Source organism: Heloderma suspectum, chromosome 1 (genome assembly GCF_057233095.1).
Source record: "Heloderma suspectum isolate Gila_16-S chromosome 1, 16-S_ref, whole genome shotgun sequence".
NCBI classification, from domain to species: Eukaryota; Metazoa; Chordata; class Lepidosauria; order Squamata; family Helodermatidae; genus Heloderma; species Heloderma suspectum.
The window spans coordinates 377,239,298-377,349,583 of record NC_139458.1 but is presented as its reverse complement, the minus strand read 5'-3'; the positions used below and the strand labels follow the sequence as shown (position 1 = coordinate 377,349,583).

Below are 110,286 nucleotides of genomic sequence, written 5' to 3'. Positions count from 1 at the left end.
TGATATGTTTATACAGAAGGATGCATGTTACTCAGCTGAGTGTGAAATATGGAGCTGAAGAGCCATCTGCAAATGCATCAGACCAGCCTTCCTCAATAGAGCCATGCTGGCTAGGGTATGATGGGAATTGTGGACCAAGACCTCTGGAGGGCATCTGGTTGGGGATGGCAGCATTACAATACACAATAAAGCATTACTTGCACTGGGTAATGGGTCCTTCATCTGAAAGACTTAACTTAAGGTGGGCTCATTTGCACAGAGCTTACGCTCATAACTTGTCTTTATGTGAAGTAACAGTAAACAAAAAATAGCTTTGAACATGTGTAGAGCCCCTTCTGATTAAACACAACAAGTTACTACACACCCGAGGTTAGGGTTGAATATAGAAATACATTGGCAGGTGAGAATTTATGCTGTTGTACATATAATGTACTAAATGGAAAGGTGGTTGTCTCAATTTTCCTTCCAAATGATAAGTGTGTGGGTGCACCATTCTACCATTCCTCTGTTTCTCCAGAGTGTCTAAGGTAAAGTAGTCCTCATCACTCAGCAAAGAGACACAAATATTTGAATTGCACACACAAAACACAATGTGTAGTAAGTGACCACTTGGTAAACAGTCTGTATTCACCTCAGGGTTGGGGTGGTGGTGGCTTTGAACCTAATTTGTACCTTACTTGAGCAACTAAGGGACCTATGCCTCATGACCCCATACCTGTAAGGAAGCAGCTCAAGGAATCAGGTATATAGTCCTGCCTCCCCCCGCCCAGCACCAGCCCAAGATATTTTGCTGCTTGAGGTGCTTGTTAAGATGGTGCCCCCTCCCATTCCATGTACAGAAGATGACTGGGATGGCAGTTGAATCTTTCTTCGACACTGGCAATGGGACAGACTTCTCCACTACACCAGAAGGTGAAAGACCAGCTTAGGGGGTGCAGGGCAGGATGTGTGGTCCACAGCTCTCTCCTCCAACACCTTGACGCCACCTCCAAGCATCTGCTGCTTGAGGCAATTGCCTCACTCTGCCTAATGGTAGGGCTGGCCATAAGTCCCCTATATTGGCATAAATGGACAACTCATCCTTTTACCCAGGAACTGAAATCCGTTTGCTGATACATCACCAATCACCTCCCTGAATCCTTTGGCTGACACAATTCCTCTCCCCCGCCCCCACCCACCGGGCATGGCATGATGGACAGATCAGCATCCCAAGCCATACAGTGTAATCAAGGCATGCCAATTTCTTTGTGGGAGATGTGTCTATCTCTGTCTCCCTGTGTATCCATGTCTAGCATCCTCAGTAACATCCGTTCATAGAGGCACAGAGCAGAGGTATGCACCCAGCGTGAGGCAATGCAAGACTTCAATCCATCCCCTCCAGGAACAAAGTAATTGTTTATTATATTTATATCCCACCTTTTGTACATCATGGAATAACAGACAGTGTACTTGGGATTCCCAGATGTTCTCCCATACAGACACTGGCCAGACCTAGACCTGCTTAGTTTCAGCAAAAGTGCTGCAACATCTGCCTGCAGACAATACTCTGGATCCACAGGTAATGAGGTGGTATTAGTTGGCTACTACTCTACAGAACTCCATAGAGGTGGTGTTCTGCTTTCAGTTTTTGCTTGTCTTATAACTCTCTGGGATTTGAAGACATTTCCAAGAGTTTCTAGCATAATTTGCTACTCTTGACCAAAGAAAATTCTATACCTTGAATTGAAGGAGGACTAGAACTGTCTTGCTGTCCCAGCCTTCCCCAACTGGTCTTCTCCATATATGTTGGACTACAACTCCCATCAGCCCCAGCTTTGGAAATGGGCCTTTAAAAAGGAAAGTTTCTTTAAGCACAATGAGATGGCTTTGAATCTGCCCCATAGCACAAAAGAAATTGATCCACTTTAAGCAACAGGTGGCAAACATTCCAAACGCCAATAGCAACATCTAGGCATAACTTTGTCCATGTGAAACAGGAAACTAAGGACTGAACAAAAACAAACAAAACAAAACCCCAAATACCATAAATAGACACAATTATTAACCATGGACTGAAATGTTCAGTGAATGAACTTGGGCTGAATTCGAATACACAGTGACAGGGTCCATGGACTGCTTTAGGCTATTCAATGAAGGCTGATGCTTTACTGTACAACATATCTCAGGAGCCTTTGCCATTTATAAAATTTCCACACACTGTGGTATACATATCTCATGATCTCACTATGTGCCTCAACTCCTCACTTCAGTTGCTCTTCAGGGTCACATTTAATACCTTGCTAGTGATGTTTCCTGCATTTTTATTTTGAGTCATTTTTTTAATAACAATAAAATCAAATCCATTTCTTTTTATTACTGAACCTTCACCCTATGCCAAGCAATTTGTCATATCAGATTAAAATGAAATGAGAAACAAGTCTGTTCAAAATCTGGTAGCAATCTGTATGCAGAAAACAGCACTACATTATGATGCAGTCATTTTTGCAATTTGGGTAATAAACCTTATCTATCTTTCCTTTAATCTAACTGTGGGCTGAATGTTGAATTCCCTCTGGTTTGTCTAAATAAGGATCGCAAAAACTTTACTCTGTGTGCTATATTCAAACACACATTTTTGTTTTATTTTTACCATGGTATGGCTAAATGCAAGCTGTCTGATTATTTTTGCTGTAAAATTCCATTTGAAAATCCTGTGACTTTGACTGAAACTCTTTTGCTGCAGTTTGACATGCTAATAATGAATGATGGCATTTTAGCTGCTTTCTGATTTGCCACTTGGGGACCTTTTTAGATTTCCAATTAATGCAGAAAGAAAGAAAGAAAGAAAGAAAGAGACTTTCCCATTGGGACCCGAGCGTCCCCCACACCCCATTGTAATTCTTTTATTGCTCCAAAGTACTGCAATATCAGCCAACTTTTCAGAACTTTTTCTTTCTCTGAAATTTTGCTTGGAGCAGTCAGTACATGTTGCTACCGGTCTGACACAAATCACATTGTAGGGACTTATCAAGAATCCAATCTCTCTGGGAGAAGGTGAGCTGCTGTGACAGGCTTCATATTGCTATTCCTTCTCGAAATCTTACAAGCATAGCAGCCATTCAGCACAAAAGGATGTTTACAAGGGGCAGGGGGGAGGAAAGACTGAGGGAGACAGAGACAGAGACTACTACAGTTCATACACAAATTTCTCTATCAATCCCCCCACACACACATACAGTTATGTAATATATTCAGGGGGACAATTGGATCTCCAAAACAGGGAAAAATACATTAGTGCACAAAGTTACTCCAATATTTGTACAATTCTTGTTTAGCAACCCTGGTTATTAAGTGCAGAGGGAAAGAGGGGGAAATGAAACTCATACCTTAAAAAAGAATATTCATTTTAAGGCACTATGCACATTAAATTCCTACTGCCTTGCCTGTACAAGTAATATTTATCAAAGCTTTGTTGGCACTGTTTGCATGTGTTTGTGTTTGTATACTTTGGAGCACATCAGTAATGCATAGAATAAATGGGAATTATATCACAATTTCACCTTAAAGACACTTCGTATCCTTAGGGAAATTCCCTAACATGCAAAACATTGAATTATCCGATATATAGAATTATCCTTTCTCTCCCTTTGAAAATTAAATCTATAAAAGAATTATAGGGAAACAATCAGTATTACCTTGCTGGAGATGGATGTGTAATTGTCTAAATTCCTTTTCTGGAACCAGTATGTCTGGCTAACTTTTTCCAAGATTTTCTGCACGACAAACTTCAGACAATATTAGTCTAAAGAATCAGAAACAATCAAGGAAAGGAGTCCAGGGCACCTTTTCTCTTTCTCATCAAACATTCCCGTCAAGCTCCCAGTAGTTTGAAAGACACATCAAACTCTCTCTCTCCCTCTCTCTCCCAACCAACACAGAGCTCCTTACATTGATGTAGTTGCTGAATTAGGCGGTGCTCTTTTAAATTTCTTCTCCCTCCCACTTTTTCCCCCTAGTGGGGATTTTTTTTTAATATTGTGGGAACTAAATTGGCATCTAACATTTCATCAGGAGTATCAAACCTTAAGGAACGCCAAGGCTCCTTTTACTTTATTTTGATTCTATTCAGTGGTGTGTGTGTGCATGCGCATTGATTTTCATACTACTGAAACTGTTACTTAGGAATTGCTTTGACAGGAAAGGGATTACAAGTAGCATATTGAGATTACAAGTGCATATTGATTAGAATCTAATCACCGTGAGAAGACAAAAGAGAGAAGATGCAAGCAAGAGACATGCGAGAGAATAATTGTTTCTTACCAGCAAAACAGCCCTTGTAATGCATAGATAAATGGGAATTATATCACAATTTCACCTTAAAGACACTTCGTATCCATAGGGCACTCCCTAGCATGCAAAACATTGAATTATCCAGTCTGCCGGTGTTCCAACCCGCCTGGCTCGCAAGGATGACTAGAATTTATTTATTTTTACCTAGTACAGCATCTAAAATTATCTCCAGCTTGGTTAATATAAAGACTGCCTAGTTTCTCTCTGTGATCCACTGGTAAAAGGGGTCTGTGTGCTTTGAGTAACAACTGGGTTTTATATTTCCAAAATGGGGGATCCATTTTCCCTTTCTGGTCGCCAGCAACATTTGGGGCAGGCTCAGGTCCGACCTTCTAACCATCACCTGCCCTGCACACCCTAATTTGATTGTCATCAGACTCCCTCCTCCTCCACTCCGTTTTGGAATTCTGAACATATAGATGCTGTGACGTCACCAGCAAGTCAGCTTTTTCCCCATCCTGCCCCGCCCCCATCTGATTTTTGTAATATCTTGCGTGATTAAAAGAACTGGGGATCTCAAAAGCTTGCATATTTGGGGTGACCTTTGGTTGGCCAAATAAAGATGTCACACTAATACAGACTTTAGAAAAATTGGGCGGCTCTTTTTGCTTTATCTTGCTAAGATTTCTTTATGGTATTTGTGAGTAAGCAAAATACAACTTGTCCTACGTTCGGGGGGTTTTACACCTAAGGGGTGTCTCCATGAGTGATTTACTCTGGCTGCATTTGGAAGTTGTTAGATATATGAAGTCACGGCCATCCAGCAGCCAACCCAGGGGCTTATCAGGGAAAAAACGGATTTCCTGAGACTGCTTAAAGTCTGATTCTTTTTCTTAAGTCGGGTTCTCCCCGGTATAGTTGCTGTGTGCCCCAACCCCCGCATTTACCTTCAGTTTGCTAGCCCTGCCCAGGGGTGTGCCTTTCACCTTGACCCCAGTCAAGGGGTGTTTCCCATCCCTGCACAAACCAATTTGTTTCCTCAGAAGTAACTCCCATTGTGCTCAATGAGGCTTGTCCCCTGAATGCTCACATCAGAATTTACAGAGATCCCCCTCAGTTGAAATAGCACAGTTTAAAGCACAGAGTCCCTAACGGCTGTAAAGCGCAATCTCGAGACTCCAATTCTCCATTGTTTGGTTTATTGCCTTAGGAAGTAATTACTTTGCACCTTCATTATAGAGATCCTGCACAGCATCAGGTTAGAAAGGGGGCTGGTTTCCCATCCCTGTGTCCCCCTCACTCTTTCCCAGCATAAGCATATGTCTACTCAGAAGTAACTCCCATTATGCCCAATGAGGCTTGCTCCTAAAATGCAGGTGCATCTGGAGCTTCAAGGGAAAGGAGAAAAGGGGGGAGAGTGGGGGAGAGCCTCTTTTAATGGTTGAACAGCCCCTGCTAGTCAGATGACATTCACTCCAACATCCCTCCCCACCCTGAAATATGTATCGTGAAGCGATTTTTACTGGTGAGGAGCACTCACTCGTGGAGCCCTGCATGGACCAAAGCGCAGCAAAGCTGATTCTTTAAAAAAAACACAACGGTACTCCTCCATTTGCTTCTCCTTCTGTTGTCATGGAAACATCCCCCAGGGAATGGGGAAGGCTGATCTAGTGTCTCCTGTTATGCTCCTTCTCCATCCATTCAGTTCCATGCATGAGCTCTGGGGGACACTGCTACGCCACCAGTGTTTTTGGGTTGGTTCACAAAGCCAGCATAGCACCAGCTGATGCATTCTTGCATCTTCCCAGTCTAAAGGGCACATCACTGCTGCAAGAATAAAACGCGACTCACTGAAAACAAGAGTAACTTACGTGTCTACCATGGAAGCCTGTTCATTTAGTCTACGTATGAGTATATATTTTGCCTTAGTGCTGGTGGCTGGATCCGAAAACTACAACTCTTTCCCAGCTATACAATTGTAGGAATCTGGGTTTACTTACCTGGAATGATAATTAAGGATGGAAGTGTATATACTTACAGTGTACTTACCAGGATTGCTACCATGGATGATGGTTCTTCTTTAAAAATATAGCACAGGCTCCTGCCAAAGTTAAGCAGTGTACTATTCCATTTATTTCAATGGGAGAATTATGCCTAAAGCTGCAGTTATATCTGAAATAGCTTTTAAGCCCTTTCTAGCTATTACACTAAAATGATTTCTTGACCAAAATAATAGGGCCTATTCCCACCTAAGTTAAGCACTTGTAAATTCTACTGGTTTAATCTGGAGAGTTTATTATTTTGGTCAACAAATGGTTTTAACATACTAGCTAAAAAGAGTTTAAAGCAGCCTTTCCCAACTTCCAGCTATTTTGGACTGCAACACCCATCAGCCCCAGCCAGCATGGCCAATGGTCAGGGATGATTGGAATTGTAGTCTAAAACATAGGGCACCAAGTTGGGGAAGGCTGGTTTAAAAGTTATTTCAGATATAAGAAGTTTAGGTCATGTTGCACCTTAATATGAATCAAACTAAATTAATAAAAACCAAAAGTGTGGGGGGGTGTATCTTACAATAATTATCGGAATATAGCCACAGAACACTATGGTATCCATGGTGAATCTGAAACACATAGCTATAAGAGCTACAGTCCAGTGGAGGCTGGTGGCTCTGATTTCAGTGGGGTTATAAATCCTCTCTGGGTTTCAGTCAGAACTCTAAAGGAGCTATCCAAGGTGCTGAACTAATTGACAAAAGCCTTCTGGAAAGGCCAAGAAGAGAGTGCCATTGGTGAAGGGTATTAAGAATGTCAGTATTTTACATGTAATTCCTTAGCTAAACCATATATCCCAACTAGAGCTTCTCTTTTACATAAAATCATAGGGTTGGAGGGGTTCTTGTTGGCTATCTGGTTGTCATCCACCCCTGCCCCCTCTGCTCAATTCAGGAAATCCAGAGCTAGAGCGTCTCCAACAGATGGCTGCCTGGCCTCTGCTGAGTCCACAATCACGCTAGGTAATGAAGTCCTCTTACCATCACGGCGTTTCTCGTAATGCTCAACCAATGTTGGAGCTCATTACATGTTACTTTGGCTTTCTTTGTCCCTCTGTGCCAGTATGAGATTTTCTACATGAGGCATTTATTGTGTGCTCAGGATTCCTCACTCACAGTAGTTTGCAGGTACTTTAGACGATGATGTCATTTTCCAAGGCTTCTCCTGTGCTTTCCAAGCATTTTCACAGGGATTTTTTGATCAGGGGAAGTCCAGTATTTTGGGAAATGGCAGAATGAAGTGCTGGTGTAGTTGCACAATTCTGCTTTACTACAGCACCACTTAGAGGTTATGTAGCAGAACATATAGAAAGGCAGAGAAGGAAAACCTCCAGAAAAGAAGAGTGTAGAGGATCCAAACTTAATCCCACAAAGAATCTGGAAGCAGAAGCCACAGTAAAGTGGCGGGTTAAAAGTTTCATCTAGAAAAGCCCTATATTTCTCTCTGCATGTTTGCAGTTACCTGTGGGCTTCCTCCTCTTAGCACAGTAGGCTCAGATTATTAAAACAACACATCACCATCAAGTCATGCAAAATACACAGTTACCCCTACGCAGACCAACAAGGTGACTGCAGCACACACACACACACACACACACACACACACACACAAAACAGGGGACCTGTAGGGTTGCAGCCTCATAATTTGAACAATGTCCAAACACGTTTATGTCTCCTGCAATGGCTGGACAGAAAACAAACTTCATGAGCTTCTTCCCATTCCACTCTACACTCCTGTCCTCCTCTTCCCCATGCCCCCCAGCACCTTCGAAACCAGCTTACCACAGTAGCTAAGAGCTGGGGTGGATGATTGGACTCTGGTTGGACTGGGTAGGAGGGCAGTATGGCTGCCTTCTTTACAAGAAGACTGAAAGGTATATGAATGCTGTCAGGGTTGTGAAGTAAAAACAACAACCATGTGGCACCTTAAAGACTAACTGTGAGGAAACAACACATCTCCATGGGATTATGAAACAGCTGCAATTGTGCCAAGTCAGCCCTCTCTTCTCTGACTGCCAAAAATATATTTGCAGAAGAAATTATCTAGGAGTCTATATGGTAAATGTGATCAGAATAAACTGCTTTTTTAAAAAAATGGCTATACTAAGAAAGGAGGAAGGGTAAAATGATGATTGGGATGAGTAACATCACAACACATCTGTCCAAATATAAACAAGAAACACTTAGGAGAGTTTTGAACAAGCTTCCCATCCAGACTACAACACCCATCAAACTTCAGCCAGCATGAACAATTGTCAGGGATGATGGGAGCTGCAGTCCAACACATCTGGACAGCGCCAAGTTGGGGAGGCTGGTTTAGAATCTGTTCAATGAAGTACTTTGCTATAAAGCACTAATCAGAACAGGATGTGCAATGAAGTGCGGACTGCACAAGCCATTCTCAGTACCCCCAAACATTGACTAAAGCAGAAAAGCTATGCTCACATGTTTTAGTTTATTTCAGTGGACAACACTAAAAGATTATAAAGGGACTATCTGATTTTAGAACAGAAGACTGGAGCACTGAATATTGGAGGGCACACACTAGCCTACTGAAGTGTATTTGCAATGTTTTGCAAAGCTGCTTTTGCCTAGACGATGCTTTTCTTTGTACTGTATTTAGAACTTGAAATGCCCACAAATTCCATGTTATAACTTAACTACCGTGAACAGCAAAAGTCCAGATTCGAATGGTGCCCATTAAATCTGGAATCAGGAAATGCCACAGGGCTGGGTTTGGGGGTGGTGTGTGTGTGTGTGTGTGTGTGTATGCACACATGCACATGTGAGGAGGTTTGTGTTCATTATACACCACAAGCATCTTGTTAAACTCTTCAGGGCTTAAATTGAGGGTGCCAACTTCAGAGGCTACTGTGGTGAGAAGCCAGGCTGGGTGGTGCCTGAATCTTATACAGGATTCAACCAAAGCTCCACTATCTGCATCAGTGAGACATTCTCAGTTAATCCCTTGAGAATCCTTGTTTTAATTTTTTTTAATCCTAACTGTTAAATGAAAGCAGATTACATTTGATTCTTGCAGACTTTTAGGTCGGAGATGCGGTCCTGTATATCAGCCTAGGTCAGGGTGTGGATTCCTCTCAAGGGTGCCAAAGGAAATGCAAATAAGCTTCTTTTTAACAAAGCAAACGGACAAGCAACAAGGGAGGAGAAACAGAAAACAGAACCACCTGTAACTACTGAACTTTTGCTAGGATCCAAAGAGCTACTTCATGCACACTTAAGGGCTTGTGCGCGTGCTTTGTGGGATGCTTGACACTATTGTACCTTTGGACAGGAATCGTCATGCCATACGACAAACTCCTTTTGAAACTTCTCTGTTTCAAAAGTAGCTTGCAATTGGCACGGGGTTTGGGAGGGGGTAGAGCTGGCTGGTATTTAACCAACACAAGTCCAAAAGGTCACCATGGGACAAAGAGGCAAACAGTGGCCCTTCAGGCCAGCAGAGGGAGCAGAGATGCTACATCCAGTATGGTTCAAGACAAGAGCAGCTCTGGAACTAACCAAAATTTCATGCTACCACATATATTCTTTTCCACTGGTTACTTGACATTATAAAGAGCCTAAGGGCACAAACCAATGCATGTTTAGACAGAAAAAAGTCCTACAACTCCCAGCATTCACAGAATAGTCATAGAATAGTAGGGTTGGAAGGGGCCTACAAGGCCATCGAGTCCAACCCACAGGCCATCGAGTCCAATCCCCAAGCCAGCTGGGGAATGCTGGGAGTTGTAAGACTTTTTTCTGTCTAAACATGCATAGGATTGCACCTTAAGACATCTTTTCCCGATCTTTTCCCAGTCTTTTCCCAATCTGGCCCCCTTCAGATGTGCTGGAATACATACATATATACATACATACATACAACTCCCAGCATCCCCCAGCTAGCCATACTGGCTAAGGAATGCTGGGAGTTGTAGTCCAACACATCTGGAGGACACCAGGCTGGAAAAGGCTGACTGAAGAGCATGGCGCACATCATCTTCAGTCCTCATTTCGTTTACCTTTTGAGAGCTAAAGACAATTTTTAATATATACAACCGAAACACCTTTGGGTTTGAGGACAGAGCCAATCAAAGCTCATCAGTGGTTTAATGATTCTTTTCCCCAACCAAATGTTTTACGATCATACCTTCATGCGGGGTTGCTTCTTGCAGATTACATAAAACATGGGAGTCATCTGACTTCAGCAATCTTATATAGTGCTCAGCAAGTTAATCAAATGACTCTTCCACAGCGTTGAACCAAGCGGGAAATCACACAGCTAAAATGGAGGTTTTGTGGTTTACAGCTGAACCCAAGTGACTTTTACAATTTGTTTTGCTCACTGCTATAAACCAAGCCTATCATATCATTCCAATAACGGCCTTCTTTGTGCTGTGCCTCAGAACTTTTCCTACAGGGCTTCTGCCGAGATTTCATGTGGCACTGGGCTGTCAAAGTGTGCAGGGAATGCCAGCAACAACTACTTAGTGCCTGCTTCCACGAAACTGAACAGATCTTCTCTGTGATGTGCTTATTCCTGGCTATTTCTTGCAGCGCTCCAGGGATTAAACAAAATGCAGATTTTTTTTTTTCTGGAGGGTACATGCTGGAACAGTAACAGAGCACTGGCACCTACACAATTCCAAACATTCTCTGCAGCCAGAACTGCCAGAATGATCAACTGGGAGATTAATTTATTTCTCTCTCCTGATTTCAAGATAGCTACAGCAGCTCATAAGCAGCCTCTTATAAGGACTGGCTACATCATGTCCCCCCTCTGAAAACCCACACACTTCAGCTCACACCGCTGTAGCTTTTCTAACCAATATGGAAAAAAGGATATATTTTTCTGAGAGCTGAACTCTGTGCTATGGACTACCCACCTAGGTTGTCTGTAATGGTTTTATGAGCACAGTTTTATAACATGGCTCTCATGGGGAAAATATTGTCCAAGTTGATCACATAAACTCTGCTGGAAGTTCTGGCTGTTTCTCGCAGAGAGCACATACAGGCAAAGTGCTTACCTGAGGAACTAGCTTGAGACCAGCTTAATGAATGCTTCGTGCAGTCAAAAGCAAAACTCAACAGGAGGCTCCTTCTCTGTAGATCTCATCAGAATTGCCAAGTCTACAGCTTGTTAGAATTTGGGTGGTCCTCCTGAGCATGGAATTGCTTCGACCTTTGTGATGTGGACAGGGCCTGAACAATCCTTAACAAAGAAAAGTGGAAAGGGCTTTTGAAATGCACAACGCCTGTCCTCAGTTCAAATGTCACCATATGCAGTCTGGTATGTACTAACAGTGAACTCATTCTCCAACTGTGGGTTCTTACGTAGCCAAACCATCACCATCCATGCACAAGAGGGAGGTATCAGCAGGCTTGGAGAAGCCCCAAGGTTCACAGAAGTACAAATTTTTTTTAGAAAAAACCTCTGGGGGTGGACTGACTATGTTCAGTGGCCATGAAAGGCTGGCTGACGCTTGGAGCAGGTTTAAACGTGGAAAGTCAGAGGGGAGGGGGAATGGAATACAGTATTCTGGAAGAGAGCTTGACTGACTGGAACCCTGAACAGGAGCACTCCATATGGCAACATTTTGATGATAGTCTCAATTACAGGGCTGGCCCGGCCCTTAGCCAAAGTGAGGCAATTGCCTCCGGAGGCAAATGCTGAGAGGTGGCAGCAAGGTGTTTGAGGAGAGAAGTTTGTGCCACATCGCCTTCCCTACACCCCCTAAGCTAGTCTGCTGCCTTCAGGTGTGGTGTCCTATCGTCGGTGTTGAAGAAAGACGTTCAGCCTTGAAGAAAGGCTTTTCTACATGGAATGGGAGGTGGCGCCATCTTGTTCTTCACCTCAGGCATCAATATGTGTTGGGCCAGCCCTGCTCAGTTGTACTATATAATAATCATAGGGAACTGGAGGCCAAAGGATTCCCAGCTGATCCCCAACATAGCCCAGTCCTAAAGGCACTCATGCCTCCTACGCACACTGTTATTCACTAAGCGACTTTCTCCAAAGCTGAAGCACAGGCAAGGACTCTTTAACACCGATCCAGTTCACATGGGCACTGCAGCTGGGTGTGTGCCAGGCAACTCTTGAATATTCAAGCCGTGACCGCAGCTTATCAAGTCATGCAAACCTGGCAAGGGTGGGTTTTGGTGTGGTTAACAAACCACCCACAACTCTAAAATAGCCCATGGATTCTGGGTGGCTTGTTAAACATGCCAACCCATGCTCTCCAGGTTCGCATGACACAATAAGCCATGATGCCCACTTGCCATGTCTTTAATATTCAAAATGGCTGCCAGTGTAATAAATAAGCCACGGTGGGCTGCAGCAATCTTGGGAACTGGCCCAGTCACTCCTGAAGTATGAATAGGAAGGGAGGCTTTTACAGGGTCCATCCATTGTTATGCACCTCAGAAATTTTCTCCCTCTTATGAAAACAAAGACACAGGAAAATGAGGCTGAGTAGGTGGACTGCAAGTTGAGCAGAGAAAAGAGGGGCTCTGCCTAAGCTTCTGTTCACACTGTGGGGGATCGGGGGATAAATACCCCTTTTCCTCTGTCTAGGCTCATGTGGAAGTGAGACAGCAGGTAGTCAATGCTGCTGGCCCTTTGTCCCAGAGCTGGACTTACCATGAGCCACAATAAGCCACAGAGCTCAGGTAGTGGATTGGAAGGGGCAGCAGATCGTGCCGTCCTCCATCCACGGCCAGCAGAGCAGCTCCACACCTTCTCCGCCAGCTGCAGGAGAGTGCCTCTTCCACCACGGCATTGCCGCAGTTAAACCCTCTCTGTTCTTCCTGCAACAGACTAACACAGACACCCCTCTGGATATGGTTAAAAATTAGTTGCTTAACAGAGCTCTAGAATCACTAGACTGGAAGAAACCTAAAGGTGATCTAATCCAAACTCCTTAATGACGGTTGCCATGAGTGGGTCAACAGTTTCACGGTTCTGGGTCCAGAAATACAGCTGTTTCCATTCCCTGCAATACACATCCTCCCAAATGCTTCCATTTTAAACACAGTTACATTAGCTAGATAATCATATGCATATAATATAAATATATATTAAGCACATCAGCTTAAGTAGTTTATGAGGAAGCAGGTCTGCTATCGAAACACTAAGCGTGCACACAGAAATATCAAACCCAAGTACCCAACCGTATGCTCTTCATTAGGTTACTTGAAGGACTGCCTGTACCTGTACAAACTTGTTTGGGCATTACGATCTGCCTCCTAGGACCGCCGATAAGGTCAGTTGAGATGGCAGGCACAATAGACAGGGTCTTCTCAGTGGTGGTGCCCAGGCTGAGGAACTCCCTGCCCACTGAGGTGAGAATAGCCTCAACTCTGCAAATTTTAATCTGAGTTTGAAAAAATAGTTTATCTCAAGCCACTGTCTCTTGAGTCTCTTACATCACTGTAAGTCTAACATTGTAACTCTATTCTGAAATGTTTAGTATTTTTATGTTGCTGTTTTTAACTAGCCTATGTTTTAAAATACTTTTTGTGCTGTTGTGCTATCAGATAATGCGACTTTGATTTTTAATTGTATTTTATATTTTATTACTATGTAAATCACCTCAAAATTGTATTATTATGTAACTTACCTAAAATGATGGTATATAAATGTGTATAAACAGATAAATATAACTACAAGAGCTATCCAGTAATGCCAGACATGCCCTGATAGGTTACCCATATTCAAATCTAACTCAGGAAATATGAGAATGGATTATCAGCTCAAAGTGTTAGTAGTAAGCACAACATATGCTGTCTAGTATCTGCAGTACAAAGCTAATACTATGCAGAGGTGAACAAAGAATGTCATCCATTCTAAATTTAAATTCCCTTTAAGGTACTTAGAGAGATCAAAAGGAGTTTGAAAGCTTGCTTTGAAAATACCTACTCCTTTATTAGGTATAAAAAGCTGAACACAGGTCTCTAAATCTTGTTAGGGGGATAAAGCTTCTAAATATGGCCTTGACCATCCTGCTCTGGCAAAAGACTCTGGGAAGGGTTTCACCAGGTAAGTCCTGTATTAGGTAATTCAGATAAATGCATGTTGAACTGTGAGAGAAATCGTAGAAGTAACATTATATAGGGCCAGCCCTATTTTTAGGCATAGTGAGACAGCCAATACATAGGGGCTGATCTGGGGTGACTTGAAAACGCAGCAATCTCTTAGTTGTTTAATTTATTATTGTTATATTTGCCAGGGAGGGGAAAAGATGCTTGTGGAATTTTCTACCTCAGTTGGCAAGCTAAGGTTTGGGTGCTATGTATCTTGACTTGACAGGTGGGATGCCATTTCCTGCTCTACCTCAGGCAGCAAATGCCTTGCTGCCTGAGATAGACCTGCATAATGATCATTTAGTTCAATCCATCTGGACTAGAACAGAATAAACCGCAGCCAAAAATCAGTTAAATATTAGACTATATAATAATGCCCCTTATGAACATAAACCCCTTCATGAATCACTGCCTTGTTGTGGCGAAAGGGCTTGTGTAACTCAGTGAAGCCATAAGCTATGCCGTGCAGGGCCACCCAAGATGGACAGGTCATGGTGGAGAGTTCTGACAAAATGAGGTCCACTGGAGAAGGAAATGGCGACCCACTCCAGTATTCTTGCCAAGAAAACCCCATGGAACGTATCACAAGGCTAAAAGATATGACGCCGGAAGATGAGCCCCTCAGGTCGGAAGGTGTCCAATATACTACTGGGGAAGAGCAGAGGGAATTTCCAAGTAGCACAAGAAAGAGTGAAGCGGCTGGGCCAAAGCCGAAAGGACACTCAGCTGTGGGTGTGTCTGGTGGTGAAAGGAAAGTCCGATGTTGTAAAGAACAATATTGTTTAGGAACCTGGAATGTAAGATCAGTGAATCAAGGTAAACTGGAGGTGGTCAAACATGAGATGGCAAGATTGAACATCGACATCTTGGGAATCAGCAAACTAAAATGGACAAGCATGGGCGAATTTAATTCAAGTGACCATCATATCTACTACTGTGGGCAAGAACCCCTTAGAAGAAATGGAATAGCACTCATAGTCAACAAAAGGGTAGGAAAAGCAGTACTGGGGTACAATCTCAAAAACAATGGAATGATCTCAGTATGAATCCAAGGCAAACCATTCAACATCACAGTAATTCAAGTCTATGCCCCAACCACTGAGGCTGAAGAAGCTGAGGTTGATTGGTTCTATGAAGTCCTACAACACCTTCTAGAACTAACACCAAAAAAAGATGTCCTCTTCATCATAGGGGATCGGAATGCTAAAGTAGGAAGTCAAGAAATCACCAGGATAACAGGCAAGCATGGCCTTGGTGTACAAAATGAAGCAGGACAAAGGCTAATCGAGTTCTGCCAAGAGAACACGCTGATCATAAGCAAACACTCTTTTCCAACAGCACAAGAGGCGACTCTACACATGGACATCACCAGATGGTCAATACTGAAATCAGATTGATTATGTCCTTTGCAGCCAAAGATGGAGAAGCTCTATACAGTCAGTAAAAACAAGACCTGGAGCTGACTGTGGCTCAGATCATGAGCTGCTGCTTGCAAAATTTCGGCTTAAATTGAAGAACGTCGGGAAAACCACTAAACCATTCAGGTATGACCTAAATCATATCCCTTATGAATACACAGTGGAGGTGAGGAATAGATTTCAGGGATTAGACCTGATAGACAGAGTGCCTGAGGAACTATGGACGGAGGTCCGTAACATTGTTCAGGAGGCAGCAACGAAATCCATCCCAAAGAAAAAGAAATGCAAGAAAGCAAAGTGGCTGTCTGATGAGGCTTTACAAGTAGCTGAGGAAAGAAGGGAAGCGAAAAGCAAGGGAGAAAGGGGAAGATATACCCAACTGAATGCAGAGTTCCAGAGAATAGCAAGGAGAGACAAGAAGGCCTTCTTAAATGAACAATGCAAAGAAATTGAAGAAAACAATAGAATGGGAAAGACTAGAGATCTCTTCAAGAAAATCGGAGATCTCAAGGGAACGTTTTGTGCAAAGGCGAGCATGATAAAGGACAAAGAAGGCAGGGATCTAACAGAAGCAGATGAGATTAAGAAGAGGTGGCAAGAATACAAAGAAGAACTATACAGGAAAGATCTGAATGTCCCTGATAGCCATGAGAGTGCGGTCACTGAACCTGAGCCGGACATCCTCGAGAGTGAAATCAAGTGGGCCTTAGGAAGCATTACTAACAACAAAGCTAGCGGAGATGACAGTATTCCAGCTGAGCTATTTAAAATCCTAAAAGATGATGCTGTTAAAGTGCTGCACGCAATATGCCAACAAATTTGGAACACTCAACAGTGGCCACAAGACTGGAAAAGGTCAGTTTACATTCCAATTCCAAAGAAGGGCAATGCCAAAGAGTGTTCAAACTACCGTACAATTGCGCTCATTTCACATGCCAGCAAGGTGATGCTCAAAATCCTACAAGCTAGGCTTCAGCAGTATGTGAACCGAGAACTACCGGAAGTACAAGCTGGGTTTCGAAGAGGCAGAGGAACTAGAGATCAAATCGCCAACATTCGCTGCATCATGGAGAAAGCAAGAGAATTCCAGAAAAAGTCTATTTCTGCTTCATTGACTATGCTAAAGCCTTTGATTGTGTGGATCACAACAAACTGTGGCTAATTCTTAAGGAGATGGGAGTACCAGACCACCTTACCTGTCTCCTGAGAAACCTGTACGAGGGTCCAGAAGCAACAGTAAGAACTGGACATGGAACAACCAATTGGTTCAAAATTGGGAAAGGAGTACAACAAAGCTGTATATTGTTGCCCCGCTTATTTAACTTATATGCAGAGTACATCATGAGAAATGCCAAGTTGGATGAATCACAGGTCGGAATTAAGATTACCGGCAGAATTATCAACAACCTCAGATATGCAGACAATACCACCCTAATGGCAGAAAGCAAAGAGGATCTAAAGAGCCTCTTGTTGAGGGTGAAAGTGGAGAGTGCAAATGCTGGTTTGAAACTCAACATTAAAAAAACGAAGATCATGGCATCTGGCCCCATCACTTCCTGGCATATAGAAGGGGAAGAAATGGAAGCAGTGACAGATTTTACTTTCTTGGGCTCCAAGATCACCACAGATGGTGACTGTAGCCATGACATTCAAAGACGCTTGCTCCTTGGGAGGAAAGCTATGGCAAACCTAGACAGTATAGTAAGAAGCAGAGACATCATCTTGCCAACAAATGTTTGTATAATCAAAGATAAGGTTTTCCCAGTAGCAACGTATGGCTGTGAGAGCTCTAAGGAAGGCTGAGCGCCAAAGAATTGATGCCTTCGAACTGTGGTGCTGGAGAAGACTCTTACGAGTCCCCTGGACTGCAAGGAGGTCAAATCAGTCCATCCTAAAGGAAATCAAACCTGACTGCTCATTGGAAGGACAGATACTGAAGCTGAAGCTCAAATATTTTGGCCACCTAATGCAAAGAGAAAACTCACGGGAAAAGACCTTGATGCTGGGAAAGATTGAAGGCAAAAGGAGATGGGGAAGGCAGAGGATGAGATGGCTAGATAGCATCACCGATGCAATGAATATGGACTTGAGCACTCTCTGGGAGAGAGCGCAGGACAGGAAGGCCTGGCGTGCTATGGTCCATGGGGTCATGAAGAGTCGGACACGACTGAACGACTGAACAACAACAAAATGAACATAAAGAAAGCTATGTGGCAGTACATGCAGGCCTGATTGGCATGATGATGGCATGATGATTGGTGTTATTTTTTAAAGAGGGAAGAATTATGTGAATTAGGTCTAGATGCATATAGATTGTTTTAATAATGCCCTGATTATTGAAGAGAACAATATTTGTGGTTAAAAAAAAAATGCTATGGAGTTTATTTGTTGGGCTGCTGCTCTGCTTCCTTCCAAGTCAGGTGAGATCTTTCCTGTAGCTTCACGTTAGATGAGATGTTGTTTAAATCAAGCCCCGTTTGCACATAACAATAACTCATCTGTTTTTCAACAAATGAGTTGTAGTTATGTGTAAACCAGGTCCATATCTGTAGTTAGGTGCACATAGATGAGCATTCCTTCATGCTGCATGTAGGAGCCCCAAGGAAATGAGCAAATGAACCAGTATATAATGATAATCCAGATTAAGATATGGCACTGTGAAGGCGGGGTGAAAGAGAGAGAGAGAGGCAGAAAGAAAGCACAGACCCTGAAGTATACTATGCCAGATGAAAGACAAACACTCATCTTCCAAGAAAGAGAGCAGGACCATTGACTACACAGAGAAGCCCACCAGAGACACCACCTGAGCAAAGCGCTACTGAGGGAAAGCCCTACTTTTTTCTTCATTAAATAATCTTGCAATGCACTTTAACTCTGGTGCCGTTCTCACGTGCAGTGGAGTCACACAACCTTTTTTAAAAAATACTTTTTATTCTATTTTTTATCTTTATAAATGAAATAAACAGTACCAACAACCTAATCAATAACTACAGTTTCCCAACAATACAATATTCTTAGGATGACACAGCAATAATGAAAAAGAGAGAAAAAAAGAAATAAAAAAAACAGAAAACAGAAGAAGGAAGGAGGAAGAAGGAAGCATAAAAAATATATTAAAAAATTATTTAAAAGGATTAAATTTAAACTCCATTACACACAAACTTCAAATCCCATTCTATTTAAAAATTATACCTATAACATTGGCAATATTACAATTCAATAAAAAGTAAAGTAAAGGTGTCCCCAACCAGTCGTCATAAGTAATCAACCTTACATTTCAATATCATATCATCAGTCTTATAGCAAGGAAGCAGGCCTACAATTCATTTCCAGTAACCATATATTGCCCTTCAGCTAACATATAGTAGGAAAGCTTAACAATTTAACCAGCCAAAAATCTCACTAACCAGTCATAGTAGTAATAATAATAATAATAATAAGGAAGATTAAAAAGGATAGATAATAATAGCAAATCACTAATAAATTTTATAATGTTATATAATAAAGCTCAAAAGCAACCGTACAACAATCACTAATGTATTTTGTACTAGATATATAAATGAGTGTGCACATTTCTATACACCCTCAAATAGTAGATTTAAATACAGTATATCATATTTTTTTAAAAAAGAAAGGATTTAAAGAAAAGAGAGAAAGAAAAGACAGAAAAGAAAAGAGAAAGGATGGATATATACATGAGCAATTATCTCTCACCCAGCCTGAATCTTACAGACTAAACATAGCCAGTTAACAAAACATGTTTGTAGATTCCAGTTCATGGGGCTGGAAGAGAAATCTCAGAGTCACACAACCTCTTTTGTGTATCTATGCAGATTTCCCCTCCTCATGGATTGAATGAGAGTATGGCAAATCAAGCACCTCAAACACAATCCACAAGGTTCAGTTTTCCTATATTAACTAAGTATACATTTGTTCATGCTCATATAAACCAGCTTCTCTGCTATCGTCATGGATCACTGCCTTGTTGTGGCGAAGGGGCTTGTGTAACTCAGTGAAGCCATAAGCTATGCCGTGCAGGGCCACCCAAGATGGACAGGTCATGGCAGAGGGTTCTGACAAAATGTGGTCCACTGGAGAAGGAAATGGCAACCCACTCCAGTATTCTTGCCAAGAAAAACCCATGGAACGTATCACAAGGCTAAAAGATATGACGCCGGAAGATGAGCCCCTCAGGTCGGAAGGTGTCCAATATGCTACTGGGGAAGAGCAGAGGGTATTTCCAAGTAGCGCCAGAAAGAGTGAAGCGGCTGGGCCAAAGCCGAAAGGACACTCAGCTGTGGATGTGTCTGGCGGTGAAAAGAAAATCCGATGCTGTAAAGAACAATATTGTTTAGGAACCTGGAATGTCAGATCAATGAATCAAGGTAAGCTGGAGGTGGTCAAACATGAGATGGCAAGATTGAACATCGACATCTTGGGAATCAGTGAACTAAAATGGACAGGCATGGGCGAATTTAATTCAGGTGACCATCATATCTACTATTGTGGGCAAGAATCCCTTAGAAGAAATGGAGTAGCACTCATAGTCAACAAAAGGGTGGGAAAAGCAGTACTGGGGTACAATCTTAAAAATGATAGAATGATCTCAGTACGAATCCAAGGCAAACCATTCAACATCACAGTAATTCAAGTCTATGCCCCAACCACTGAGGCCGAAGAAGCTGAGGTTGATCGGTTCTATGAAGACCTACAACACCTTCTAGAACTAACACCAAAAAAAGATGTCCTTTTCATCATAGGGGATTGGAATGCTAAAGTAGGAAGTCAAGAAATCACCGGGATAACAGGCAGGCATGGCCTTGGTGTACAAAATGAAGCAGGACAAAAGCTAATAGAGTTTTGCCAAGAGAACATGCTGATCATAGCAAACACTCTTTTCCAACAGCACAAGAGGCGACTCTACACATGGACGTCACCAGATGGTAAATATCGAAATCAGATTGATTATGTCCTTTGCAGCCAAAGATGGAGAAGCTCCATACAGTCAGTAAAAACAAGACCTGGAGCTGACTGTGGCTCAGATCATGAGCTGCTTCTTGCAAAATTTCGGCTTAAATTGAAGAACGTAGGGAAAACCACTAAACCGTTCAGGTATGACCTAAATCATCTCCCTGATGAATATACAGTGGAGGTGAGGAATAGATTTCAGGGATTAGACCTGATAGACAGAGTGCCTGAGGAACTATGGACGGAGGTCCGTAACATTGTTCAGGAGGCAGCAACGAAATCCGTCCCAAAGAAAAAGAAATGCAAGAAAGCCAAGTGGCTGTCTGATGAGGCTTTACAAGTAGCTCACGAAAGAAGGGAAGCGAAAAGCAAGGGAGAAAGGGGAAGATATACCCAACTGAATGCAGAGTTCCAGAGAATAGCAAGGAGAGACAAGAAGGCCTTCTTAAATGAACAATGCAAAGAAATCGAGGAAAACAACAGAATGGGAAAGACTAGAGATCTCTTCAAGAAAATTGGAGATCTCAAGGGAACGTTTTGTGCAAAGACGGGCATGATAAAGGACAAAGAAGGCAGGGATCTAACAGAAGCAGATGAGATTAAGAAGAGGTGGCAAGAATACACAGAAGAACTATACAGGAAAGATCTGAATGTCCCTGATAGCCATGAGAGTGCGGTCACTGAACTTGAGCCGGACATCCTCGAGAGTGAAGTCAAGTGGGCCTTAGGAAGCATTAGTAACAACAAAGCTAGCGGAGATGACAGTATTCCAGCCGAGCTATTTAAAATCCTAAAAGATGATGCTGTTAAAGTGCTGCATTCAATATGCCAACAAATCTGGAACACTCAACAGTGGCCACAAGACTGGAAAAGGTCAGTTTACATTCCAATTCCAAAGAAGGGCAACGCCAAAGAGTGTTCAAACTACCGCACAATTGCGCTCATTTCACATGCCAGCAAGGTGATGCTCAAAATCCTACAAGCTAGGCTTCAGCAGTATGCGAACCGAGAACTACCGGAAGTACAAGCTGGGTTTCGAAGAGGCAGAGGAACTAGAGATCAAATCGCCAACATTCGCTGCATCATGGAGAAAGCAAGAGAATTCCAGAAAAACGTCTATTTCTGCTTCATTGACTACGCTAAAGCCTTTGATTGTGTGGATCACAACAAACTGTGGCAAATTCTTAAAGTGATGGGAGTACCAGACCACCTTACCTGTCTCCTGAGAAACCTGTACGAGGGTCAAGAAGCAACAGTAAGAACCAGACATGGAACAACCGAGTGGTTCAAAATTGGGAAAGGAGTACGACAAGGCTGCATATTGTCACCCTGCTTATTTAACTTATATGCAGAGTACATCATGAGAAATGCCGGGTTGGATGAATCAGAGGTCGGAATTAAGATTGCCGGGAGAATTATCAACAACCTCCGATATGCAGACGATACCACCCTAATGGCAGAAAGCGAAGAGGATCTCAAGAGCCTCTTGTTGAGGGTGAAAGAGGAGAGTGCAAAAGCTGGTTTGAAACTCAACATTAAAAAAACGAAGATCATGGCATCTGGCCCTATCACTTCCTGGCATATAGAAGGGGAAGAAATGGAAGCAGTGACAGATTTTACTTTCTTGGGCTCCAAGATCACCGCAGACGGTGACTGTAGCCATGAAATTCAAAGACGCTTGCTCCTTGGGAGGAAAGCTATGGCCAACCTAGACAGCATAGTAAGAAGCAGAGACATCACCTTGCCGACAAAGGTCCGTCTAATCAAAGCTATGGTTTTCCCAGTAGTAATGTATGGCTGTGAGAGCTGGACTATAAGGAAGGCTGAGCGCCGAAGAATTGATGCTTTCGAACTGTGGTGCTGGAGAAGACTCTTACGAGTCCCCTGGACTGCAAGGAGGTCAAATCAGTCCATCCTAAAGGAAATCAACCCTGACTGCTTATTGGAAGGACAGATAATGAAGCTGAAGCTCCAATATTTTGGCCACCTAATGCGAAGAGAAAACTCACGGGAAAAGACCCTGATGCTGGGAAAGACTGAAGGCAAAAGGAGAAGGGGACAGCAGAGGATGAGATGGCTAGATAGCATCACGGATGCAATGAATATGAACTTGAGCACGCTCCGGGAGAGAGCGCAGGACAGGAAGGCCTGGCGTGCTATGGTCCATGGGGTCACGAAGAGTCGGACACGACTGAACGACTGAACAACAACAACAACTCTGCTATCACCACCCTCACTTGAACCCCATGAGATCTTCTAAATAGTATTAATGTGAAGTCTTTCAAGTTGCTTCTGTATAATTGGAAATCCCTCCCAGTCACTTATCCTCACCTCCTCCTTACCCTACTCATAAGGACAACAGCACAGCAGACCAGCTATTAATAGAAAAGTGTTATGATGAACAATACCAGTTTATTTATTGTATTATTACATTTATATCCTGCCTTTTTACCTCTTGCAAGGAACCTACAGCAGCATACATCTTCCTTGTCTGCTCCATCTTATCCTCACAACTATGTGAGGCAGGTCAGGCTGAGAGTCAGTGACTGATCCAAAGTCACCCAGTGAGCTTCATGGCTGAGTGGGGACTAGAACCCAGATCTCCTGAGTCCCAGTCCAACACTCTGACCACTACACTACACTGGCCAGTTCAGTTTGAAGATGTGTCAATGCTATGACCATCGCTCTCCAACTCTGGACACTACAAGTATCTTATCTGGACAGAGATAACCTAGTTACAGTTATCCATGGTCTGATAACCTCTCATTTGGATTACTGCAATGCATTATTGCAGTAATATTATTGCATTATTAATGCATTATTAATGCATTATTAATGCATTATTGCAGAGAGACTGGGTGAGGGGATCAAGGCGGTGGTGAATGCCTCCCTTGAGGAGGGAGTGATGCCATCAGCCCTCAAGAAGGCAGTGATAAGACCGCTCTTAAAGAAGCCCTCCTTGGATCCTCAAGTTTTGAACAACTTTCGCCCAGTCTCAAATCTGCCATTTTTGAGCAAGGTGATTGAGCGGGTGGTGGCGATGCAGTTGAAGGCACACTTGGAAGAAACTAATTATCTAGATCCATTTCAGTCGGGCTTCAGGCCTGGGCATGGGACAGAAACGGCCTTGGTCGCCTTGGTAGATGATATGAGGAGGGCTCTGGATAGGGGTGAATGCTCCTTCCTTGTTCTCCTTGACCTCTCAGCGGCTTTTGATACCGTTGACCACGGTATCCCGCTGGACCGCCTGGAGGGGTTGGGCATTGGGAACACCGTATTGCGGTGGTTCCGGTCCTTCCTCTCCGGCAGGTACCAGAGGATAGCACTGGGAGAGGAGGTTTCGGACCCGTGGCCACTTACTTGTGGGGTGCCACAGGGTTCCATCCTCTCCCCGATGCTATTTAACATCTATGTGAAGCCGCTGGGGGCTATCATCAGGAGGTTTGGGGTGCAGTGTCATCAATATGCGGATGACACGCAGCTCTACCTCTCGTTTAAATCTTCACCAAGGTTGGCCGTAGAGTCCCTGTCCAAATGTCTGGAGACGGTGAGTGGCTGGATGGGGAGGAATAGGCTGAAGCTGAACCCTGACAAGACCAAGGTACTTTTGGTGGGAGACAAGAGGAGGCTGGGGGATGTTGACCTGGTGTTGAATGGGGTACGGCTACCCTTGAAAGACCAGGTCCGCAGCCTGGGGGTCATTTTGGACTCCCAGCTGTCCATGGAGGCTCAGGTGTCAGCTGTGATCCGGACAGCGCTGTATCAACTCCATCTGATATGGCGGCTGCGCCCCTTCCTTCCCGACCATCTGCTCCCATCGGTAGTACATGCCCTGGTCTCCTCTCGTTTAGACTACTGTAATGCGCTCTACGTGGGGTTATCCTTGAAGACGGTTCGGAAAGTGCAGCTGGTACAGAACGCGGCGGCTCGCCTGATTAAAGGCAGCCGGCGAGATCACATCACTCCAGTGCTGAAGGAGTTGCACTGGTTACCAGTTGTTTTCCGGGCCAAATTCAAGGTGTTGGTTTTGACCTTTAAAACCCTATATGGTTCCGGCCCAGCCTATCTTAAGGAGCGCCTCCAGCAGCACCAGACAGGCCGCTTAACAAGATCAGCCTCGGATGGCCTTCTCTCTGTCCCATCAGCCAGGACAGCTAGACTGGTGGGGACGAGGGAGAGGGCCTTCTCTGTGGTGGCCCCCACTCTGTGGAACTCCCTCCCTAGGGAACTCCGTCATGCCCCCTCTTTAATGAGCTTCCGTCGTGCATTAAAAACGTTGTTGTTCAGGCAGGCATTTGGGGTGGGTTAGGGTATTTTAGAAAATGTTTTTATTGTAGAATTTTATTGTTTTAAACTGTTTTTATTGTATGTTGTACATCGCCCAGAGTGGCTGGGTAACCAGCCAGATGGGCGATTAATAAATTTAATAATTAATAAATAAATAATAAATAAATAAATTATACGTAGGGCTGCCTCTGAAAACGTTCCAGAAACTTCGGCTGATCCAAAACAGGGCAGCAAGATTGTTACTGGAAACTAGCCATTGAGATCACATTATGCCTGTAGTTTTCCAGCTGCACTGACTGCCAGTCCATGTCCAGGCCCGATTCAAAGTGTTGGTATTAACATTCAAAGCCCCCCATATGTGCCTGCCCAAAACCCAAGGGCTCCTTCACACGGAGCTTTTATCCTGCAATTGAGATTGCTCCTTCATGGAAGTTTGCGGGCTCTTTACATGACGCCGTGATCATTCAAGGCATCTCCTGCACTAAATGCCCTTTGTTCCATTTTTAAATAGATTGCGGATAATGAGCTATCAAATTATCTCATTGTGTTCCATTTCAGTTTCCTCCATGAAAAGGGTAGAAGTGGCAAGAAGAGGAGCAAGATCAATGGAAGATAATGGAAGACTCAGATATGGGGAGAAGGAGGGGGAAGGGGGTGGGGGGAAAGGAAGCACATGAAAAAGGGAGTCGTGATCCTGCATTTAAAACGGAAGCAGAAAGCCCCATTTTAAACGCAGGATTTTAGGCTGGTATAGAGATGCCCCAAGATTATCCTCAGGGGTCCTTCTCCAGGAGCCCCTGCCAAAGAAAGTGAGGCGTATGGCTACCAGGAAGAGGGCTTTTTCTGCTGTGGCAGCCTGGTTCTGGAATGAGCTCCCTAGAGAAGTTCACCTGGCACCTATGATAGAACCAAAGAGGCACCATCTTAAAGTATTGGCAGCTATCTGAGGCAGCCTCCTACAGTGGAAAGTCCCAGAGGAAGGTAGTCTTATTAACTGCCTTGTTGACACCAACAGCAAAGGTCTGTTTCATATCAGGTACAGCCAGAGGAGCCCCCCCCCCCCCAGTAGCCGCCACTCCTGCAGCTGGTTAGAACCAGTTCCAGCTAGATCGCTTCCTGCCCAGCTTGCAAGGACAGGTCAGCCGTAGAGACATGTCAACAATGCATGCTTAATGACATTCATGAATATTATGTGGCTCACCCCGCATAGCTAATGAGGTCATTACACTGAATGTATATAAACTGTACCAAAAACATCTAGGGTGTGGTTCTCCTTTGTGGCGTTAGCCGCGAGAATCCACCTGAACAGCGCTGTTTGTCTCCTGCCAAATAAAACTGCGTTGGACTGAATCTCAGAGTTCTGTGTGTCTCTAAGGGGATATTGGCATACCCCTCCTAGAGGGAACGAACTTAAGCATAATTTGTGAAACACCTACATTGTACTCTTTCCAGTGCCAGGTGAAGATCTTTTTATTTTCCCAGGAATTTTAGCATTTTAACATTCTAGTCTTTTAGCTTTCCTGTTTTACATTTGTTTTTGTATTTTAACTCTCTGCATTGCCTCTAGGTTTTATGCTGGTTGTACTGTCATACTGTAGTTTTAATGCGTTTATATTTTATACTGTTTTTATGTGTACTTGTGGTTTTAATTTTTGTGAACTGCCCAGAGAGCTTTGGCTATTGGGCAGTATAGAAATGTAATAAATAAATAAGTAGGGACAAGTGGGAGTGTGGGTTACTCCTATTCACTGCTCTGGTCAGTCAGACATGCCCTCTTCCATAATACTCGCATTACAAATAACAGCCACAGCCCCCCCCCCCCGGCCTCAATTCCAACTGGGCCAGTGGCAGGGGCAAAGTCTAAAGTCCCTCAGCCGCAGTCCTGATCTGACTCCGCCCTGTAATAGCCCTTGGGTGTGGTTATCATGGGAGTGATCTTACCTGCTCAACTTGCAGTCCATCACTCTCCAGGCAATACACTTCAGATTTAAGAATTTCAACAACAGCATTCTTTATTATTATATGCATGAGAGAAGACTAACTCCTGAGGAACCACACACCAGGCTGCCTCAGCAACAAGGCCTGCACTGAAAGGAATAAAGACAGGCTTTGCCCAGACCTCCAGGTTGCAATGGTAAAGAGGAGGAGTAATTCCAGGGGGCTCTTGTCAGTGGGCTCCTGCTGGGATGTGGGCCCTTGGCAGGTGCCCAACCATGCCTACCCTTGACGCTGGCCTTGTCTGGCAGCCCTTCAAGTAGAGGACTGTCATCTGTAAAAGGGGACACATGAACACCCTAAACTGGCCCTAGTGCAAGGTTGATCATTCCATTCTTAGTGTTGAGGTCATCCTTTTTTCTGCACTTCCATGGTGCATCGATGTGGCAAATTTTGGAACTCCCGATAACGGTTCAACTGGATTCATGTCTTCTTTAAAAGCAGATCAACATCATGCATGTTGCTCGTGCATGATGTTTTAAACCATAAGATTGCTGATTCAGATGCACTGGCATCCTGACAGGCCCAGCATGGACTAAATGGTCACAGCCGACTCAGGAACCAGAGTAGGCCTCTACACTCGGACTACTCACCCTTTTTAAAATCACTTTGAACCAATCACAGTTACGTTAGGCTTTTGCTAACCAGGCGTGGGACAATTTGACTTTCTCAGCAAGATGCTTGAAAACAAATAAGCCAACTGATGAGAGAAACAGACTGTGAAAGCGCTTGGAAGTATTTGGGAACAGGGCAGATAAGTGGTCAGGAGCACCTCCCTCATGGAAAGAATCCCTGGAACAAGGGCTGTTTGAGAAGCCTTCCTTGTTTCGCTTAACAGTGTGGCTGGTGTTTGACCTCCACAATAGCCAAAGCTATGACATTTCACTGGCAGCCTAAAAACAAAGGGGGAGGACAAAGATGGACACCACATAGATGTGCCTGGCTTTAATTAAGCAGACTCCAGTAGTGACATTCTTTTGAATTCAGCAGTGTATAAACAGCAGTTGGTTACATAACATTTCCCAAACTATTCAAGCCAGCTGCTGTTGCAAACCATCAGCAAAGGTCAGCTTTTAAGAAATGTAGCTTTTGTTCATGATGGAAGAGAGGAAGGAGAATTATGCACCAGGACTTGATTTGTGTTACAGACTCAATTCACTTTCAGGGTTTGGGGTGTGTGTTTTTCTTTGTATTTTAATATTTTTTATTTAAATTCTGCTATTGTAATTCACCCCTTTCTGGACCCAAGCACACCTTTGGCCCACCTTCACCAAGGAAATATATGGGTGCGAAATAACTACCCTCAAAATGTTGCTCCAAGCCTGACCTTTACTGTACAAAGATCTTGTGATTAGGAAGCCTTCTGACTGACTACTATAGCCTCAGCTTAATCTTAACTGCTGCTCAGAAATTAATTCTTTAGCTGTTTTCCTCATGCAGAGAGACTTAACACTATTGACCTCCCCATTGGAATCTTCATGTCAGGTATCATGACTTTCATTTTTAACAGGGTTCCCTAATCAATCCAAGCTATTTATCACTAATTATTTTTATTAACACATCTGCAACTCTTTCCACTAAATTATTGTTCCAACAGCCAGTTTAGGGGGTGTTATTCCCTCACCTACAAACTTGGTTGCAAAATTTAATGGGTTTACAAAGCAATCCTATATATGTCTAGTCAGACATAAGCCCAATTGAGATCAATGCGCCTTACTCCCAGCTAGGTCTGTATAGGACTGCGGCCTAAGACCACAATCCTTTATAGCAGGGGTCAACAGACTTCAGGCTTGTCAGACCAGCTTTGGGTTTTTTAAACTAGAACCCAAGATCCACCAACCAGACCCTGGTGCAAAAGACATACAATTAGAATTAAAGAACACGGTGCTTCTGAGCACATTCAGAGCCTAGTGATTTGTTTTCAGGACCAGAACTGAGCTTACACAAATTCCACTCCTTGTTACTCCAAGCTTTCTTCACTTCAGCAGCCTAATTTAGGCGGAAAACGTAATTTTGTTGCTGACAGTTGGGAATCGGAACCCCTTGCTGATCTACTGCAAATCACCCAGAGCTCTACCAGTAAATCCCACTCTACCTTCTGCCCACCCCTGCTATATAGGATTTGATACAGGATTGTCCTATACAGTCCTTTACAATTATGAACTCAGTGGAACTTACTTCTGAGTAGACATGCATAGGATTGTGCTATTAGTCAGGAGATTCAAAAATTCAAGCTTTAGTGAGGCTCAGGCACAGTCCAGAAGTGCTGAAGTGAATCAGGTGTAATGATCAGTCTCCTAGAAGGGAGATTACTGGGAGTCCAAGTAAAAGCAACATATTAATATAATAAATGGTTTTTAAAGAAAAAAAAGCAAGGATTTTCATTTCCCAGCATTCAATGTGGTGCATACAAAAGTAAAACTACTGCAGGAAATCTGCAGAAAACACCACCAGTGAAGACAAATGAGCTGAAGGCCAATGGAAGAGATGGGTCCCCTCTCTGCAGCAGAGAGCAGGAGCTGCAAAGTTCAGGGGGGGGGTGTGTGCTAGGGTGGCCGCTTATGAATTGCCAAAAAAGAGGAAATGCTTCACCAAAAACAGGACAAGGGAAGGCACTGATTTGCATAAAATTTGCATGTTCTAATTTATATCTATAGATGCAAATTTAGAAATGCTTATAATTTAAATAGAAATACAGTACATCTCACCATAATGTGGGAGGCTGCCTACAAATAGAGGACTGTCCTCTATAAAAGAGGACACATGCCCACCCTCGTTCCTCAGCCTCAGGGCATTTGATATGAAGGCCCTTCTTCGCACTGGGGCAGTTCTTTATTCACATGGAGTTGAATTTGAAGCAGGGTCTGAAAGGATAATTGAAACTGGGGTGAGAGTAGGGAAGTATTATATGGAGAGATGCTCCCTGAGGGCCAAACTAGCGCTGATATGTAGGATCTAGAGTGTGCACTGCACTTCCTCCTGTAAGCCCCTGTAGCCAGGAGGTGGTGGGGCATCAGAGAGGTATGTAACTGTTTATTCCACTCGTTCCAAGAACCATACATAACTGTGTAGTGTGTAGCTGCGGCCTGGCTTTTGTTTTACTCTAGTGTAACTGCACACCGTTTGGAAGGGGACCAGTGTGCTCCTGTTTCGCCCCTGAAATTCTACCCTCCCCTGAGGGGGGTGGGGTTAAAAAAGAAAAGAAATCTCCATTAGAGTCAAATTGTGACTGTGCACAGTTATGTGAGAATACAACTATCCACCTGAACTTCATGCTACGCAATCACCATAACCTGTATTTTGGCCCTAATAAGGGCTGACTTTGATGCTTAAAAGAAGCAGAGTCGATGCCAGCTCATCTGCCTGAGAGACGCCTGCTTCTGATTGTCATGTGAAGCTGAGACTTAAAATGAAATTTTAATGAGGAGAATTTCAGAAACATCCTTATTACGAACGTAAGAAGAGCCCTGCTGGAATAGACCAAAGGCCTATCTAGTCCAGTATCCTGTTTCCTACAGAGGTCAACTAGTCACCTACAGGAAACCCACAAGGAAGACAAGAGGGCCACAGTCGGACCCTCATCAATTCTACCTATTAGAGTATTTTTCTTTAAGAATTCTGAGTGGGAATATTCCTGCACATCCTCAGTAAAGGAGTGAGATAGGGAATGGCCACCATTTTAGGCAGTTACCAAAACGCTGTGTGGAAGAAGCTTGCTTTTTCCTCTCTGTAAGACCCTGAACCCTTGAGACAGGCTAGTATGGAGGTTTCCTTTTCAAATTTTTTAAAAGAGTCATGATTTTTTTTACAATGCGTTCCCTGTTTATGTTCTTTTATATTGTATAAAGGGCTTTTTACAAAGTTGCTCCTGTGTTGCTGGATCCTGGCCCATTTTGAGAAGATTGCTGTTGGAGCTGGAGTGAACTGAGAAGAGACTGTTTTTATTCAAATCTCCGGGGCCAGATGAACTGCATCCTAGAGTAATAAAGGAACTGGCGGAAGAACTCTCAGAACTGCTGTCTATTCTCTTTGAGAAATCATGGAGGACGGGGAAGTGCCAGATGAATGGAGGAGGGCTAATGTTGTCCCTATCTTCAAAAAGGGTAAAAAGGAGGAACTTGGGAACTACAGACCAGTCAGTCTGACATCATTCCCTGGGAAAATTCTGGAGGAGATGATAAAGCAATCCATCTGGAAGTGTTAGATAAAAAGTCCTTGCTTTCGGTTTAGAAGAAAAGAATGCCAGGCAGGCAGCAGTGGATCCAACACTATTTTATTGAACGTTTTGCAAAACGGGTGCAGAGCAGTCTGGACCCCGAGACACGTGTGCAAAAGCCGTTTATATCATATCGCTTCTATTGTTCTTATCAGTAACCAATGAAACAGTTAGTACATCGGCTCACTAAGTTAATATCCAATAAACAGTCACTATCAGCTTACCAAGCCGTTAGTCATGAGTGCGTCAGTATGATTCCCTTTTTGCTCCGCCTATATTTTCCCGCCACTCGGGCTCTTACGTAACTTGAGACGCCAATGGTTATGGAGTCTCCTTTTTTTTCTAACAATTCCCTCCTTTAAGTCTTTATTCACGTCTTAAAGCATTTAAAACGGAGTTTCTTTATCAGCACAATAAAGCAAGAGCATCTGTTTTGACAGAGCGGTTTCAATTAACCGCTGGGATAAGCCTCTAGCGCAGGGGATAATGCAACAACCAAATAACACTAAAACTCCTATCATCACTACAAGCGAAATAAGGATTGAGGCTGCTATGTGTTTCCATTTTCCAAACCATCTCTCCAACCAGTCAGTCACGGGGTTGTTAATCCCTGAATTCTCGGCTAATTCTTCAGACAAGGCGGTGAGACCCTGCAAAGCCCTTGTTACCGTGCCATCTGGGGCAGTGTTGTTAGGGATGAAGGTGCAACACCGTCCACCTAGCATGACACAAACCCCTCCTTTTTCTGCTAACATCATATCAAGAACACGCCGATTTTCCCAAGCCATTTGGCTGGTGGCATCTAGCTGCTCAGCCAATCCTTTTACAGCATCTTGAGTATAGTTTATAAACCTCTGTTGATTATAATAAACGTAATTGATCCAATCTACATTTTTGTTAATGGTCACCCACCAAAACAGGGTAGATTCAAATCCTGCAGAAATTTGATTTCTTCCTTTGAACTCATCTGGCACTCCCCTTGGTACTCCTATGGAGTCAATATATATTTGATCATCAAAAGGGGTTACTGATCGTTTCTGCCAGGGTTGGCCAGTCTTCTCTGCTGGATGGTATGCAATTGAAAAGGGGACTGCCAACTGAACTAACCCACAAGCTCCGGACCAATTGGAGGGCAATACCTCATACAACTCTAGGCCACCACAATACCACCAGAGATCAGCTCGTGGGATTGAAAGGGAATTATTCCTAAAGCGGGTAGAATTAACACATCTTACTTTACTCGTCAGGTTCCCTATACGCCCCTCTGTGTCTGCAAGGTTTCGGTGTATGCATCCGGTATGGTTTCTTCTTTGCAGGAAGACTGTGGAAGGTCTGACACGATCCTTTGATTTGAGTGGGGGGTATAATTTATTGAGGGTTTGGCATTCCTCCTCTCCCCATGCATCAGGGTGTTGGAACAAACGGATCACACAGGTGAGGAGGGAAGGAGTGTCCCATCCCAGTGGAAAGGGCAGCACCTTTGCTACAGATCTCCCTGTGGCACAAACAAAACAGTCAGACTTATTTAAAGACTTGGCTGTATACTTTATCCACTCTAACCACACATTATCAGTTTCCTCTGTTATTGGGATCCCTAACCTGGTTCTCCAGGGACGCCTCTCTTTCTCAGGGATCTGTACCAGAAGTGGTCTGAGGGGTGTTGGTGTGACATTTCGGGGTTTTATCTTAAAGCTGTCAAGCCCAAGTCCTTGAGGTATCACCATCCACGTTAATATTTCTTTAACCAACATTACCAACACCACCCACAATACTTGCTTCATATTACAAGTTTTTTGTAATTCGAACCCGAGCTTTTCCCAGATGTTGTGACTTATATATTACAGGCAATTGTGGCTCCTGGATGGCTTCTTCGCTTGTGTCCTTGGCAGCTTCCAGAGGGGTGCCAGGGAGCAAAGGACCGTTGCCTGTGTCCTCCTGTTCTTTCCAAGTGACAGAAGGAAGCGAGGGTCGCTTAAATGGCTTTATCCGGCTGCAATGTGTCCATTTACTAGAACCCACAAGCTTTACACACAAGTGGCTGGTTGGTCCCACCAAATAAGGCCCCTCCCACCCTTCCTTTAAAGCTTCTTTATTCCACTTTTTCAGCAACACCTCGTCTCCCGTCTGGAAGAGATGGATAGGTGCATCTAACGGCAGTCTCTGAAACGGAACGGAATAAGCTCGTAGCTGTGAAAGAACAGACTGTAGAGAAGTCAACTGATCCCTTAGCATCTGATCACCCACCTCCCACTTGACTTCCTCCCTCCTTCCGCAGTGTACCCGAGGCGGGAACCCAAACATCAGTTCAAAGGGGGACAATTTTATGTCCTTTCTTGGCATCCTTCGAAGCTTCATTAAAGCTATTGGCAGAGCCTCAACCCAAGTGAGCTTCACCCCTCGTTGGAGTTTGGTTAAAGTCTCCTTGAGGCTCCGATTGATTCTTTCAACCTGTCCACTTGCCTGGGGCCTCCAGGGGCAATGTAAATGCCACTCTACTCCCAGAGCTTGTGCCAGCCCCCGTGTAATAACTGAGGTGAAATGTGAGCCCTGATCGGACTCTATAACTTCGGGCAGGGAGAACCGGGGCACCACCTCCTGTAACAATTTAGCAACAACAGTTTTAGCTTGGCAGTTCCTACATGGAAACGCCTCTACCCACCCTGTCATTTGACATACTATTACAAGCAAATACCTGTAACCCCTACATGGTGGCATCTCAGCAAAATCAATCTGCGCCCTCTGGAAAGGATAGTAGGCCCATGGTCGCCCTCCTTTTGGAGGAGCGGGTGCCCTGGGAGGGTTGGTTTTCTGGCAGACTTCACAGGTTGCGGCTAGTCGGTGGGCGCATACAGTTAAGCCAGGGGAGACAAACAGCCTCTTGCAATAGTCGATCATGGCTGATGCTCCAGGGTGTCCAAGAGAATGGTGAACTTGCTCTAGAACAACCCTCTGCAGGGTCTGTGGAAGAAGCAGTCTTCCATCTGTCATCTGGATCCATCCGTCATCGCAGGGACTTATTCCGTGTTCTTGTGCCATCCGTAACTCAGCAGGGGAGTATGTGGGGCGCTCTTTTCTTTTGGGTAGAATGAGGAATGTTCCTTGGATTCCCTCTCTGGCTGCTCTTTTTGCGGCCTCATCTGCCTTCTGGTTTCCCTGTCTCCATTTTTCCTCTTTTTCTTTCCCATGGGCTCGGACGTGGACAACAGCTACTTGTGAGGGTAGCTGGAGGGCATCCAGAAGATCCACTATTAGGCCGCCATTAGCCACTGGAGATCCGTTTGCTGTAAGGAATCCCCTCTCTTTCCACAGTTGCCCATGAGCATGCACAATGGCGAAGGCATTTTTGCTATCGGTATAAATATTTACTCGCTTTCCCTTGCTGGCTTGCAGGGCTCTTGTCAGGGCTACCAGTTCAGCGGATTGGGCGGAGAAATGAGGAGACAGCCTTTCCTCACGCACACTCTCCTCTAGAGTAACGACAGCCGCGCCTGTGTAGCGCCTTCCATCCAGCATATAGCTAGATCCATCTACAAACAGATCTCTGGCTCCCTCTATTGGTTCATCCTCAAGGTCCGGTCGGCCTTTGGTGTCTAGGTCTAATACTTCAAGGCAGTCATGATCTGGGAGTCCTGATCCGTTTGTGCCCAGTAATGTTGGCAGTAGTGTGGCGATATTAAAGCTGGAGCAAGCCTTAAAGTGAGGTTTTCGTTTGTTAGTAAACCTATTTCATATCGGGAATGCCGGGCTGGGTTGAGAAATTTGCTTCCTCCTCCTGATCCCAAAATTTGTGGCACTCCATGCGGCACCCAAACTTCAATGGGTCCTCCCATTGTCATTTTCTCCGCTTCAGCGCAAACCAGAGCCGTTGCCGCTACTGCCCTCAGGCAACTTGGCCATCCTCGTGCTACGACATCTAGGACCTTGGAGTAATATCCCACTGGTCTCCAAGAGGGCCCTTTTCGCTGGCAAAGCACTCCCGAAGCTATGCCCTTATTTTCATGCACATAAAGTCTAAATGGCCGGCTGGGATTTGGTATGGCTAGAGCAGGTGGTGACACAAGAGCAGCTTTAAGACTGAGAAAAGACTTATTCATTTCCTTAGTCCATTTCCATTTATCCAGTCTATCTTTCTGCAGCGCCTCATACAGCGGCCGCGCTGTCTCCCCATCGTTTGCTATCCATAGTCGGCAGAATCCGGTCAACCCCAGGTAGGCCCTCAATTCGCGGGGGGACTTAGGGACAGGAGTGTCACGGATGACTTCAACTCTTTCTTGCCCTAGGCTCCGAGTCCCTTTAGTTATGTGGTAGCCTAGGAATTTTACAGTTGGTTGGGCCAACTGTACTTTTTCTTTTGACACTTTATACCCCCCCCCTGCTAGATAGTTGAGGAGGGAAACCGTCCCACTCAGGCACGCATTCTTGGCCTTGGCTGAAATCAGGAGGTCGTCACAGTACTGGAGGAGATGCACCTCTGAGTGCTGCTGGACCCAGGGTTCGAGATCCTTTTGGAGCTGCTGGCCAAAGACCACCGGTGAGAGATTCAGCCCCTGAGGGATGACTGTCCATGCTAATTGAACTTTTGACCCCCCCCCCGGGCTTTCCCATTCAAAGGCGAACAAAGGCCTTGAATCAGGGTGGAGGGGGATGCTGAAAAAGGCGTCTTTTAGGTCTATGACAGTGAACCAGGCGTGCTCTTCAGGAATTCCTACAAGGAGGGTGTGTGGGTTGGGGACCACAGGATGGGGGGCCTCGATCTGCTGATTAATGAGCCGGAGGTCTTGCACTAAGCGAAAGCCCTTGCCCCCCCCTCCCCTTTTTGGCACAGCGATGATGGGCGTGTTATCGGGGGACATTATCTCAATGAGCCGGCCTTCTTCTCGGAGCTTTGTTATTACTGGTTGTAGGCCCTCCTTTCCTTGGCGGGAAAGGGGATACTGTTTCACATGAACAGGCCTTGCTCCCTCCTTGAGGGGAATTTTGTATGGTGCTGCCGACTTGGCACGAGAGGCCCCTCCAATCCCGGCCCAAGCTAGAGGGTTGACTCTGTTTTCTATTAAGCTCCAGTCCTCGGTGGCCTCTGGGGTGGATTCTTCTGCAACCTTCAAAAGGGCCATTTGGTAGTTACTACTCTGCTGTTTAGGGAGCCGTATCTCCATCCTTCCGTCAGGAGTAAAAGCAATCTCAATTTGGAGTTTAGTCAATAAGTCCCTCCCTAGCAATGCCACCGGACAGGAGGGGGTACAGACAAATGCATGTTCTAGGTGTGTTTTCCCAACCTTGGTGAACAGGGGACGAGAGAGGGGCACTTGGGTTGCCCTTCCCTCGACCCCCATTATGGTGGTGAACCCCCCACCTCCCATTGGGGGCTCACTGAGGGGGAGGACGGACAGGGCGGCCCCTGTGTCCACAAGGGCTTTGTAGGAGCGGCCCCCAACCTTTATTTTGACCATGGGGTCCCGTCTTGCCTCAGAGACGGCTAAGAGGGGGCCGGGCCCCGGTCTGTCCTAATCTCTTTCCTGTTCATACAGAACTCTCTGCGCTTCTCCCATATTTTCCCCTCTCTCTTTCTGCTTCAAAGCCTCACAGTCACGCTTCCAGTGCCCCATTTTCTTACAAAAGGCACATTGATCTTTCCCCAGGGGAGATCCTTTCCTTCCCCCTTTCCTCCCCTTCCTAGCTCCCTCCTTGTCAGGTTTAAGAACCGCAGCAAGGAGCTTGGCCTGCCTCTTGTCTTTTTCTTTTCCTTCTTCTTCTTCTCGCCTCTCATAAACCTTTTGAGCTACTTCAACTAAAACTCCTAAGTCAGCTGCCAACCCTCCTTCAACTTTTTGCAACTTCTTTCTGATGTCCTGGCAGCTATTTCCCACGAACTGAGTCGTGAGGATCCTTAAATTATTTGGATCATTCAAGTCAATGTCAGTATATTTAGCGAAGGCTTCCCTCAGCCTTTGGAGGAACACAGCAGGAGGTTCGTTTTTGTCTTGCTTTAGAGTCAGGACTTTTTGCAAATTGGGGGCCCTTCTCGCGGCTTGCTTCATGCCTGCTAAAATGAGTCGAAAATAGTCAGCATGTAAGCGTCTATGTGCCGCTGTGGCCACCCCCCAATTGGGTCGCCCTGTGGGCAGAACCTCCACCGTCTCCTCCTCAGTTGCTTGGGGATTTTCCTCCCTATACTTGGCTCGTGCCCCCGCAAGGATGGTTGGCTTTTGGCTGAGAAAACAGGTGTTCAATAGCATTTGTGTATCGTCCCATGTGGGGTTGTGAGTAAGCCTCACATTCTCCATCAGAGACAGGAGTGGCCCGGGATCCTCTTCAAAGGAGGGGTTAAATTGTTTCCAATTATACAAATCAGATGTTGTGAATGGGACATAAACAAACATCGTCCCTTGAGGATGTTGGGCGGTAGGGTCGGGGACTTCTCTGATGGGGAAGGTGAACTTCATCGGTGGTTGGGGGTCCTTTCGCAGGTTGTAGTTAGGTCCCCCTTTTGCCTCTCTCTGTAGGACCTCCAATCTTTCCTCTAGGGAATATAGACGATCTTGGAGAGTGTCCTGGCGTTCAACTAGAGGGGTGGGGTCCTCTGGTACTATTTCATGAGAGGGGTCCTTCTCGGGGGCATCTAACCGCTGGGCGGGCCCCTCAGGAGAGGGTGGTGGTTGCAACGAGCGCCCTGCGATGGCTGTCCCGTAGGGAGGAGGAAGCAGTAGGTCCTCCGGTGCCGTGGCCACGACCCTGGGTGGTCCTTCTTTTGGTGGTTTCCTTTTGACCACCATGGGAAGGGCAAGGGACATGCATTTAACAACCCACGGAGCAGGCCTGCCGCCAAAGGGCACACAAGTTGCCCACGAATCAATATAAGGGAACTGGTCCCAACTTCCGCTCTGTGCTACTATTGTTCGCACATCAGATACCAAGGTTGGGTCAAAATACCCCTCGGGTGGCCATTTGGGTTCTAATATTGGCCATTCCCGGGTGCAAAAAAAGACAAGACGATCCTTTGTCATCTTAGTTCCATAATCCTGCTTAAAATGTGACCAATTGCGCAAACAACACTCCAAGGGCGTATGGGACTTCTTCGCAGACTTAGATTGGGACCCGCCCATGACGGTGGGAATTTCAGTCAGCAATTCTTGCGCTTCGCCCTCCTCTGACCTAGCCCGTCTCCGGGGTAAGGAAATGCAGATCGGGGCTCCTCACTCGCTTCGCCCGTAGGCGTCTCACACAATCACAAACACACCACCGTCCCACGTTTATCCCCTAATGTAAGCTGTTTCACTTACCCCAAAAGCCTCTTCTGTCCCGCCCGCAGCTGCGTCCAGCTGCTTATTGATCCACTGCCGGTGCCTAAAAGGAGTGATCACATCTTCCTCTGGCGTTGGTCCCCAGGCGCTTCTGCCGCCACCGTCGTGAGGAGAAGGCAGTATAAAACAACCGCCTGTGGCCACTTCTCCTCCGCGGCCCCTCGGCTCAGCGCGAAGGGGACACGCCCCGAAGCAGGATCCGAGTCACGGCACCAAATTGTTAGATAAAAAGTCCTTGCTTTCGGTTTAGAAGAAAAGAATGCCAGGCAGGCAGCAGTGGATCCAACACTATTTTATTGAACGTTTTGCAAAACGGGTGCAGAGCAGTCTGGACCCCGAGACACGTGTGCAAAAGCCCTTTATATCATATCGCTTCTGTTGTTCTTACCAGTAACCAATGAAACAGTTAGTACATCGGCTCACTAAGTTAATATCCAATAAACAGTCACTATCAGCTTACCAAGCCGTTAGTCATGAGTGCGTCAGTATGATTCCCTTTTTGCTCCGCCTATATTTTCCCGCCACTCGGGCTCTTACGTAACTTGAGATGCCAATGGTTATGGAGTCTCCTTTTTTTTCTAACAGAAGCACCTTGAAAACAATGCAGTGATTACTCGAAGCCAACATGAATTTGTCAAAAACAAGTCCTGCCAGACAAATCTGATCTCATTTTTTGATCAAGTCACCTCCCTTGTAGACCGTGGGAATGCTGTAGACATCATATACCTCGACTTCAGCAAAGCTTTCGACAAAGTGCCCCATGATATCCTGATGAGCAAACTAGCTCAAAGTGGGCTAGATGAAACAATGATCCGGTGGATCCACAGTTGGCTACAGAATCGGACTCAAAGAGTGCTTACCAATGGGACCTTCTCAAACTTGGGAGAAGTAACGAGTGGGGTTCAGTCCTGGGCCCAGTGCTCTTCAACATTTGTATTAATGACTTGGAGGAGGAGGTGCAGGGAATGCTGATCAAATTTGCAGATGACACAAAATTGGACAGGATAGCTAGTACCTTGGAAGAAAGAAACAAAATTCAAAGTGATCTTGATAGACTGGAGCACTGAGCAGAAAACAACAGAATGACATTTAATAGGGAGAAATGCCAAGTTCTGCACCTAGGAAAAAGAAACCAAATGCACAGTTACAAGATGGGGGATACGTGGCTCAACAACACTACAAGCGAGAAGGATCTTGGAATTGTTGTCGATCACAAGCTGAATATGAGCCAACAATGTGATGTGGCTGCAAAAAAGGCAAAAGCTATTTTGGGCTGCATTAATAGAAGCATAGCTTCCAAATCCCAGGAAGTACTAGTCCCCTTCTACTCAGCACTGGTTAGGCCTCATCTGGAGTACTGTGTCCAGTTCTGGGTACCGCACTTTCAGAAGGATGCAGACAAGCTGGAGAGGGTTCAGAGGAGGGCAACAAAGATGATCAGGGGACTGGAAACAAAGCCCTATGAAGAGAGACTGAAAGAACTGGGCATGTTTAGCCTTGAGAAGAGAAGACTGAGGGGAGATATGATAGCGCTCTTCAAGTCCTTGAAAGGTTGTCACAGAGAGGAAGGCCATGATCTCTTCTTGATCATCCCAGAGTGCAGGACACGGAATAATGGGCTCAAGTTACAGGAAGCCAGATTCCAGCTGAACATCAGGAAAAACATCCTGACTGTTAGAGCAATATGACAATGGAGCCAATTACCTAGGGAGGTGGTGGACTCTCCCACACTGGAGGCGTTCAAGACGAGGCTGGACAGCCATCTGTCAGGGATGCTCTGACTTGGATTCCTGCATTGAGCAGTGGGTTGGACTCGATGGCCTTGTAGGCCCCTTCCAACCCTACTATTCTATGATTCTATTCTTCGGACAGCAGAAAAATCAAGATTCAGAGAGAAGTTTTATTTATGTTTTTGTTGTGGACTCAAGCTGAGAGATGGAACTTTGGGAGGGCTGTGCTCTGTTCTATTGGTGATAAATGATTTGTTAGGCATGTGAAATTATTACATGTGCATTAATATTGCTTTTAATTAAGAAATTAAAATTATATATGTTAATTATCCTTGTACAAGGCCTTTGCTTTGAGTCCCTTTAGAGACCCTGAAGAAAAGTGTTACACAGACACTTGAGTTCTGATCCCAAATCACCACCAAGTGATTCTTGCAGTTAAATCAGGGTTGTCAAACCTCAGGTCCGTGAACCAAATCTGCCACACCTGGGGTTTCCCAGATGGCTACATCCCATCCCCCCAATCACTTATTGTTTGGTGGTTTTCTGGCTGCACATATTTTACTGTTCTAAAAGGTTGAAATTGTTGTTCACATCCATGTTGAAAATGCTTACTGAAATTTTGATTTCTCCTTGGGCTCATGGCTGTCAGGATGAGTGCCTGCACTTCAAAATTTACCAATATACCACTGCGCATGGGACTTGAGGTTTTAGGTTTGATCTCTGGCATTTTAAAGGATCTCAGATAGAAGGGCAAATAAACTCCTTGGGTGTAGACCATAGAGAATATCTGGCTCAGAGAAAATGGGTACTCCAGACTTGCTGTTAACTACAGTAGAACTAGTTTTAGCAACTCTTTGTGCGTATATAAACTTTGTGGGTATATAAAATGTAAAATTTCTGTCTGTTTAACATCATGTTAAAGGTATGACTGACCGTGAAAGGGGCCCCACTGATGGTGTCTTGTCCAAGGACCCTCCCAAACCTGGAGCCAGCACTGATCTCAAAGATTACAGCTCAGCAGTGGAAAAAGGGGCATCTGGGGCAAGGGAGTGAGGCCTGGGGAGAGAAGGTTCCCATGACTCATGACTGTGATAGATTAACAGGTGGACAGCTACGAGGACCATCGTTGTAGAAATATTACATAAGGTATTATGTGTAGAAGATCAGTGAAGAAACAGCTAGCAACAGCTTGTATTCACCATTCTATGTCCTCCCCGCTGACATCAGGTTCCAATTAAAGGAAACGATTTGGCTGTTGGCACTATTGGTTCAATTTGCTTCTGAAATGATCACAGCTCCAACAGGAAGAAACATGCTATCTATTAGCTTTTCATTAGTTATGGTAATTAAGTCTCCCCCAAATTCCCCATTTTCTCCTAAAAATGAATATGCCTTCAGTTCGTCTATGGCCATGAAAGAAATCAATAGTTCTCTTTCTTATTGCTTATAAAGTTTATTTGTTTTTAAATTGAAATTAGAGATGATAATCTCAAAACAAATATACTGAGGAAGGAAAGGAAGGTGGGCTTTTTTGTAACCATCCCAAGGAACACAAATAGAAAAATGTAGTTTTTGCAAAAACACATTATGCTTTCCCCTGCCCCCTCTTCCGTTGGAGAGCGTAAAATTCCACAGGTTTCAAAATGTGAGTGTCTTTCCTCCTGTCATTTAATGGTCAAATGTACAAATACTGTTCCTTGGACACATGCATACACACAAAGAGTATTTTGGAACACAGGTCTTTATCAGATGTATACACTTAGTATGAGAAACTTAATAGGGGCAGTTGTTCACATCCATGTTGAAAATGCTTACTGAAATTTTGATTTCTCCTTGGGCTCATGGCTATGGTGGCTGTCAGGATGAGTGCCTGCACTTCAAAATTTACCAATATACCACTTGAGGCATTTTAAAGGATCTCAGATAGAAGGGCAAATAAACTCCTTGGGTGTAGGCCATAGAGAATCTCTGGCTCAAAGAAACTGGGTACTCCAGACTTGCTGTTAACTACAGTAGATCTAGTTTTAACAACTCTTTGTGGGTATATAAACTTTGTGGGTATATAAAATGTAAAATTTCTGTTTGTTTAAAGGTATGACTATTACAGTTTTGCTGGGTGGGATGGGCTCAACATTCCTGATTTGGTTGGACAGGTGAACAATATAAATCCTCTCGTATATGAATACTGTGGTCTTGTCCTGCTTGTCAAAAGATAGTTTAAAAAGTCTTTCCACCACAAATCCCAGCCAGGTCTGGCTTTGCCATGAAACTGTTCCACCAGGCAGGGCAGAAGGGTGCCATTTTCTTGCCTCTACCTGCCATCTCTCTTTGCTATCTATGAAAAATTACCAGGGAAAAGGAAGGTGTCATTTCGACTTCTCACTTCAGACTAGAGCTGCTTTTATAATAGTAAACTGTGTCAGCCAGCCAGTATCAGCAGTAATAGGTGTTTCTGTTGCAGTAAAAAGCACACAGGGACAGCAATGTTACCTAGAATGTGCAGACTACCTCAGGGTGTAATCCGTACCACTTTCAGCTATGATTAAGGAGCCAAGATTATGGCTCCAGTGGCCAGGCTGTGGCCTCTGGATTGACAGCAGGGTTCTGGTTCTCATGACAGCTCTGACAGCACTGAGGATGTGAACTGTTTAGTCTCCCATAGGGAGCACATTAACTATTGTCCACCCTCTGGTGGCTGAATGTGGAACAGTGCTATTGGCAAAAGCTCGCCTTTCCTGCTTCTCCCTGAGTAAATGCACTGTTGTGAGAGCGGGGGGAACAAACTGGATAAAGCTGGGATTCTGAGCGAGGAATAAAACGGCAGAAAAATATGTAACTTCCAAATTATATTAATTAGGTGGGGGAAATATTAGTGAGTTTTTTGTTTTCACATGCCAGTGGATGGATTTTCTACAAAAACGCCTTTCACTAGCAGTCGTGCAGCTGTAGAGGGGAAACAAATCCCCACTCCTGCTGGATGTGCTGCCTTCCTTTTATATTTAGACAGCTATGCAGCAATTTTATAACCCTCCTAAATATATTGCACAGGATTTCAGTGCTGGTTTTATGTTTCTTGCGTCATTCCAAGTCGTATTAATGCTAGAACAGACTTCCCCCGCCAGATGCTGCCCCAATATTTTGGGCTTCACTTCCCATCAGCCCCAGCCAGTGTAGCCAGTGGTCAGGAATCCTAGGAGTTGTAGTCCAAAAGATCTGTAGGGTATCTGGTTGGGCAAGGATATACTAGATATGCAGAGGTGGAGGGCAATGGCGAAGGAGTCTTCTAATGGCTGCATTCACCGGCTGTCCATTGTGACCAGCCATCGCGCTCACAGCCTGTCACATTCAATGTTGGAATTGGTGGACAGGGCATCAAAAGCACCAAAATACACTTCCCGGTTCACAGGGGGAGGGGTGTTGGAACGACTCCCCACCCCAGAATCAGGACTTAGAGCAGGCTGAACATCTGCTGTGTATTTCTCTTCTCTCTGAGAAGGTGAATTTTCCTGTTTCTGTTTGAGGTTCTTGAACCGTTTGAGCTTCACAGGGTCCTTGATCTCTTTGGCACAGTGGAGCAAGATGAAAATGTCCTTCCGGAATTTGGAGCTCATTCCAAAGTAGATGATGGGGTTGTAGAAGCTGGCAGACTTGGCAAAAAGGCTGGCAAGGATGCTGGTTAAATTGGGCACAGAGTAGCCACAGGCAGACCACATAGAGATGACCGCGTATGGGGACCAGGCCATGATAAAGACTGTGCAAATTACTATGGAGACCTAGGTGAGAGAAAACAAAAGAATGAGGCATGCTGGTTGCCATTTCCTTGCCCAAGAGGTTACAGAAAAGAACCAGGTCCTGGAAACGTGAGACACCTGGATGATATTTCCAACTCTGTTACTGACACAATAAATGATGTATTTCAATCTCTACACATTCTTTGTCTCTGCTAGCTTATCTTTTTAGATTAATTGAGCGTTACCAATGTTTTATATTAGAAGCAGCAACCAGAGGCTCCAGGGCAAAATCCAGCTCCTTGAGACCATCAGTTGGCAGCTCAGTTGCCAACCCAGCAGTATGGTGGTGTGTGGTGAGGGGCAGTGGCTGTGGCATCTGCACTTGGTATAGTCCACTTTCAGGGATGGTAGATACTTGGCCTGGAGCAGATGCCGGATGCTGATAGTGTCCGTATCTAGGAGTGCTTTTTGCAGCTTAAACTGAAATGCCGGCGGTGCCCTTTCCTTGGAGACTGGCATGGCCTTGTAGGCTGGACTACTGTAACACTCTCTACATGTATTAAAAGGTTCCCAAAATGTCAGCTGGGCCAAATTGCTGCCACTAAGAGTGGCACACCACTCCAGTTCTTCTTAATCTGCATTACCTACCTATTTGTTTCCAGGCCCAATTTAAGATGCTGTCCCTTACATTTACTACCCTAAAGCAGCCGACCCAACCTGGTGCCCTTCAGATGTGTTGGTCTGCAAAGAGCCTTGGACTTGGGTATGTTAAGGACTGCCTGCCTTCTCCCATATGTTCCCTCCCATGCACACTGTTCCCTTTCTGAGGCCCAGCTCCATGTTGCCCTGTTGACTGTAGTTTGATGTATAGGCAGAAGGGACAGGGTCTCATCAGTCGCAGCACCTGTATTATGCAATGCCCTACCCCAGGAATGCCCAGCAAGCCTCATCCGCATTAGTCTTCCAAGGCCTAGTTAAAACATAGCTGTTCCATAAAGCCTGTACCTATAAAGGTGGGTAGTTAAAACATAGCCTAGTTAAAATGTAGCTGCCCCCATAAAGATGGGTGGCTGTGGCTTCTGGTTTCTGCTCCTGTTACTAATGGTTGTGTTTTGGTCTTTTTTCCTGCTCCTTGGGGAAACAGATTTTGTTGCTGTTGTTTTGTTATTATTATTGATGTTTATTTGAGGTTTAATTGTGCTTTAATTATAATTTTAAATAATTTGACTTTGAGTTTCATTCAAAAGAAAAGCACAAGAACAATAAAAATAATAATAACCCCAAACTGGCAAGGGGAATCCACCCATGGACCCAGACCTTTACAACATAAAGCTGTTAATCAGCTGTTAATCCTCTGTACCTACTTTCGGTTTCGTTGCAGAATTGAGTTCTGAGCACTGCATGGGGAGCATTTCCCTTTCTGCTTTTCTGCTACATAACCTGTAGGTAGCACTGTGGTATAGCGGAATAGCGCAATTACACAAGTGGAAAAGGTGTTTTCTTTCACTTTCACAAATAAAACTGCATTTTCCCTGCTCTAAAAAAACTCGATGGAAGTGCTTGCTAGACACAGAAGCAAAATTGGACGGTCACGACATTGTCTAAAGAAACCCTAAATGACCGTGAGTAGAAAATGGTGAGCACACGATAAATGCCTCATGTAGAAAAGGTCAGACTTCTCTGCAGATGCAAATACACAGCTGGAGGCTCATCTGCATCACTTTGCTCATCCAGGTGAACTAGCTGGTGGGATTTTCTGATGGATTCCTACCTGTGGCCACTAGTTCTGAAAGACAAGAGCTCGATTGGGACCAATGCTTGCAAAACATTTGTTTTTATTTTCACAAAGTTGGGCATAGGAACTGGCAACATTGCTTCAAATACAGAGACTCTAATTCAACAGGGTGTTTACTGAGCAGCTGGAACTGTATGCATGGAGGCCTTCTTAAAGAGCAGAAATTCCACTGGTCAGCTGTTTGATGAAAGGGTACTGAATCTAGCATTCCACTCTCCCTCTGATAAATCCCACCTACCAGCCTCCCACCGCTGATGGGTGGGTTTCACCTTCTTTTAAAGGGCTCTGCATGCCCAGCCTTGGCAGGTGGTTCAGGACAGTACCTGCAGGCATGGAACCCATTTGTGTGTGTGCAGCACCTTATCCAGCTAGGGATACCTGTTCAGAACCTGCTTCCAGGGCCATCTGGTCCCTGCCTTGATCAGAGCATAAGTGCTTCAAGGTGCCGCTGCTGCATCACATGCTCATTTTCATTATTCTTTATTTTTCTCTGTTCTCTCTATCTCTTTTCTCAATCCATCACATTTATTATGTTTTTTTTTAATCCACTGGTTTGTATTTTTGCCACTGGGATTTAGATAAAATCCCCCATTGGGATTTTAGGGTAACAGAGAGCACTGGATCTGTTCCTGTTTTTGTATACACATTAAAGAAAAGGCCAGACTGACCCGTGTGACGCTTCGTTCCATACGTCTCTGCCTGTCAGTTGGATCACCCACTCCACTTAATGCATGGCTTGACTTGACTGTATTGATGATGGACACATACGAGAAAACCATGACAGACACAGGTAGGAAGAAGCAGCAGATGAAGATGGACACGATGTAAGACTTGTAGATTGTGGAGAAGCTGGCTTTTGCCCAGTCTATTTCACATGTTCCATACATGCGATCTAGGAAGCAAAAGAACTTGGTTAATAATTCACTTCTTAAAGCAAGTCACTGTATACTTTTCTAATTTTAACATCCATTCAGATAGGTTTCTCTTTAGAATTTCACATGAAAACATTATCATAATGACTTAATTCCAAAAATTATAACAATTTTTTTTTATAATCCTCATGTAGTTCAGCCTTCCTCCTGTGTGAGAACCATGACCAGTCTCCTCTTCTGTCCTTTCCAGCATAGAAGTGGCAACTCACTTGGTTACACCAATAACAAAGGTGGTGATACTAGATATACAGAACAGCCATATACTTTTGTGGAGGTGTTAAATGTAGTTGCCGGTTTCCTCTAGATAGAGTTCTTGCTGAGTGGGTGTATTGGTATTCACGTGCAGATACACTAATATTACAGTGCTCCTATGGTTGTCTCTGAAAAGGTTATCGTCCATTGGAGTACTTTTGTATTTCTCCCATTGAGCAATACAAAGTGTGAAGTCAGAATTCAAAATTCATATGGATTTGCAGGGAGATATGTGACTCCTCCAGACAATTCTATTTTGGGGTTATGAAAACTATTTTTTTAATTAGCAGAACAATCTTATACATGCCTACTTAGAAGTAAGTCCCACTGAGTTCAATGGGGCTTACTCCCATCCCAGATCAATCAGTATAGGATTGCAGCCTAAATCTCAGAAATGTTGGTCCCCAAATCTAGAACAGTTGGATATAGAAAACAAATCAAGGCATAACACTAGTTTCATGAAATTTTATTTCAAATAGTGTAAAATAATCATTCCCTTAATTTACCCAGATATATAATGGGGTTGGAGCCGGATTTAGTCATATTACAGTAGGCATTGAAATCAATGGAACTTATGACTAACTTACATCCCTTTGATTTCAATGGGTCTACTCTAAGTATTACAAAATCTAGCTCCAACCCAATTTTCCCCCAGTTTCCCACAAATGCCTACTTCAGTCCTAGAGATAAATCCATTACCTGTGTAACTGCCCCATCCCAAGACTGGAGCTACTGACCAGAAGAAAGCTGCTATCCATATAAGAAAAAGGACCCCAGAGATGCTGCGATTGCTGATACAATGCCCTGAAACATATATCAGGAGAAGTTGGCACTTAACATGTTTTACAATTGTACGATGAAGACGTGCAGTTGTAATCAAGAAAGTTGCATTGAGAAATTGGAGAACCAGGAATCCAGTTACCCACATAGATAATTTCTAGAAAACTAGACTTGTCAGCTGCATATATTTTAAAAGGTGAAATTTTAATGACTCTACAAAAATATTAGAATTATTGGTCTGCTGGTATAGCTATACTGTGTGTTCCAAACTGATGCTGAACAAAGCTTCTGAGGAATTTCTCCACCCACCCTATTTAAATCTTTGCTGAACGAACAAATAAGAATTTCCTGTTAATTCGGCTTCAGGATTATTGTCCTCTTATTTTAGAAAAAGGGAATACAACAATAATTACATTATCATATATGATTTCCTCTATTTGTAAAGTGGTTGTGCCACATGCAGTCACCCTGGAAACTCAAATGGGAGAATCGGCGTCAGAGAATGCATGCCACAAATGACCCCTTCAGGGATGAAGTGGATTTTCCCGTTGCTGCTGATGTGAATTGCTCTTGGAGTATGGCTTTCTTCACACAGAGCTTTTATCCTGCGATTGAAATTGCTCCTTCACAGATGTTTGTGGGCTCTTTACATGACGCCATGTTCCTCCAGGGCGTCTCCTGCACTAAATGCCCTTTGTTCCATTTGTAAATACATTGCAGATAATCAAATTACCCCGTTGTGTCCCGCTTGAGTTCCCTCCGTGAAAAGAGGATAAGCAGCAAAAAGAGGAGCGAGATCAGTGAAAGATAATGGAAGGCTCAGATACAGGGAGAAGGGGGGGGACAAAGGAAGCGGGTTAAAAAGAGCATCATGATCCTGCTTTTAGAACAGAAGCAGAAAGCCTCGTTTTAAATGCAGGATTTTAGGCTGGTGTAGAGATGTGTCTGGTGGTGAAAAGAAAATCCGATGCTGTAAAGAACAATATTGTTTAGGAAGCTGGAATGTCAGATCAATGAATCAAGGTAAGCTGGAGGTGGTCAAACATGAGATGGCAAGATTGAACATCGACATCTTGGGAATCAGTAAACTAAAATGGACAAGCATGGGTGGATTTAATTCAGGTGATCATTATATTTACTACTGTGGGCAAGAATCCCTTAGAAGAAATGGAGTAACACTCATAGTCAACAAAAGGGTGGGAAAAGCAGTATTGGGGTACAATCTCAAAAACAACAGAATGATCTCAGTACGAATCCAAGGCAAACCATTCAGCATCACAGTAATTCAAGTCTATGCCCCAACCACTGATGCCGAACAAGCTGAGGTTGATCGGTTCTATGAAGACCTACAACACCTTCTAGAACTAACACCAAAAATAGATGTCCTCTTCATCATAGGGGATTGGAATGCTAAAGTAGGAAGTCAAGAAATCACTGGGATAACAGGCAAGCATGGCCTTGGTGTAGAAAATGAAGCAGGACAAAGGCTAATAGTTTTGCCAAGAGAACTCGCTGATCATAGCAAACACTCTTTTCCAACAGCACAAGAGGCGACTCTACACATGGACATCACCAGATGGTCAATATCGAAATCAGATTGATTGTGTCCTGTGCAGCCAAAGATGGAGAAATACAGTCAGTCAAAACAAGACCTGGAGCTGACTGTGGCTCAGATCATGAGCTGCTTCTTGAAAAATTTCAGCTTAAATTGAAGAACGTAGGGAAAACCACTTAATTATTCAGGTATGACCTAATTCATATCCCTTATGAATATACAGTGGAGGTGAGGAATAGATTAAAGGGATTAGACCTGATAGACAGAGTGCCTGAGGAACTATGGACAGAGGACCATAACATTGTTCAGCAGGCAGCAACTCAATCCATCCCAAAGAAAAAGCAATGCAAGAAAGTGGCTGTCTGATGAGGCTTTACAAGTAGCTGAGGAAAGAAGGGAAGCGAAAAGCAAGGGAGAAAGGGGAAGATATACCCAACTGAATGCAGAGTTCCAGAGAATAGCAAGGAGAGACAAGAAGGCCTTCTTAAATGAACAGTGCAAAGAAATCGAAGAAAACAATAGAATGGGAAAGACTAGAGATCTCTTCAAGAAAATCAGAGATCTCAAAGGAACGTTTTGTGCAAAGACGGGCATGATAAAGGACAAAGAAGGCAGAGATCTAACAGAAGCAGATGAGATTAAGAAGAGGTGGAAAGAATACACAGAACTATACAGGAAAGATCTGAATGTCCCTGATAGCCATGAGAGTGCGGTCACTGAACTTGAGCCGGACATCCTCGAGGGTGAAGTCAAGTGGGCCTTAGGAAGCATTACTAACAACAAAGCTAGCGGAGATGACAGTATTCCAGCTGAGCTATTTAAAATCCTAAAAGATGATGATGTTAAAGTGCTGCACTCAATATGCCAACAAATTTGGAACACTCAACAGTGGCCACAAGACTGGAAAAGGTCAGTTTACATTCCAATTCCAAAGAAGGGCAACACCAAAGAGTGTCCAAACTACCGTACAATTGCGCTCATTTCACATGCCAGCAAGGTGAGGCTCAAAATCCTACAAACTAGGCTTTAGCAGTATGTGAACCGAGAACTACCGGAAGTACAAGCTGGGTTTTGAAGAGGCAGAGGAACTAGAGATCAAATCGCCAACATTCGCTGGATCATGGAGAAAGCAAGAGAATTCCAGAAAAAGTCTATTTCTGCTTCATTGACTACGCTAAAGCCTTTGATTGTGTGGATCACAACAAACTGTGGCAAATTCTTAAAGTGATGGGAGCACCAGACCACCTTACCTGTCTCTTGAGAAACCTGTACGAGGGTCCAGAAGCAACAGTAAGAACTGGACATGGAACAACCGATTGGTTCAAAATTGGGAAAGGAGTACGACAAGGCTGCATATTGTCACCCTGCTTATTTAACTTATATGCAGAGTACATCATGAGAAATGCCGGGTTGGATGAATCAGAGATCGGAATTAAGATTGCCGGGAGAATTATCAACAACCTCAGATACGTGGATGATACCATCCTAATGGCAGAAAGGGTGAAAGTGGAGAGTGCAAAAGCTGGTTTGAAACTCAACATTAAAAAAATGAAGATCATGGCATCTGGCCCCATCACTTCCTGGCATATAGAAGGGGAAGAAATGGAAGCAGTGACAGATTTTATTTTCTTGGGCTCCAAGATCACTGCAGATGGTGACTGTAGCCATGAAATTCAAAAACACTTGCTCCTTGGGAGGAAAGCTATGGCAAACCTAGACAGCATAGTAAGAAGCAGAGACATCACCTTGCCGACAAAGGTCCGTCTAATCAAAGCTATGGTTTTCCCAGTTGTAATGTATGGCTGTGAGAGCTGGACTATAAGGAAGGCTGAGCGCTGAAGAATTGATGTTTTCGAACTGTGGTGCTGGAGAAGACTCTTACGAGTCCCCTGGACTGCAAAGTGGTCAAATCAGCCAGACAATGAGTCCTGACTGCTCATTGGAAGGACAGATACCGAAGCTGAAGCTCAAATATTTTGGCCACCTAATGCGAAGAGAAAACTCTCTGGAAAAGAGCCTGATGCTGGGAAAGACTGAAGGCAAAAGGAGAAGGGGACGGCAGAGGATGAGATGGCTAGATAGCATCACGGATGCAATGAATATGAACTTGAGCACACTCTGGGAGAGAGTGGAGGACAGGAAGGCCTGGCGTGCTATGGTCCATGGGGTCACGAAGAGTCGGACACGACTTAACGATTGAACAACAACAAGAGATGCCCCGTGTGTACCCTCTTGCACAGATTCTTCAAGGCAAATCCTCCACTGTTTCCCTCAAGGATTTCTAATGTATTCTTTTGTATTCAGGAGGACTGTACCTTCACTGCTAAAAGGACAGAAGGAGGTGTGAAGGTCTGAGACCTACAGAGGCAAAAGCGAAAAAGGTCAGGATCAGAAGCCTAGAGTTTTTGTTCGGAGGGGGTATCCCTGGGAGGAGTAGTTTCATTTCCCCAGTTAAGTTTCATTTCTTCAGGTTTGAAGCAGTACTTTCAGTTTGGGGGAGGAGGGTATATAAAGAGAGCAAGAGAGCCAGTAAGATCAGAGTTGGGGAAACCAGAACCTGAAGAGGAAGCAAGAAGAAGCAGCTTGGAGAAGTTTAGGTACAGCTAGGGTAAAGGAACTTATATTTTGCAACTTTTATTTTCTAATGCCTTTTGTATCACTCAGCTCTGTTCTGTAAATACCTTCAGTTGTGATTTGCTTGCTTTAATTTACCAGTAAACTGTTGTGGCTAAACCCTGTGTCTAGAGTGTCAATCACCCTTTTCCTACAGCCTAAACCCCATGTTATTGGAAAGAGGAAGATAAAAGAAGGAAGGCGGGACTCTGAAGGAGGCAAGAGATCCTTAAGGAGTTGCTGAGGGGATCAAGGTCATAAGGGGAACCCTGGCAGGGGGACTGGCCATAGAAGAGAATCCATATAGCATGCATCAAGTATAATTCTCTCTATCCCTTTCATGGCAAGAGAGCTTCTTTCCTCATGCATGGAAATTATCAGTGGATAATTATTAGTTATATATTTTCTAGAGGCCACAAATCAAAGAAAATTAGACACAAACTGTGGTTACTCTAAAATGGAAACTTCCAATCTCCTCTGCATGGCCTTCCCTGAGGAGGGGAGGGGAAGTGTCTGAGCCTGAGGCTCACTGCAATTCATTCCTTTAACAATAATCCATGGTTTATCATTACATGCCAATGTGTCTAAAACAGATTATTTAGGAAAATAAATAATCCCTGGTTCCTTATAAACAACATTTTCAATAGCTCATGTATAGCCTATTGTAAGAGAAGAATACACATGAGATAGGAAATTAAGCCTTAATAGCACAAGACCATGAAATCTGTGTTGCCCAATCCATCTTACCTCGATCAGGACGGCATCCTTTTATGTAGCGAGTTACGCTAATCACTGTGAGTGTATTAATGCTAGCAAGACCAAACAGCAGTGTCAGAAATCCATCCACCTGAGAAAACAAATAGCAAAGGAATTGTTCCCACACCTCAGCTTTAGAATGCCAACAGCAATAACAAATACTCGGATTGTTCCGGTGATCTCATATTCTTTGGGGCATACAAGAAGCATTTTAAGTATCAGTGAAATATCAAATGTCAAGGGAAGTTATCATCCATACGATCACTGAACATGTAGACATCTGAAAAATCAAGGGTGCATCATGTGGATGAGGTGTACATTAAATGAACAAGCAAGCACATGCTTAAACACATACGCCTAAATTCCAAAGTTGCTGAAGTGAAAAGTAAAGAAGAAAAGGAGATTCTAAATTGTGTACGGACAAAGAACATGAAGCAGCCAGAGCGAAGCACTCCTAATTGCTATTGACTTCAACCAATGAGAATCAATGGGGCAGGATAAAAAGTGCTTTAGTACTAATTCAAAATAGCCAAAACCTTTAATGGTATGTTTTGAAAATCTTTTTTTTAAATGAGCAGAAACACCTTTTTCATTTAATCACTACTGCATAACTATTTCAAAAGGGCATGAAACTCTTTGGGTGATGGTGGGCAAAGCACACCCTCTGAGCCTAACCTGCCTCCAAGGGCTTTTATGAGAATAACATTGGGGAAGCTGCAAACGACCCCAGTGCGCTCTACCACCGCATGAAATCAGTCATGTAGATTGGCTCTCAGTGTGTGTGTGTGTGTGTGTGTGTGTAGCAGTGGAAGCTGGTGGCTCCAACATCAGTGGGGCATTGAATACGCCCTCGATTTCAGCCAGAATGTTGAGGGAGCTATCCAAGGTGCTGAGCCCAATCCCCAAAATAGCCTTGGGTAGCTCGTTTACAGTTCTGACTGAAACTCGGAGCAGATTCACAGCCCCACTGACATCGGAGCCACCAGCCTCCACTGGTGTGAGGCATGGGGATGACACCATGTATACTTTCCTGAGTTCTTTGGAGAAAGGACGAGATAATGTAATTAACAATGCTATGCATGCCTGCTCAGAAGTAACTCCTATTAAGCTCAATGAGCTAAGTGTGCATAGGATAAGGCTGCTATATACAGTTACCTGGGAATATGCCCCACTAAAGTGAATGCAACTTACATCTGAGAAGACATGCATAGGATCCCACTGTAGCTAACAAATGTGATGGGTGAGAATTTTATTCATTTTGTTCTTTGAGAAGAGCTTACCAATATTCACACATTTCTTCATAAATGGGATGGAAAGAACTTCAGATTAAAAAAAAATTGGAAGTGGGAAAAATGAAAACTGATAGATTCATCCATTCAGGCCCATGGTCTTCAGTGCTTAGCTCTCAACAGACTGCATTTGAATCTTTGTGTATTTAGCCATGTTGGTGATGCTGAAATAGGGTGGCCACCTCTTTTTTCTGACAGGCTCCTGATTTTTAACAGTTATGTGGCAGGTACAACTTGTTCTTCTCCATTCTGGGAATAGCTGTGCCTATTGAATTTGGCCAGTGGAGATGCGTGAGAATTTTGTTTGTTTTGTTTTATAGAATCATAGAATCATAGAATAGTAGGGTTGGAAGGGGCCTACAAGGCCATCGAGTCCAACCCCCTGCTCAGTGCAGGAATCCAAGTCAGAGCATCCCTGACAAATGGCTGTCCAGCCTCGTCTTGAAGGCCTCCAGTGTGGGAGAGCCCACCACCTCCCCAGGTAATTGGTTCCATTGTTGTATTGCTCTTACAGTCAGGAAGTTTTTCCTGATGTTCAGCCGGAATCTGGCTTCCTGTAACTTGAGCCCATTATTCCGTGTCCTGCACTCTGGGATGATCAAGAAGAGATCATGGCCTTCTTCTCTGTGACAACCTTTCAAGTACTTGAAGAGTGCTATCATATCTTCCCTCAGTCTTCTCTTCTCAAGGCTAAACATGCCCAGTTCTTTCAGTCTCTCTTCATAGGGCTTTGTTTCCAGTCCCCTGATCATCTTTGTTGCCCTCCTCTGAATCCTCTCCAGTTTGTCTGCATCCTTCTTAAAGTGTGGTGCCCAGAACTGGACACAGTACTCCAGATGAGGCCTAACCAGTGCTGAGTAGAGGGGAACTAGTACTTCCCGGGATTTGGAAGCGATGCTTCTATTAATGCAGCCCAAAAAAGCATTACCCTTTTTTGCAGCCACATCACATTGTTGGCTCACATTCATCTTGTGATCGACAACAATTCCAAGATCCTTCTCGCTTGTAGTGTGGTTGAGCCAAGTATCCCCCATCTTGTAACTGTGCATTTGGTTCTTTTTCCAAGGTGCAGAACTTGGCATTTATCCCTATTAAATGTCATTCTGTTGTTTTCTGCCCAGCACTCCTGTCTATCCAGATCACTTTGAATTTTGTTTCTATCTTCCAAAGTATTAGCTATCCCTCCCAATTTTGTGTCATCTGCAAATTTGATCAGCATTCCCTGCACCTCCTCCTCCAAGTCATTCATAAAAATGTTGAAGAGCACTGGGCCCAGGACTGAGCCCTGCGGTACCCCACTCGTTACCTCTCCCCAGTTTGAGAAGTTCCCATTGATAAGCACTCTTTGAGTCCGATTCTGTAGCCAACTGTGGATCCACCGGATCGTTGTTTCACCTAGCCCACTTTGAGCTAGTTTGCTCATCAGGATATCATGGGGCACTTTGTCAAAAGCTTTGCTGAAGTCAAGGTATATGATGTCTACAGCATTCCCACGGTCTACAAGGGAGGTTACTTGATCAAAAGTAACCTCCCTTGATTCTTTTGATTCTTATCAAAAGTAATTTAGATAAGAACTTATCAAAATTCACAAATTTCTTCATAAATGGGATGAAAAGAATGTGAGATTATAAAGATGAATATGAGAGAAAGCAAAACTGACAGATGCATCCATCTCTACTTAGAAGTCAGCCCTTTTGAGTTCAATGGGAGTTATTTCCAGATAAGCGTGTATAGAATTGCAGCCTAAACATGTGCAAAACATGTAGGAAGAAAGCCAGACTATGAACCACATGGTCTTCGATGTCTATATACTAATGCCCAGAGTATAGGAAACAAACAGAATGAACTTGAACTCTTAATACAGGAGGGAAATTACGACTGGATAGGTGTAATTGAAACTTGGTGGGATGACTCCCATGACTGGAGTACAGCAATTGAAGGATATAACTTGTCCAAAAAGAACAGAAGGAATAGAAAGGAAGGTGGAGTCACGCTATTTGTTAAAAATACATATCTCTGCACAGAAATACAGGAGCATGAGCTTGGTAGCCCCACAGAGAGCATCTGGGTTAAAATAAATGGAGCAAAGAATAAGACGAACATGGTGATTGAAGTCTACTACCAAACACCCAATTAAGGAAAAGACGAGGATGAAACTTTTGAAAAGCAAATTGCCAATGCTTCAAGAAAGCATGATGTAGTAGTAATGGGGGGCTTGAATTTCCTCGATATCTGTTGGGAGACAAATTCTGCAAAACATGGCCACTCCAAGAAATTCTTCACTTGTGTTGCTGATAACTTTCACCTACAGAAAGTGGAGGAAGGAACTAGAGGATCAGCCATCCTTGACTTGATCCTAACCAACAGAGATGACTAAGTGGATAAAGTAGCAGTTACAGGAACTCTGGGGAAAAGTGACCATGTTATACTGAGTTCTTGGTTCTAAAGGAAGCAAAAGCCAAGCGTAGCCAAATGCATACCCTGGATTTTAGGAAAGCCAATTTTAATAAACTCAGAACAATGATAAGTAAGGTCCCATAGCAAGCGACTCTAACAAGAAAAGGAATCCAACATGTGGGAGTTTTAAAAAAAGGAAATTCTAAAGGCACAATTACAAACAATTCCAACATGAAGAAAAGGTGGAAGACAACAGAAGAAGCCAATGTGGCTTCACAAAAAGCTTAGAGATGATATGAAAAAACAAACAAAACAGGACACATATAGGAAGTGGAAGGAAGGCCAAGCTGCAAAGGAAGAGTACGGGCAGGTAGCACAGAATTGCAGGGATGGCGTCAGGAAGGCTAAAGCTGAGAATGAGCTGAGGTCAGCGAGGGATGCTAAAAGCAACAAAAAGCCATTCTTCAGATATGTGCATAGTAAAAGACAGAGGAAAGAAATGGTGGTTCAATTATTTAATGAGGATGGCAAAATGATAACAGATGACAAAGAAAAGGCAGAAGTGCTCAGTTCCTACTTTGGCTCAGTCTTCTCCCGAAAGAGGGTCTATCACCCCCCTGGCAAAGGCGAAGTCCAGGCTGAAGGGGCAGGATTGCAGCTTGAGATTGATATGGCATATGGTTAAGGAACACCTAATTACTCTGAATGAGTTCAGATCTCCAGGGCCAGATGAACTGCATCCTAGAGTAATAAAGGGAGTGACAGAAGAGCTCTCAGAACCACTGTCTATTATCTTTGAGAAATCATGGAGGACGGGGGAAGTGCCAGATGACTGGAGGAAGGCTAATGTTGTCCCTATCTTCAAAAAGGGCAAAAAGGGGGAACCTGGGAACTACAGACCAGTCAGTCTTGACATCAATCCCTGGGAAAATTCTGGAGCAGATTATAAAGCAATCAGTCTGTAAGTACCTTGAAAACAATGCAGTGATTACTCAAAGCCAACATGGATTTGTCAAGAACAATCTGATCTTATTTTTTGATCAGGTAGCCTCTCTTGTGGACTGTGGGAATGCAGTGGACATAATATACCTCGACTTCAGCAAAGCTTTTGACAAAGTGCCCCATGATATCCTGATGAGCAAACTAGCTCAAAGTGGGCTAGATGAAACAACGATCCGGTGGATCCACAGTTCCACAGAATCGGACTCAAAGAGTGCTTATCAATGGGATCTTCTCAAACTGGGGAGAGGTAGCTAGTGGGGTACCGCAAGGCTCAGTCCTGGGCCCAGTGCTCTTCAACATTTTTATGAATGACTTGGAGGAGGAGGTGCAGGGAATGCTGATCAAATTTGCAGATGACACAAAATTGGGAGGGATAGCTAGTACCTTGGAAGACAGAAACAAAATTCAGAGTGATCTGGATAGACTGGAGAGCTGGGCAGAAAACAACAGAATGACATTTAATAGGGATAAATGCCAAGTTCTGCACCTTGGAAAAAGAAACCAAATGCACAGTTACAAGACGGGGGATACTAGGTTCAACAATACTACAAACAAGAAGGATCTTGTAATTGTTGTAGATCACAAGCTGAATATGAGCCAACAATGTGATGTGGCTGCAAAAAAGGCAAATGCTCTTTTGGGCTGCATTAATAGAAGCATAGCTTCCAAATCACGTGAAGTACTAGTTCCCCTCTCCTCGGCACTGGCTAGGCCTCATCTAGAGTACTGCGTCCAGTTCTGGGCACCACATTGTAAGAAGGACGCAGACGAACTGGAAAAGGTTCAGAGGAGGGCAGCAAAGAAGCTTCCTAGTTACTGAACAAGCAGAGAAGGGAGAGTGCATGACCCTAAGGTTTATTTTTGTAATATCCCACACCATGGTTTAGTGTGATGACTGAACAGCAGTGCTGGCACCAGGTTTTTGCGAAAGACATCCTCAATGGGCTCCCTCTCTTAGTGAGTCTATCTTTTACTGCCATTGTTACCAGCAGCTATTTGCTCTTCATCCTCTTTTTCATCATTGCTACCACTTGCTTGCTTGACAGGCAGAGAACCAGTGAGCAAATAGGTAGTGGCATCTACTGCTCCTCCTTCTCACCAGCACTGTTCTCTGGGCCAGAGTGAGAGGCAAGTGAATAGGCAGGTTACAATGCTAATGATGAGGAGGTTCTTGTCCGCTGTTGTGGGACATCAGCAGGAGCCAAGCCATGCCTATGGTTGACACCAGCCCTGCTGAACAGCCCAGTTTGTGACTGGAATATTCTTTTTAGGATCTTCGAGAAGTTCACCTACTTACTAAGGGCGCAATCCTATACTTGTTTAGACAGAAAAAAGTCCCACAACTCCCAGCATTCCCCAGCCAGGCCTCTAAGCTGGACAATTAATTCTGACAACTAAAAAAATAATAATACAGGATGTTCAGCCAATTTCAACATTGATTCTGTCAGCTTTTCTTCTTAACAATTAGAATATATTAGCATATTGTCAGTTTTGCTTCCACTCTCAGTATTACACCAAGACTGTTGTATCTGTAATTTAGGGAGTAAGTAATTTTTGTTTATTGGTTATCTGCATGGTAAGACATGAAAACAGGAAAGTGTCCTGTTTGGTGGACTTCCTTCTGCTGCCATATTCTAAGCTATATTATGGCCAGATTACACTAACAGCACAATTGGGTTTACTCAGATGTAAAGTGCGGCTTACACTCAGGAAAGGGTGCATAGGTTTGCAGTATAAAGCAACAACTCAATGTGCTTTTGCTTGAGGGCAATTCCCATTTAATTCAAGAACAGTTACTTCCAACTAAACATTTAAAGGACAGAGCTGCTAAATGCATAATAAGAAAAGTTCATGACAAATCCCAATTGATAACTTTTTTATTAGCCCTGCTCCTGTGCTTTTAACAGCAGTGTGATATGCAGAAACATTTATGTGTGTGGTGGGAGGGAGAGGCACCATCTTTCACTGCTCAGAAAGGATAGTCTGGTAAATACATAAACTGAGCTATAGACTCGGTTTGCATATAAAGAATAACCATGGTTAACCAAACGTAGGTTATTTGGGAGCATGGGAGCAAGCGAGCATACTGGCTCATGACTGCTCGCCCACTTCCACTTCTCTAAGCAACCCAGGGATGCCCCTTTCTGGGTTATTCTTCGTAACATCAGGACACAGAACTCTGCGTTGTTTAACCCAAGAACAAACCATAGGTTCAAACTAAGGGTTGTTTCTCCCTCAACAACCCAAAGTTTTGGATTTGCACATCATGAATGCTCACTCACTCCTGTGCCCTCCTGAACCACCCATGGTTAACAAACTGTAGATTGTTTGTTGTATGTGAACCAAATATGAACCTGGGCTTAATGTGAATCAGAATTCGGCCTTCTAACTTGTTTTAAATGCCAGGCCCTGGAAGATGTGAGGAGGAGGAGGAGGAGGAGGAGGAAGAGGAGGAGGAGGAGGAGGAAGAGGAGAAGGAGAAGAAGGAGAAGGAGAAGGAGAAGGAGAAGGAGAAGGAGGAGGAGAAGAAGAAGAAGAAGAAGAAGAAGAAGAAGAAGAAGAAGAAGAAGAAGAAGAAGAAGAAGAAGAAGAAGGAGGAGGAGATATGCTTCCAAATAATGTGAAGTACTAGTCCCCCTCTACTCAGCACTGGTTAGGCCTCATCTTGAGTACTGTGTCCAGTTCTGGGCACCACACTTTAAGAAGGATGCAGACAAACTGGAGAGGGTTCAGAGGAGGGCAACAAAGATGACCAGGGGACTGGAAACAAAGCCCTATGAAGAGAGACTGAAAGAACTGGGCATGTTTAGCCTTGAGAAGAGAAGATTGAGGGGAGATATGATAGCGCTGTTCAAGTACTTGAAAGGTTGTCACAGAGAGGAAGGCCAGGATCTCTTCTTGATCATCCCAGAGTGCAGGACACGGAATAATGGGCTCAAGTTACAGGAAGCCAGATTCCGGCTGAACATCAGGAAAAACTTCCTGACTGTTAAGAGCAATACGACAATGGAACCAATGACCTAGGGAGGTGGTGGGCTCTTCCACACTGGAGGCATTCAAGACAAAATTGGACAGCCATCTGTCAGGGATGCTTTGACTTGGATTCCTGCATTGAGCACGTTGGACACGATGGTCTCATAGGGCCCTTACAGCCCTACTGTGCTTCTGAGTATGTCTAGACCACTGTCATAGTTTGTCTCCAAGCATCTTGGGTTAGGATGAATGGTTCTGAGAGCTTTGACTGGTGCCCTAACGTTTTTCAAGGATTTTACTCCAAATAAATTTGTGAAGGGGGCAGGGAGTGGAGAGCTTTGACGGCACCATTGGATATCCCCATGGGTGCTGCATTGGAGACCCTTACGTTATACTGTCTGTCCATCTAACCCAGTACTCTCTACTCCAGCCTTCCCTAACCTGATGCCTCCAGATGTTCTGTACTGCAACTTCTACCATCCCTAACCATTAGTCATACTGGAGGTTCATCTGGAGGTTTCCAGGTTAGGGAAGACTGATCTAAGGTGCTTCCAGATGGAGTCTCCTGGTGCTACCAGTCAGAAGACAATGTGCAATTCTTTTTTCCCTTAACAAATGTTCCGTGCTAAGACATTTGTGCTGTATGTCCATGAATACATTTATTTTCTGTGTCCATGAATGATAGGGGAAGATGGGCTAAAGACTGCATGCACACACCAGTGGCTTTAAAAAAAAAAAATCCCAATGGCCTCCACTTCGCCAGTTTGACAAATCTATAATCCAATTTGTTCGACTGGTGGGTCTTTAGCGTTGCTGCCCCAACATGACCCACATCACTTGCATGTGTTTTAGAGAATTGTAGATCAAGGCTGGAGGCACAATTCAAGGCTGGAGGCACAGATGCACACAATTACGTCCTGTTGACATCAGCAGGGTTTCACTATATGCTGGAGAGTGGCTGATGCTAAGCCCTCCTCAGAAGCTATCAACATTTTTGCCAAAGGGCAAAAGTAGCCTTATATTGAGCATAGAGTGGGAGGTAGTGTAGGCATTTTCTCTGAAGTCTAAACAAACAAATCTGCTAATTTTAGGAGATATTGAAATGTGGATATTAATTCATGTAGCTTTGGCCTAGTAGTTTCCACGAACCACAGCAAGGAATGACTACCCAGCATTTTTTACAGATGAACAAGCAAAATATACCAGAAACAAGTGGGATCTGCACAAAATGTTGCAGTGTGAAGTAGTCCCTTTTCAGGATTCCAGCCACTACCTTCTATTCTAACTCTGCTCCCTGTTCCTTGTCTTTTCCCTCTCAACAATCAGTCAACATTCTGTTGCTACTGAACTTGCTTGGTCCTTATCGGGTTGGTTTTGGAGCCCCCCCCTGCCCCCCGCTTAGGGTTTTCTTTCTAAAGTCTCTTTGTACTTTTGTGAACGCTGGGGGTCCCTGAAGCCTGCTAATATTTCCCTCTTGTGCGTGGGCCTGCTATTTCGGGTGCATAAGGAAGACCTGCACTCAGAGAATTGAGATCACTATTAGTATATATGATATACATTATATTTCTGTAACACTGCCAATATTGAACTGCACACCTAAGCCCGCTTAATAGGAAACACTTATGTATGAAAAAAAGGATCTGTTGCTCAGGTCACACTTTTCCAGCGTGGTGTGATAGACAATTGTAGATCCAGATCTTTCAGACACTGAAATCCTTTCATGGAAGTCATACAGCAGCCAAGATTCTATTTAATATTTATAGTATCACAATTTTTGAAGCGGAAGTTTTGTGAGGGAACAAGTTTTTCCAGTACATCTTTCCTATATAAAAGTAAGAAACAGGAAACATTAGAGTGGGGTGGGGGAGCTTTCTGAGTTTTGCCTCTCTTCTGCTTTTGGCTCAGCCTTTAGTTTACCTTGAAGACATGCCAATTTTAGATAATGAGGATGCTGAGGTGAGGTGAATGATCCTCAGCACCTTTACCACCTGTTCTATCTCTTAATGTTCTTAGGGCTGTCAGATGCATGGTTTGGTTGTCAGTTATTTCTATCTTACACAAATGTCAGGAATAATGAACTACATATAGACATGAATCTCCAAGAATGCCTGTACTTCAGCTATTATTTTGTTAAGTCTGAGAGCCGCTTTTTCCCAATCCTCTGTTGCCTTGAAGTGAAGGGTAGCCACCATTTCTTTGGGTAGGGTGTGTTGCCTTTAAACACTGTATAACAGCAGACATTGATTAAGTGCATAATGGCTACAACTGTGAAATTCCCTTCTCTTTGGGATTCCTTTAGAATTGAGCATCTTTTGGAAGCTGTTTAAGATATTTTTTATTTGGAATAGCATTGGGTAGTGTACCTTAAGCTTATGCATTATATTTCTGAGGGTGAAACCAGAGGAGACAGGGATGTTGGGGTAGGGTTAGCACACATCAAATGCATAGCAGGTAATTTCTGAATGAGTCTTTCATCTGAGAAGAAGCAGGAAGAACAGGAAGTGGAAAGGAAAGATAGTTAAATTGTGCAAGTTTAATTCCTGTGCACATTTACTTCAGAATACGCCTCATTACATTCAATGGGATTTACTTCTGAGGGGGCTTCCAGACCAGGCTTTAATGGTGCTATCACCCCTTGCCTCATTCATTAAATTGTATGGGGGTTCTACATGTCATCATCTTCCACTCTTCCTGTTTTCCCACCGCTTCTTCCATCTTTGCTCTTACTGCAGAAAATCTGTTATGGAGAAAAAGCCACAACTGCACCTTCTAATTAGAGCATTAGGAGACCTCCATCTTGAAGCACCCTGAGGAAACATGCATAGGATCACACAGTTTGTTTTATCAATAAACCTTGTTTGAACTTAACCTGTGCTTCATTACCTTACATAATGCTTCTGTTCTGCTGCTGCATCGTAAACATTCATTTGTCGGTACTGCAGATTCCTAGGACTAGGCCTTGAATAACTTTCTAGATTATGTGAACTAGTAATAATTACAATATGCCCCTCTGGCTGCTATTAGCCAATTAACCTGGATGGTTTTACATAATCTCACGCTTACTTTGTATGAACAGACATTTAAAGATAAACATTCTAGAATCTTTTGAAAAACATATGTTGGTTTATTACGGGTGAGCAACTTGTGGTCCTCCTGATGTTTTGGCCTACAACTCCCATGATCCCTCACCATTGTCTATCCTGGCTAGGAAAGCCTGGGGTTCTGTTCCTTGAGGACCTATGGGCCACTTTTGATGCATACTGGCAGGGTAACCTGAGGAGAAAAAGAGAGGACTGGACTTGGAGAGGCTTGAAAAGAGGCCTTGACAGACACTTGTATCTATTGGTAGCATAGAACATAGGTTTGTGACTGGGGCTAGGTCTACACTACAGCTTTATAGTGGTATTGAATTGCATTGATAACTGTTGGGGCACATTACACATTCAATATACCACTTCTGTAGTGTTATTTCCTGCTTTTTATTCGACATTATCCAATATACTGCAACAAATGTCATTGGGTTTCATCACACGGAGCTTTTATCCTGCGATTGAGATTGCTCCTTCACAGAAGTTTGCAGGCTCTTTACATGACACCATGACCCTCCAGCACTAAATGCCCTTTGTTCCATTTTTAAATAGATCGCATATAATGAGCTATCAAATTATCTCGTTGTGTTCCGCTTCAGTTTCCTCCGTGAAAAGAGTTAAAGCAGCAAAAAGAGGAGTGAGATCAATGAAAGATAATGGAAGACTCAGATACGGGGAGAAAGGAGGGGGGGAAGGAAGCGCATGTAAAGGGAGTCAGTGGTGATCCTGCATTTAAAACACAGGACCAGAAAGCCCCATTTTAAATGCAGGGCTTTAGGCTGGTGTAGAAATGCTCGTTGTGTGTCCAAGAAGTATAAATGCGCAAGAGGGATATAGCATTACCATGTTGGGATTGTAACGATATGACACAAGGTGTAGATCTGGCCCAGGTTTAGACATTTATTTACAATGCTAACATAGGATCATTGCCTTTGTTCTGGGTACTAGAGCTCCCAGCCCTCCTAACATGTTCTTATTGGCGACTATAAGAACCTTTTTAAACCTCAACTGTTTCCACATGTTCCCAGTCATCCATGTACATTGGACCCCACACCTTCGCCACTTCTTTTGGATTGTCAACTGGCTAGAATTCTATTGGTCCAGCCAGAATTTGATCCTCTAGGCCAGTTGCCAAAACAGCAATCTGTAAATTCGGAACAGAAAGTGTTGTGCCAATGTTTTTTGCTGCTCAGGTGACCATCAGAATGTCTTGAATCACCAACACTCTGGTAGAGTTAACTTGTTAAGCCACAATCCAACACAGAATTAGGAGCATTTAAGGCCACTGAACTATATAGGCTAAAGTTTTCCTTACACTGCAATCCTATACATGCCTACTCAGAGGTACGTTCCACTGAGTTCAATGGAACTTACTCCTGGGAAAGTGGGTATAGGATTGCAGTCTTAGTTGTTAAGGTGCCACGTGCCTATTTCTGCTTTCACTGCCTAATATGGTTATTTTTGAAGAATCTATTGATGTCTATTGAAGAATCTATTGATTAGATCCATTTTTTAAAAAAGAAAGTAAGTCTCTTCATGTGTGGAAAACACCACACATACTCAGAAGCACTGTATCCTTATGTTCTTTCTTTCTGGTGGAAGAAGTGTTTTCTACCAATAAAGAGTTATCCAAGTTAGCCCAAACTCTTTTTTATTTACAAAAAAAATTCCGCTGAATCTCTTCTGTTCTGGGTCTCTGCTGCTCTCTGAATGTGCTGAATCACTTGCGAGTTGCTGTTCCCTCAATCTGTGCCTTCCCTTTGTGTCACTGAGTTCTTCTTCCTGTTTCCTTAACTCTCTTACTTAGTTCAACTCCCCCAAAAGAGAATCTCATTCCCTTCAACAGGAAAAAGGCACTCTGCACTTTTCCGAAGGTGGCCAGGTCCCAATCAACTGTTGCTTCCTGCTAATCTGTGCCATGCTACTTCTCCTGTGACTAGTGGGCTCTGAGCATCTTTCCTTTGCCTACTGTTGGGACTCCTTCCTTCCTGGCACTTCCTAGTGCCCCTTATGGCATTAAAAACAACATTACGGAAAGAGCCAGCGTGGTGTAGTGGTGAGAGTGTTGGACTGGGAGCCAGGAGATCTGGGTTCTAGTCCCCATTCGGCCATGGAAGGTCACTGGGTGACTTTGGGCTAGTCACAGACTCTCAGCCCAACCTATGTCACAGGGTTGTTGTTGTGAGGATAAAATGGAGGGGAGGAGGATTGTGTATGCCTCCTGGGTTCCTTGGAGAAAAAAAGATGGGATATAAATGCAATAAATAAATAAATTATGGCACCTGATGAAGTGGTGCATGAAAGCTTAGGCCATAATAAATTTGTTTGTCTTTAAGCTGCCACAAGAGTCTTTGTTGTTTTTGTTGCAACAGATTGACACAGCTACCCCTCTGAAAATTTTGGCATTAAGGGTGCAATCCTATGCATGTTTAGACATGGTGGCTGGGGAATGCTGGGATTTGTAGGACCTTTTTTCTGTCTAAGCATGCACCCTAAGACTCTCGTTCTTCCTTAGTCACCTGCTGTGTTTAAAAGCAAAACAAAAGCAACGCATGTGCTAAGATGATGGTGGGAACTGAATGTTGTGAATAGTGTTGATTTAAGTGTATACCAGGATGTCTACCCATAAAGCGAGTCCTGTTTCTTGTGGTCAGAGAATGAGTGGGCCAGGAGGAGTACATTATGCTGGTTGTACTGGCTTGCTATAATTTCATGGTAGTTTAACATGCTGGTTTTAATCTGTGCAGCCCTAAATTCCTAAATAAACTGTAGGCCCCTGATGCCTCTTGTATACTCCCCATAATGTCCTGAGCCTCTGCTCCTATATCCTGGGTGTGAATGAGCAGTGAGGTGGCCATGTTTGCTGATGGCACCAAATGATTTAGGATGATAAAAACAAAAAGGGACAATGAAGAGCTCCAAAAGCATCTCTCCAAACTGGGAGAATGGGCATTAAAATGGCAAATCAGGTTCAGTTGTAAGCAACTGTAAAGTGAGGCACACATACGGGCAAAAAATCCTAACTTCACATATAAGCTGTGGGGATCTGAACTAGTTGTGATTGATCAAGAAAGAGAACTTGAGGTGTTGCAGCTATCTTAATGAAAACGTCATTGACTCAGTGTGTGACAGTGACTGAAAAGGCAAATTCCAAGTTGGAGATCATTTTGAAAGGAACCAGAAGTAAAACTGCCAATATCACAATGCTGTTATACAAAACTATGGTATGACCATCCTTTAATACTGTGTGCAGTTCTGGTCACAGCACTTCAGAAGCGTTACTGTAGAGCTGGAAAAGGTGCAAAATCTAGACCCATTTCAGTCGGGCTTCAGGCCTGGGCATGGGACAGAAACGGCCTTGGTCGCCTTGGTGGATGATATGAGGAGGGCTCTGGATAGGGGCGAATACTCCCTCCTTGTTGTCCTCGACCTCTTAGTGGCTTTTGGTACCGTTGACCATGGTAGCCTCCTGGACCGCCTGGAGGGGTTGGGCATTGAAGACACCGTATTGTGGTGGTTCTGGTCCTTCCTCTCTGGCAGGTACCAGAGGGTAGCACTGGGAGAGGAGGTTTCGGGCCCGTGGCCACTCACTTGTGGAGTGCCACAGGGTTCCATCCTCTCCCCGATGCTATTTAACATCTATGTGAAGCCACTGGGGGCTATCATCAGGAGGTTTGGGGTGCGGTGTCATCAGTATGTGGATGACACGCAGCTCTGCCTCTCGTTGAAATCTTCACCAAGGTTGGCCATAGAATCCCTGTCCAAATGTCTGGAGACGGTGAGTGGCTGGATGGGGAGGAATAAGCTGAAGCTGAACCCTGACAAGACTGAGGTACTTTTGGTGGGAGACAAGAGGAGGTTGGGGGATGTTGACCTGGTGCTGAATGGGGTATGGCTACCCTTGAAAGAACAGGTCCACAGCCTGGGGGTCATTTTAGACTCCCAGCTGTCCATAGAGGCTCAGGTGTCAGCTGTGAGCCAGACAGCGCTGTACCAACTCCATCTGATACAGCGGCTGAGCCCTTTCCTTCCCGACCATCTGCTCCCATTGGTAGTACATGCCCTGGTCTCCGCTCGTTTAGACTACTGTAATGCGCTCTACGTGGGGTTACCCTTGAAGACGGTTCGGAAGCTGCAGCTAGTACAGAACACGGCGGCTCGCCTGATTAAAGGCAGCCGCTGGCGAGATCACATCACTCCAGTGCTGAAGGAGCTGCACTGGTTACCAGTTGTTTTCCGGGCCAAATTCAAGGTGTTGGTTTTGACCTTTAAAACCCTATTTGGTTCCGGCCCAGCCTATCTTAAGGAGCACCTCCAGCAACACCAGACAGGCCGCTCAACAAGATCAGCCTCGGATGGCCTTCTCTCTGTCCCATCAGCCAGGACAGCTAGGCTGGTGAGGATGAGGGAGAGGGCTTTCTCTGTGGTGGCCCCCACTCTGTGGAACTCCCTCCCTAGGGAACTCTGCCATGCCCCCTCTTTAATGAGCTTCTGCCACGCACTAAAAATGTGATTGTTCAGGCAAGCATTTGGGGTTGGTTAAGGTAATTTTAGAAATGTGATGTTTTTAATGTTGAATTTTATTGTTTTGTACTGTTTTTAATGTTGTACATTGCCCAGAGTGGCTGGGTGACCAGCCAGATGGGTGATTAATAAATTTAACAAACAAACAAACAAATAAATAAATAAACTAAACAAACAAACAAATAAAGAAAGAAAGAAAGCTAACCAAAATGATGAAGGAGCTGGAGCAAGGAAAGGTCACATTAGGGGTCTTTTAGCTTAGAAAAAAGGCAAGTAAGGGAGAACATGGTGGAGGGGTGTCAAACTATGCATGGAGTGGAGAAAGTGGATAAGGAGAAGTTTTTTTCCCTCTCTCATAATCTTTGAATGTGGGTTCATCCAATGAAACTGAATGGATATTCAAGACAGATAAAAGGAAGTACTTCTTCATACAGTGCATAATTAAACTATGGAATCCACTACCACCATATCTAGTGATGGCCACCAACTTGGATGGCTTTAAAAGGGGAGTAGACAAATTCATGGAGGATAAAGCTAGCAATGGCTACTAGTCACAATGGCTATATACTACCTCCAGGATCAGCAAGAGAGGGCTAATTTCATGCCCTGCTTATGGGCTTCCCATAGGCAATTGGTTGGCCACTGTGGGGAACAAAATGTTGGATTCTTATGTTCGTAACTAATCTATCACTGGTAGCAAACCAGATGTCCATAGGAGGCCCCTGAGCAGTACACAAGTACAACAGCCCTCTTCTGCTGTTGTTCCCCAGCGACTGACATTGAGAGAGTCATGGTGCCTGGAGGTAATATTTAGTGTTAAACATTTATTTGTTTAATCCCCTTTTTAAATTAAAGGCCACATCTTGTAGCAGCAAATTCCATAATTTAATTTTGTCCCTGACAAATGTTTCTGTATTCTAAGGTAGCCAACCCCAAAACTATTTTACACATAGTCTAGAAACTCTGCTGTTTCTGCTGTGATTGTCTTACAGCTCACACTCTGCTACAAATCCTTATGTCAGTGTTCCCATACATAATTATCATTCTCATTGATTTGAAGATCTGGTTAAATGAATGTTTGGACATTCTTCCTTGGCCACTGAGTAAATGACTTCTCAATAATGTTTACCCAGGAACATAACTTAAAATATCCAGCACTTAATGTTTAAGTGAAAAAAATGTTTCAAAAACATAGGGTCGTATTGTGTACTGGTATGTGTGTTTTTGTTTCAAAATATTACCACTGATTTCAGTGTTGGACCTCTCATGAATATCTGATAGCATACTATGACTGCAGTTCCTGAAATGTGTTAACACACGTTTTCAGTTTCCTTGTTGCTGCTTAAAAAAATATTTTTAAATGGAATGTTAGTGTTGGCAATAGCTTGTTCTTTAAAGCCAGAGTTCCAGTCAAAATGACAGCCAAACAAACATTGACAGTAAAAAGACATAGTTTTTTCTGTCATCTGACATATCCAGAATATCACTCAACAAATTAGGTGGCAGCTAACTTATGCTACTCCCTTAGGAAATGTTGACAAAAACAGTTCTTCGATTTAAAAATGGACAAAGTTCCTCATGAGTTCTGTTTAAAGCTCTGTTACATGCTACATACATGCATTCGTTTTAATTAAATATTTACACAGTCCCATGACTAACATTTTTGCATGAAACTTTAATAATGAGACATTTGTTTTAGCATCTCCACCCAAAACGTGGCCAAATTCTGATTTCCATTACTAAACAATGTAAGTCTTACACATGTGTAGCGCTTTCCTCTAGCTTTTTATTCATAATAGAGCTAGACGTTGACTCTGAAATGAATCCTCCATCTGGTAGAATTGTGCAAAGCAAAGAAGCTGCAATCCTGCACTCAGATCAGCTGCTTTAATCCTGTTGACTTGAGTGGGATTCAGCAGCAAATAACTGCATGCAGATTTGCAGTCTAATCGTACACAGGATTGCAGCCAAAAGCAAGTGATTTCTAAATCCCAAATCCTGACATATTTTGCACGTTCTTTTAAAGGGAAAAGATTATATGATACCATAACTTGTAAGCAAGTATTCCAGTAACCTACTGAAAAAGCCACATCAATTTTGGGAGGGATCTCCAAAAACTGCAGTATCTCCTGCTGGGCTCCCAAGCTTTGACTAGAGATAGCAATGCATTTTTCTTGTAGGCTTCAAGTACAGTAGTGCGGTTAGGGCTGGACCAAAGATCTGAGCCCTACAGCCTTAGGGGCCTGCAATGACCACCCAGAGAGTGGCAAATGATTGGGGCGGCAGCAAGTAGGGCCGGCAAACTCCATGTTATTTCTGTAGTCATGATGGTGTTGTGATTTAAGTGAGTTTAAAACAGAAACTGCACATGCTCGGAGGTGGGGGTTTTTGTTTTTGTTTTAGAAATGCCCGATAAGACCATTAAGTGTAAGGTCTAAAATTATTTAGCTGCATCACTGTTTCAATATCAACATTTTTCACCAAATAAAGAATTTGTAAGTAGTTCAAGTCAATTGAAAATGCAGGTAGAGCTCCAAAGGTTTTACTCGCTTTAGTTTTTCTGGAACCTAAAAGGCTGCCTTATACCGAGTGAGATTGTTGGTCCAGCTAGTTCAGTGCTAGCTTGACTGACCAGAAGTGGCCCTCCAGGGTTTCAGACAGGACTCCTTTCCAGTCCTACCTGGATTGAACCTGGGATTGAACCTGGCACTTTCTGCATCTAAGGCAAGTTTGGCATGAGCTTCCCAGAGATGCTTGCCTGGCATCTACGTTGTGCCCTTTCCAGCTCCAGGTGAAGAACTTTCTATTTTCCCAGGCATTTTACTCTTTCAATGTCTGTTTTAAATCTGTTATAGTATTTTAAATCTTTGCTGCTAGGTTTTGTTTTGGTTTTTCCTTTTATTTTATAATGTATAGAAATGTCATAAATAAATAAAATAGGTCAAGATGGAGGAGAGGCTGCTGGGGAGGAAAGGAGCACTTGGTCTGGTGGGAGCTGTGAGAAGCATCCACTGTCACTCATCCTCTTTGAAAACTAGTTGACATCAAAGTTGGTTGACATCATTATCTCCATACTTGCAGCTGGAGTTGCTTCTTTCAGCCTGCTGAAAAGACTAACATTGTGCAGGTCACTGAGAGAAAGAATGACACTATTATATAGTCACATGAACCAAGTTGTCATGATGGATTAAGTGAAGTATGTTTCCAAAGACTTATACTAACCAGACAAAATTGTTGTTTAATATTTTGCTTAGTTGTTTAGATGTATTCATCTTTTCCCCTCCCCACCCCTTTTGGACAAATGTTCCAAGTATAAGCATAACGGTGAAAACTTTAAATAATGCTCCAATTGATCATAATGTAAGTGACAGATAGATAAATGCTATCCTTTAGCACTGGGCAACCAATTCAAGGAAAATAAGATCAAATGGTGAGTAACAGTAATGAAGAAAATGCAAAGAAAATAAAATTACATAGGAAATAAGAGAATCTTACACACACACAGGCCCAGTGCAGATGTACCTCTGCCAACCAGCTAGGTTAAGAAATAAGAAATGGGTTGATGGGTTGTGGGTTTGTGAACTTCCATTCCCCTCTGGCTAAAGTGAGTGGATCTCCCTCTTCCCTGCGGTTATTATGGCTTAGCACAGACCTGCACCCATCCACGCAGTAAACAGAGCCTAGCAGCTATGTATTGTGGTCTGCCAGGTGCTTGACAGTCCTACTGTTCTTGCACTCATGGGCAGGTGGTAACGATGGGAGATTTACTGAGTGCCAGGTACAGGTAGGCCACTATATATGGCTGATGACCTGCATTTGGCTGTGTGCGTCACAGGTTGTGCAGGCCTAGTTTAGCATTACATCTGCCCTGACATAAACCATGATTAGTGCTGACTGGTTTCCCCCTTAACCAGTTTCAAAACCTTGGATAAGATGGGAACCATGGCTAGCATTGGTGCAGTTCTAACTCTACACCATGGTTAAAGGTGAGGTTACAAGGGAAGGAATGGAGGCAATTTTCACAGGAGAGGGGAGGAGGGAATACACAAGACTGACACATTTCATCTGGACTAGGAGCTTTTCTAGATGAGCCTGTTTATCCTGCTACTTCTGCTTCTGGATTCTTTGCAGGAGTAAGATCAGATCTCTACATGGAAGGTTTTTTTTCTTTCCTGCCTTTCCATACCTTCTGCTATGTAACCTCTAGGTGGTGCTATGGTATAGCAGAACAAAGCAGAATAATAATGCAACTACACTGGTAGAGATTTGTGCTTTATTTTGTGATTCCCCAAAAGACCTATTTTCACACACACACGTACACACACACAAATGGGAAAGTGGTTGGAAAGCATGGGAGAAACACTGGAGTTTGACAACATTGTCTAAATCACCAGTAAACTTCCATGACTGGGGAATGGTGAGCGTACAATAAATGCCTCCTTTAGAAAAGCTCTAGGCCTTATATTTTGTGATATTTGTCTTCCATGATTGCATGATCCATCAACATTTAGCTCTTACCTGACAAGTCCATATTGATGTGATAAGAAATCCATCATCTCTGAATACATTAAAGATTTCAATGATCCCACGAGAGTAACCGAAGAGAGAGACACTGGCATCAGATATAGCCAGGTTAAATGTCAGGTAATCCGTGGGCTGAAGGACAGCTCTCTGTTTATATAGTACAAAAATTACAATGCTGTTCCCAAACCAAGACATCCAACCTGGGGGGGAGGGGAATAAAATGCTATAAACAGTAGTGATAGTAGTGACATCTAAGTAAGAAACTGTTCATAGTACAAATACATGGCATATAATCATAATTCATGGTTGCTTCTAAACAGTGTCAAATGACCCCAGCTATGGTTTTATACTGTTTATTCAACTTATGCTTGTTATATAGGTATTCACTGATTGAAAACAGATTTCTATTTTCTATACTGCCCAGTAGCTGAAGCCCTCCGGCTGGTTCACAAAACAAATTTCACCCTGTGCTTCATAATATATTTTCTGCATGACCCCAGGTTGATGGATAAGATGGCCATTCTAGAAGAAACATAGCTTCAAGGGATAAAGTCTTGCCTTCATAGACTTCAAGGCAGGATTTAGAAAGCTATACAACATCATATTCAGCCTGCAAATGGGGACCATCTGTTTATCAAGAAGCTTACAACCAACTAGATGGTTAACACATTTGGGCGGATTGAGGGAGCTTGAGTATATTTTTTAATCTCCCCATTAGATGGATATAATCATGAGCTTGAAATAATTCTTCTGGGATACTTTGCAGAACAATCAATCCAGTTATACAGTCATTGAGATGAAGGCATGATAGCTAAGTGAAGCCTCCATTCTCAAAAGCACTATGACTCTGAGAATCAGATGCTGGGAAGAAACAACTGGGGATGCCCTGTTTGTGGGTTGTATGACTACTGCTGGAAACCTAATAAGGAAATAAGAAGGGCCTTGCTGAATCAGACCAATTTATTTATTTTATTTATTTAATAAAATAAATATTTATTTATTTATTTATTTAAAATATTTCTTGGCCACCTTTCAGAGCAGAAGCTCTCCCAAAGGCATATCTAGTCCAGCATTCTGTTCATGTAGTGGCTAATCAGCTGCCTATGGAAGCCCAAGTAGGACATGAGAGCAATAGCATCTCCCCACTTGTGTTCCCAAGCATCTGGCTACATAAGCATGCTACCTCTGATCCTGGAGGAACTGTATCTTCATCATGACTGGTAGCCACTGATAGACGTATCCTTAGATGGCCTTGGATCAATCTAGCAGCAGGTTTTTTTTTTGCGGGGGGGAAGCTATAGTATTTCAAGGGAGTATTTTTGTTAAGGTCTGGGCTACCCTCTTCTCTCCCTTCTTCACCTCTAGATGCGCTCTCGGCTACCCTCCTCTCTCCCTTCTTCACCTCTAGATGCGCTCTGGGCTCTGGCATCTGATTTAGGGGATTCCACCTCAAGGCACCAGGTACCAGAATTTTCAAGAGTTGGCAACTGTACTCACATTGCCAACCTCTAGTATACATAACTATCGCATTTTGTTGTCCAACTGTGAAATATAGATTTTAAAATGTGACTAGCAGGCTTTCTACACAAGGCTGTTAATCTGCTTTTGCTTTTGTCACAGAATTGAGATCCAAGCTCTACACAAAGACCTTTTCTTTACTTGCTTTTCTGCTACGCAACCTTTAGGTGGTGCTGTGCTATAATGGAATAAAATAGGAAAATATGTTTTCTTTCACTTTCACAACTAATACCCCACTTTCCCTGCTCTAAAAAAACCTGCTCTTAAAAACAGCGAAAGAAAAAAGAGCGAAAGTGCTCTTAAAAAACAGAAGCAAAACTGGAGGGTCACGACATCCCCTAAAGAACATGTAAACAACCATGAGTAAGGAATGATGAGTGTACAATAAATGCCTCTTGTAGAAAAGCTCTACATAAGTACTTCATTTTAGGAGGTTTATACCAAATGGGCTGCCTTCTAGGGATGGTGGAGAATTCCTCCATGGACCCCAGTGATTCTTTTGAATCCAGCCTCTGGAGTTGGTGGAGGAATGGATCACTTACCTCTGCCTCCCTGAGGAATCCTCCCTGGCTGGATCCTCCCCGATAGGCTAGCCTATCGCATGAAAAACCAGAGACACAAATGGCGTCCACTATGCCATTTGCGGCTGTAAAGCCCTTAGTTTAAGCCATATGCAGCCATTTACAGCTGTATTTAGCTTAATCTAATTGCTTTCCAGCTGCAAATGGCATCTGCTACGCCATTTGCGTCCGGAGTCAGTCAGCCCAGCCAGCGATATGGCAATGGTGGCTGTATCGCTGGCGCTCTGTTGTCTAAAGAACCTGTAAACAACTGTGAGTAGGGAATGATGCGTGCATGATAAATGCCTCATGTAGAAAAGCTGTATGTGTGTGCAGGGGGGAGGGATAATCTTTATATATTTACAATGAAAAAAAGGTACTGAAGACTTTCACTTATTATATCTGCTTTTTTTCATTTTTAATCCAACATTTCCAAGCTTATTAATTAAATGATATTATTCAAAGTAACTGTAGCATTTTTTATATTCCCAGTGAAACTAAGCTCCAGCTTGATTGATAACTGGCAAACAGAGGGAGAAAACGTGGAGGCAGTGACAGACTTTGCATTTCTAGGTGCAAAGATTACTGCAGATGCTGACTGCAGCCAGGAAATCAGAAGACGTTTACTTCTTGGGAGGAGAGCAATGACAAATCTTGATAAAATAGTGAAGAGCAGAGACATCACACTGACAACAAAGGTCTGCATAGTTAAAGCAATGGTATTCCCCGTAGTAACCTATGGCTGCGAGAGCTGGAGATAAGGAAGGCTGAGCGAAGGAAGATAGATGCGTTTGAACTGTGGTGCTGGAGGAAAATTCTGAGAGTGCCTTGGACTGCAAAAAGATCAAACCAGTCCATACTCCAGGAAATAAAGCCAGACTGCTCACTTGAGGGAATGATTTTAAAGGCAAAACTGAAGTACTTTGGCCACATCATGAGAAGACAGGATACCCTGGAGAAGATGCTGATGCTAGGGAAAGTGGAAGGCAAAGGGAAGAGGGGCCGACCAAGGGCAAGATGGATGGATGATATTCTGGAGGTGACGGACTCGACTTTGGGGGAGCTGGGGGTGGCGACGGCCGACAGGAAGCTCTTGCGTGGGCTGGTCCATGAAGTCACGAAGAGTCGGAAGCGACTGAACAAATAAACGACAACTAGTGTGTTAAATTACAACTCAGATGAATTGTTCCAACAATACAAGACAGAGGTACACTGCAACCATTGATGGGACACTGCCAAGTCATTTGGATCAACATTATGGTCTAAAGGGGAAAAATGAGCAATTACGTGCTTTTGTGTGGTTTTGGGGTACCAACCTGCCAGACATTTACAGGCCTGACCAGAAGGTTATCTTCTAGCAAGAGGGTAAACTCAAGGCAAAGCCAGAAAATTCTAAAGGGCCACTCAGCCTGAAGTGGCAGTAAAAATCAAATGTTTATTTCCCCTCAATTTTATTATTAATAATAAACCAACAATACATACATAGACTGAGGGATCACAATGCAGGTAAGTATGAAGTAAATGGAATCATTGAGAACATATTATATGTGACAAGTGCTTAGAACTTGTCTCTCCAGAAACTGAGTTGGGCAGCTGGTTGACTCCCCCTGTAATTATTCTCATTGATATAAGTGATGAAAGGAAACCAGGTAGCTGTGAAAACATAATCTGATTCTCTTTCTCTTAGAACTCTCATATTATGTGTCAGTTTCTCAGAAAGAGTAATTGATCAAATCCAATGCTTTTCTGACCTTACATCTCTAGTTTTCCAATGAGCCACAGCTTCTAAACGTTCAGTGGCAAGCAAAAGTCTTGACAAGTATCTATGTAACAGATGTTCCTTTTTGTTATGAAATAATGACAATAAAATTCAAGCCCCATAGTAGTTTATAGACTGGTTTGTTACCATTTTCCATTTTGAGATTAGTAATAGACCATCTCCCTTTTAAGATGTCTATACTTTGCACTCCTGGCAATCTTTTCCTTTCTGCCATTATTAATAAACATCTCCATTAGTTTTTGCCATTTTTTCAATTTGGTATCAGAAGGTGGTTCAAATGTTTATTGTTTAAAACATTCTCATCAACTCACCAAAGATCTAAGCAGACAACCCCACTCATTCAAAACTCTAACACAATTGCTCAGGAGTCAGCATTTCCCAGAATTCCACTTCAGTTACTTTTATTGGGGTAGTAACATATATTCACAGTTAGTGAAGACAAAACCTAAGGCACACTCTAAATTAACAGATGATTATGTGACAAAATTTAAATCTCACACCCCAATTTTTTCAAAGGAAAGCTGGAAACTCTATGAGTAGCCAGAGAGCTTTCTTAAATCCTGAAGATTTCAGGGTTAATTTTGAGTCTATTTGGAAATGGCTAGTCTTAAAGATTCCCCTTCGTGGATCACTGCCTTGTTGTGGCGAAAGGGTTTGCGTAACTCAGTGAAGCCATAAGCTATGCCGTGCAGGGCCACCCAAGACGGACAGGTCATGGCAGAGAGTTCTGACAAAATTTGGTCCACTGGAGAAGGAAATGGCAACCCACTCCAGTATTCTTGCCAAGAAAACCCCATGGAACGTATCACAAGGCTAAAAGATATGACGCCGGAAGATGAGCCCCTCAGGTCGGAAGGTGTCCAATATACTACTGGGGAAGAGCAGAGGGAATTTCCAAGTAGCACAAGAAAGAGTGAAGCGGCTGGGCCAAAGCCGAAAGGACACTCAGCTGTGGATGTGTCTGGTGGTGAAAGGAAAATCCGATGCTGTAAAGAACAATATTGTTTAGGAACCTGGAATGTAAGATCAATGAATCAAGGTAAGCTGGAGGTGGTCAAACATGAGATGGCAAGATTGAACATCGGCATCTTGGGAATCAACGAACTAAAATGGACAAGCATGGGTGAATTTAATTCAGGTGACCATTATATCTACTACTGTGGGCAAGAATCCCTTAGAAGAAATGGAGTAGCACTCATAGTCAACAAAAGGGTGGGAAAAGCAGTACTGGGGTACAATCTTAAAAACGATAGAATGATCTCAGTACGAATCCAAGGCAAACCATTCAACATCACAGTAATTCAAGTCTGTGCCCCAACCACTGATGCCGAAGAAGCTGAGGTTGATCGGTTCTTGTACTTCCGGTAGTTCTCGGTTCACATACTGCTGAAGCCTAGCTTGTAGGATTTTGAGCATCACCTTGCTGGCATGTGAAATGAGCGCAATTGTACAGTAGTTTGAACACTCTTTGGCATTGCCCTTCTTTGGAATTGGGATGTGAACTGACCTTTTCCTGTCTTGTGGCCACTGTTGAGTGTTCCAAATTTGTTGGCATATTGAGTGCAGCACTTTAACAGCATCATCTTTTAGGATTTTAAATAGCTCAGCTGGAATACTGTCATCTCCACTAGCTTTGTTGTTAATAATGCTTCCTAAGGCCCACTTGACTTCACTCTGTGGGATGTCCGGCTCAAGTTCAGTGACCGCACTATCATGGCTATCAGGGACATTCAGATCTTTCCTGTATAGTTCTTCTGTGTATTTTTTCCACCTCTTCTTAATCTCATCTGCTTCTGTTAGGTCCCTGCCTTCTTTGTCCTTTATCATGCCCGTCTTCGCACAAAACGTTCCCTTGAGATCTCTGATTTTCTTGAAAAGATCTCTAGTCTTTCCCATGCTATTTTTTCCCTCAATTTCTTTGCATTGTTCATTTAAGAAGGCCTTCTTGTCTCTCCTTGCTATTCTCTGGAACTCTGCATTCAGTTGGATATATCTTCCCCTTTCTCCCTTGCTTTTCGCTTCCCTTCTTTCCTCAGCTACTTGTAAAGCCTCATCAGACAGCCACTTTGCTTTCTTGCATTGCTTTTTCTTTGGGATGGATTAAGTTGCTGCCTCCTGAACAATGTTACAGACCTCCGTCCATAGTTCCTCAGGCACTCTGTCTATCAGGTCTAATCCCTTAAATCTATTCCTCACCTCCACTGTATATTCATAAGGGATATGATTTAGGTCATACCTGAATGGTTTAGTGGTTTTCCCGACGTTCTTCAATTTAAGCCGAAATTTTGCAAGAAGCAGCTCATGATCTGAGCCACAGTCAGCTCTAGGTCTTGTTTTTACTAACTGTATGGAGCTTCTCCATCTTTGGCTGCAAAGTACATAATCAATCTGATTTCGATATTGATCATCAGGTGATGTCCATGTGTAGAGTCGCCTCTTGTGCTGTTGGAAAAGAGTGTTTGCTATGATCAGCGTGTTCTCTTGGCAAAACTCTATTAGCCTTTGTCCTGCTTCATTTTGTACACCAAGGCCATGCTTGCCTGTTATCCCGGTGATTTCTTGACTTCCTACTTTAGCATTCCAATCCCCTATGATGAAGAGGACATCTTTTTTTGGTGTTAGTTCTAGAAGGTGTTGTAGGTCTTCATAGAACCGATCAACCTCAGCTTGTTCGGCATCAGTGGTTGGGGCATAGACTTGAATTACTGTGATGCTGAATGGTTTGCCTTGGATTCATACTGAGATTATTCTATCGTTTTTGAGATTGTACCCCAGTACTGCTTTTCCCACCCTTTTGTTGACTATGAGTGCTACTCCATTTCTTCTAAGGGATTCTTGCCCACAGTAGTAGATATGATGGTCACCTGAATTAAATTCACCCATGCCTGTCCATTTTAGTTCGCTGATTCCCAAGATGTCGATGTTCAATCTTGCCATCTCATGTTTGACCACCTCCAGCTTACCTTGATTCATTGATCTTACATTCCAGGTTCCTAAACAATATTGTTCTTTACATCATCAGACTTTCTTTTCACCACCAGACACATCCACAGCTGAGTGTCCTTTTGGTTTTGGCCCAGCCGCTTCACTCTTTCTGGTGCTACTTGGAAATACCCTCTGCTCTTCCCCAGTAGCATAGTGGACACCTTCCGACCTGAGGGGCTCATCTTCCGGTGTCATCTCTTTTAGCCTTGTGATACGTTCCATGGGGTTTTCTTGGCAAGAATACTGGAGTGGGTTGCCATTTCCTTCTCCAGTGGACCAAATTTTGTCAGAACTCTCCACCATGACCTGTCCGTCTTGGGTGGCCCTGCACGGCATAGCTTATGGCTTCACTGAGTTACGCAAGCCCTTTCGCCACAACAAGGCAGTGATCCATGAAGGGGGATTAGAGCTATGCCTCCATATAAATCATTATGGGAAATGTGCAAGTATTGTAATGGTTTGTGTTTAGTCTAAATTACTTTTTAGGAATCCTGTATAACCTAATCCTAATAACTGATTGCAAAGAGAATTTTAGGGCTCCTTGACATGGAGCTTTTACCCTGTGATTAAGATTACTCCTTCATGGAAGTTTGCAGGCTCTTTACATGAAGCCGTGATCATTCAAGGCGTCTCCTGCACTAGATGCCCTTTGTTTCGTTTTTAAATAGATCGCAGATAATGAGCTATCAAATTACTCCATTGTGTTCCCCTTCAGTTTCCTCCATGAAAAGAGTAAAAGTGGCAAGAGGAGGAGCAAGATCAATGAAAGATGATGGAAGACTCAGATACGGGGAGAAGGAGGGGGGAAGGGGAGGCCGGGAAAGGAAGCACATGAAAAAGGTAGTTGTGATCATGCACTTAAAATGGAAGCAGAAAGCTCCGTTTTAAATGTAGGGTTTTAGGCTGGTGTTGTTGTTGTTGTTGTTCAGTCGTTCAGTCGTGTCCGACTCTTTGTGACCCCATGGACCATAGCACGCCAGGCCTTCCTGTCCTGCGCTCTCTCCCGGAGCGTGCTCAAGTTCATATTCATTGCATCCGTGATGCTATCTAGCCATCTCATCCTCTGCCGTCCCCTTCTCCTTTTGCCTTCAGTCTTTCCCAGCATCAGGGTCTTTTCCAGAGAGTTTTCTCTTCGCATTAGGTGGCCAAAATATTTGAGCTTCAGCTTCATTATCTGTCCTTCCAATGAGCACTCAGGGTTGATTTCCTTTAGGATGGACTGATTTGACTTCCTTGCAGTCCAGGGGACTCGTAAGAGTCTTCTCCAGCACCACAGTTCGAAAGCATCAATTCTTCGGCGCTCAGCCTTCCTTATAGTCCAGCTCTCACAGCCATACATTACTACTGGGAAAACCATAGCTTTGATTAGACGGACCTTTGTCGGCAAGGTGATGTCTCTGCTTCTTACTATGCTGTCTAGGTTTGCCATAGCTTTCCTCCCAAGGAGCAAGCGTCTTTGAATTTCATGGCTACAGTCACCGTCTGCGGTGATCTTGGAGCCCAAGAAAGTAAAATGTGTCACTGCTTCCATTTCTTCCCCTTCTATATGCCAGGAAGTGATGGGGCCAGATGCCATGATCTTAGTTTTTTTAATGTTGAGTTTCAAACCAGCTTTTGCACTCTCCTCTTTCACCCTCAACAAGAGGCTCTTGGGATCCTCTTCGCTTTCTGCCATTAGGGTGGTATCGTCTGCATATCGGAGGTTGTTGATAATTCTCCCAGCAATCTTAATTCCGACCTCTGATTCATCCAACCCGGCATTTCTCATGATATACTCTGCATATAAGTTAAATAAGCAGGGTGACAATATGCAGCCTTGTCGTACTCCTTTCCCAATTTTGAACCAATCGGTTGTTCCATGTCTGGTTCTTACTGTTGCTTCTTGACCCTCGTACAGGTTTCTCAGGAGACAGGTAAGGTGGTCTGGTAGTCCCATCACTTTAAGAATTTGCCACAGTTTGTTGTGATCCACACAATCAAAGGCTTTAGCGTAGTCAATGAAGCAGAAATAGACATTTTTCTGGAATTCTCTTGCTTTCTCCATGATGCAGCGAATGTTGGCGATTTGATCTCTAGTTCCTCTGCCTCTTCGAAACCCAGCTTGTACTTCCGGTAGTTCTCGGTTCGCATACTGCTGAAGCCTAGCTTGTAGGATTTTGAGCATCACCTTGCTGGCATGTGAAATGAGCGCAATTGTGCGGTAGTTTGAACACTCTTTGGCGTTGCCCTTCTTTGGAATTGGAATGTAAACTGACCTTTTCCAGTCTTGTGGCCACTGTTGAGTGTTCCAGATTTGTTGGCATATTGAATGCAGCACTTTAACAGCATCATCTTTTAGGATTTTAAATAGCTCGGCTGGAATACTGTCATCTCCGCTAGCTTTGTTGTTAGTAATGCTTCCTAAGGCCCACTTGACTTCACTCTCGAGGATGTCCGGCTCAAGTTCAGTGACCGCACTATCATGGCTATCAGGGACATTCAGATCTTTCCTGTATAGTTCTTCTGTGTATTCTTGCCACCTCTTCTTAATCTCATCTGCTTCTGTTAGGTCCCTGCCTTCTTTGTCCTTTATCATGCCCGTCTTTGCACAAAACGTTCCCTTGAGATCTCCAATTTTCTTGAAGAGATCTCTAGTCTTTCCCATTCTGTTGTTTTCCTCGATTTCTTTGCATTGTTCATTTAAGAAGGCCTTCTTGTCTCTCCTTGCTATTCTCTGGAACTCTGCATTCAGTTGGGTATATCTTCCCCTTTCTCCCTTGCTTTTCGCTTCCCTTCTTTCCTCAGCTACTTGTAAAGCCTCATCAGACAGCCACTTGGCTTTCTTGCATTTCTTTTTCTTTGGGATGGATTGAGTTGCTGCCTCCTGAACAATGTTACGGACCTCCGTCCATAGTTCCTCAGGCACTCTGTCTATCAGGTCTAATCCCTGAAATCTATTCCTCACCTCCACTGTATATTCATAAGGGATATGATTTAGGTCATGCCTGAACGGTTTAGTGGTTTTCCCGACGTTCTTCAATTTAAGCCGAAATTTTGCAAGAAGCAGCTCATGATCTGAGCCACAGTCAGCTCCAGATCTTGTTTTTACTGACTGTATGGAGCTTCTCCATCTTTGGCTGCAAAGGACATAATCAATCTGATTTCGATATTGACCATCTGGTGACGTCCATGTGTAGAGTCGCCTCTTATGCTGTTGGAAAAGAGTGTTTGCTATGATCAGCATGTTCTCTTGGCAAAACTCTATTAGCTTTTGTCCTGCTTCATTTTGTACACCAAGGCCATGCCTGCCTGTTATCCCGGTGATTTCTTGACTTCCTACTTTACCATTCCAATCCCCTATGATGAAGAGGACATCTTTTTTTGGTGTTAGTTCTAGAAGGTGTTGTAGGTCTTCATAGAACCGATCAACCTCAGCTTCTTCAGCCTCAGTGGTTGGGGCATAGACTTGAATTACTGTGATGTTGAATGGTTTGCCTTGGATTCGTACTGAGATCATTCTATCATTTTTAAGATTGTACCCCAGTACTGCTTTTCCCACCCTTTTGTTGACTATGAGTGCTACTCCATTTCTTCTAAGGGATTCTTGCCCACAATAGTAGATATGATGGTCACCTGAATTAAATTCGCCCATGCCTGTCCATTTTAGTTCGCTGATTCCCAAGATGTCGATGTAGATCTCTACACCAAGGCTGGTGTAGAGATGCCCTATGTGAGATGCCCTATGTGGGAGGCCTTTCTCTCTTCCCCTCAAAGGCATGTCACTTGACCAGGCCGTGCCTGTGAGTGCTAGCTGAATGGCCATGATCTGTTGCCTTTGTGAAAGACCCAAGAGGCTGGGAAAATGACTTGTCCTTTTGTCCTACTAGGCCAAGCAGAGTGGGGATAGCCTAGCTTGTCATTTTTACCAGTTAGTTCTGGAAGTCAGTCTGAAAGCGACACAGGGGACTGAATTGCTCTATGGGACTAGTGGTCTCCCCTAGAAATCTGATGGGGAACAGGAATCTGTTGGGAGTGTTAATGTTGTGAACTCCCATTTTATGTTCAGCGTATATATGTGTATAAATAAACCTTGTATCACAGAATGCCATAAGTCTCCAGTGACCTCATTCCATGGAAATCAATTCCTGTACCCCGGAGTTCTCAGCTGCTCAGGGGATTGGGGTACAGATGGCATAACAGTATTAATCCTTTGGCCTGCAGAAGGAAGCACTTCAGGATGACTCTTTACCACCCTAAAACAACAGAGTCTTGCTGAAGGCTAACAAGTTCATTCTGGCATAAACTTTTGTGGACGTTGTCCACTTTAGATGCACCTGATCGAGTGGACTATGTCCAGAACAGTTTACGCCAGAATAAATTCGTTAGGTCTTTAAGGTGCCATAAGATTCTTTCTTTTGTTGTAACAAACTAACACAGCTGCTCCCCCGGAAATCTTTCTTTACCATCCTACGCACTGTAGATGGAAGAAAAGGTGTGTTTGATTTCTGACATACACTGGAATGCAAATGTAAAGGTGACCTCAGTTGCTGCTATTGCTTCTGCAAGCTTGCTGCATTAGCAAGATAGTTGTCGCCTTTGTTTTGGCAGCAGAAGGTGGGGTGGTGTATCCTTCTAGCTTGCCTTAATAGAAACTAAGATTCTACGGAGCATGCTCAGTTGGACATTTATGAGGGGTGGGGCTCTGATGTTTCCTTTTCAGCAAGCTGAGGAGGATGACTGTTACTTTGGAGTAGAGGTTACTTTGGAGTAGAGGTTTCTCTAATCTCCGTCTCACTAAAATCAATTTTAGATTGCAGAAGCCAAACACATTTGAAGACGTTGTTCTCCTTGTAATATTTGACCATTTCATCAGGGGGGCTCCCTTTTTTTGTTGCACAATGTGAGTTTGGGAAGCACCCCTTCCTGTTCTTTCCCCTCTTACCCTCCTGCATTTTTATCTGCAATCTGATATAGAGAAGTCAAATTATGTGTGTGTGTGTGTGTGTGTGTGTGTGTGTATATATATATAGAGAGAGAGAGAGAGAGAGAATGATTTCTGAGCTTATTTTGTGATGCTTATGAGCCTGGCTCAGTATTTGTCCTGTTTAAGTGAATAATTACCCATAAAAAATCACATAATAGCATCACTAACCTAACATGGCTTCAAAACTCTTCTTGAAAAAGATAAAGATTATATATATATATATATATATATATATATATATACACACACACACACACACACACACACACAGATTACTTTCTAGTTCATTATATCTTTTCATCATGACCCTCAATACAGAACAAGTGACCCATCCTTGATAAAGAAGATTGTAATAGCCATGTAATATAAGAAAAGGAAACTCTTTACTGGCAGCACCTGAGTAATTACACAAATTAAGTTGCATTGTTATACCAGTAAGTACTGGGTATATATCAGAACAGTAATTAAGCACATTCAGCCAAATACAGTGAACTAATGATGCTAAAAAAACCCTAATTACTGAGCAACTGGTTATTACTAGGACAAGAAATAATGGTTTTAACCACATTGAAGTGGTGGATGCAGTGATTAAAAATTAGGGAGAACCTCCTAAAAGGGTTTGTCATTGATGTGCTGAGATTTTCAAGAGGTGGCTTTATTTCTAAATTTAACAATCTAATTTATATAATGCTTTTCTTTAATAACATCCAGTCAGAAGTACTTAAGGTTTTTAAAATCCAGGTTGAATCAATGGGCTCTACAAGATCACTTGTTGTTGATCACTAGCATTGTTTTAATCCAGAGCAAAGGACTATACTTCAATCCCTAATGATCCATTTGAGATTACATTCAGACTATAGTGCAGTTTTAATGGTCTGGGAAACTGCTACTATTTTTAAGCATGTAAAATCCTGGAGGTTAAATTATCTTTGCAAAATTCTGACTGGAGAAAGACATTCAAGAGCATTTTTGAAAGAATCATCATAGCACAATTGATAACATTATGCTCCTTTAAGATTCATTTAAAGCATACCTTAGAGGCTCCTTTACATCATTCCGTTTATTTCAGATGTGCAGCCAAAATGGTGTCACCTGTGCACAAGAGGGTGATATTAGCAGGCTCATCTGAGCCTCAAGGTTTGCAGATGCACGCAAAATCTTTAGGAAAACGAACCCCTAAGGGTGGAGGAGGGAATCCAAAACATTATGGCTGTGCACCGCTTCGGTAAGAAGCCTGAATAATGAGGCAAAGCAGGCTGATTTGGAGGTGTCTTGTCGTGATACAAAGTGGATCAGACAAGCATCGAGGTGCCCTGAAGTGAAGTGGCTCCTCCATGAAGTGTCTCTTCCGCCTTATATATTCATAGCTCTTCTTCTGCCTTCTGAGCAGCCCAGGCAGGCTGTCTCCAAAATGTATCAACTTCTGAAAGATCATGCTGAGGGGCAGGAGGAGGAAGTGGGGAAGGTGAGAGGGTGGAGAGGTGCCAAATGTGTCAATTTGGGAGAGATCTGGCCACTGGGAGAGGCAGGGGAAGGGGAGAGGAGAGGGAGAGGGAGGAGGAGAAGGAGGAGGAGGGAGGGGGCTTTGCTGTGAGCCAGCCTCTGTTTGCTCATTGTGAGAGAGGTGGTGTTACTGGAGAGGAGAGGACTCTGAAAATTATTTGGCTAGAGCAGTGGTCTCCAAAGAGGGGTGCACACACCCGGGGGGGGGTGTGTGTGCAAGATGATCCATTGGGATGCATGAGCCACCTGATAATTGAGCAGCCTCCTGCTGTCCTGATGAGCTGCCACTGTGTGCAATGTTGGGGGGGGGGGGTGGCGGCGTGGGCAGCAGCAGGATGGGATGGGAGCTGAGAGGGCAGCTCTATGGCATTTCTCTCTTGGCTCCAGTCCTATCCTGCCTCTGCTGTAGCCACTGGGAGCAACTGCCCCAGTCTCTGCCAGGCATGGCAGAGGAAGCCTTAACCCTTCCCATTCTCCTCTGGCAGAATGAAGCCAAGAAGAAAACACATGTTACGGGGCCTGGGTAAAATGAGGATCCATAAAATCAAAAAGGGATCCTCATGATTTCATATGATTTTTAAAGGGGAGACCCACAAAACCACCATCCAATCACAGAGCACGTCTGCCGTTGTGGACTGAACCAGAAAAGTCATGGATCCGCCACTCATGGGTGCAGCCATAGTGCAAAAACATGGATGCTTGGCAGGGATCCTCTTGTTTTCATATGATTTTTGCAGAGCAAATCCCCCAAACCATTATCATATCACAAAGCACATCTGTCTCCATGGACTGAACCAGAAAAATCATGGATCTGCCACTCGCGGGTACAGCTATGGTGCAAAAACAGAGACAAATGGCTCTCCCCATTCCCCAGAACAAGACAGGTGCTGATGAGGCCTAGGAGCAGGCGGTGGCAGTGGCAGCAGCCCGCCCTCATTGCAAGCCACCAATGCTGGCATCACTCAAGCCTTCACGGGCTCCTCACAAGCAAGGAACCCGTGAAGGCTTGAGCAGAGGCAGGAGTCGGTCTCCCCTCCTTCCAAGGAAGGGAGAGAGTGCAGTTGGAGGGTGACTCCTGCCCTCATGCCTGTCAGCGGTTGGTAGGCTGCGATGGGCAGCGGTTTCCCTGGCAGTGCCTTCCCTGGCAGTCGCTCACCCGGTGGTACCATTAGAAGCGGCAGCAACAGCTGCTGCGGTGGCGCTGCCCCCCCCCACAGAACAAGGACCCAGGTAAGGAGCTGGGGGGGCAAAGTGGGATTCAGATGTCTGAATCCCACTTTGACTTTGTAGGCCGAGGTGGGTCGAGGCTCGTCCGAATCAGCCCAAGCTGAATCCATGCGGATCCATGCACAGCCCTGAAAAATCCCTATACAGACCTGGGAGGAGAACTGGGTGGGAGGGTAAATGGAATGGAGTCTCATGGAGGATGTTGCATGACTGATTGACTGGAACAGTGAGCAAGAGCATTCTACCCTGCCAATGTTTTAATCCAGGCAATAGCAAAGAAAACTATGGACTTCTGCTTTTAAAGCAGTCCAAAAGTAAAAAATTATGCATAAACAGGTGTAATCTGATTATAATTTGAACCAATCTACTATTGCCAGAATATCATCAGGAGCTTTTGCACATGACATGAGGCATTTATTGTGCACTCATCATTCCCTACTCAAGGTTGTTTATGGGTTCTTTAGATGATGTTGTGATCCTCCAGTTTCACTTCTTTTTGTAAACAGCACTTTCAGCGAGTTTTTCTAAGCAGGGAAAATGCGGTATTATTTGTTAAAGCAAAATAACTTTTCTACTTGTACAGTTGCACTATTCTGCTATACTACAGTGCCACCTAGAGGTTATATAGCAGAAAAGCAGGAAAGGAAATGCTCCTCATGTAGTGTTCTCTGATCTCAATTCTGCAATTAAATTGAAAGTAGATGGAACAGATTAACAGCTTCGTGGAGAAAAGCTCTACAACTTCTGGAGACCAGGAACATAGAAAAATCCTTGCCATTTCAAACAAGGAGCCAGGCCAAGCAAACATTTAGTATGGCAAGTGGCTGCAATAATAAAAGAAGAAATTTATTATTCCACTGATTAGGATAAGCAATGACATATTAGCAAAAAACCAAAACACACCCCAACTTAATTAGTAATGAGTTCTATAATTATTATGATGATCGTTATGATTCCTTACTAAATGACATCTTCTGTTTTGGGCTAATTTTGACATTCCTTAGTTTATCTTAATCTCTGATAGATTAGGGTGGCAGTATTTATTTTAGGTAGCAGAGGTTCATAGTATTTTTCTGAATTGGATCCAGGTGAGTAGTGAACTCATTGTCCAAGTGTGGATCGTCAAGAAACCAAAACAGCACTATCCATGCAGAAGAGGGAGATATCACCAGGCTTGGGGGAACTCCAGCGTTTGAAGAGGAACAAAATATCTTTAGAAAAAAGATACTGGGATATCTTTTTGGGGTGAGCTTGGGAGGCATGGTGTTACAGTGGTTTCACTCCTACCTAGAGGATTAGTTGTTCCATAAAATGGTGCTGGGGGACTGTTTCTCTACTCCATAGCCATTGGTTTATAAGGTATTGCAAGGTGCTATCTGATCCCATATGATTTTTAATATCTACATGAAACAACTGGGTGGATGCCATCCAGAGGTTTGCCTAAGGTGTTATCAGTATGTGGATGACACTCAGCTCTACTTTTCATTTCCATCTACTCATCCCAGGGAGCCCATTGAACTCTTGAACAGGTGTCTGAAGGCAGTTTTGAGGTGGATGAGGGCAAACAAGCTGAGATTTAATCCAGACAAGATGGAGGTACTGTGGTAGGGAAGCCAACTTCTCTAGATGGATCAGCAAAAGGATGGAAGAAGTGGTGGGAAAATATGGGAAAGTTACAAGTGGAAGAGGACGGAGTCTGGGCCCCCTTTAAAAAGCTGTGAATGAGGCAGTACAATTGTGAATGAGGCAGTGAATGAGGCAGTGCAAAGAAGCAGTGCAATTTCATGATAAAAGGCTCATCTGGTAGTGTAGCAGCCATATCGGGGGTCAGACTAAGTAGCCTCATGCAGTCTCATGCTTCATGTTCTTGCTGAGCTCTTTCTCCCTCGAATATATTGTTGTAAGCTGATGAGACACAGGAATTCCTTATCTTGTCAAAGATCATACAATTGTATATCTTGTTCTCTGCTGTTCTCTTCTGTTCTCTCCTTATCATGGCTACCTTATAACCCAGTTCTTGTATTATAAACAATGGTGCTAAGAAAAGAAATGTTGAGGACTGCAACCCCACGCGGGAGGGAGAAGAGGAGCCGTTTCATATGTGTCACAATGTCTATAAAAACAATGTGCTGATGTATTTCGGGGCTTCTGGCTCTTTGGAAATGATTCCAGCCTTAAGCCCGCGCGTTAAATAAAGAAACTCTTTTTCCTTCACTCCGTGGTCTCTCTGACTCTGGGTTCTGCAACATAAATGGTGCCGTGACTCGGATGTGGCAGGCTCTGAGCCAGACAGGTGGCAGTTGCCTGCTCTTGATCGCCGCACCAGGAAGACGAGCTCGGCGTATGCCTCCCTTTCTTGGTGCCACCGACCTTTTTGTCAAGTGAATGGGAGAAAGCCTGCACCGGGATCGCCCAAACGGCAGCGAGCGGCAAGAGAACCTTAGGAAGCGGAGGAAGGAACTTGAGCCCTGCCTGTATCACAGCTGCAATTGAGTTGAAACCCACATTGGAAGCCTTCAGGAGAAAGGCAAGTATATGGGAAAAAGAGGGCCCCGCCTTTAGGGAGAAAGGCCACTGGGCAGAAAAAAAGAGGGCCCCGCCTTATGAAGAAGGTCAGTGTTGGTGGTATACGTATACAAAAAGAACCTACTCCTTGCGGGTAGAAGGGGGGCCTGATCACACCCCCGAGTGGGCGCCAGTACCCAGCATGCCAGTACTCAGTAGGAAGCTGAGGAAGCTGGGGAAGCCGCTTTCCGCTCTGGTGAAAAGTGGGAAAAGTGGGTGGCAGGGACATATGGATGCAGTAGAGAGAATGATGATTGTGTGAGTGGCTACTGCGGTTTCTGAAGCATACCGTTGACCGTCCGGGTGCCCAGGCCAGTAGCAAAGTGTGTGGTGTGAAAAATCCTCTTGTGTCGGCCAGTGAGACCCCTTACTCACTGACCAATTCCCATTCCCTAATTGTGTCTGTCTTCAATTTAGGAGGGAGGCTATGGGTGGTGGGGGAAGCAAACCTTGCACCCCCTTGAGATGTATGTCAAACAAAGAAGAAAAAGGGTTTTTTAAAAAAAATTCAGAATAGAGAGAGAAAACAGCAAAAAGTTCAAGGTCGAGCTGAGAGAAAAAAGAACAAGATCTGAGGCTGTTAATTAGAAAAATGTTGCAGGACAGCCTGGCTTTTAACAAAGCGTGGGAGCGTGAGAGTGTAAGGCCGAAGAAGTAGCTGTTAGCCTAGTGCGCCGAGAGAGGGGGGGGCAGGAAAATTGCCCACAATGTTCTCAGTTATGCAACATCATCACCTTGCCTAATTGAGATGAAATCCCTAAGAAATGGAAACTGAAAATGAAGACCCAGAAGATGAAGGCAAAATAGAAAATAAAAGTGAAGAATCAGCCCCCAGAGCACAGCCTAGACCCCTCTTCGAGTGAAAAGTGTGCCATAAGACTGTCCCAAAGCAGAATAAAGCAGAAAGACCATGTTGAAGATCTCTGTCAAGGTAACCGTGTTTAGCTTTGAACTGTGTTAGAATTGCATAGAGCCTGTAGCTACTGACCATCGGCTATATGATTTCTGAAGAGCGTAACCATTAAGCTTTTGCCGTGGGATTCCCTGCAATGAAGAAATCTCACTGATTTGAGTGTCCAGTGTTACACTGCCTAAATGTGTGTGCTGAAGAGACTGAGAAACCAGACAGCATGTTCCTGGCCAAGCCAAAATCGCGCTACTACCATGCTCCTGAAAGCTGCAATAAACTGTGTAAGCTGGGAGACCCAACCTGATTGAAAAGAAGATATTAGAGCAACTGTCTTAAAAAACAATGAGATCTGTGTAGCTGGCTGGCTGACGCTGTCAGTGATGTTACAACTTTAAATTAAGACTGTTTTCCTGTTTGAGACCCCAGCAAAAAAAGCTGACCCGATTTATTTGTTGCCCGTGCCAAAGCAAGAATTTGGCTGCCCTGTACCTCATCGTGTCCTGTTTTAAGCTTGGGATTTACAAATACAGACAAACTGAGAAGCTTGCCTTTAAAGTCCTGCAAATCACCCCACCGCCTCCCCGAAGATTAATGGCTGCCTGAAAAATGCAAGTATAAGGCGATGCCCATCACCCCCCAGCGTCCTGAGTTTCGGCACTCAGTGTTTCAGTGCTTTCGTGTACCAGGTTAAAAGAGAGAAAAAAAGTAAGTTTTTAAAATGTCTGACAGAACCTGACAGAAGTAAAATAAAATTTACAGAGGAGTTGCCCAGGTTAAAGCGTCACGGCTAGAGAGCTGAGCTGTGCCGCTCTGTTTAGACAGAGGCCTTGCTAAAAAGTTAAAGGCCCTTGTCTGTCAGAAGGGGTGTAGGGCCACACTTTCCCTTTTTAAACTGATGCAAAAGCGGAGAGCCTTTGCTGGAAACATTGCATCTTCATTGCCCAGAGCCTTCTCTGTTTGCCTTCATCATTGTCTGGGCTTTTTAGAGACACTCTGCACATGAACTAAAATTTTAAATTGTCAAAGACTTGCCATGGACAGTGCTGTGACGCTTTGGATAAACTTGAACTCTCATCGCTGTGGACCGTGTGTCTATGTTTGTAGTCAGCTCAGTGTACAGCAAGCTGAGTTTGATCTATAACTTTTAGATTTCCTTCTGCCAGAACTCATGCAGCATAGAGTTGCCGATGCAAAAATGGTGACCTAGAACTCTTTGCGTGTGTGGGTATGCCCGTCCCTTAATTTTAATGGGCCCTGAGCTTTCAGCCAAAAGAGCAGTATGATTGCTGGATCTGCTCCATCATGCCTTACAATGCAAAAAGTGTTTTCCATTCATTGTGTTAAATTGCAGAAAAAGTTTGTTGTGTATATTTTATGATTTCTTAGATATCATAAAATATATGTGATATTTGCAGATTAGTGTTAGTTGCAACTCCAAATGATACTAAGTGTGGTTCCCAATGGATGACAAGGAAAGAAAAAAAGCAAGTAGAAAAAAAGAAATAGAAAAAGTAGAAGACAAATAGAGAAGGGAGAAAAAAAAGAAGAAAAGAAGCGTGGCCATAGTTGCCCCCAGGGTAAATTAAAAGCAGCTGATTGTGCCTGGAGCTTATTACCTGGGGTAAAGTAGCCACAATAATGTAATAGTTCTTTAAGATGAAGAAAATGTAACTAGAAGGAAAAGAAGAGCCTATCCCAAATGTGTGTCATTGGGACTAGTGTAAGGCAGAAAGGTTTAAGTAAGTGAGTTTAACTTAAAAAAGACAAATAAAGAGACAAGGCTGGTGCATGGAGCAGAAAGTTTTGTGTAAAAAATTTGAAACATGTTCTGCAATACAGGCAGATCAGCAAAGAAAAAGAAAGCAAAAAAAAAGAGAAAAAAATTGTCTTCCCATACTAATAAATAAAAGTGTTATCAAGCACTTTGAAAAGCGAAGTTGTTTACAGGAAGCTGTGCCTGAGAACCAAACACTTCTAGCCTATGCTGAAAATGCTTGCTAGTGTTGTGTTGCCTCATGAGTAACATGTATAGTATAAAAACCATTTAGCCCAATAGCTCGTGGTTCAGAGAAGCTGTCTGATCCAACCATTAAGTACGCCTGTGTGCTGTAAGTTACCCAATAAAGTCTCCTTGTAAGTAACCCCCCCCCCCGCTAGAATCCCAAAACACAAGTGGGGCTAGAGCGCCTCACCCAGTATCAAACCCTGCTGTTAAAAGCCGTAAAGGCAGGTATAAAGAAGTCAATTAATATGACCAAAGTGTCTAAAGTGCTGCAAGGTGCCACCGAGGCCCCAGAGCGCACTTGGAGCGTCTTTCAAATGCCTATCGCCAGTATACCTCCCTCAACCCAGAGGCCCAAGAAGACGTGGATGAAAGAAGAAAAGAAGAAGACCTGGCAGAGGCAGAAGATTCTTAAAAAAGAACCAGTGTGCCCAGTGTGGACAAGATGGACATTAGTGGCATGAATGCCCAAATAAAATAAATCAAATACACAAAGGAGAAAACCAAAGGGGCCAGAATGGGCGAAGAGGGAGACAGCTTGAGAGGGGCCGTGACATTGACTGTGAGGGGCCGTGACATTGACTTCATGATTGACACTAGAGTGGCATCAAGAGCAAGCAAACCTTAGCCTTAAACAAGAAGTCCAAACACTGAACAAAGTTCTTCAAGCCCAGCGTCGCTTTGTCTTAGAAAATAAGCCATTCCCATCACAGAAGTTCATCCTTTCCAACCAAGAGTTAAAGTATGAGTTAAAGAGGGAAAAATAACCCTTTGACTCCCAGATGGAGAAGACTGAAAACTGTCATACTTTCCACCCCCGCAGCTATGAAAGCAGCTGGAGTTAAACCCTGGATACATTGGACACGAGTCAAGGGAGCGAGAAGGGGAGAATAAACTATGAACAAAAATCCTAAAAATCCTTTGAAAGGATTTCTTTCCTTTTCAAAAATCCTTTAAAAATCATTCTAAAAAAACAGTAAGAAGACTCAGGCTAGACCTTACTGTAGACACACCGGGAGACTGTCCCCCTGCGTACGGTCAGACCTGCAACTGGAGAATTGAAGAAGGGGACTAGACCCTACTGCAGCTTGCCAGGTGAATAGCTGCCCGGCGTACGGTCAGATCCCAAAGAAGATCAAACATGCGTGTTGTAGTGTTAGTAGTGTTGCATTGTGTCTCCTTAATAAGGTGCAAAAAGGGGGGCCAGTCCCTGAAAGGAAAAGTTTGTCCCAGTGATTTGCTGATAATTACTAGCTTCACCTGGCTAACATCACGAGAGTAAAACATTTTTGTTTGCCAAGAGGTATACCTGCAAACAGGCTTATTAGCTCTTGCCTATTACCTGTCTGTAGACATCCTGGGAAAGATACCATGTTAAGAGTTTATAGTGTAAGTTTAACTTATTCCTAAAATGCTAATTGGGGCGTGGTTGCAAAGATCCTACCCCCTACAGAGTTCACTCTACGCACCCCCATCGTTGCTGAAACAAATGCTATGTGTGTATGAATGCTTAATTGTCAAAAATTTTCCAGAAAATACAAAGCTATCCCTGGCCCCCTTCCACTGTAATAAAATTCAAAACATATCTTTTAATGATGCCCACATACTTTTGGATGGTTTTAGATATGTAGTTCCCGCACTTGGTCATTCATTCCTGCCAACTTGTCTAATAACCACCCATGTTGCCTCAGCCGCCAATTGAACTGGTGCCAATTCTTCCCCTGTGGTCCGAGAAAATCCGTCGGCAGCCTCGAGCACTCCAACTAACTAAAAATTGTAATAGTCATGTGCAGTTATATTCTGACTCAGAAAAATTGGCCTTAACAATGTCACTGGTTGGGGTTCCAGGTTTAGCCTTGGCTAATAGTCTGGAGATCAACCGGTTAGCTTGCAGCTTAGCCAAAAGCATAAATGCCACCTCATGAGCATTGTCATTGTTAAATAAAGAGTTGCGTGATCTAAGAGGTGCAGTTCTAGAAAATAGAGCTGATATAGATTACCTCTTCCTTCTTCATCATTTAAGTTGTAAGACACACCAAAAGCTCTGTTGTTTTAACTTAACTGATAATGGCAATGCTGTAGATGAACAGATCAACAAGCTGCACAATATAGTAGCTAACAAAACAATAAGACAAAACAATTAGCTCAATTAGTTAACCCCTTGGCTTCCAGATCTTAGCTGGCTTGAAGCATTGTTCATCCTAATTCTACCAGTGTTCATAAAAGTTCTGTTATGTCTCTGCGTTCCTTGTCTTATGCGCTGTTTAACCAATCTGTTTTATGTCTCAGCTAGTAAAACTGCTGCCCTCTACGCTCTAATAGCCCAACAAGAGGCTAAGTAATATGTATGTCACAAAAAGCTTTGTATGGTTATCAAAAATGCTATAATTGTAATGAAATTATGCATTTAAGGGGGGAATGTAGCAGCCATATCGGGGGTCAGACTAAGTAGCCTCATGCAGTCTCATGCTTCATGTTTTTGCTGAGCTCTTTCTCCCTCGAATATATTGTTGTAAGCTGACGAGACACAGGAATTCCTTATCTTGTCAAAGGTCATACAATTGTATATCTTGTTCTCTGCTGTTCTCTTCTGTTCTCTCCTTATCATGGCTACCTTATAACCCAGTTCTTGTATTATAAACAATCGTGCTAAGAAAAGAAATGTTGAGGACTGCAACCCCACGCGGGAGGGAGAGGAGGAGCCATTTCATATGTGTCACAATGTCTATAAAACCAATGTGCTGATGTATTTCGGGGCTTCTGGCTCTTTGGAAATGATTCCAGCCTTAAGCCCGCGCGTTAAATAAAGAATCTCTTTTTCCTTCACTCCGTGGTCTCTCTGACTCTGGGTTCTGCAACAGTAGCACCCAAGGGATGCCCATTGTCACTCATACTTTTCTGTAGCAATTGAACAGCTGGCACTTGCAGTTTGACCAGATCCACAGAAAAAATGTTCTTTTATATCTTTTACATTAATTGGTATACTCTTATTTCAGGATACAGGTGTCTGGATCCAATCAAAGTTATGGCACAATACTATCCAGATAGGTGGCTGCCTCCAAACTTGGAGGCGACCGCCTATCCAAAGCAGGGCAGGAGAAGCATGGAGGGGTCATTCCCTCTGTGCTTCTCCTGCCCTGCAGTTTTGGCTAGACAGCTGATTGCGGCTGACTAGCCATGGGAGGACGGAGCAGGGAAGGAGGCTGCTGTGTGTTGTTCAGGCTTTTCTTCCCTCCCCGCCCTGGAATGCCCCCAGCCACGCCCTTTTTTGGCCACTCCACCCTCCTCTTGCAAGCGTGGAGGGTTCTCCAGTGGACCACATTTTGTCAGAACTCTCTGCCATGACCTGTCCGTCTTGGGTGGCCCTGCACGGCATAGCTTATGGCTTCACTGAGTTACGCAAGCCCCTTCGCCACAACAAGGCAGTGATCCATGAAGGGGTTCTAGCAATTCTGTGCTAGAAGCAGGATAAAAGCCTCATCTAGAAGCACCCTGACTCTCTTTTCAGCTGGTCTTTCTACAGGTGCAGAGAATCTGGACAGAAAACATCTGGACCAATGAGATGTCCAGCCAGAGATTTCTTACTGAGGAAGGGAGCTGTTATCCTCATACAAACATTCCAAGGCTGGTGAGAAGGGTTGGTCATTGAAGTGCCTCCCCCAATAAGATCAGATCTGGGGTTTTCATTTTCAGAAACAGAAAGCTAAAATTTGCTATAGTTTCACATTAAGCCCCTTTCTTACATTTAGAAGATAAATCCTATACCAAATGCATTTTTATACTAAATACATCCAGTAGTAAACATACAGGAAAGCCCTGAGCAGAACTGTATATACTAATAGCAGACTGTGGATCCTTATGTGGCATAAGAGCACCACCTGCTTGCAAGAGAGGGATCCATCGGTTCAGAGAAACCCCAAGGTTTGCAGAAGTACAAAAAAATCTTTAGGAAAAAAAAACATTGAGGGGGCAAAAATCTACAAAGGCAACTCAGTGGTTATGGAAAGCTGAATAACTGTTGAGGGAAAAATTGGAAAATTGGGGGCTGGATACAGGAGGGGAAATGGAATATTCTGGAAGAGGACATGGCTGACTGGCTGGCTGGAACCTTGAACAGAAGGATTCCACACTGCAACATTTTGTTGCAGTTCCCACTCGTAAATGTTAATACAAAGCCCATAGATATTTCAGGCAAATGAGCAATGTGCAAAATAGTATGTTGCAGCAATCTTGCTGACACATAGCTTTCATGTTTCTTTGAGAAAATAAACTGCCCATAGGAGGTCATTATCAGTATTCTCAAGATGGAGACTGAGTTACAACATTATCCTTTCCTTTAATATACTTGATGTCAAAATGTTAATTCTGCAATGCTAAACTCAACTGGAGAAGCTTGCTGTTAGGATCTTTGCTTCTGTACAGCCAGCACAGGGGAGAGTGATCTGTCTGGAGGATGAATTTTGTTCCCAACCAGTAAAGGTGCAGCTTTCCAGAGCCCACACAATGGCAAAGCACTCTTTTTCTATAGTGGACAGGTTTTGTTTCCAAGCCAGTAGTTTCTTGCACAGATAAGCAAGAGCATATAATTTCCCATTACAGCCAGTTTGTAGCAGGACAGCCCCCGATCTCTGGACTCTGATCAGAGGCATGTGTGCTCACAGTAAAAGGAATGCTCAAAGTTAGGAAGCTGCAAAACAGATGAGAAGTCAGCCTGGTTTTGGGGTGTCAAGGGCCTAGATAGCATCACTGATGCAATGAATATGGACTTAAACATGCTCCGGGAGAGAGTGCAGGACAGGAAGGCCTGGCGTGCTATGGTCCATGGGGTCACGAAGAGTCGGACACGACTGAACAACAACAACAACAACAACAGTTCTTTATTGACTAAAGACATACCAGCCTTTCTTCTTCTTACATAAGCCATGCAATTTAAATTTGACTGACTTAGAATCCAAAGCGCACATATAGTTGAAAGTCTCCCAAAACTCATCTTCATTAACTGAAAAATATTTTAAAGGGCCTCTTAACTTTTTTCTTTGTCAAATCTTCAACAGCAGTTTAGTAGAGGAGAAGCTTGGATTATATGCAACCTGCTTAAGTATTTGGTTTCAAGTCGGTTTAATCCCTCTGAAATGAATGGAACCTAATCAGTTTATAGTCTGGTATTTCAGCTTACCTGCACACACTGTGTTGTCATACTAATGACTGTGTTCTTTTGTTTGTCTTCACAATAAACATATGTCATGGTTGCATAAAGGTCCAAACTGTGAGAGTATCTGCATTTAGACGCAACTCTAAACTACAGTTTAGCATTTTGAGACTGAGTTTAGCCTTCCTCCAGGTTTCCATGCTCCCTCCTCCCCTTTTTTTCTGGTACTGCTGTGAGGAGATGAGAAGCTTCTGTTTTAGGTTAACTGTAGTTTGGAATATTGCCCAAACCCTAGTCTTGACTATGGTTAGTGGAAACAAGCCAGTTACATAAACTATAGTTTGAAGTTGGCTTGTTTTCACTAACCATAGTTAAGATTAACCACAGAAAATGGAAGTAAAAGCTTCCAAACTCATCCTTGCAGCCATTTCAGAGAAAGAGTGGGGTGCATGATCCCAGGGAAAAGCTAAGCTTGTTCTTGTCATGCCAAATTAGGGTTTCACATTATGTTCAAACCAGTTTATTCTTCGCTAGACAGCAGTGGCTGTTATTCAGCCCTTGATTCAATTATTTAAAGTAGATTAAATTAATTAAAAATATAGAGAGCTTTGAGCTTTTCTGCAAATTTGAAATACACTTAAAGGTTTTCTAACACATTCTGAACACTAACAAGCATATCATGGGTCATCCCATGAAGCTGATTGGTGAGAGATTCAGGACAGATAAAAGGAAGTACTTCTTCATGCAGCGCATAGTTAAACTATGGAATTCGCTACCACAGGTTGTCGTGATGGCCACCAATTTGGATGGCTGCAAAAGGGGGTTAGACAAATTCCTGGAGAAGATGGCTATCAATGGCTGCTAGTCCTGATGGTTATGTGCTACCTCCATTATTGGAGGTAGTATACCTACGTACGCCAGCTGCTGGGGAACATGGGCTGGATGGTGCTGTTGCACTCATGTCCTGCTTCTGGGTTTCCCGTGGGTTGGCCACTGCGTGAACAGAATGCTGGACTAGATGGACCCTTGGTCTGATCCAGTGTGGCTCTTCTTATGACTAATTCTACTGCCCTCTCCTTTCCCTTCTAAATACTCGAATGTCATCTTTAAATAAAAACAAACACAATGGATGAAGGCTCATGCACTGCAACGTAGAGAACAGCTCTAATAGTGCCCAATAATAGTCTTCAGACACATATAGGAAGAAAGCCAGACTATGAAGCACATGGTATTCGATGTCTATATACTAATTCTCAGAGTATGGGAAACAAACAGAATGAACTTGAACTATTAATACAAGAGGAAAATTATGACTTGATAGGTATAACTGAGACTTGGTGGGATGACTCTCATGACTGGAATACAGCAATTGAAGAATATAACTTGTTCAAAAAGAACAGGAGGAACAGAAAGGGAGGTGGGGTTGCACTGTATGTGAAAAATACATATCTCTGCACAGAAATACAGGAGGATGAGCTTGGTAGCCCCATTGAGAGCATCTGGATCAAAATAAATGGAGCAAAGAATAAAAGAAACCTGGTGGTCAGAGTCTACTACCAGCCACCGAATCAAGGAGGAGACGAGAATGAAACTTTTGAAAAGCAAATAGCCAATGTTTCAAGGAAGCATGATGTCAAGACCCTGCTGGGTGGCTGGAATGCCGCAATCACTGGGGCATTAGATCGGGTGGCTCCGAAACGCCCTCTCCCCCGGAACAGGGCTCGGACTGCACCATGATTCAATCCGCAGTTATGAGCTCTGAAACAGGAGGTGAGACGGCTAGAGCACTGGTGGCGGAAGTCTCGCTCCAAAGACGATCAGACATGGGCTAGAGCTGTATCTTCAGCCTATCACATGGCGGTGAAGGCAGCAAAAAAGGAATATTATGCTGCCTCTATCGCATCTGCAGAGTGCTGTCCCAGGAGGCTGTTCCAAGTGGTCCAGAGCTTGGTCGGTCCTGTGGCTCCGGAACCACTGGAGCATTCTAAGGCCTCCTGTGAGGCCTTGGCAAGGCACTTTGCAGATAAAATTGATCGGATTAGGAGTGTTACTCCATGCGCTGCGGATACAGTTAGTGAGCAAGAGGCGGCCTGTGGCAAACCGGTTTTGTGGGATCAGTTCCAGCTTCTTCCTTCTGATGAAGGGGACAAGGTGCTTTAATCTGTAAGGCCGACCACCTGCTTACTTGATCCTTGCCCATCTTGGCTCATTATGGGCTGCAGAGAGAGAGAGACTGGGTGAGGGGATCAGGGCGCTGGTGAACGCCTCCCTTGAGAAGGGAGTGATAACATCAGCCCTCAAGGAGGCAGTGATGAGACCACTCTTAAAGGAGCCCTCCTTGGATCCCCAAGTTCTGAACAACATTCGCCCAGTCTTGAATCTGCCAAGACTGGGCAAGGTGATTGAGCGGGTGGTAGCAATGCAGTTGCAGGCACACTTGGAAGAAACTGATTATCTAGACCCATTTCAGTCGGACTTCAGGCTTGGGCATGGGACAGAAACGGCTTTGGTCGCCTTGGTGGATAATATGAGGAGGGCTCTGGATAGGGGTGAATGCTCCTTCCTTGTTCTCCGCGACCTCTTAGTGGCTTTTGATACTGTTGACCACGGTATCCTCCAGAACCACCTGGAGGGGTTGGGCATTGAAGACACCGTATTGTGGTGGTTCCGGTCCTTCCTCTCCAGCAGGTACCAGAGGGTAGCACTGGGAGAGGAGGTTTCGGACCCGTGGCCGTTCACTTCTGGGGTGCCACAGGGTTCCATCCTCTCCCCGATGCTATTTAACATCTATGTGAAGCCGCTGGGGGCTATCATCAGGAGGTTTGGGGTGCGGTGTCATCAGTATGTGGATGACACGCAGCTCTACCTCTCGTTTAAATCTTCACCAAGGTTGGCCGTAGAATCCCTGTCCAAATGTCTGGAGACAAGATGAGGCTGGGGGATGTTGACCTGGTGTTGAATAGGGTACGGCTACCCTTGAAAGACCAGGTCCACAGCCTGGGGGTCATTTTGGACTCCCAGCTGTCCATGGAGGCTCAGGTGTCAGCTGTGAGCCGGACAGCGCTGTATCAACTCCATCTGATACGGCGGCTGCGCCCCTTCCTTCCTGACCATCTGCTCCCATTGGTAGCACATGCCCAGGTCACCTCTCATTTAGACTACTGTAATGCGCTCTACATGGGGTTACCCTTGAAGACGGTTCGGAAGCTGCAGCTGGTACAGAACGCGGCGGCTTGCCTGATTAAAGGCAGCCGCTTGGCGAGATCACATCACTCCAGTGCTGAAGGAGTTGCACTGGTTACCAGTTGTTTTCCAGGCCAAATTCAAGGTGTTGGTTTTGACCTTTAAAACCCTATATGGTTCCGGCCCAGCCTATCTTAAGGAGCGCCTCCAGCAGCACCAGACAGGCCGCTTACCAAGATCAGCCTTGGATGGCCTTCTCTCTGTCCCATCAGCCAGGACAGCTAGACTGGTGGGGGCAAGGGAGAGGGCCTTCTCTATGGTGGCCTCCACTCTGTGGAACTCCCTCCCTAGGGAACTCTGCCATGCCCCCTCTTTAATGAGCTTCCACCGTGCATTAAAAACATGGTTGTTCAGGCAGGCATTTGGGGTGGGTTAGGGTATTTTAGAAAATGTTTTTATTGTAGAATTTTATTGTTTTAAACTGTTTTATTATATGCTTTGTACATTGCCCAGAGTGGCTGGGTGACCACCCAGATGGGCGATTAATAAATAAATAAATAAATAAATAAATAAATGTGGTAGTAGTAATGGGGGACTTCTGAAAGCTGATTTTATAAACTCAGAACAATGATCAGTAAGGTCCCATGGCAAGCGACACTAACGAGAAAAGGAGTCCAAGATGGGTTTGAGCTTTTAAAAAAGGAAATTCTCAAGGCATAATTACAAACAATTCCAACAAGAAGAAAAGGTGGAAGACAACAGAAGAAGCCAATGTGGCTTCACAAAAAGCTTAGAGATAACCTGAAAACAAAAAAGGACACATACACATAGAAAGGAGGAACCTGGGAACTACAGACCAGTCAGTCTGACATCAATCCCTGGGAAAATTGTGGAGCAGATGATAAAGCAATCTATCTGTAAGCACCATGAAAACAATGTTGTGATTACTCGAAGCCAATATGGATTTGTCAAGAACAAATCCTACCAGATTAATCTGATCTCATTTTTTGATCAAGTAACCTCCCTAGTGGACTGTGGGAATGCTGTAGACAAAATATATCTTGACTTCAGCAAAGCTTTCGACAAAGTGCCCCATGATATCCTGATGAGCAAACTAGCTCAAAGTGGGCTAGGTGAAACAACGATCCAGTGGATCCACAGTAGGCTACAGAATTGGACTCAAAGAGTGCTGATGGGACCTTCTCAAACTGGAGAGAGGTAACGAGTGGGGTACCGCAGGGCTCAGTCCTGGGCCCAGTGCTCTTCAACATTTTTATTAATGACTTGGAGGAGGAGGTGCAGGGAATGCTGATCAAATTTGCAGATGACACATAATTGGGTGGGAAAGCTAATACTTTGGAAGACAGAAAAACATTCAATGTGATCTGGATAGACTGGAGCGCTGGGCAGAAAGCAACAGAATGACATGTAATAGGGATAAATGCCAAGTTCTGCGCCTAGGAATAAGAAACCAAATGCACAGTTACAAAATGGGGGATACGTGGCTCAACCACACTACAAGCAAGAAGGATCTTGGAATTGCTGTAGATGACAAGCTGAATATGAGCCAACAATGTGATGTGGCTGCAAAAAAGGCAAATGCTCTTTTGGGCTGCATTAATAGAAGCATAGCTTCCAAATCCCGGGAAGTACTAGTTCCCCTCTACTCAGCACTGGTTAGGCCTCATCTGGACTACTGTGTCCAGTTCTGGGCACCACATTTTAAGAAGAATGCAGACAAGCTGGAGAGGGTTCAGAGGAGGGCAACAAAGATGATCAGGGGACTGGAAACAAAGCCCTGTGAAGAGAGACTGAAAGAACTGGGCATGTTTAGCCTTGAGAAAAGAAGACTGAGGGGAGATATGATAGTGCTCTTCAAGTACTTGAAAGGTTGTCACAGAGAGGAAGGCCAGGATCTCTTCTTGATCATCTCAGAGGGCATGACACAGAATAATGGGCTCAAGTTACAAGAAGCCAGATTCCGGCTGGATATCAGGAAAAACATCCTGACTGTTAGAGCAATACGACAATGGAACCAATTACCTGGGGAGGTGGTGGGTTCTCCTACACTGGAGGCGTTCAAGACGAGGCTGGACAGCCATCTGTCAGGGATGCTCTGACTTGGATTCCTGCATTGAGCAGGGGGTTGGACTCGATGGCCCTTCCAACCCTACTATGATTCTATGATATCAATATTCTGTTCTCATAATAAATGAAGGAAAAGAATGGCAATTTATAACATCTTCTTATCCCTTAATGAAGCTCCATAGAAGTCCCCTTTAAACCCTGTATACAACATCCTTCATTTCATAAACAATGCAGACACACAGCCCATAAAGTTACATACCCAGAGCCAGCAGATAGAAGCCAATAATAGTTTCTCCTTGTTCTGACAATGGAACTTCTTTGTTCAAAGAGGTGATATTGTTGTTCCTCCATGGTGCCTGAGGGGAAGCCTGGAGAGACATTTTCAGTGGCGGCTGACCCAGAAGTTGCCCTTTTCTCAATTCCTGCGTGCAAACAGAAAGAAACTGACCTCTATCTTTCTAAAACTGCTGCTCTCTATATTCTCTGGAGCCGAGTCCCAAGACTGATAAGGCAGAGGGGAATCTAAGGAGACAAGTAGGAGCTTTGCAACCTGCTAGCCTGCTTGTATTTGCTAATCCTATCTATTAATAGTAGTGATGAGCAATCTGTGGCTAGACAAAGACATCAGGGTCTTTTGTCACTTACCTGGGGCAACTATGTGCCTACACTCACTTTAGTATGTAAACAATGGATGTCAGCCTGAGAAAAGTTGTATAATAGAAAGATAAAGCACATAAAGCCAGGTTTAAGGTATTAGCACTAGTGTACAAAGGCCTGACCCCTTCATAGATCACTGCCTTGTTGTGGCGAAGGGGCTTGCGTAACTCAGTGAAGCCATAAGCTATGCCGTGCAGGGCCATCCAAGACGGACAGGTCATGGCAGAGAGTTCTGACAAAATGTGGTCCACTGGAGAAGGAAATGGCAACCCACTCCAGTATTCTTGCCAAGAAAACCCCATGGAACGTATCACAAGGCTAAAAGAGATGACGCCAGAAGATGAGCCCCTCAGGTCGGAAGGTGTCCAATATGCTACTGGGGAAGAGCAGAGGGTATTTCCAAGTAGTGCCAGAAAGAGTGAAGCGGCTGGGCCAAACCCGAAAGGACACTCAGCTGTGGATGTGTCTGGCGGTGAAAAGAAAATCCGATGCTGTAAAGAACAATATTGTTTAGGAACCTGGAATGTCAGATCAATGAATCAAGGTAAGCTGGAGGTGGTCAAACATGAGATGGCAAGATTGAACATCGACATCTTGGGAATCAGCGAACTAAAATGGACAGGGATGGGCGAATTTAATTCAGGTGACCATCATATCTACTATTGTGGGCAAGAATCCCTTAGAAGAAATGGAGTAGCACTCATAGTCAACAAAAGGGTGGGGAAAGCAGTACTGGGGTACAATCTTAAAAATGATAGAATGATCTCAGTACGAATCCAAGGCAAACCATTCAGCATCACAGTAATTCAAGTCTATGCCCCAACCACTGAGGCCGAAGAAGCTGAGGTTGATCGGTTCTATGAAGACCTACAACACCTTCTAGAACTCACACCAAAAAAAGATGTCCTCTTCATCATAGGGGATTGGAATGCTAAAGTAGGAAGTCAAGAAATCACCGGGATAACAGGCAGGCATGGCCTTGGTGTACAAAATGAAGCAGGACAAAAGCTAATAGAGTTTTGCCAAGAGAACATGCTGATCATAGCAAACACTCTTTTCCAACAGCACAAGAGGCGACTCTACACATGGACGTCACCAGATGGTCAATATCGAAATCAGATTGATTATGTCCTTTGCAGCCAAAGATGGAGAAGCTCCATACAGTCAGTAAAAACAAGACCTGGAGCTGACTGTGGCTCAGATCATGAGCTGCTTCTTGCAAAATTTCGGCTTAAATTGAAGAACGTCGGGAAAACCACTAAACCGTTCAGGTAAGACCTAAATCATATCCCTGATGAATATACAGTGGAGGTGAGGAATAGATTTCAGGGATTAGACCTGATAGACAGAGTGCCTGAGGAACTATGGATGGAGGTCCGTAACATTGTTCAGGAGGCAGCAACGAAATCCGTCCCAAAGAAAAAGAAATGCAAGAAAGCCAAGTGGCTGTCTGATGAGGCTTTACAAGTAGCTGAGGAAAGAAGGGAAGCGAAAAGCAAGGGAGAAAGGGGAAGATATACCCAACTGAATGCAGAGTTCCAGAGAATAGCAAGGAGAGACAAGAAGGCCTTCTTAAATGAACAATGCAAAGAAATCAAGGAAAACAACAGAATGGGAAAGACTAGAGATCTCTTCAAGAAAATTGGAGATCTCAAGGGAACGTTTTGTGCAAAGACGGGCATGATAAAGGACAAAGAAGGCAGGGACCTAACAGAAGCAGATGAGATTAAGAAGAGGTGGCAAGAATACACAGAAGAACTATACAGGAAAGATTTGAATGTCCCTGATAGCCATGATAGTGCGGTCACTGAACTTGAGCCAGACATCCTCGAGAGTGAAGTCAAGTGGGCCTTAGGAAGCATTAGTAACAACAAAGCTAGCGGAGATGACAGTTTTCCAGCCGAGCTATTTAAAATCCTAAAAGATGATGCTGTTAAAGTGCTGCATTCAATATGCCAACAAATCTGGAACACTCAACAGTGGCCACAAGACTGGAAAAGGTCAGTTTACATTCCAATTCCAAAGAAGGGCAACGCCAAAGAGTGTTCAAACTACCGCACAATTGCGCTCATTTCACATGCCAGCAAGGTGATGCTCAAAATCCTACAAGCTAGGCTTCAGCAGTATGCGAACCGAGAACTACCGGAAGTACAAGCTGGGTTTCGAAGAGGCAGAGGAACTAGAGATCAAATCGCCAACATTCGCTGCATCATGGAGAAAGCAAGAGAATTCCAGAAAAACGTCTATTTCTGCTTCATTGACTACGCTAAAGCCTTTGATTGTGTGGATCACAACAAACTGTGGCAAATTCTTAAAGTGATGGGAGTACTAGACCACCTTACCTGTCTCCTGAGAAACCTGTACGAGGGTCAAGAAGCAACAGTAAGAACCAGAGATGGAACAACCGATTGGTTCAAAATTGGGAAAGGAGTACGACAAGGCTGCATATTGTCACCCTGCTTATTTAACTTATATGCAGAGTACATCATGAGAAATGCCGGGTTGGATGAAACAGAGATCGGAATTAAGATTGCTGGGAGAATTATCAACAACCTCCGATATGCAGACGATACCACCCTAATGGCAGAAAGCGAAGAGGATCTCAAGAGCCTCTTGTTGAGGGTGAAAGAGGAGAATGCAAAAGCTGGTTTGAAACTCAACATTAAAAAAACGAAGATCATGGCATCTGGCCCTATCACTTCCTGGCATATAGAAGGGGAAGAAATGGAAGCAGTGACAGGTTTTACTTTCTTGGGCTCCAAGATCACCGCAGACGGTGACTGTAGCCATGAAATTAAAAGACGGTTGCTCCTTGGGAGGAAAGCTATGGCCAACCTAGACAGCATAGTAAGAAGCAGAGACATCACCTTGCCGACAAAGGTCCGTCTAATCAAAGCTATGGTTTTCCCAGTAGTAATGTATGGCTGTGAGAGCTGGACTATAAGGAAGGCTGAGCGCCGAAGAATTGATGCTTTCGAACTGTGGTGCTGGAGAAGACTCTTACGAGTCCCCTGAACTGCAAGGAGGTCAAATCAGTCCATCCTAAAGGAAATCAACCCTGAGTGCTCTTTGGAAGGACAGATAATGAAGCTGAAGCTCCAATATTTTGGCCACCTAATGCGAAGAGAAAACTCCCTGGAAAAGACCCTGATGCTGGGAAAGACTGAAGGCAAAAGGAGAAGGGGACGGCAGAGGATGAGATGGCTAGATAGCATCACGGATGCAATGAATATGAACTTGAGCACGCTCTGGGAGAGAGCGCAGGACAGGAAGGCCTGGCGTGCTATGGTCCATGGGGTCACGAAGAGTCGGACACGACTGAACGACTGAACAACAACAACAACAACAAAGGCCTGAACAACTTGGGACCAGGATACCTGAGAAAGCGCCTTCTTTACCAACCTGCCTGGTTGACAGGTCACTGAGGTCATTGGTGGGCTTGCTGCTGGTGATTCCACATGGACCTGTGGCCCGGCTGGAGTCCCCCAGAAAGACAGCCTTCGGTGTAGTGGTGCCCTTCCTGTGGAATTCCCTGCCTTTGGAGGTCAGGCAGGCACCAACATTGTGTTGCTTTCGATGCCTCCTGAAGACGTTATTATTTTGAGAGACTTTCCCTGAGTGACTAGCCGTGGTTTTATTATGTTCAGAATCTGTTCTTTTAAAATGTTTTAATTGTTTTAATTAAGGGGTTTTTATTCTTTTATCTTGCTGTTCACTGCTCTGAGATCTTTTATGTGGAGTGGTATATAAATATTGTAAATAAGTAAAATAAAATGAAATAAATTCACTGTGTAAAAACACAAACTGCCCATATTAATGGTATATATACAGACAAACAGGTGTAAGTAAGCCTCCCATAGAATGATATTTATTTATTTATTTATTTATTTATATTAATAATACTAATATACTGCTTAATATAATAACATCTCTAAGTGGTTTACATATAAATATGTATATATACTTTTAAAAGAAATTAGGTAAAATCCGGTGTATCCTCTGCCTAGCAGTCTTTCTCCCACAAATCTTTTCCAGAGAGTCACCTGCTTCTTCCATCTTTTTTCTTTCCACAAAAATGTGTTAAGGAAAAAACGATAGCTACAGTACACACTCTCTTTTGATGGGTAGCACTAGGAGCCCTCCGTCTAGAGACACCCAGTAAGGCCTCTGCCAGTGAACATTATAGTCTCGCTCATGGACAAGTTTTTCATCTCAGCACCCGTCCATGCCCGCTTCCAGAGGAATGTCTCCTGGTGCTATTCCTCTTCCACCCCCAACCCTTAATGGATATTTTCTGGTAACAAAAAATACGGAAGAAGTGATGGGGAAACAAAGGAAGGTTACAGATGGAGGATGATGATGTCTGGACCTCACATAAGATTCCATGAAGGAGGCAGGGGGATTACACAGTAAAAGCCTCATCTGGAAGCACCCTGGGTTCCTTGTCCATGCAGATCAGCAAGAGAGTGAGAATGCACAGAGGCTGCTTCTTATTTTTTTTCTTCTGATTGGACAAATCATGATTGCCTTTGCCTCTGGTTGCTCACTTGCCTTCTCCCTCGGGAAGACTCGACTTTCCCGTGCACCCTCTCTCTTTGTTCAACGCAGCAAGATGGATTGGGCCCAGTGGGACCATCCAGAGACAAGGGGGAAGCCAAAGGAAGCGGCTGCTCCTCTTTGTAGGAGCAGCCATCCCTTCAGCCTGCTCACTCACCTTCTCTCACTAGCTGTTCATGTGAACAGCTCGTTGAGCCCAGTCTCAGTACTGCACCAGCCCGAGAGACAGGATGAGATGGCTTCTCCTTCCATGATGAAGGGCTTTTCCACTTGGGGCTTTTATCTTGTGACTGAGATTGGTTATTCACGGAAATTTGCAGGTCCTTCATGTGACTCCGTCAACCTCCACCACCTCTCCCGTGATTTCCGACCATTTCCACGGCTTAATTTGAAATGGAAGTAATGAGCTAATAAAAAGAAGTGCTTTGAATCAGGTTGAATGTGTCCATGTAAAGACGAAGTGGCACTATAAGAACATCGCCATCTAGTGGCTATATACTGAAACGTATAGAACTCGCAGATAATGGGGAAAAAAAGGAGGGGAAGGGAAGCACATGTAAAATCCCGCAAAGAATCTGGAAGCAGAAACCCTGGTAAAATCACAGGATAAAATGCCTCTGTGTGGACAGCTCTCTATGTTGTACTGCCCAGAGAGAGGGAGAGAGGGCAGAGGTGTCTACAGGGGGTGAGCAACTGAGAAGAGGAGGAGCAACCACTCCCTTCTCTTGTTTGCATGCTTCCCCACTCTCTTCCCCAGAAGCTGCCTCTGAGGAGGGGGTGCAACTGGGGGTGTTCCAGGGGGCTTTTTGGCTGCAGGCTCCCCCCTCCCAGTTTTTTCCTAGATTCTACTGCAAGCTGTGAACTTGTTGAGGTTCTCCGAATTCCTCCTTGAAGCTCATTTTGCTTCATTCGCATTCCCAAACACAAGAAACTTTTCTTCGATTGGGGAAAAATGTGAGTTCTTTAAAGTGCATGCCGAAAATGCACATTCCCCCCATCCCCCCGCATAGGCTAAAGTGTGAAAATATGGATATTGGGAGGAACTACGCGCTTGCAGAAGTGCACATTTTCAGATTTGTGCACTTTCGAACACAAGTTTGGGAAGTTGCTAAATTTTTCAGAGAATTGCACTTTTGCTATTCTATTTGGGGTTGCGAATAGAACATGTTCGCATCATGAACATCCCTACTTCTACTACAGAGCAGGGCAAGGGAGAAAAGATTTCCATTTACTGTTTGAGTACCTCTTTTCACCAGCAACAGTTGCTGATTGATTGCATTTTCTTCAAAATATAAGTGCCAGGTGTTGTTTTTTTTAAAGCTTACACATAAAGTTTGACCCCTACAGGTTCACCTGTGGCTGCTTCTTTTGGTAGCATTCTGGGCTTTGGGAAGCAATTTCTGGGATGCCACCTTTTCCTTTCACCTCAAAGCCAGCTCTAAGCTATATAGCTAAATCACTAGCGAGGTATAAGGCTCTAGTCTCTCTGTGGGAGAAGTTTTTATTTCATTACCTATCTCTGATTCTATAAAACTGCAAATGTGACTTGTCTTTTGAATGATTTTCTGGCTGTTTTTACTTGGGCAGGATGAGAAGTCTTGAAGTTATTATTTTGGGCAGGTGACATTACACACACTCAAACACTCCCCCCCCCCCGACTTAGTGTTTTCTGTATTTCACAAAAGGGGTTAAAAAATTAGGGTTCTTCAGTTTACATAATGAAAGAGTTCCTTTGTTGAACAAGGAGTGGGAATAGCTCTTCATATTTGCATTCCAGAAAGTTGGTGCTAATGCTGTTTCTGGACATCTACCTTTCTTTCTCTTCAAAATTCATGGGAAAGACGTCAGCAGTATAGTTTCTGGGAAAGCAAATTAAGATAGCCCCTGGTTCATGTGGTGTGTGTGTGTGTGTGTGTGTGTGTGTGCGGCTGCCAAAAGAATTGTTTATAGAATGCAGGCATTTGGGCCATGTGGTACAAAATACGAATTTCATTGCAAGACATTATTTCATTCCGTGAACAGCTCCATAGAAGCATCATTATGTCACAGACAGAATATAAGCATTTTGTGTAGAAACTCCATTCTGGCACAGCATTCACGCTGGTAAT

At 43.9% G+C, this 110,286-nt stretch overlaps 1 protein-coding gene across 1 annotated transcript; it reads right to left on the bottom strand.

The window, feature by feature from the left end:
- Positions 1 to 43,648: 43,648 nt before the first annotated feature.
- On the bottom strand, positions 43,649 to 103,344 carry LOC146359890 (visual pigment-like receptor peropsin). Its single transcript, XM_084828324.1, has 6 exons — positions 103,224 to 103,344; positions 72,526 to 72,731; positions 52,725 to 52,824; positions 47,729 to 47,833; positions 46,514 to 46,737; positions 43,649 to 44,092 (listed from the first exon to the last, which is right to left on the bottom strand). The coding sequence occupies exons 1-6, from the start codon at positions 103,342 to 103,344 to the stop codon at positions 43,649 to 43,651; spliced, it is 1,200 nt and encodes a 399-aa protein (XP_084684450.1).
- Positions 103,345 to 110,286: the final 6,942 nt, after the last annotated feature.

Excerpts from the sequence above, each read along its gene's own strand:
- LOC146359890 (XM_084828324.1), bottom strand. The coding sequence starts at position 103,344 with ATGTCTCTCCAGGCTTCCCCTCAGGCACCATGGAGGAACAACAATATC. Across the intron at positions 52,825-72,525 it reads CATCAATATGGACTTGTCAG|GTGGATGGATTTCTGACACT; the intron begins GTAAGAGCTAAA and ends TTGTTTTCTCAG. Across the intron at positions 46,738-47,728 it reads GGGATGGGGCAGTTACACAG|ATCGCATGTATGGAACATGT; the intron begins GTAATGGATTTA and ends TTTGCTTCCTAG.